The sequence below is a fragment of the Diplotaxodon limnothrissa genome, linkage group LG2 (genome assembly GCF_057381915.1).
Source record: "Diplotaxodon limnothrissa isolate DT_005_m linkage group LG2, D_limnothrissa_male_GT1.1, whole genome shotgun sequence".
In the NCBI taxonomy this organism is placed as follows: domain Eukaryota; kingdom Metazoa; phylum Chordata; class Actinopteri; order Cichliformes; family Cichlidae; genus Diplotaxodon; species Diplotaxodon limnothrissa.
Genome location: NC_140597.1, coordinates 28574033 through 28700937, shown reverse-complemented (window position 1 = coordinate 28700937; position 126905 = coordinate 28574033). Strand labels below are relative to the sequence as shown.

Sequence of the window (126905 nt, the reverse complement as noted above, 5' to 3'; positions counted from 1 at the left end):
AATCTGAGCCCAAGTTCAACTTTCAATGAAAGTTCAAGGCATTTTTTTGGGAAAGCATTAGCTGGGCAGGATGAGCTCTTCCCCCTCTGCGACCTGTTTGAACAGCTTGTCCCATCCTGTTCAGTTTCACCTCACTGAATGCGGGCGCGCACACACCTCCACACCGCCTTTTCCTCTTCTAATTAGAAAATATGGAGACCGGTGAGGTAAGACGCACAGTTAACCACAAAGCCCAGAAATAAATGCTCTGCAAGCTTCTTACGTATTCCTTCTTCACTTTGGGGAGGGCATCATCTGAAAGTGGGTTGAACACGCTTGCACCAGCAGGTTTTTAAGCAGGATTAGTAATGCAACTGAGAATGACTCAGAAGTTTCAAAAGTCTGGGTTCAAGGGAAACGCTTTAATCTTTACACGGCTTTGGATTTGGGGGAAAAACACACACACACACACACACACACACACACACACCCTCTCGTCATTTCTCGCGTTCTCCAAATGAATCATAAGGTTTGGCAAACTTTTTTCACGGACGCGCTTGATTTCCAGTCTGTTCCACTGCATGCCGCGCGGGCGCGCTGCACAAACCGGTAATCTCAGTCTCCATCATTTAATGAGATATTCATCTTGACAAGCGAAAATATTATCTGACAAATCGTGTTGCCCAAGAACTCGTGGGAGGATGAAATGTTACATGGAAAGTGAGCTTTGTTTTTCTACATCAACGCAATAGCATCCGTTACTTTTTCATAAGAACGCTCTTAAAAAAGAAAAACATTTTTTAAGTTTCAAAAGATTTCTACTGTTGACATTTAGTGCATTTTTTTTTTTATAACCTGGTAGTTTATCGCTGTTATTTTTGCGTAGATCTAACTTCGGATAAACATTCACTTCATGTTGCTCGACAGTGTTCCAATTATTTAACACGTCTGATTCTGGTCCTAATCAGGTTTACTTACCTGCAGTTTCCGGCCACAGTTTCCAGTGAAGTTGTTTAAAAAAACTCCAACAAGAGCCACAGCTAGAAACATCGAGGTCTTAATTATTTTTTTATTTTATTTTTTTAACATATATACATTTTTTCCTATGTCGTTTTTGTCCCGGTAACTTGTGCCACTCCACTCGCTGCACTCCTCTTGTCTTTCCAAACTTGCAGGGAAACTTCTACACTGCACGACGCGAACGCGCAGGCGCACGCCCCCCACACTGATATGCCTTTATTGTATCCTCCCAGTTTTCCCATGGGCGGATTTAGGGTTTTTTGAAGTTTTTATTAGATCATCTTTAATCCACTTTCAGATTTTACAGATCCTGCAATGGCGATAAATTTATGAAATGCTTACAGTTTTGGAAAGGATTCAATAAGGTGTTAATATCTTAAACAAAATCAATAACTCAAAGCCTTAACTTCACATATCACTTTAATCTTTCTTTTATTGGACTTAATACCTCAGTGGCTTTGTCTACAAAGTCCGCATAAGATTGCACACGGCACCTTGTATTATGTCAGGAGCCCTGCCGAAAACTTGATAAGTGTCTATTTCAGAAAAATCATTAATGTGGGCAAGACCTCTGATGTGGGAATTGTGCAGAAAGGCTTGATCGTGCTTTGGGAAAGCTTGTGGGGGTTTTTTTGGGGGGGGGATCAGAGCCTGAGAGTTGGACCAAAGGTCCATCAGACCTGGGAATTATGTGTGTATCTCTTCCCCAAAGCACAGACGGAGGTTATAGGTGAAAGCGAAGAGGCTAGATGTCCCTGTGGTGTGCTGAAATGGCCCAGGTGTTTGAATGTGGACTCATAACACCGACCTTTCATCTGAGGTGCCGGAGCACCCTGGCCCATGTCACCTGGTTATCCTGAGTTATCCTCAGATAGCCCCTCTCAGAGGCCACGCTGACAGGCACTCTTCATCGCTTCTGGGGCTGTGGTAATTAGGAGGTTACGACCCCAAAGATCTGTCCATTGTTGTGCCTGCGCAGTAGAGCATGTTGTAGTTTACCGTGCCAGAATAAACCTCTCTCAGGAACTTCACTTTCTATTCAGTAACTACTTGTCAGAGTACAGTGTATTTCCCAGAATACAAGGAAATGCCACTGTTGAGAGGCAGAAGCTTTATAGTCCATAAAGAGTCTGAACAATCCGGCACAATTCCACATATTCTGACAGGATTCATGCAACACAGCCAGTGTGACAGCAATTAATGAATAGTAAGGAGTTAACTTGGCTTCCCTTGCATTCTCCACCATTGCAAGGAGACAAAACAGCGTGTGATGTGTTCAGGCCCACTTCCAGCCGGTCCTCTTTGCATAACAGTGAGCTTCGAAGCCTGTGCTTCTCTTGGTCTATTCTTCAGTGAGTCAATGCGTATGTTCATGTGCAAGATTTGTATGTGAGCCTGTGTAAGTAATCAGTGCATTCAAGTTAACCAGCCCTTTGCAACATAGAAGAGCGTGTAACAGAAGTGTTTTTCTTCATCAATACTTCTCTGATGTCTTTCTGATGCTTTACCCTGAGTGGAAAAAATGAGGCCCAACACATGAGAAGCCAGTGCCAACTACCCCGTCGCTCAGCCTTTAGTTTAGTGGGGTCGTTGCAGCCATGCAGCAAGTGTTAGTCCTTCGCCATCTCTCCCTCTTAATCTCTCTTTGAAGTCTCAGGGGGTTATGTAAAGGTGAAGGCTTTTAGCTGCCCACTCCCCTACTGTATACACGTATGCATTATAGATGAAGTGTTGACACTAAACCTAAATAATGAGAGGTGCACACACAGAGATAAAAGCACAAAAAATGCTTTACAGTACTTTAGGAATGGTGATTTCTTTCTATCTATAGACCTCTGTTGCAGTTTTTCACACTTCAGAAATTAATCCGGATGTCAAGAAATCAATACGCACGCACGCACGCACGCATGCACCAGATGCCCTAGTTATTAAGTGTGCAAAAGTGGCAGTAAAACTGTTCCATGTGAAACTATTGATATCGCCGTATGGGGTCTTAGTGTTATTCTGCCTCTGGTGAGTCTGGTCTCCCTCCTGGGGTCCTGGCAATTTCCATGGCGAAGTAAATAGGTCAGTGTGACTATGGCTCTGCGGGAGTACTAAACATGTGCACAGACATGGCGTGCCTATGTGTGCATGAGAAAACTGCACGTGGATACACACACCTGGGTCAGAGCCCATTTGGTTTGGGGAGGTACTTCTAATCAAACCCAGCTTTCCTTAGATCCTTCTTGGTTATCCAGCTGCACTCAGATCACGTGCAGTGACCGCAGTCTCTGGCTTTGGCCAGGCCTCTTGATAAGGAGAGACAGGAAAAGACAGACAGCACACATACATTGTGACTGTCTACCTCCCTTTTCCTTAATTATTTTTCACATAAACACATGTGTGCAGGCATGACCTCTTACACTACATTGTTGCTTCATACATGAGACCTTAGACTGTATTCATCCCCACTCATAGATAATAACAGAAGACACAAAGAGAGGCTTACACACACACATACACACACACTGCTGCACAGTGTAACTTTAAAGGTTCACAGACAGGCCGTTAGACAATGATACAAACATCATGGAGACAGAAAGAAAAGAGGCTGTGTGAGTCAAGCTTGTGGGGAAAGAAAAGCATGCAATGACGAGAGATCTGTGGAAGCTTTCACTTTCTTTCTTTTTTTTAAAGTTTTCCTCTTTTTGCCAAAGCAAACACATCTGTGTTTTACTCTGTAGACTGATTTTGCAGAAACTGCTATGAACTGACTAACAGACAAGAGGTGTGACTGAACCCCGTAATTCCCTTTGTTAGATTGTGCACACTGGCTATGTACTTTTGCTGCATTTTTAGCATTAGGTAGAACGAGGCTTTTAGATGTGCCTGTGTGTGTATTTAAATTAAACTCAGCAGAGTGGAATGGAAGGGGAGACTAAGGTGCTTGTGGTCAGATGTCCTTGGGGTGTATATGGGGGTGGGAGGGTCAACTTTGTTAGTCTTTGCACATCTGGCCACTAGAGCCACTTCCGACTCCAATTAGGATTTCCTGAGACTCAATAAAGGGGATTATTGGCCTGAAAAAACACTCGGACAGACTCTCCCACCCTCCGTTGCCTTCCTGCCTCAGCTGCTATGGTCATTGCGCTAGTCAGAAATACAGTCGCACTCCACTAACAGTTCACAATGGCACGGTGACATACAGCGACATAGACAAATCAGTCCTTTTCTTCCCCTTCTTTTCTTCTTATCCCTCTTTCTGTTTTTTACGAGATGTAGTAAGACCTTTATATTTGATCGCTGCTTTACAGTCTTCTCATGTATAAAACAAGTCAAGCGCTTCATAAATGTCATTGAAGGAATGGAAAATAAATTTCTCCCTAACTGGTTTCATGAGATACCCGCAAGAGTCTGGATACACTAAGCTGTGGTCAAAGCCCCGCAGCAGAGTGCAGGGGAGTTGGGGTGCAGTGATAGGGGGTCCCGAGCAGCTGCTTGTGTGGCAAGAGTGATCACACAGTTAATATTCAAAGGGCTGAGTCTGTCGTAAAGAAGCCACTAAATAGAGGTTGACAAAGCGCGTCGGACAAACAAAGACTTCGCCTTAAGTAGGCTGTGTATATAGCATGAAGGGCAATGAACGGATGAGTTTTGCCGGGGTGGTCATGTATGGAGTCTATAGTGAGTTTCAAAGCAGGGCCCCCTGCTCTTCATCCACCACCATCACAGTTAACTCCAAACTCAACAAACACAGTGCTCTGACTCTAATTATCATTATTATTATTAGAAGTAGTAGTAGTAGTAGTAGTAGTTGTTGTTGTATTTTTAGAAGACTAAATCACTGTGTTTTGTTTGTTCATGCATGAGCTTTTACTTTGCCTTTGTTTGCAAAAACCACCCAACATTCAGACAAATTCTACATTCTTTCCTTTGGTTTCCATTGGAGTATCAGTTGTAGTGTGTACGTGCTTGATGTGGAGTAAAGCCTGGCAAATTCTCTTCTACATCACCACACATGCACAAACCATGCATGTACACAGACATACAGACAGTCACTTCAACTATCTAAACCTAATTATTCCCCCCACCCCGTCTCTCTGTGCCAACCAGTGATGTCACCCATTAAGAGAAACTGGGGCTGTTGGCTTGGTCCCTGAGGGCGGCCATGCAGGAGGAGAGGAGAGGATGAACCCCAAGAGTTTGGCTGGATCTTGTATTGGGGTTGCAGGGATTAACCAGTCTGCTTTGCTGCTGAACCCGCACAACCCAGCCTCCTACTTTCTGCTTCTTCACTGTCTCTAAAAGACATTTAACCAACGCATTTAAAAGCTGAAAAGAAAACATGGAGGAGCTATGAGGGCCAGGTCCCAGGGGGACTCCCTCTGGGATTAACCTAGCTGCTACTCTGTTCCCATCATTTCAAATGGCATTCACTGGGCCTGTACTGAAGCCTATTCATCCTGTCTAAATTGTTGCATAACAATGCGTCCTGCCTTTTCCTGCAGTGCCGGAGTTGTTAGTAAAATAAGGGACCCTTGGGCCCCAGAACTGCTGAGCCAAGGCCCAGTTTCTTGTGTTGTGGGGGGAACCTTTGGAGCCTGGAGCTGTTGTGTGAGTGACTGGACATTTGGGGCACACGTCATAAAAGGGGGAGGTTTAATGAGTGGAATGCTAATTGTGCTCTCGCTTAAAGAAATTGCTCATCATTTCAGGGAACTCACTGAGTTGCTTTCCGGATAGATTATAAGTTCTATCCCACCCTGATATCATTCTCTTTCTGTGCAAGGTCTGGAGCACACACTGGTTCAAGAGCTCAGATATCTGAAGTGAGCTTGAATTGAGGTGCTTTGTGCACCTGATTAGTGCAATTCTGGGTCCCTTCCACCAGGAAACAAATCAGAAATGAGCTTGAATAATAAAACAGCAGTGTGTGTATTTATTGTACAGATTAAACAAACAAAGTTTAATAAGTCGGCTTAAGAGGTGATTTAGAGGAGATTGGGGGCAGATTTTCCTATTTTCAGACAGAGGTAGATTAGCTATTGCCCCCGTTTTTCTGTTTCTAGCCTTATGCTGCTGTTGGGATAAGGTAGAGACATAAAAAAAAGATGAAGGAGACATGGAAGTGCAAAAAACGGCATCTCCTTAAACTGTCACTCAAGCCTGCTTTCAAAGTATAATATAAAAGTTGGACAGTGACAATGATGCCGCCCATTGGTTTGAGCATTTTTGCTTTCATCATGCTGGTGATTTGAAATCTTATGTAACAACCAGGGAGTCAATATCAATGTGAAACTGCATGCTCATTGGCTAAAGATTTGCTAATCACACGTTGTTAGCCAGTGATCATACACCGAGTAATTCGCGTTTTTGAACCTGACATTGACTAAATTTTACAAAATGTATTTAATGTTTTATTCAGCATAACCCGAAATGTGCGACTGAGCCCATTAACTCATCCAATAAGTGTCTACAGGGCTTAGGGCAGAGGGCAGTTTTCCTGTGGACTTCGAAAGGACTAAAGTCTTTTTTGCTATCGCAGATGTCGCCCCCTGGTGGCCATTAAAGATGATGGGCTGTCTATCCCCATATCCTCATCCTAAAAAGAAAAACGTTATACCAGAAAAAGTACATTGTTTTTCTTCATTGCTAATTTCTCCCCTTTGTGGCAGTTCTAGGGCATAATTTGAATTTTTCCATTGAAATTTGCCCACTCAGACTGACTGAAGCAACTATGCCTCATGCTGCTAAGTTGACCACTGGACTGGCTCAACCATTTTTATGCATTTTTTTTCTTTTAAATTACATTAAATAAATGCTAGGGCTGTCTTTGTGGCTGATTACACTAACCTCCCATCTGAGAAATCTATGTACAAAGAATAATTCTAGCAATTTCTGTTATATCTTAATAACTCATCGGCGTGATGCAACCCATGGACAAAACTTGCAAGTTGCCAAAATTTCCAACTATTCCTTCAAGAATTGTTGATAGGATTAAGTTCTCTCTGACATGAAGGCCTGGCTCATCTGGTCATTTTAACCCTGGCAAAATCTACCATTATCATGTTCAGTCTTAGTTAATTGTGCTCTTGAAAAAAACAAGACGGTCTCAAACGCATTAGTGGGGAGGAACACAATAAACTTAATGTGATTCAGATTAATGGGCAGGCAGCATGGGGTTATTCTGCTCTTTGGAAATCACGTGCAAACTCTCTCTCCCTTCCTTCCTCTCTCCCTCTCCAACACATGGAGATCTGGCATGTTTGGCAGCAGTAGAAAAGAGAGCAAACAAAGGGATGAGTGACCAATGCAGTGGCGATGGCCAACTGAGTTATTTGGTCAAAACCCAGTAAAATGGAAGGACAGACTGTTGCTAGGCTGTGTTGTGAGGAAGAGAGAGCACTCTGGCTGAGCTCATTGAAAAGAACCAGCCCTCTGTTTACTCACACAGATATACCACTTTAGAAGCACTGCGATTACCACCAATTAGTATTATTGCCCACTATTACCTCTTATCACCATCTTTGAGCCTTCATTAGCCACTCAACTTGCGGAAAGAGATCTAATGGCTTTGAAGAAGGTACAGGGGAATCTAAACAGCATGAGTGAAGAGTGGAACAGTAACATTTTACATTGAAATTTACTATTGGGTAAGTATCTGGAAATGCACGGCCTCTTTGCTGAAAACTCACTGTTTTTGCAGTTACATAACATCCATTGTTACTCACTCAAACATAACACCCTCCACACCCTTTTCGAACTGCCTCCAATATTATCCCAATTCAAACAGCTCAGTTTGTATTGTTGTGTTTGTGTGCACTCTATACTTGACTTCACTGCTTTAGAAAATGTGAAAGTGGTTTGCTTTAACGTATTCTCCAGTCAAAGGCTTGAACAACATGTCAACAGAAAGGCCTCTCTGTCTTTAACAAACAACGGCTTACACACCAAACCACATAAAACTCATTCCTATATACTGCTCGCACACTTCTCACTGCAGTGGATTGTAAACATAAATTGTCAAAACCTGAGGATCCACAGGGAAATACCAAGCCATGAGGGCCACATTCATTTTAAGAGTGGACAGCTTTGGCTTTTGCACGGCTGTGAAATATGAACGTTCATTTTTCAATATGACAAAGAACCAAAACTGCTACTTGTTCAGAAAATAGTGAACCACCTCTAACAAATGACAAAGTGAATATCCTTGGTGGCAAGTCTTGTGCATGTAAAGGTTGATGCAGTGTGTCATGGAGATTCAAAATGATCCAAAAGCATTTTCCATAATGATGAACACTTGTTTTTCCACATATACAATATAGCAGCCTTTGATACTTCCTTGATACATTACATTTGCTACTAAAAATAGCAAAGAATATTAGCTGTTGTTTGATTTCGGTGTCCGGCTGAAGCACCGTCCTCATCCTTACGGGAAAATACTGCAGTGAGTATGTGCCTCTGAAAAAAAGTGAGAGAATGCCAGAAATGATTGAAAATCAGTTGAAGTTATCAGCTGTAAATCACTGCTATGTACACAAGAGAAGTATTGCCCACCCCAGAAAAAAGGTTAGAAAAACAGATCCATGTATCGCTCACGTGTACACCGCTGAGGCCTCCCTCTGTGTTGTGAAAACTCAGAGCGGGGCCTCCGAAGTAAGAAAGACTCAAAGGATTATCCCGGGCTCGGCCTAAACAAGATATAGAAAAAGGATGAAGCAAAGCAGAGGGGGGTAAAACAAGGAATACATTAAAATATGTGTGTTGAATCCCTAGAGGCCAATGTCTTGTTTGAAGAGCCCTCAGGTTAAGGTTAGAGGTCGCAGGTTAGGTTCAGAGGTTATCAGAAGCTGTTTGGGGTTAACTATAGCTGTCTGTGTAGAAGAGCACTCTGTGGTTAAAGCGATTAACCCACCGAAGGTATTCAGGGGTTAAAACTTGAGTGCAGGCCCATATCGACCCAGCAGACATAAACAGAGTGTATGCTACACACCAGCAGGCTCGCTGGGGATAGTGTCCCTGGACTCTCTGGGTGTGGCTGAATCCAGAGCTGGCATGTGAGAGGAAATCAGTGGGGAGTGGAGGTGTTGAACCCTGTCATCCTGTTGTTTCTGGTCACACCTGTCTGTTGGTAGTAAAGATTGTAAAGAATCAACAGGAGATGTTGTGTCTGTTTATGGTGAGAGCAGTGAAACGTAGCAAAGAGGAACCTTTTTTAATGATATAGTTTAACCAAAGTATGACATGGAAACAACTCATCTTTGAACAGCCTGGGGGCTTTGAAGAGTCCATAGAGCTACAAGAGACACTGCAATCTAGACAGACACACACTTACGTGAACAATGATGGCAAGGCTGTTATTTAACGCCTCCCTCATTCGGCCGGGGGATTCACTAGAGTGCTTTCCTAATGGTCTTCCAACTGTGGCCTGAGCAAAAGGTATAGAGGAGGAGAGTGAGGCAATAAATTTAGAGACAGCTTGATTCTTCTCTTTGGCTTAGCTCCAGTCACAACTTTTTTTTTTCTTTGTGTTAGAAAAGTCTGGACCATGTTCACATTGCACTTGAATGGAGCTCAAGCTTGTTGTCAGATAGCCTTTTTCAGGGCCTCTACACGTTACACTCCACTCATAGCAAATCTGTCCATGTAAAACATCCCTCTTAGCTTGGTCTTGGCATCATCACTGTTTTTGTCCTCATTGAGAGCCCCACAGTTAATTCTGTGTATCACAGCCTGATCTCATTCAGCTCCAGTAACTCGGTGAGGAGTCCCATCTCAGACATGGCAGCGATAATGTCCACTTCTTGTAATCAAGCATGAACAAAGCACGCCTGATTACTTCCATACAGTAGAGCACAGTGACAATATAAGCATCAAAGTAGAGGAGGGTGCCACTTATATGGCATGTCAGGGCTGTAGCCTGGGCACAGATCTGGGCATGAAGTGGCTCTTTTAATGTGTGTGCTCTCTGAACAGTGACTGACATGGAAATTGCTTTGAAGTGCAGTTTGGTGAGCCCTCACAGATCTCACAAACACGCCCTCATACTTAAACTACCTAACTGGTTGATCATCACTGACCTACTCTATGTGTCTGCAGAAACAACATACACAGTGTAAGAACTTCTAATGCCTGATTTAGACCTCTGCAGGAAATCCACTGGAAACCCCTTTTAACCCTGTGGCATAACCCTCCACGTCATTCAGTTGTTGTGGGCTGCGTCAACCCAACTTATAGTTCCATTTCTCAGGAGGTGCATGTCAGGTTACGTGGACAGCAGAGGGTTCAGAGGGGTTTGTGGTTATGTCAGATGTTACGGCATAGAAGCCTAAATCAGGTAGATATACATTCAGAGGTAGTTTGAGGGAAGACTGCTTTTAGGCCTAGCTCACTATTTAATTACTTTTGTTTTCAGGTAGATTTTTGGTTTGCAGTGTTAGCCCCTTAATGCTTAGTGTATAGAATAGAACAGAATAGCCCTTTACTGTCAGTATACATGTACAATGAAACTGTGGGTGCTCCACACCAACTGTGCAAGAATAAAGTATAAATAGTAGGACAATAGGAATAAATAACAAACAAGATCATACTTGAAATTTTTTGATTTTTGAAATTTCTGCATCATCAATGTAATTTTTCCCCCCCTGAAAAACCTGAATAAACTAAAAAAAAAGCCAGATGTAGCAAATATGACACAAATAAAAACTCATATGCAAAATCAATATTTAATTGCTTTTTTTAGGCGCTAAAGGGTCAAAGGGTTACCCACATTAACTTCTTGTCTTGCCAACATGGCGATGAGTCCTGCCCTCATGCCTTTCAGAAATATTTTACATGCATTCTCCTATTTAGCACAAGAGGCTGTCTGTGTAAACAGTGGCCTTTTCAGTGCTCTTCAAAAGAAATCGACCACCGTGTTGTTTTTCAGGGTCAGACTGGCTCTCACACGGAGAAACACGGAGGACTTTAATTTTCTCTGATCAAAGTGAGCTGTATAGAGGAAAGGCTTAAACGAGGAATCGAAATGACGTGTTTGAGTCTCAGCTTTAATTCTTGGCCAATTTTCCCACCAGGTGCACTTGGGGAGGGGGGGGGGGGGAGTATTGCCAGTACTGCAGGCGATATAATAACACAGTGATGCCATAAAAATAACAGATAAGCTAAGGGTATTCATTAAAGCTAACGGCACTGTAGCCTGTTGTGCAGTGTTGTTGTTTAAAAGAAATGCACTGGTGACGTAATGTTTTTTGTAATTGTTGTTGTGTGATTTGGGAAATCGAGCTGAAAAATTGCACTGTCACATACATTTAAATGACGTACGCACACTCGTTCATCCTGTTGTCCACGCTCCACTCCAATTTCCCAGGTGCACCGGGCAGGTCTTAACCAAGCAATGATAATTATGAGCTAGTTGGTTTCTGCATTGTACATCACACAAAGGGGATTTGCTCCAAACTAAGGTCATGCTAAAAAAAAAAAAAAAAACAGGCCTGCGCACATTGTACATAAGCCTGGGTGTCTGAATTGCTGGTTATGTCACTACGTCATTTCTTTTTTTCTTCTTTTCCTCTCTCTCTCCATATTAATCATATCAAAAATAGTGGTGTAACAACAGTAACCACAGGCCAAGCAATAATAGTGAAAACTATCATTAAATATAAGGCACATGCAAAATTATTAATAACTAGCATTTATTTCAAGGGTTAAGAAATACTGTTTTCTCTGCACAAGAATGTTTTATCTGGATTCACACACCTTTGGTGCCCTTCTCACTCTGTATGGATTAGCAAATGGTTTGTTTCTGTGGTTATAGACACCCAACCCTAAAAGTCTTTATTCACACTGTTCTTGTACAGCCAGACATGAAAGTCACCCAACCAGACTGCAAACATAACAACAGCTACGCTCTCCATTGTCCCTAAAGCTAAGTGTCTCTCTCTATTTTGTTTTGGACTGAAAATTGCCACACTTCAAAGCAAGTAAGCATTTGGGTCAAAATTTGTTATCAGATTTTCCAAGCTGTTGTTGACATATTAAATTCTCATTTTGAGTTGCTGGAACAGCCGACATCCTTCAGACTTTATTTGGTTGTGTTTCTCTTACTTTGAGCAGAAAAATAATGGCCTTTATCTGGAATAAACATGCTCACTTATTAGCTGATTCCGAGCCAAAACCCATTTCTTGTTGACTCCCCCCCTTGTGGGTGCCGGGCTCTCTTCCAGTGTTGAACTTTCACAGCCTCAACAACAATATGAGAACAGAGACAATAAAAACAAGCATCTGCATTACTTTCTGCACTGAATGTTTTGGATTCAAACAGGAAATCCCACATCTGACACACAATCTGCTGAAAGCTGTCACTATGTCTTGTCATGGCAAATATGTTGAAAGTGAGCTGAAACAAGTTTTCAGAAACCAATCATTTACAGCACAGTACCTACATCTGTCTTTTCAATCAGTCTAATCCAGGGGTAGGCAACTCCTGGCCTTGAGGGCCGGTGTCCTGTAGGTTTTAGATATCACCCTGCATCAACACACCTGAATCAAATGATTAGTTCATTCCCAGGCCTCTGGGGAACTTCAAGACATGTTGCGGAGGTAATTTAGCCATTTGAATCAGCTGTGTTGGATCAAGGACACATCTAAAACCTGCAGGACACCAGCACTCGAGGCCTGGAGTTCCCTACCCCTGGTCTAATCAGTACAACCCATTATTCAGTAACAGGTAGAACCAACTACAGCAATAGCTTTAATTTTTATGTATGACTTTATCACTCTTCATGACAACATTGCTTCAGTTGATGGAGGTTTGTGGGTATTCTCTTAAGTGCCAACTATAGCATTTCAGTCAGGCTGAAGTCTGGCTTTGATTAAGCCATTTCAGCACCTTGATCTTTTGTTTCCTTTTTCAGTAACTTTGCTGTGCTAGGAATCATTGTCCTGTTGCGTGACAATTTCTTCCAAACTTTAGCTGTCAGGCAGATAGCCTCACGTTTGAAACAGTTTTTTCAATGACCACAAGGTACCCAGGTGTCACAAAACGGCCGGAGGCCGAACACCAAAATTCAAACCCAAGGCGGAGGCAGAGTAAAGGGTTTAACAAAGGTTTATTAACTAACACCAAAAAATGACGTGGATTGGATTTAAGGCTTGATACATGGGGCATGAGGGTCTTGGCCAGGGGAGTGGGATAAGCAGGGGACAGGTCCAAGAAAGCAATGGCAGATATACATGCTATACTTTATTTTGATGTGGAAAAACACAGATGTAAAGCATAATATTAATAAGGTTTGCATTAAGGTGAGCCCATTAAGCACTACTATTGTGCAGGCCTCTCTTATAATAGAGATTCGTGCCTTTTAAACCAGTGTAAGCACAGTGGAAAATGTCATTGTCATTATGGTTGGTTTACTTACTGGTGGGGCAACTCTTAAATGAAAAATTGATGTTATTAAAGAAGGAAAGAATAAAAGAAATGTAATTTCTATATGCTACAACACAACACAGCGGACAGAACATTACAAAATGAAAGACAAAGCATTTCTCCAGAAGTTTATTGAGTACGTTTAAATTGTAGATGAAGATGCAATAAACTAGATGTGGTGAGTAATGTTAACTGGATTGGCAGTTAAAGACTTGGAGTCTGCAACTTAGTGGCTACGGTGTCAGAGGTCACCACGCTATCCATTTCCTCAGTGACCTTTGCTTCTGCATCAGCAAGCCCTGACATTTCACCCCAGTTTCCTCCTGGCTGGACCCACCTTCTAGGAGCGGTCTCCAGGGAAGGTTTGAAAGCTGTGCTGAAAGGTTAAAGATCACTCAAGCTAGTAATAGTAAAAGTGGTATTTTAGCACTATTTAAGTGCTATTTTAATACAATGTATATAACTTTAGGTCAGTTTGACTGTGCAAATTACAAAGCGCCCAAACTCAGAACCAGTTTTAAATCCTCAGTATTTTCACTTTTCATTCACACAGTCAGCAAGTAACAAACACGATTCCTGTAATTGTTTGGCGAGAGATAACACAGGATGTAATCCTCTGAATCTGAACAGCTTGCTAATAAATCAAAAGTAAATATATTTGTCTTGCAAGTAAATTACCCCTTTTCTGTGGATGTTAGGGTAACCAAAGTGTGCAAATTCATTGTGCTGGCCTTGCACACAAACAGTAGATTTCACCACTCTCTGCTCTGTTGGTGGCCTTTGTCACAACAGCTGTGTTTCTCTAAAGTTTCTCTGCTCAGTAGAATGACTGGTACAGATGCTTTTCCTAAAATGTTTCACGTTGCATGTGAATAATGAAAGTATAAAATTGATTTTACTGGATGACTCATAGAAGATTTTGGCTTGTCCAATCATGTATGATTTTTTTTAACGCAGCACTTGAGGGTGTGTAACTTTGAGTAGATAATGAAATAATCGCTGTCAGCAGGTACTGAGTGTGTCAATTCAAAGTCACAGCAGGGTGTGATCAGTGCAAATCTTCAATGCCAAAAAGCTCTATATTTTATGAACCACACCTGCTCAGTCTTTAATCATCACCTTCACTTAGTTTTCAAGGTAAACGCACGGGTCACTCCCAGTCCAAGATTTGAAGTGTTGTTTTCTGCTGTGGCGTGGCATTTTACAGAAAGCGGTCAGCATAATGAAAATGCTCTTTATCATTACGGTCTCTGTGTTTATGTGTGTGCGCATGTGTTTACAGGGTGAGCAAGTGTGAAATTGTCTTCAGCACATGTTTTATTGTGTTCCATGGCAGGGGCAGTGGAAGCAGCAGTCGACAGGCTGCAGTTACGCCTTTTCCTCCAGACTCTTTCCCTGTTCCTTCCACAGCTGTTGCAGCGGTCCAACCCTTTTCCGACCTATGCCGCATACACACAAAGAAATACTTGGTGCTTGTTGCGTTTGCAAATGCATAAAGAAAGTAAATCCCACTGCATTAAAAAGAAAAAGCAATTGCCTTATAAAACCCTGGCATTTGTAAAGACCTAACACTGAAAGATGTTAGGTTAGAATGACAATATTTGCAAACTATTCAAAAAGTGGCACTCCAATCAAGCTGGCAATGTGGCTCGAAATAAGTCTGTGCATGGTTTCCGCAATAATTCTACGACTGTGTGTTTCACATAAACAGGATATCTAGAGAGGAAAAGCTCAGGGTGGGAAAAGACAGAGGTGGGCTAGGATTAGAAGCACTGAAACAAATGCATGAACAAATAATTGTACAATTGAGAGGAACTACTGAATCACCACACTGAAGAAAAACAATCATACGACTCCAAATGAGAAGATAACTGCAGACTAAACTACTTTCCCAATGAAATACTGCTGGGAGCTGCAAACTGTGATGTTGAGATAAGAACATAATCACTGAAAACCAGCCTTGTGCCACAACTTCTTATTATTATTATGCAGCTTATCTTCTCAAACCTGGTCTAATCCGTTATTGTGGCACAGTGTGCAGTTACATAACTTGGAACAGCATCAGTAAGATGGAGGAGTTCTCACACACACTGGAAGACCATCATATGATGGGCACAGCAGAGTACAAACGCACAATGCAGTGCAAACAGGTGCAACAAGTCCAGCTGGAAAACAGTGGGCTTCCTCTTAAGCTGCTTAAATGAAGTCAGAAAGTTTCGATCTTTTGATTTTTAGGGCGAACAGTAGCGTATTGTCCCAAAGCATGTCGAGAGGCTGATTTCTACTCGCAGGCGGTGACCCTCTTTCCAGACAAAGTGTTTCCCCTCACCATCACTGACTCACAAGGTAGAGCCTATTACACAACCAACGGGTTGAACGGGGTTAGAACAGGGGAGGTGAATTACTGATGGATGATCCATTTTTCGAGATAAAAGATTTTAACAAAGTGGATGACTTTTGCGTGAGAACGGAGCTCAGCACATGTCCTATTTGCTCGAGGCTGGCTACAAGTCAATTATGCTGTAACTGCCAGTGAAGAGGAAAACCCATTGGAAAGGTCCAGAAGAACTGAGAGAGAGAAACAAGGTTATTATAGTTCGCTAAAACTAAGTTAGAAACTACAAGCTGATTTTAATTTAATTTAATTTAAAATTTAAATAAAAAGTAGACGTCTGAAAAGGAAAAAATGAATGAACATCTTTATTGAGACTCTGGATGTCTTTAAGTCGACTGCTTTCAAAAAGTTTTGTGTTTTTATTGTACTGATATTCCTAAACCTTGCCTCTGACACATGCTCTGCACACAATAACGATTAAAAAGACTAAAACTAACATAGAAAGGAATAAAAGTTGAACTAAAACCAAACACTTTCAAAGAATAAAAACCAAACTGAATCAACAAAATACAAAACTATCATAAGTCTGGAGAGAAACCAACTGCCAGGTCGACCCACCACGTAGCCAGATTATTGCTTTATTTGGTGGAAAAACTGAAGATTTATGAGTATCTTAATCTGCCAACTTGTGACACTGTTAGGGACTGTACACTCAGTAATTATACGATTAGACTCTGACAGCTTATTTGTGTGTTTTTTATTTTTTTTGTTGGATCTAAGTTCCCATTTGCTCTTAAACAAACAAAGGGATAGGCCGTGACAAGTGTTTTCAGTGGAAATGAGGAAAGAGTTCGAGAAAGAGTAAAGGGTGTGTTTGGAGTTTTGTGCAGCAGAGATTCCTTCTCGGTCATTAATTGCGAGAAATAAACAAACAAAAACTAATTAAAGAGCATAAAACAAAACAATAAAACATAAGAAGTAGATGTAATTGACTCACAAAGTCTTAACAAGCTCATAAAAGTCGAGTGCGTAAAACAGTGCAGAGCACCATCTCCAACTGTTTGATCTAAAGTTGCTACACTGGTTACTAAATGATAGAGAGAATAAAAAATATCAGAAAACCAGCTGTACAATCAACCCCATGTGTACAGGAGAGCCTTTCAGATAGTCCAGGACTGCAGCTAGCCAGGGGGAGTCTCCTCTAATCCTTCCCCACCCCAGACATCTCGTCTCTGGGATTGCATGCCACTCAGTGCACCCTCAGGTGGACCTAAATTAGATCTGGCAACGCCTGGATCAGTCGAGTATTCCATCAAAAGAGACTTTTCATGGTAGCTAAACCCTGGAAAAGTCACATATTCACTCATTAGCCATTTTAAAATATTGTTATTATTAGTCCTACAAAATGCAGGAGATGTGCAAGTTGTGTAGAGAAATGAGAATCTGCATTAGCACGGCTGCTGTTGTCAGTGTTAGAGATTCCCAGAGGGGGAATAAAAACAGGGCTGAAGGTTGTCTGTCAGCCAGTGTTATCGATAGAATAGACTGACAGCTGCTGTCATGAAAAGAGCCGCTGTGTTCTCCACGCTGTCACTCTGCTCCTCACAGAGAAAAGAGGAAGGAGGGACACGGGGAAAGATGAGCTGGCAGTGTGAAACGAGAGCGGTCAGAGAGTCAGAGGGACAACAGGTGATGACTGCAGAGATTTACAGGAGGCATCAGGCAGGTCCCGACACCTTCACAGCAAGCACCGGCTCTAACCTGTCCCATTTCTGTTCTCTGGATGCAGACACAGACAGGGTTAACTTCTAAAATCACTATATAAAAGTACTTATAAGTGTTGGCGTGTGACTTAAATGAGTATGATCTGCCGTTTGTGCTCTTTTTTCCCCCTCTAACCACAAAGAGACACATCTGAGAGATGCCTGTTTGCAGTTTTCCACACGTGCTAACTAACTTTTGATCTAAAAATGAGAAAGCGATGAGTATTAAACCTAACTTGAAACAGAAACAAACAGGCCACAGCAGTGGATTTTTGTGCATTCTTGTTTTGTTGAGACACAGCTTCAAACCGCAAGATGTATGCCTGTAAAACATCAGTCTGCACCAAAAGGTGCCTTAACTAAAGGCTGTGAACATGAATCAAACTACCACTACCTGATGATTAACCATACGAACAGCTTGAAGTCCTATATCTGCCTGCCTATCTGCTAAAGTTTGCTGTTTTTCTAAGCCCATTTCACTTCTTTGGAAATTCGACTCGGACAAAACAGGGAATAAGAATGAGTCATTTCAAAATAAACCTTTACATATGTGAAAGCGATTGAACTTTATTTTACTGTGCCAGCATTTTGTTCTGTGTCTTTCTTCTGTCTGTCTTACAGATAGAAAGATGATAGTGACAAATATGTCTAGTGCCTCAGGCCATCTAACCAATAAAAGATAATTTGTGCTTGGCTTCCTCTTTGCCATTGAAAAAAATCGTATTCTGTTTTACTATTACACTCTTCGGCCTCCTTGGGAAGGCCTATGTTAGGCACTGGAGAGGAAAGTTTGTCCGTTATTCGAACCTGGTTACATCAGAAACAATGTGGTTTTTGTCCTGGTTGAGGAACACTGGACCAGCTTTTGATCCCTTCAAGGATATTTGAGGATGTGTGGGAGTTTGTCCAACCACTCTTCGTGTGGTTTGTGGACTTGTAGAAGGCATTCAATCGCATCCCTCTGAGATACCTTTGGGATGTCCTTTAGGATTATGTGGTGCTCGCCATTGCTACAAGCCATCTGTCTCTGTGCAACTGCTGCAGGAGCCTGCTTTTCATTGGTGGCAATAAGTTTGGCTCATTCACAGTGCGTGTTGGTCACATTTGTCACAGATTCCTTTGATGGTTTCTGCGGACAGAATTTCTACGTGTAGAGATGGGGTGAGGAGTTCAGTAGAGCCGCTACTCCTCCAAATCAAAAGGAGTTAAGTTGTTTCGGACATCTGGCAAGTGTGACTCCTGGTCGCTTCCTGGGTGAGGTGTTTCAGCTATGTCCCACTAGAAGGAGGCCCCAGGGCAGGACACATTGGAGAGATTACATCTTTCTGCTGGTCAATGGATGGATGGATGGATGAATGTTTTTTTATTAGCAATCTTGTGCAGCCATTTGGTTTTTCCCTGATATTTGTGTTCTGTGTGAATTCAGGACTTCTGTCTGGCTCTGTTTCCTTTCTTGCTCGTTGTAGTTTGTAATCAAAGGCAAGTTTAGCAGATGCAGATGGGACATTTATTTGCCTTGATGCAGATTTGTTTTTGGGGTTTTTTGCAGCTTGCTCATTATAGTCAGAATGTTCCTCATAAAATGTAATCATTTTAAAGTAAAATTCAACTTCTTTGTGAACTAACACTTATCGTCAGTGTAAATAGAATATATGAGTTTTGAATTATAATGCCTCAACAACGCTCTTCTTCTTTGAGCTGCTCCCTTTAGGGTTCCCCACAAATAATCATCTCCATCAATCTCATCCTATCCCCAGCATTCTCCTTTGACATACCAGCCCTCTGCACACGCTCCTTCACTACATCCATGAATCCTCTCTATATTCTTCGTCTTTTCCTCCTGCCTTTTGCCATCCTTTGTTCCCTTTAACCACAATCTCACCTCTGCAAATCCCAACTGTCTCAACTTCATCTCTCTACTCTATCTTTGCCATCTCCATCATATCAGCCAGCTCTCTTTCCACTTACCAGCCATTTCCCCTGTATTTAAAGTCCCTAGTCTCACCTCTACACACCTGCCTTCATTTTTCATTTTATGGCAAACACCCTTCCTCCTGATTTATCCAGGATTGGGACTGACATTAGCCGTATACTTGCTTGTAGCAAGTATACGGCTATATAGAAAAATATAGAGTCGATATGAGCATAATAGGTACCCGTTTAGCTACGAATAACTGAATGCAACAAAAATATTCAACAAATAAACAAATAACACCAGAGGAAAGCATTCCAAAACACTGCTAATAATGTGGGTCATCAGCTTGTACTGGATCTTATCCGAAAATAAATGGGCTGAAATAATTTAGGCCACTCAATTGGTGGCAGAATTTTCTGGGCTGGTATTTTAGCAGCACAACAGACTCTAAATATCTCCCGGCTTTTCTGTGATTTTGATATCGCCATATCCAAATTGACGTGTGATCGGACCCCTTGCTCTCGGATGCTTCCTAAAATAGCTTGTGTGAAAGCAGGGTCTGTTGTGCGGAGCTGTCACTGACCCTTTCGGCAGGGGAAGATGCGTTCACACTGACTGCCTTCCTTGTGACCGTAGCCTGCACAAAGATAAAGCATGTCACATTCAATCGCCGTAGACACACGGTACCCATGACATCATCCTGTGCACAAGAGGCCGGCGAAGCGGTGTGAAGAGTGAGAGCAAAGCAGAGGAAAGTGAAGAAGAGCACACAAACCAGGCGTCCTGTGCATGCTTTGAGCACACAGAGCAAAACCAACATGGGCAGTGATGTCAGCTGCTTTCCCATAGAGAGGCTATGGGAAAAAACTGGGGTGCAGCCCCCCTTTTTAACATCTTCTAGCATAAATGGCATATTAATCCCTCACATTTAATTGGAAAAGGTAGCATTAAATATGTCACTCAAAGAGTTGTTGTACATAACCACTTAGTTTGAATATAAAATAGTCACTAAATTCTGATGCTGGTTGATGTAAAGCTTTAAAACCATAGAAAGGATTCTTGCAGTTTTGTGAAAAGAGGTAGAACGTCTTAGTAGTGGATTAAGTCACATTTCCAACTACAGACACATGTTCTGGACTTGAGGAAATAAAAGATCTAAAGCACAGTGTCTTAGACCAGTCTGCAAGGCTCAAGAGCTGAATCTGAGATATGGGTTTACAAAGGTTGCCCTCTGTTGGTGATTATGAATCCTGCAGAATAGTTGCACCTAAAAGCTGCATAGCATACAGCCAAGCTGACTGCCTATGCTGAGAAAGGTTTTTGAAAACCAATTTCTATCTTAATTAATTCAAAATTTATGCTAAAACTGCACCTATTGTGTTGGGGAGTCTTGAATTTATTAATTTATTGTATTGAATTTAGAAATAGATGGAACGAAAAAAAACCCAAAAAACCCTGTACACCCCCACCCCTCTTTGTCCCACAATGAAACAATCCCAAACATTAAAGAAATTATATGGCTCACCATTGTCCCTAACAAATATCTGGAATATGTGGAAATTATTTTCCATTCCTTAAATTTTTCTACATTTTCAGCTGATCTGCTCATTAAAGTATGCACAGTTGTACAGTGTAAAGTATTTCCCCCCTTCCTGATTTCTTAGGTTTTTACATATTTCTCACAATCACGTTTCAGATCATCAAACAAATTTTAACATAAGGCAAAGTTAACCTGGTAAATAGAATAAAGAAATTCATTAGTGGAAAAAGTTATCTACCTTCCTCCCCATGATGAACTAAGTGTGATTAACCACATTTATCAAAAATAGTAAGGTCAGTTTCTCCTGCCACACCCAGGTCTCATTACTGGCCTGTTGAATCAAGAAATCACTTAAATAGAACCTATCTCAGAAGTGAAGTTCGCTAAAAGATCTTGAAAAGTAACGCATCATGGAACGATTTAAAGAAACTCGAAAACAGATAAGGAACAGTCACTGACATTTATCAGTCTGGAAAGGTCTGGAAAGGTCTGGAAAGTGATTTCTCAGGCAATGCGACTCCAGTGACTCACAGTGAGAGCCATTATCCACAAATAGAGAAAAAATGGAACAGAGGTAAACCTTTGCAGGAGTTGCCGGCCTACCAAAATTACTCCAAGACAGCAACGATGACTCAGCCAGGAAGTCACAAAAAACCCCAAATCAACATTAAAGAACCGCAGGCTTCACACGTCTCAGTTAAGGTCAGAGTTTATGAGTCAACAATAAGAAAGAGAGTTGGGAGAGTTCAAGGAGAAAACCACCGCTGACCAAAAAGAACACAAAGGCTCGTCTCACAAAACATCTTGATGATATATTTAGGAATTTAAGGAAAATAGTCTTCGGACTGAGAAGACAAACAATGAACATTTGGGAACGTTTGAGTCCCGTTATATCTGGCATAAAACTAACACAGTATTTGGTCAAATAGAGCATCACACCAGCAGTCAAACACCGTGGTGGTAGTGTGATGGTCTGAGGCTGCCCCAGCCAACATGTATATATGGGCCCCACCTGGTTTTTGCGTGGGCTGGATGGGTATCATGTGGGCATGGGCTCAAACTGGGCTTTTTGTATGGGGCCTACTTGGGTTTTTCACATTAAACCCATATGGGCAATCCCAAGTGGGCACTTTTAGTAGGTCCAAACATGGGAAACACTTAACTTGGTCCAAAATGGGAAACACACGTAGGGCCCACTTGGGTTTTCCACCTAGGATAGACATGGGCTAACACAGTCATTTAAGGATAGGCTGTTGTTGTGTGCCCCAGGTGGGGCAAAGTGAGGTAATCAATATATGTTTTAGTATCGATGACAAAGGTGGGGCCCACCTGGTCAAACTATATGGGTTACACATGGGCAAATGCAAGTCAGAACCTAAAAACATGTCTATGTGGGCGCCATACGGGGCAAAGTGAGGTAATCAATATAAATTTTTAGCACTGATGACACAGGTGGGGCCCACCTGGTCAAACTATATGGACCACACATGGGCAAATGCAAGTCAGACCCTGAAAACATGTCTATGTGGGCCCCATATGGGTTATGTTAAGTTAATATGGGCTTATATTTTATGTGGGCTCAGGATTGTTTAGTATATATGGGACCCACTTGGGTTTCTCACATCAAAACCATATGGGAAAAACCAAGTGGAAACATATAGTAGGTCCTTGCTGGGTCAAACATGGGAAACACTTAACTTGGTCCAAAATGGGAAACACACGTAGGGCCCACTTGGGTTTTCCACCTAGGATAGACATGGGCTAACACAGTCATTTAAGGATAGGCTGTTGTTGTGTGCCCCAGGTGGGGCAAAGTGAGGTAATCAACTTTGCTGCTGCAGGACCCGGACGACTTACCGTAATTGATGGAACTTTGAATTCTGCTCTCTACCAGAAAATCCTGAAGGAAAATGTCTGGCTAGCACTTCATGCCCTGAAGCCCAAGCCTGTTTGGATTATGAGTGGTACAATGATACAAAACACACCAAGTCCACTTCTAAATGACTTAAAAAACAGGAAAAACAAAAACAGAAGCAAAATAAAGATATTTTAGTGGCTTAGTCAAAGTCTGCATTAAAAACAGGTTCGAGGGCAATTACTTTTTCACAAATTGGGATTTATAAATCATAATTTATCTCATTAATCTGTGTTTAATATTAAACTTTGCTTGGTGATCTGAATGATCTGTGACAACTAGTTCTTGAATTGTATATTAGTTAACATCACTACCACTTCAGTTTTTGCGCCTGTTTTATCTGCATAGCAGAGCCGCGTAGATCTCCAGCTGTGCATTGCATAACTTAAACAGAATCCACCCACTGTTATTTAATGTCGGTGTCTCACATTATTCTCGTGTGGCTGTGGTAACACGTTACAATCCACAGACGATCTGCCTCGTGAATCTTAAAACCGGTTCTCTGCTGGCTTTTTCCGTTTGCACTCCGTCTCACTGCACCAATGTGTTCTTCCGCGCAGCATCGTTCCTAATATGTTTTTTTTAAACTTTAGTAAATAAAGAAATAACACGCGATAAAAGGAGAAAAATGTAATCACAAATCTTCTGAAATATTTTTACATCGCTACGTGCGATATTTATTACAGTTTTACACACGTGTCTCGGTAACGGCGGTGAACGGATCTAGTTTATCTCAAAAACGAGTTCCACCCATCTCGCCATTTTATGATCCACTGCTGCTTTGTTGGGAAGGGGAAGCTAGCAAGAGCCATTAAACCAACAGCACGTAACATGTTAGCTTAAAAACGAGCTCTTAACAGCAAGACAATTGATTGGGTATTAGCCAGCTGATACTAACCACTGCGAGATCTACATTTGTCGCTTTAGGGGAAAAAGAAACATACGTTAGGACATTAGTTTAGCTAACTCTGCATAGCTATTGGGGCAACGTGTTTTCTGCTTGTCGCAATTTTTTTTTCTCTGAGATTGTTATCTGCTAGAGGACACATTGACGACCACCGTGCAAGACTCGAAGACCGAGGAGATGGCGAGCTCAGTGGGAAACGTGGCCGACAGCACAGGTTTGCTGTTTTTATGCAAGTAATTCTACACAGAAGGCAACAAGGCAAGCTTCAAAGACTGTGTCCTTGTGTAGGTTTTTCCCCCCCTAGATGCGATCGAGCTAGTATCTAACAAATAGACCTTAAAAAAAGAAAATAGGTAAACTATTTTAACCCTGTTTTTATTTATTAAATTTGTCTTTTGTCCAACGTGGAAGAACATGTTAGTAATAGCAACGCGGGCTCAAATTTCTACCTCGTATCGCGACAATAAAAGCCCTAAAGCTAACATTAGCGTAATTTAGCTTTTAGCACAGGTTTGCGTCGAAGTAGCCGCAAATTGTCTACTAGTCACACTTTAACGCAGACGAATAAGCATTCCACGAAGGTGCTTTAGCGGTTTGCTCGGGGTATACCATTTTTGTTTCATTGATTTCATGTTTAAGGGTCGCTGTGAAAGCTAAGTCAGCACAAAGGGGCTTGAAGATGTCTTTGAAATTTGTTATCGGGGGGCCTTGCTACTGAAGTCTGGCCTATGTCTACCGCTTAGCACAGATAGCCTTTAGGCTAATGGTAGCATTATCCCAAAGGTTATCGGCGATACTGATACCAGAACGGTTCTGAAACCCGGTATTTTCGCGCATTGACTGGTGGTTTAAGCATTTTAAGCTATACTCTTTCCACAAGTAATGTTACGTAAGTGTCATGACCGCTTGAGCAAACCGGATCTACTGCATTATTAGCCCTGCAGTAAAAGTTTAGCTATATGATGCGGCTTTGTTTTCTCAGCCCCACCTTTGAATAACTAGTTTGTTTTGTTGGAGCAGAACGTTCTGATGTGTTCACTACCGCTTCAGATATATATATACACACACACACACACACACACACACACACATACAAATTGTATTAGAGTAAGTTACAATAAAGTAATCTGGTGTTTCATAAAAGTACATATTTGATATGATAAATTACTAAACATCCAAAAAGTGTTATGGAGAGTTTTTGCCAGAACCTCTCACACCTGTTTCATCCATCTGCTTGCCTGTTTTCCCATCACACACATTATTTTCCTCCATTTTTTTTTTTATTTGTTAGACTTTATTGTGACTCCTACCCACACAATAAGATGTAAAATCCCCAAATGTGTATCATGAGTCCCCCCCCCCCTTTTATTTTGAGTTCAAATTGTGTTAGTCACTCTTCTTAAATTAAAGCATTTGTCTTATTTTCCTTTTTAAAAAAATTCTGTTATCATTTGTCTGATTTTAATTTTTTCCATCACCTCTAACGTGTCGTTTTCCCCCTCCTTGGCTTATGTTGGTGCTCCAGAACCAACAAAACGTATGCTTTCCTTCCAAGGGTTGGCTGAGCTGGCGCACCGGGAGTATCAGTCAGGGGATTTTGAGGCAGCTGAGCGCCACTGCATGCAGCTGTGGAGGCAGGAGCCTGATAACACAGGCGTGCTGTTGCTCCTGTCCTCCATCCACTTCCAGTGCCGAAGACTCGACAGGTGAGGTGTTGGGGGGGTGGAAAAGCACACTGGGCATGTGAGCAGTAGCAGAGGAAAATGGGTCGTCTTGGCTTTGAGTGCACACACTGGGGAGTCCTGTGGAGCAGCTGGGCTGTCTTGTGCAAATCCTGTTATGTGGTTTAACTTGGGTTTTGTGCATTTCTGGTGGTTGGAGTGTAACCTTTCTTTTCAGGTGCTTGGGTCTTTCAAGTAATATGATCTAAAGGCTTTTTCACTCATTTCAAATCCTTAAATGTGGACAATGCCAGTATCATTACAGCCTTGTAATGCTGTTGAATTTGGTATTTAACCATAATACAAATGCTAAACTTGTATGCTTTTGTTGTTTACCCCAAAAACTGTTGGTTAGTAAAAATGTTCCATGACAGCTCACAGGATCAAATTGAATATGGTGATCATCTTCGTGGTATTTTCATCATAACTTATTTTGGGCTGTACTGCCTGCATGTTTGCATAGTAGACATTTGAATAAAAAGTTTTGCTCAGGTGCTGAGGCTCATGTTAATGTGTCTTGATATTTGGGATTTTCATCATATTTGACAATGCATCTTAAACTGATTTTCTGTTCTTTAACATCTTGGGCCTTGCTGTTGTTTCTACACAGCAGTTTGAACCAACTGTGTCAGCTCTGGAGTGTAATAGTTTGTGCATAATCTTTCCTTGCAGGTCTGCTCATTTCAGTACCTTGGCCATCAAGCAGAACCCAATGTTGGCTGAGGCCTACTCCAACCTGGGGAATGTGTACAAGGAGCGTGGGCAGCTGCAGGAGGCAATAGAGCATTATCGCCATGCTCTGAGACTCAAGCCAGATTTTATTGACGGGTACATCAACTTGGCTGCAGCTCTGGTGGCCGCAGGAGATATGGAGGGAGCCGTGCAGGCTTATGTCTCCGCATTACAATACAACCCAGTGAGTTAATTTATATTTTTTTCTAAATTGTATGTGTCAATGCCCTATACATTTATTTAGTTGGAATGGCCACAAATAGGCTGTTTATAGAATTTTTTATTTTATTTTTTTTCCATCTTCACAGGATCTATATTGTGTGCGCAGTGACTTGGGGAATTTGCTTAAAGCCCTCGGGCGTTTGGAAGAGGCCAAGGTATGTTACAGCGCGTTGGCGTATACTTAGATGTGGCGTTTGTATTTTTGTTGTAGATCTTTTTTTCTTTCTTTTTTCCTCCTTGTCCATCAATTTTGTTTTTAGTGTCACTCACTAAGACCATAGATGTTTTTTGTTTTTTTTTTTCTCCGCTTTGACATTTTTAAAGCAGTCTTACTATTCAACCCACTTATGTGAAGGACAGAAAATGGAAGCATCTCCTCATTTTTCAGAGTTGCAGTTAGCTTCTTATCCCCTTATTTTAAACCTTTTTGAAGTACTGGACTGTAATGGGTTAACACCCATATGTGGAAATCAGGTTTTCTGAATTTCTTTAAAAAAAAACAAAGCAATACACATACTGTTTTGTTTTTTTGTTGTTGTTTTTTTTAGACAGCTTACATTTAAAAAAAAAAAAAAAAAAAAATTTTTTTAGTGTACACATTACATTCGTCTCTACCCTATATCACTTTTAGTCCCAATGTCCTTTGCTTTACACAGACCTCTTATCAGAGATCAGTCCCTTTCCCTTTCAGGAAGAAAGGCTGGAGTTTCAAAATTCACACAGCTGAACTAACCTCGGCCCCATGCATTTCCATAAAGTTGACTTTGGAGGAAAAACGCTGGCTCGGTCTTTGAAGAAATTATGAACTGATGAAAAGTTAGTTTATCTTTGCAGTGCAAAAGATAAGATGGTTTCTAACCTAACTACTATACTCCTGTATTGTTTTTCTTTCAAGTGCCCTTATGACAGGTTCTTCTCAGTTTGCTGTCAGTTTGGGGGTGCTACACTTCAATTTATCACTTTTAAATGTATCTATATTCTTGGGGGGGGGGGGGGGGTTTACCTGAATTGGGTTAAATTTGTGATTATGGAGTTGTCTTGCTGGTTACAGGCCATCTTATTTCGTGCTAGAGGGGGGTAAAGGAGTGGGGAGGAGCATCAGGGAGTCACAAGCTCCCCAGCTCTGTCGCTCCGCCCCCCCGCGCGCTTGCTGAGGATTGGTGGAGTGGGCGCGCTCAAAGCTGTCTTCCTGACCCTTCAGTTTGATTTAATCAGTGCTTGAGCACATTCCCAACAGTGCCTTTCCGCACATATACATCAATTTTTGGATCCACTTGATGGATTTTATCCAGCTGGTTATCTCTTCAGATATCCACTGCTTTTAAATTGTTAACTGAACATATGGATTTAAGAGCAGTCATTCTCACATGCCTTAAAGTGGCACAAATGCTGTCAGGCAGACAGCTTACCATCGGTACTCCACCGCCTGCGTCAGATGCTGGGTTAGAAAGACAGAAGCACGCGCAACAGCGATGACCTCTTTATTTCAGAGCTGTGGAGGCTTCTAGATACAAATAATTAAACCACAGACTTTTCTCCATTGGCCAGGACTCAAGAAAGCAGGCCAGGATAAAGAAATCAAAGTTCTATAAATATTTCATGAAAATGCAAAAAAAGAAAAGCCATGATTAATACTTCTTCCCTTTTTTCTTCAAATATGTAATATTATTCCCAAAGAAATGGGATCAGTTCATTTGGGCAAGATCAAGCCAGTAACTGCCCTCCTGTTCTGTGATTGTAAAAACTGAATTGAGAATTTACTGGAAGCTTGACTTTCCCTGGTACTGCACAGATCAAAGCCTTTCTTCCCTCCCAGTTACCCCTAAAGCATTCCTTTTGTTTTCTTTGAAATGAAACATTCATTTGCATGAATGAAAACTAAGGCTAGTATTATAGTTTTTGTTTGTTATTTGGACAAAAGTGCTTTTTTATTTTTATTTCCATATTTTAAAAAAAATGTATTGTTTGAGAACTTTTACTAACGATCTTGTTTTCTGATTTTTGTCTCTTTTGGTTTTTCCACAACTGATATTGTTATTTAGAAGGTTTCAGGTGGGTGACACTATTCCTGCGTAGGTGCCTGGCGGAAAGGAACACTAGGGCAGCCTCAGTCCTCTCCTCTTCTTCCAGCCAGCTGCGACCACCACTCTGACAAAGTCCAAAAATATGGTAACGGGTTTGTAACTGCCAACAAAAGAAAAACCACCTTACTTCATGCTTGAGCTCCTCTGTCTTGTGGCTTCCTTTTGAAGAGCAAAAGAAAAAAGTAAAAAATAATAATAGTAGTAATAATAATAGTAGAGCATTACAGTAAGCATTTCTTAAAATATGCTATACTAATTACCCAACTTTATATTATGTAAAAAAAGAAACTTGGTTTTGGAAGCATTAATCATGAAAAACAAGTAAGAACCCTCTAACTCTTACATTTTGGTTATTTTTTTCCTGTTTTGTTTTGATTTCCCTTCTTTATTTGGAGTTGCAGCGTTCTGATGATCATGCAGATAGTGCGCTGTGAGTCTGCAGTAACGCAGGGGCTGCGCAGCGATATCTTCCAAGCAACCAAAAAGGCGGAAAGCGCAAGCGTGCGGCTCCCCCATACCCTTCATTCCCTTTGGCCTGTTAGTTGTGGACCTCCCCCCTCTTGCAACCAGCCTGGTTGCCAAGTGCCCCTAAATTTCAAGTGTAATTGGCTTATGACAAAACCAAAGACAACGTTTTGTGACAAATGGCAGTGTAATTATCTTAGCATTTAACCACTGCCTTTCTCTGTATTCAGAGCCATTTTGTGGGTGCCGAGTGTGTGCCAGTCTGGTGTTGCAAGTGTTCTGTCAGGGGTTGTTGGTCTGCAGCTGTTTCACGTGGCCATTCAGCAAGCGTAGCGGCGCAATAAGAACCTTTGCCAGGAGCAAGGTCATGCAAAGAGCATAATATGGTGCACAGGCGTGGTGACCCACGCGGCGCGCTCGTGTTTCTTGCGCATGCATTACAGGGACTTTCACCTGCACAAAATGCCCAGCATCCCAGGTTGTGAGATGCCTTGCTAACATCAAATAGAGATTTCATGCAGTTTGTTTGTTGGTACTTTAAATTTTAATAAAAATTGTTATTAGGGTGGGCAGACAGCAGATTTTACTGGCTCTAGTAACCACTACATTTGGTAAGGATGTGGTCATAACTGGAGGATGAGGGCCTATGTGTGGGTGTCGGTTGGATCCGCGCAGCGTAGGAAAAAGCATTGCAGCTTTGCGCGGCAGACTTGTGCGCAGGCGAGCCCATGCTGTAGACTCACTTTTTGCCATCATGGAGAATGGTCACTAATTTTGCTTTCTCTTGCTTTTTGTTTTCTCTTTTGCTTTTATTCTCAATCTCTTTTTTTTTTTTTTTTAAATTTATTTATTTTTTTATCAAACCCTTCCCCCCCCTTCTATGCACTATACCTCTCCCATTCTACCTCTTCTCCTTTCCTGTGGTTATTTTAAACCCATTGAAGGCTTGTTACCTGAAAGCCATTGAGACTCAGCCCAACTTTGCCGTGGCTTGGAGCAACTTGGGCTGTGTGTTCAATGCCCAGGGAGAGATATGGCTGGCCATACACCATTTTGAAAAGGTCAGTTGCATAGTTTTTTGTAACATTCATCAAACTATATTATGAGACACCTTAACAGTATCAAATATAAAGTCTTTTTCCTTGGTTTTTAGGCAGTGACACTGGATCCAAATTTCCTTGATGCATACATCAATTTAGGCAATGTTTTGAAGGAGGCCCGCATCTTTGACAGGTGAGTCTAAATCATGACAGATTTTTGCATCTGCTTGTGGGTTTTTTGTTTTTAGGTTGTAGCATACATCATTTCATTTTAAATGTTTGCAGAATATTCATAACTTTTATTCACATCTTCCAGAGCTGTGGCTGGATACTTGAGAGCCCTGAGTCTGAGCCCCAATCATGCTGTTGTCCATGGAAATCTGGCCTGTGTCTACTATGAGCAGGGCCTCATTGACCTTGCTATTGACACCTACCGCCGTGCTATTGAATTGCAGCCCCACTTTCCTGATGCCTACTGCAATTTGGCAAACGCTCTAAAGGAGAAAGGAAATGTAATGTGTTTTTTGTCTCGAATCTTGAGTACCTCTGAGGTCATTAAACACTTGCTGAGTTTTTACTGACTGAGTTCTATTTTCCCTAACAGGTGTCTGAAGCCGAAGAGTGCTACAACACAGCTTTGCGTTTGTGTCCAACTCATGCCGACTCCCTTAACAACTTGGCCAATATCAAGCGTGAGCAGGGCTACATCGAGGAAGCTGTTCAGCTCTACAGAAAAGCCTTAGAGGTGGGTTTAACATTGTCAAGATTAACAGATTTGAAATATTCACTTTTACAGTAAAAATGATCATGTGGTGATACTTATTCAAACTTTATTCATCAGGTGTTCCCAGAGTTTGCAGCAGCTCACTCTAACTTGGCCAGTGTGTTGCAGCAGCAGGGAAAACTGCAGGAAGCCCTCATGCACTACAAAGAGGCAATCAGGTTTGTAAATGAATGCTGGAGACAACTGTGGACTTTGAGTTTATGCCTGAAATTAGCTTTCTTTTTCTTTGTTGGGCTCATGTTTAATCACCCCTGTCACTTTTCTAAAGTGAGAATAGCTGTCTTAGTTCAGACATGTTACTGATCTACTAACTTTAAATGGATGTTTGATTTGTAGCATTCCTAAAAGTCCCGTTGGCAACATTTACCGAAAAAGCTGCTATCTTAATAACTGCTGCTAAATAACTTAAAGTTTGTACATGAAAATAGAGCAGTAAGTATACTGTGAAGCCACCTGAGTGTTGCCAGATATGAGTGAAAAATTAAATCCATTAATTTCTCTCCTGTGACACTCCTATGATTATTTACTTTTGTGTAAAAAGACCTGACAGCTGAGTAATTTTGTTATGTGGTCTGTTTGAATTTTAGAATCAGCCCCACATTTGCTGATGCCTACTCAAACATGGGGAATACACTAAAAGAAATGCAAGATGTTCAGGGAGCTCTGCAGTGTTATACTCGTGCCATCCAGATCAACCCCGCCTTTGCTGATGCTCACAGCAATTTAGCCTCAATCCATAAGGTAGGAATATTTCTTAATTTTACTCTTCATATGCTCTCTCTAGATGATAGATAGATATAGCACTTCACTATTAGATTATCCACCTCCAGGTTGCTTCTGATGTTGCTTTTCACATTAAATTAGTAAATTTAAAGATGTATTTTCACACAAACCTAATTAAAAATTGAGCAATGGATACCTGAGTTAGCACCCGTTTGTTAGTTGAGTATGCCTTTTGGAGTTTAAATTTTTATGTTTGTATTTATTTTATTTTTAGGATTCTGGAAACATCCCAGAGGCTATTGCATCTTATCGCACAGCCTTGAAACTGAAGCCTGACTTCCCTGATGCTTACTGCAACTTGGCACACTGCCTACAGGTGTTCATCTGCTGTTATACTGCATCTTTCTATTTTTTATTTTTTTTTACTTCTGCTGTTATCAAAACAAATTTTCTGACTACTTTTTGTTGTTGTTTTTGCCCCCCACTTTTTCAGATTGTGTGTGACTGGACAGATTATGATGAGCGGATGAAAAAGCTTGTGAGCATTGTGGCAGACCAACTGGAGAAGAACCGCTTGCCCTCAGTGCACCCACACCACAGCATGCTGTATCCGCTCTCTCACAGCTTCCGCAAGGCCATTGCTGAGCGCCACGGAAACCTTTGCCTGGACAAGGTAGACAAAATGATCAAAGCAAGTAAAGCTTTAATATATATTTTGGGAGGGTGGAAGGTGGCTGGTGATGGAAGTGCCTGCAGGGTATGGGGAAGGTAAGGGGGGTGGGCAAGGTACTGGGTATAAAGAAGTAGAGAAGCTGGTGGTGAGTGGGTCGCTTGGAGTGATGAAGGTATAGGGGGTAAGAAATGATTTTTGGGCAAACAAATTTTTATGTTGTCAGTCAAACATCTGCCATGTAGACTTTACTGTCCTACTGTACACGTATTCTTATAACATTACTTACTCCACAGATTAATGCACTGCACAAACCGGCTTACGAGCATCCCAAGGATCTGAAAGCTAGCGGTGGACGTCTGCGCATTGGATATGTAAGCTCTGACTTTGGCAACCATCCAACCTCCCACCTGATGCAGTCCATTCCTGGAATGCACAATCCTGAAAAATTTGAGGTAATTTCAACTCTGAATTGGTTTTTATGGTTTAAAAAAAAACGGTGCTTATTACACTCTGCAATGTATTGACACAGTGTTGACTAAAGTCTTAATTTTGTTTTCCTTACCCTAAAGGTGTTTTGCTATGCACTCAGCCCTGATGATAGTACCAATTTCCGTGTGAAAGTGGTCGCTGAAGCTCATCATTTCACAGACCTCTCACAGGTAACTCGTAACATGTTGTTTCCTCAACAGTATCTTTCTATTTATAACACATCAACCTTGAGCATTTCTATTTTTAACTTGGAAGTCATTTCAACCATTGTGCTGTCAGATGCAATGTCAGGAACTCTAGCCATTTACATAAACTGTAATTTTTGTCTCCAGATACCTTGCAATGGCAAGGCAGCTGATCGTATTCACCAGGATGGAATCAACATTCTAGTGAATATGAATGGATACACCAAGGGAGCAAGAAATGAGCTCTTCGCCCTCCGCCCTGCCCCTGTTCAGGTAAGCCTTACATGTAAATTGTTAGCCTGTCTAGGGGATAGCTATATTTCTGCTTGTGCAATATACTGACCGTGAAAACGCACAGCTAACAATTTCTACCTATTCAATAGGCTATGTGGCTAGGTTACCCTGGAACCAGCGGAGCTCCCTTCATGGACTACATCATCACAGACAAGGAGACATCGCCTACAGAAGTGGCTGAGCAGTACTCAGAGAAACTTGCCTACATGCCCAATACCTTCTTCATTGGAGACCATGCCAACATGTTCCCTCACCTCAAGGTTTGTCCAGCCTTACAATGCTGCAGATTGATTCTATGAGCTGTCTTGTTTTCCTAAAATTTTACTTTCACTGTTGTTGTAACTTTATTTATTTTTGACCAACAGAAAAAGGCAGTGATTGATTTCAAGTCTAACGGGCACATCTTTGACAACCGCATCGTTCTTAATGGTATTGATCTGAAGGCCTTCTTGGACAGTCTGCCCGATGTCAAAGTGATAAAGGTGAGTAAGGAAAAATATCCAGAAACTTTATTAAAACAGATGTTTAATCTGAAACAATAATTCTGATTATTGATGAACATGTTTTATTTATTTTTTAATCGACCAGATGAAGTGTGACAACAACCAGGAATCTACTTGTGACACAAATGGAGCCCTGTCCATGCCTGTAATTCCCATGAACACAGCAGCTGAAGCAATCATCAACATGATCAATCAAGGCCAAATCCAGGTCACAATCAATGGCTTCACTGTCAGCAATGGCCTAGCCACCACACAGGTAAGAGTCACTATTAGACGTACACACTTTGGCCACTTTTGCTTCATGTAAACACACTGTCTGGACACCCTGGTCACGTTCCCATATATTGTCACATGCTGCTTCTTTTTACAGAAGTATTTTAGTCAATGTTCCCTCATTTAGGAGGGACTTTAAAACAAAACACTTTAAAACAAATGTAAGCGTTAAGGCCGCAATATTTTCATTCCTCATGTTTAGATCAGTAACAAAGCTGCAACTGGGGAGGAGGTGCCACGCACGATTGTTGTAACAACTCGTTCTCAGTATGGTCTCCCAGAGGACTCCATTGTCTACTGCAACTTCAACCAGCTCTACAAGATTGATCCACCTACTCTCCAGATGTGGGTCAATGTAAGTTTGGACTGTCCTTATTATTAATGAACTGGAGTTCCTTTAACTAAGAAATTCTGTTTAAGGGCGTTTCAAAGTGTGTGTGTGTGTGTGTGTGTGTGTGTGTAAAAATAAATAATCAATCTCTTAACATTTGTCTTGTTGCAGATCCTAAAGCGCGTGCCCAACAGCGTATTGTGGCTTCTTCGCTTCCCTGCAGTTGGTGAGCCCAACATCCAGCAGTATGCTCAGAACATGGGTCTGCCAGGCTCTCGGATCATTTTTTCTCCTGTGGCCCCCAAGGAGGAGCATGTGAGAAGGGGCCAGCTTGCTGATGTGTGCCTAGACACTCCTCTGTGCAACGGTCATACCACAGGCATGGATGTTCTCTGGGCTGGAACACCCATGGTTACTATGCCTGGTGAGCAGAGTTTTCAGGAATAGGCTTGGCTACCAATTAGGGCTGCCACAAACGATTATTTTGATAGTCGATTAGTCACGTATTATTTTTGCGATTAGTCGACTAATCAGATCATGCATCCATTGGACGTAAACGTACAGCTTGGTGCACCAGCATGCATCTGCTCTTATAACTATCATTAGCTTACAGCTTTAAGTGTTTAAGGTATGTGCTAACTAAAAATAAAGACAAGATGATAGTTTATTAAATTGTAATGAAATTTGCAGATTGTTTCGGTGAAGTTTAATAAACTCCTTGCTATTTAAAATATAACGGGACACCGGAGTATATTCTCGAGCATGTTACACTTCTGATAATCAGTTGTCTGCTTGACGTTTATTCAGCTGTGTAAAAACTATAACTTTAATCTCAGCCAAACCGATTTACTCAGGAACAAATAAAATACTAAAAAAAGCCAAACAGTAACATTTTTAAGTTATCTAAGTGACTTATATATGTTTAACCTGAGTAGCGAAAGACGGCGGTGGGTTTGAAAACTATTTGCCCGGAGTCAGGGGTTCTCACCGGCTCTAGTGAGCTTTGCCCCCGGCTAGCTATCGAGCTAGTGGGTAACGGACATCAGAGCGCTTTTCAAAATATGTGGTGTCTTGATAAACTGAGCAGATATTTGAGGTTTGCACAGCTACATTCTCGCCTGAAAATGTTAAACGTTTATTTTGTGACCTAGAAAGAATAAGAGTAATATTAAAACTAACTAGCTGCCGCCACTGTTGGAAATTGAGCCGGGCTGCTCTAATTCTGGGACAAAGCTACTTCTTCGGGGTTTTCCTTGTACATGCAGTGCTGCCATCTTTAGTTTCATTCTGTTATTACACTCTTAAATCCTGCTACTTATTCCTGCATCTTTTGGGATCTTACAAAGCTTCAAACGACACGTCGACTATCACATCAGTCGTCGACTATTTTGATAGTCGACATAATTGTGACTAGTCGACTAATTGTGGCAGCCCTACTACCAATTGTTGCCATAACACAAGTTGAATAATTAACAGATTTTAAAAAATATAAAAACATGACCATGAGGAGAATGTTAATTGAAACCTGTTTTCTTTTAAAATATTGACACCACTGTAGGTGAGACTCTTGCATCCCGTGTGGCTGCCTCACAACTCAACTGTCTGGGCTGCCCTGATCTAATAGCTCAAAGCCGCCAGGACTATGAGGACATAGCAGTCAAACTGGGCTCCGACATGGAATAGTAAGTAGATGTTTATCCTAAACACTTAATTTTATTTATTTTTAAAACATCCTTTGTCACCTGCGAACTCTGATTACTCGCCCTCTTCCTATAGCCTGAAGATGGTCCGAGCGCGTGTTTGGAAGCAGAGAATTTGCAGCCCTCTTTTCAACACCAAGCAGTACACAATGGACCTGGAGAGGCTCTATCTGCAGATGTGGGAGCACCACAGTAATGGCAACAAGCCAGATCACTTGGTCAAACACCAGGCAGTAGAGGCTAGTGAAAATGCTTGAACTGGAAGCATGCAGAATTATTTTCCCCTTTCCCCCAGCCATTTTAAACCCCCATCAGCACCATAGTTTGAATGGTCCGTTTCCACTCCAGCCCCTTGTCGAACTTTTGTCTGTATCACTCTCCTTTGCTATTAATGGGACTCTTGTTTTCAAGGAGCCTACACATGTTCACATTTATATCCCATTTACACTGATCGTTGCCTCTCACATCTGCATCTACTGAGCCAGATTGATCCTGAGACATTCAGGCAACTCTTCTGAGACTCTTGTCCTAAAACACAGTATAGGTATTTGGTGAGCATGAAAGGATTGTGAATGCCTGGCTTCCCTTTTTTTTTTTTTTTTTTTTTTTTTTTTTTTTTTCTCCCTCTTTCCCTTTTTTGGTACTTGGATCGATGGATTTACTTTCTTCTGTCATTGTGCATATGGGACTAAGTGCAGCTTGTGGAGAGAATTTCCAGCCGTCATTACTTGTTGATCTATTTATAAATGGATTAAGAGTGTTGTGTGTTTTAAAAATGACATTGTTGCACCATGGAAATTGTACCTGACATGTTTCATCAGCTTTAACATGCAATTATAAAATATAAATTGCTGCAACTCTTTAGTTTTTTGTTTGTTTTTTTTGTTTTTTTAAAATCACACAAACCTGAAGCAGGCGGGTAAGTATTTCTAAGCAAATTTTCTTTTTTTTTTTCTTTTTTTTTTTTAATTGTCTGTTTACCTTTATGCTGTCAACGATGCCATGAGGCACTATATATAATAAATATTGAGATGGCAATCACTTTGTATGGTGTTTTGTACTCGATGGTAAAGCCGGTGAAAAACTGAAACCCTACCCCCTTTGTTTCTTAAATCCTCATCAGTGTGCGGTCAGCAGCTCACAGCACATTGTTAAACTTGGCAGATTTATGTACTTGTATTCAGCTGTGCCTTTCTGGGTCCATTGGAGTCTGCTGACAAAATGAAAACAAATTTCCTGTGCCGAAATCTTCAAACAATATTGGCGTTTATGGAAGTGTTTAAAAAAATAAATAAATAAATAAATAACAAGTCCTGCATTCACAAGTATACCAGTCCCCCAACCAGGTGGAAGAAGAAATTCAGTGAAAAACCAAATGGCTGACTTTTATTTTTTTATTTTATTTCTCCCCCCCCCCCCCATGTTTTTATTTAACATTAGTGGTAACAATTGAACAATTTCCTCTGGATATTTATGTTACATGCACTTAATGAGAAAAAGCATTGGTAACTTATATTGTCATTGGAGTTCAAGTATGGATCTCCTTTAAATGCCATTTGCTTTGCTAACTTGTGTCAGTAGTTATATAATCTGCATACTTGTGCATGATCTGTGGAGTGAATGTCAAAATTCATAGTTGACCAACATTCTAATCTAGAATACATAGATGATGAATTCACAGACTGACTGTAGGACATGTGGCTGTCCAATAAGACTGTCATAAATCAGATAATAAAAATATTCAATATATAAATGCATAGTTGGTACGTCTGGAGCTACTAAAAGCCATGGCGATTCCTTGTCAGACTGATGCATGACAGCCAACCAAGTCAAGTGATACAGGTAATAGAAGACTTTCATATTATCTGGTAAGATGAGATATAACAAATGTGCACATAGATTAATTTAAGTTTTGTTAGCCATGACAAGTCTAGTTAGACAGTGTGACTAGTTGGTTTGGGTGACGTATAACGACTTGCTGTAATTAATTTCTACCACAGTAATTTAAACATCAATTTGACAGATTATTTTTTCTATTAAAAGTAGAATTGCATTAAAAACTGAATTGAACTTTATCTTCCTGTGAAATTTGTCTACGTGATTATTTTCCTGCAAACGTAGGTGTGGACAAGATGGTTCAGTGCCACTCCGAACGCGCTACGATTGGTCCAATATCACGGTGACAACTTCCGGTGCAATGGAGCACAAGATTTGAATTTAACTTCGTAGTTGCTTCCCTATTCTCTCAGCCACTCTTATTCTCTTATAACAGAAGCGCAATTGGTAATGAAATAACAAATATTGTCGGGTTCGTTTGTTTGTTTTATAAGTCGGTAATTCAGTGTGTGCTAATGGGGGAAAATGAACCAGCTAGCTCTTGTTAATGTTAGTTGATTAACGCTAGAGACCCCGTTGCTAACGGTAACGCTAACGCTGCTCAGCTAAAGGCTGTAACCCCTCAACCATATAGATATATTTTGTTCCAACCAGAAAAATTAATTGGTTAAATGAAAAATGTTTGGTAAAAACTATCAATTAGCAGCACTCTGTGGTTTTATGATGTTATAAAAAACCAGCTTGATGTTAGCGCTGGAGCAAACTTTAAATGGCTCGTGCTATTGTGTGCTATTGCAGACTTGAAGGAAACTATGAACGATGCTACGTCTAAGTCTTTTCACAAAGTGGCTAAAAGAATGGGGTGGATGGATGAGGGAGGACTGGAGGAAACGGAAAAGAAGGTTTGCTGCATACTTTTTTTAAACCCCTAAATTATCGCGGACTTCATTAAAAACTGGTAAACACACTGGCACTATTAGCCTGGGTTGCTGGAACAGAGAATAGCTCTCAAGTACAGCGTTTGAGACAGAGGAGAGATGATCGATCGTCTCCCTTTTAGCTTCATATATCAGATACCTTTTAAGAGATACGTTTTTTAAATAGTCCGTCAACCTAGGTCGACAATATTTGTTCCGCACTTTTACATCTGAGGAATTGTTTCAGCATGAATATCTCAAAACTATTAAAGACAAACTCAAACTTCAATGAATTTGGTCAAATAATAAATGTCATGGCATCACGATCTGTAATTTGGGGCAGGTGCATCAAAACTGTGTGATGGCTGGTTGTTTAAATAAATATTTGTATAAAAAATGATTTTTGAATGGAGTACAGTTGTATTTCACAATGTCAATTGAAGCCTCTAGAAACATTCTTAGTTACAAAAATGCTATTTTCATTCAACTTGTATGCTGGATTGAGCAAATATGGTAACCAAAACAAAAAGAAAAATATCAATTGATAGTCTAATGTCAAAATGTTGGTACTCAGGTAGCACTTTATTAATGTCTAAGAAAATAATTTTGTTAAATATACAGATTTTATTTATTTTTTTGGAGACCCACTATGGCAGGGGTTGATTTTGTTGATTTGCATTTAAAAGTGATGGTATCACCATGAAGTAAATGATTGAAAATGAATAAATAAATAAACATTATTATTGTTGTTGCTTCTGTTTGCAGTTGATGAGTAAAATTGGTAAGAGTCGTCATGCTGGCACAAGTGGTCATGGATCAGCAAGTAAGTGGAGAAACTCTGCGTTGAGCGAATCGAGTGACGATGAATTTGACAGGTGTAAGTGTTTGGGCTTTTTAAAAAAAAATTTTTTATTAATGTACAATGCTTAAAGGTGTGACTTTGGTTTCATGTATGGATTTAATTTTTTTCCTATTACCCTTTAATGCCTTAGTTCTTATGGAAAAAGCCACACCCCAAGCTAAAGCCACTTCACACAAGCCACGCAGTCCTGCAAAGACAGGCAGGTATGAAAATGTTTTCATGAAGCATTTTGTCTTTTTCTGATCTAGATTTTCTATCTGATTTATCAGTTCACACTAATGACTATATTATGATATAACTAAAGTATTTAAAAAGCACTTTTATTATTTTCAGTTCAAACATTGTGGTGGTGAGCTCAGATGATGACAATACTGCTTTTGAAACATGTAAGTGCTAATGTCATTCTTCTGGTTAGATTTTGTCTATATATCCCACCAATACAATTTTTGGATATTTTATCTTTGCTCATTGAAGTTCTTCAGCGGGCAAAAACTCCCAATACCAAACCCAAGAAGACATCTAAAAGTGGCAGTGAGGACAGGTGAGTCCGATGAATTTTTATCCACCACTTTTATTTCCCGTCAGAAGTAAATGTTATTTACTGCTAAACATTTTCCCCCTGGGTTAATTTCACAGCCTCCATAATTTTATAGTTGACGACTACTCATCAGATGATGACTTTGTTGAGCCAAAATCATCTTTCAAAGGTAATTTTGCTGTTGTTCCTCACTTCCAGCATGATCCCAAATAATGTCGGGAGATGTCACATGCAACAATAAATGACACAGCCTTCACATTTACCTACCATTTGATCCCGGGAGGAGACACAAATCCCTTTGGAGTTGCATCAGCAAGGCAGCCTGTTGTGTTGCTTCTAATATAACAGTGATATTGATTTAATTCATTAATGGGGAAATGAGCTAAAATCTCATCTTGGGAAGTTGCACCTGACTGATCTACGGCCTAGATTATCAATCAGTCACACCTAGTTGTTTATGCCTACGTGACAGTGTTCACTTGCTGTGTGGTTTACAAACCGGGAGAGGATTGTTCTTCACTTTGCAAATTATTTTCTGGTTGTATACAAAGCTTTTGTTGATGTATCAGGCGTCTTGTTTTTTCTAATTTCCCTGTTGCTGCTTTTTTAAATATGTGTCAGATGCATATGTAAAAGTCTGTTAATTTATTTATTTTTGTCTCAAATTTTTTTGTAGTTCCTAAGAAGACCAATACTCCAACATCCCAGCCTCAAACAAGGCGACCCCTGTCTCTGTATAATTCACCTGTCTTTGTCAGCGATGATGAGGATGATGATAATATTGTGCTGAAGAGCACTTGGAGAACCCGTCACACGAGGCCCAAGTCACTTCCAAAGACCAGTGAGAATACTCCTCCTCTGTGCAATGACGATGAAACTTCGCCGTCACTCCCCTCTCCTCCTGCTCTGTCTCCTTTGTGTCGTCCTTCAAACGGAGCTAAAACATTAGTGATCTCTCCCAAGCGCACTTTTTCAATGCCTTCCAAGCTGGATGATTCAAGCAGTTCTGAGGAGGAGTTCACATCCCTGCTGGAGAGACTGAAAAAGAAAAACAATTTCATAGGGAATTCATTCCTACCGAACAACAGCAAAGGTACGGTAACTGCTTAATTCTGAATGTTTGAATCTGACAGTCTTTTGTTTTTTTTTGTCATGCTCATATCTCTTGCTCTCCTTTTTCCAATTAAATTTAGAGAGCAATAAGGAGCCTGCTGGGACAGTCTCAGTTCCTTCTGTATCCCAAACACCAGGCTCTAAATCATTAGGTGTGAAGACACCTGGAAAATCATCGATCTTGAAGCCAGCCGTCAGTCAGAGCGAGCCAAGACACGGTCCAACCAGCAAGTGCGTCTAGTGGATGCACTAATTGGGCACCAGATAGTGAGCCTTTTCCTTTTATACACGAACGTTTGTCTTCATTTTGCTCTGTTTGCTTCCCTCTAGGAATGTGCTGTGTAAGACCCCGGGCTGCTTCCTGCAGTCGCTCACAAATCCCAGCTCCAGCTATGTGGGCAGCTTTAAGCAGAACAAAGAGGCACTCACAAGTAAACTCTACCACCTGTACAACACCACAGTGTTTGAGAGTAAGGTAATGAAGAGTCATTGTTTACTAGACTGTTTTCCATTTGAAGTTGAGGAATATTTAATTTGATGCACGTGACGTAAAAGAAAATCTCCAGACTTTGTGAAATACCCCTTGCTTTCACTGGTTGCCTAAAGTCTATTGGCAGCCATAGTAGAACCACCATCTGTAATATATTGTGTGTTATGTTGTTAGACATAAACAAGTCAAGGATGGGTCACATATTGAAGCTGCAAAGCTCTCTGGTTGTTTTGTGTAGGATAGCTGTTGTGCTAAATGATAAAATGCTCACTAATGAGTTTCAAGAATGAAGATATGAACTGTGAGCAAAGGCCGGAATCTCCCATGCAGTTCTTTCAATATTGATGTACAATTTAAAACTCCAGTATTCTTTTTATATTATTATTATTGTAAATTAAATATGATGAAACGCTCTGCGTAAAGAACGAAATATTTATACATTGCATTGTTTAATGTCTTTGCTAACAGGGTGAGTTTTTGTTTTCATTTATTTCTAACTTTCTTTCTTTTTAGCTCCCTGCGAATATGTCAGTGACCTGGAATAAGAAGATGCGTAAAACAGCTGGCTACTGCGTTACAGGGCAGGAAAAGGGTGGAGGAAACCGCTACGCCCGCATAGAACTGTCAGAGAAAGTCTGTGACTCTGCAGGTAATGGCTTACTAAGGTCCCCTAGAATTATTTGCTTGTCAGGGAAGCTGCGACCTTGTGGAGCTTTAGAATCTCTTACTGTGCTGTTGTTCCTGAATATGTGCGTGCGCATATATACGAGGTACCTCGTTTTGTATGACAACATTGTCTTTGTGCTTCCCTGCTAGATCGTCTCAGGGACACACTGATACATGAAATGTGTCATGCTGCAACATGGCTGATTAACGGTGTAAGGGACGGGCATGGAAACTTCTGGAAGCTCTATGCTCGCAAAGCAACACTGGCACATCCGGAGCTGCCGATGGTCACGCGCTGCCACAGCTATGACATCAAGTACAAATTCCAGTACCAGTGCACTCGCTGCAAGAACACGTATGTAAACCAAAACCACTTACTCCATTTTATGAGTCACTGTGTGTTTCCAGAGCGTTTGAGCTCATTTCAGCCTGATTAATGTCTCTTTTTTTTTTTTTTTACTGTGATTCCATATAGGATCGGCCGTCATTCCAAGTCACTGGACACGCAGAGATTTGTGTGCGCCCTCTGCACTGGTCAGCTTGTCTTGTTGACGCCTTCTAAGCCACGTGCTCCCACGCCTTTTGCCAACTTTGTCAAGGAAAATTACTCGAGTGTACGACAGGAGCTAGCAGGACAGAGTCATGCAGAGGTGATGCGGAAACTTAGTGCAGACTTTGCCTCGAAGACTAAACTGAGTCAAAGCTGAGCCAGTATGTGTCCTTTACACAGGCAGCCTATGAAATATCTCAGTCAGATAGTCTTACATTATTGAGCAGCTATGATTCTCAATGTTTTTTTTTTCTGTTTGTCTGTTGATCATTAGAGTTGCTGTAACTGGAAAAACTGAATGAATAGAAAGTAAATGTTTCTGATTGTGTGCTTGTGTAGATGATAGCATCAAACAATGTCATACTTAATAAGTGACAGTACCATGGTAAATGTCTGATATGAGCCTTTTAATGCTGTGCTGGTGCGGTTTTTTTTCGTTTGTTTGTTGGTTTTGCACCTTCAAGTCTTCAAATAAAGTTTAATTCTTTAAGATGGTCAGCACGTGCGCTAGCTACAGCCTGAACACAATGCTCAGTGTTCCTCTGCTCATTGTCATCCCGCGCTCCCCATCACTCCTCAGACACACTCGGTTCTTGCTCCTCATACACCTTCTCCTCTGCAATAATCTCCAGGTAGGTCTGCACATTTTGATTTTGGATTTTTTTTAATTAACCAAACCCTTCTTAGATATTATTCTCACAAACATTTGAGCTAAATCATCATAATCAATGCTTTTTCAGCAACTCATCAGGACAATCAAAGCAGTTATTTTAGGATGTGGGGAAGATTTTTCTGTGACCCAGTTTTTGATCTTGGGCGCTACTAATCAGGCCTTGTCATTGGTTTGTAAATTCTATATTATATTTGTACAGTTCACTGTTTGTTAGTGACTCACAATATACACCATTTTCTACTGTCATTTACTCTGGAGAACATCACCTGTTTATTTTATGTATTTTGTTTGGAGGCCACATGACAACATACTGTTTTGGATAGGGATAGGTGTTACTTGGGCTTAACGCACAACCAGTCTGCATATATGCTCACTGGCCACTTGATTGGTTATCTGTTCAGCTGCTTATTAAAGATCGCATCTAAGTACTCAGACAAATTGCAGCAACCCAATACACTGAAGCATAGTCAAGGTGGCCTCCTGAAGGTCAGACTGGCCAGACTGCTTCAAGCTGTCAGAACTTCAGGCAACAGTGACTCAAATAATCACTCATTACAACCAAGATATGCAGAAGAGCACAGAACCTGTCAAACCTTGAAGCAGAATGGCTACAGCAGCAGAAGACCGCATAGTATCTGTGTTTAATAGCATCAGAAAAAAATACATTCAAGGTTTTATGATGCAACTTAAAAAAATTGGAGATAAATCCAAAGTCGAGCCACTCAAATGAGCAATGCTCATTTAAAAATAAAAGTAAAAATAAACAGGACACGAGGACAAATTGCTTCAATGGGTTTAATTTTAACTGAAATACTGTTGTGCTGTTTATATAATTCAATTCACAAGACATTATGTAAAACATTCAGGAATATTGATGATAAAATACGCACAAAAGCATGACAGAAAATATATTAACAATCCCTTTAAGACAATGTGACCAAAAACTGTACATAAAAAAAACAAGGACGCAGCTTCTGGACCTGGAAAGTGAAGCCAATGCAAACTGACTTAAGCCTGCATTTCCTTCACAGGCCACTAGGGGCAGCTCTTGTAGTTCCAAAGGTCTTTAAACAAACTGCTGTAGTACTTATTTGACCTATAAGCTAAGTACACAGCTTCTTCACTAAATAAGGGTCTCAGACACATGTTTCACATCAGCATGATGCTATTTTGATTCTTCTTTTTTAAAACTGTATTAGTGCAGGTATACAACTCACTACTATATGGTCAAGCAGTGTTGTTTCTTTCACAGTCACACCCAGGTAATGCTGAGTTTAACTCTTTAAGAGTTAAACTCAGCGTTGCCTGTTACCTGTTAAAAGCCTACTAAGAGTAACCCTTGAAGCTGTTTTCTAAACTGACTGTTTTTTTTGTACAACAAAATGACTGTGTGTTGGTCAGAATTTAGTGAGGGGGGTGTCTGCAAATGCAACTACCCTTGGAAACTATTTGAGCACTAAAGGTGGTCAAACCACACCTTTATTGATAAATACAGAGGTGTCAAAGTGGTCATTAAAGGTACGGGGAGGCATTCAAAGGTCATCTTTATGGGTGAAAGAGTTATTTAAAAAAAAAATGAAATGGGCAAATTGTTCAAGTGAAAGCTTCTAAACAAGGTTTCACAAGGCTACATCCATGTTTTATTTTACACAGCCTTAAGGCTTTACACACCGGACGCATAAAATCTGTGCGAATATTTTGTTGGTTAAAAATATTTTATGAGAGTCACCTATTCTTAATGCAGTCATTTATATGTTTGAAACAAGCTCGATTTTTTCACTTGGCAAGAAGTGTGCTGTACCTTGAATCATGCACAGTACTGAATATACAAATAGTTAGATAACAGTATTTTACCTCAGACACTGCTCTGGGTCAGTCGGCTCTCTGAACACGAATGTGTTCCCAACTCTGCCAACAAGAGCTCAAACTGCCCCACTGACATCATGAAATATGTCCGGAAGCAGTCGTGATACAGCTTGGATGAACCCAGAACTTCCCAGGACCGACTCATCATCGCTTGATGTTGGTTTTGAGGACGAATTTTCCGCAAAAGTTTGGAACAGAAAAAAATTCTAAATTTTATGTCACTTTTTTTAAAATGCACTTGGTGTGTAATGGCCTGTAGGTGTGGGATCCAAGATGATGGTGTGCTAAGAGGCAGCTTCCCTGATTGTGAGAATTACCCCTTTAAGAGGCACAGGCACAAATCCACAGGCAGCACGGAGATGAGACAGAGCGCTCTCCAGTCGTCAGTGGTTAACAAACACCTTCACTGCATTGCAAATTTTCCCAGGAAAACCAGTATAAAAGAGCCGAAACATGAGACGGTAATGGGAGTCACCAGTATACGAGAGTGAACAGACACTGCTAACATAATGCACAAAGTATCACACAAAGCGCTGGAATGTACTACGTGTCACTGTATTGGTGCAGGCACGATGAATAACCTCTATAATATTATCAATATATATCCTTCATAAATGAATGCAGCATTCTAACAGGTAAGAGGGTGTACTCTTACAGTTTTGGCAGTATGTTGTCATGTAACTGAAAGAAGGGTGGTTTGGCATTTTGCTAGACTTTTTGTCCAAGTCTTTAAAGGTTTTGTAATGATTGTAGTTTTTGAAGCTTAAATGTCTTGACTGATTTAAAAAAAAATTATGGCACTATACAACGATAATAAGGTTTTGTTTTCTGGATAAATGGATGAGCAGCAAAACACCCTCACTGATCCAGCCTGGTCCACCCAACCTTAATGCCTTTCATTTGCTTCAGTACAGGCAGGTTTTTTTCATAATGCGCAGGAACTCCTGCTGGTTCACTTCCCCATCTCCATCCCTGTCCGCTTCATCTATCATTTCCTGCAGAAACACACAAAACACGAGGAAATGAAAAGAAGAACTGAGAGATGGAGAAAGCAAAACAAGCTGGCTTGATAGCATTCATGAGCAAATGCTGTGTTGACATTATTCTAAACTGCCTTCACAGCCTTTGGCTTTGTCAACACAACCCACCAGCTAGATACAGTAATATGCTTTTGATATTTTATTATTAGCTCTTTTATGCCATGATGTAGAGCCTCACCTGCAGCTCTTCATCTGTCAGGTTCTCCCCAAGCTCTTTGGCTACCCTCTTCAGATTCTTGAATGATATCTTGCCCGTCTCGTCGTCATCAAACAGCCGGAAAGCTTTTAAGATCTCCTCCTTAGAGTCCTTTTCAGCCTAAAATTAGAGAAGAGGGAGAGTACTTTACTCCGGACAATACAACTCTTTAGTAACATAGAATTAAAAGCAATGCAACACATGTCTACCATTTTCTGCGTCATGACAATGAGGAAGTCTGCAAAGGAGATCTTTCCTGTGCCATCCTTATCAACTTCACCTATCATCTTCTTGATCTCCTCTTTCTTTGGTTCAAATCCCAGAGCTCTCATGGCAACCTGACACAGAGTAAGAAACGCAGATATTCAAAGCATACATAGGTAATTATCCTTCCTTAGCAGCGGCAGGATAAATTATGTATCGTATCAGTGGGACATAATAACAATTAATCTGGTCTTTAGCCGGTCTTAAAAAAAGGTAAAAAAAAAACTTCAAATAGAAGATTGTAAGGTTGCTTCCAAACAGAGTCCATCACTGTGCAATGAGAATGAGTATTTACCAGCAGAAAAACATTTTAAAAAATGAACTTATTTTATCCCCTTATATATTTAAGCCCTTTCAAAATAGTGAACAAAGTCTTTACTTTGGGTCGATAGTCATCATTTCAGTTGAACTTAAATAAATTTGGCTAAATGAAGCACTAAATGATGAGTGTGCCAAATAACTATATATGCAGCTAACTGTACATGTAGACATCAGGGCATGAGATATTTTACCTTAAGCTCCTTCACATCGATGTATCCAGAGCCATCAGTGTCAAACAGCTCAAAGGCCTCCCGGATCTCCTGCTTCTGTACCTCCGTCAGCTCTGGCTTGGGGGCTGTCTTCTTGCGAGGAGGGGGCACCGGACCCTGCAGGGATGGTCTCTTGGCAACGGTTGCCTGGTGGTGGGGACACAGGAGGAAAAAATATAAAGTATTGTATTCAAAACGTGTTTTCCCCCATACCTAACCACTGCCGGTTTACAAGTTATACCAGTCAGATGCCACAAACGAACACGGAATTACGTAATTTCTAAATAATGAAATATGTTCACTCACCATCAGTTGCTCTATGTGTACCTGGCAAATCTGGCTGCAGATCTTTTAGGCCAATCACTGTTTTCGTCTGGGCTGTGACGCTGTCATTTTGGGAAGGGGAAGACAATAAAGCGGTTTCCAGTTTACATCACTGCTTTAATGACACCTAGTCTGGGAGAAATATGTTATACAGTAAAGCATCGTTCTTATTTCGCTGTAACAGCCTACCTGCTAAAATGTGGATGAAAAAAGAAAAGCGCAGGCGAACCAGCTTGTGTCACGAAGCGGATGTTTGATTTGTTTACCTTTTGTGCCAGCGGACAACCAGTGGTTCCTGGACGTGGAGGAGTTAGAGAAAGGATGCACGGAGGCACAACGAGAAGTAGAAATCAAACGCAACAGTCGGGAAAAAAGCTGATTGGTTGGTGAAAATCACGGGGTGCTTTACGGTAACAACATTCACAGCGGCGCAGAAGGTGTGCTACGGATAGAAGCTGCTTGGAGATAATGTGGAGATCTGAGAAGTCATACCTAAATAGATATGATGTCATTTCATTATGTAAATGGTGTGATTCCTCGTGGTAATCAGTTTAATTTCCTCCGTGCTAGGGATTCAGAAACACACTGAGAGTCTAACACAGTCTGATGAGACAATAAATCAAGTCAAAGTCAGCTTTATTGTCAAAAACCATAAGTACAGATCATAGACAGGAATTTGAAATTGCAATGCATCCACGGCCCCCAGTGCACACTAAAGAACATAAATTAAAAATATAAAAGTAAAATAAAACGCTTATATACAACACAATATAATACAGTCTTATATAAACTCATCATTGCTCACAATAATGCACAATGATAATAATAATAATAAGGGTTAGCACGACGTGGAAAAAGCATAATCTTCTCCAGAATCAATAAAGAAGAACATGAAACGAGAAGTTATTAGTCCAAGTTATATGGAGTTTAATACTGCAATTAGAAGGCTCTTCTTATTTTATTTATATATCTATTTATTTAATTTTTTCTACACACTTTTCTACACTCTGTGACATTTGCATCATATGTGAGCAAGTTATTTATGCTTAAGCACAGATCTTGTAATATATGCACCGAGATGGTGGAGATCTGTGCCAGAGATGCCTGCAGGATCAACAAATTAATCCACGAGGCTGGAAGCATCATTGGCCTGAATCTGGATGCGCTGGAGTAAGTGAGGAGCAGAGGTTCACTGATATAGCTGCTCTCAGTCACGCACAATCCATCATCCCTGCTTCATTCCACCCAGCAGACCCAGCAGACCTCATTCTCCCTCAGACTTTCTGAACCCTGCTGCCATAAAGAACACTTCAAGAAATCAATTTCGCTGCTCTCTGCAAAACTCACACAAACACGAGTCTGTATTATACCTTCTTGCTGTTGTTTCTCAGACTCACTGTGTGCATATTATTTATTCATGCTCTTTTGCACGATCTCAGTTTTATATATTTTTTTCTTTAGCGTCATTTTTTCTATTCTTCATTTTTATCACTGTTGTATACAGTGGCGGTCCTAGCCTGTTTGGCGCCCTGGGCGAACACTCCCTCTGGAGTTTTACGATTTATTTTTGGAGCAACCGTAATCCACATTATTTCCTTAGGGATTAATAAAGTATTCTGATTCTGATTCTGATTGTTTCAGGATGACCTGCCATTATCCAATGACACATCTGCTTTCCTGTATCTTTTGCTCGTTTCTCTTCCTCTTCTTTTCTCTTTTCTCTAAGCTGAGCACCTGATGACTTTGAACTTTTCTTGTCCATCTTCCATTGGTTTTAATTTTGCACTCCAGTATGAACACAAATCCCCCAACCCGAGGATCACCACAACATAACCTAATAGACCTACACCTTAGTTCACAGACTGGCTTTGTCTAGGGTGAATTTCTGGGATTTCGCACAACCCAGGATTCAAATAAGGAATACATAATGGGCTTGGATTTACATCATTATGAATGAAATGTGCTCTATTTGGAAGCAGCCGCCCCCCCTCCCTTTTCGATGGGTTGTGTGTGAGACTTTAAATCATCAAACTGTAAATTATACATTTTAAATTGTTATTGATCCCTTTACTCCTGGTCCTAAAGTGTATATTTATTTTCTTACTCTTCTTATATTTATTGTTTGTTTACTTGCACTGCTGTAACTGGAGCCTCGTCGTATTGTCTCTCTATATACTGGACTGTATGTAGCAGAGATGACAATAAAGTTTACTTTGACTTCAGCAGCGAGCAGGCGCACCGAGGACTGCCCGTGTCGCCCCTATCAAAAACCGCTACTGGTTGTATATGCCAACACGCCTCACATTATAAAGCCTTCACTCTGCTTGCAGTACTTTCATTTTTGGCAGTTGTGTAAGCTCTGTTTGAGTGGCTTGTAGAACAAAATGTTTGAAGTAAGGCTGAGATGGTTTGGACATGTGCAGAGGAGAGATAGCGGATATACTGCAGAAAAGATGTTGATTGTTGGGCTACTAAGTATCAAACATCACGATTTTCAAGCTGGCTCCTTGAAGTTAGATTTTCAAGGGGGCGTGGTTTTTGAGCTGGCGGACGGCTGAAATAAGCTTCTGCCCCCTGATTGGTCAATGTGGTGGCGTTCTTTGACGTATCCCAAATACTACTGGCTTTTCGCAAGGGTCAGCTTCGTGACTTGACCAATGAGAGAGCGGTTCTCTCTCAGCTGATTGAACATTTCAGGTGGGTCGTGCGCGGTTTCCTTGGGCTCGGGTATATGACACAGGAAACAGTGTCGCATGCTTCTTGTACGAAAAGTCGTCACATTTATCTTGTCTGCGCTGAGCATCGATTTTCTCCACGCAAAACTTTTTCCCACGCTGCCTGAGACCCACCACGGTTTACTTACGTGTTGGTCACTTCTCATTGGTTTCCCATGGCTACACGTGTGCGACCGGTGAGTTAAAACATCATTATCAGCCCAGTTGTGCTTTGATATTTTATATTCACGTGTGCTTGTCAGTAATCGCCCCCCGCTTGTTTTGATACAGAGTAGTAAACGGTGTGCGGTCATCGGGGGGTCCGGTTTCTTGGGCAGACACCTGGTGGAGAAGCTGCTGGACCGAGGCTACTCTGTTTCTGTGTTTGACATCCGTCAGAGCTACGAGCTGCCCGGCGTCACCTTCTACCAGGGAGACCTGTGCGACAAACAAGTGAGGCTGCTCTTTCAGATCTCTGAGGGCTCAAAGGTCAAAAAAGAAAAAAAAAATGGCTAGACCACAAAATATTGGGTGATAATCGGGTTAAAAGGCCTTAAATTATTGCTTATCGGGTCAGTTTAAAGAGTAAAGATTTCTTTAAGTGCAATTTTCTAATTCATTCTTGCACCAGATAACAAAACTCCTTCCCCAGGACAAACAAATGCAAACCAAATTTCACCAGGTGTCTGCTTTGTTCTGCTCCAGGCTCTGCTGGCAGCTCTGAAGGATGTGTCCTTGGTCTTTCACTGTGCCTCTCCATCGCCTGCCAGTGACGACCGTGCTCTGTTTGAGAGGGTCAACATCCAGGGCACACAGACTGTTATCCAGACCTGTATAGAGTCTGGAGTACAGGTGAGAGAGAGCATTTAGGTGCCTAAAGTTCACTCTTTAGAGAATAAGAGAAGACAAAGTGTCTTTAATGTGCAGTTTTGTTTTGTTTTTTTCTTTGCCAGAGGTTGGTCCTGACCAGCAGTGCCAGCGTGGTGTTTGAGGGGACTGACGTTAAGAACGGGAGAGAGGATCTGCCGTATGCCAAGAAGCCCATTGACTACTACACAAAGACCAAAATTGAGCAGGAGAAGGTAGGCAGGAACGTAGGAGGGTGTATTCGAGTTTGTTGGTGTGACTGGCAAGGCCCTGTAGTTGGCACTGTAGCCCAAAGGCAAGAGAGAAATTTTTATTTGTTATTTTAAACCAAAATAGGAGTGAAATGAAGGCTCTAATTTCCACTTTTTGATGCAGTCAGTCATACATTTTAGAGAGAACAGGAGAAATAATAAACTCTTCATTTGCATTTCATTTGAATGCATTTACAAGTATAATTTAGCCTCTTGTTTTCTATTGTCACATTTTTAAGCCTCATCTAGACTGTTTGTATCTGTACAGTTAGATACATAGAAAAAAAAACCCCTCATCTTGATAATGGCTGAACAGAACAGCTGGAGTAATTATGCAGATTATGGAGATGCAAATGTTATTAAATATATTAAAATAAAATGGATAATTTAAGACAAATATAACGGCATAAGGAAGAGAGAAAAACGAGAAACAAAGACCTCACAGTGGATTGTGCATGAATGCATAAATACACAGATTTGTGTATTGTTTCCAATCTGTAAACTGACTCATCTCAGCAATATTATGATGAATAGATCTTTTTTTGAATTCTCAACATATTATTTGTTCCATCTGACATATCTTCCTATCTTCATTACTCAGTTGTTATACAATGGAGGGCCACATTTGAGCCATCTAATAGTATACCTCTTTTTCCATCCATCTTCTTCCACTTATCCAATTCACGGTCACAGGGGGCTGGAGCCTATTCTAGCTGTCATAGGGCGAAAGGTGGGGTACACCCTGGACCGGCTGCCAATCTATCACAGGATTAACACCTGAAGACAGACAACCATTCACACCTACAGCCAGTTTAGAGTCACCAATAGGGCTTTGGAGCGTGTTGAACCTAACCTGCATGTCTTTGGACTGTGGGGGGGAAGCCAGACTACCCAGAGGAAGCCCATGCAAGCCCACAGGGAACTGTAGCTTGCCTCCACCAGTGTGTGAATGTGAATGAATAGTGGAATTGTTAAGCGCTTTGAGGGTCTCGAAAAGTGCTATATAAATGCAATCTATTATTTATTATTATTATTATTATTATTATTATTATTATTAACATGCGAACAAATAAAAATTCCTACTAGCCTACTTCTTTTGCTTTTAAATGCATATATACATGCACTCTCCACATGATCTTGTTGCATTATTTTGTTAAGATCCAATATTTAATCTGGTAACATTTTAACGTTCGAGTTAATGGTTTCTATATTAACGTAAGTTAGGTTAAAAACTGTTCTTGAACCATCAGAGCCAATTCAAAGAATTCAAATCTAGTCACCGCTAGAACAGCTGCCTTATGGAAAAACAGGTTTTTGGCTTGGGTGCACAGCCTATGATACCTGACATCTAAATGATGAGGTTCAAAAGCACATAGGCTAAATTTGTTTTTTTTTTTTAATGCGTATTAGTGCAGAGAGAGTCCAAATGTTACATTTATTTCCCTCCAAATTTTTATTCCTTAATTCTTGTTTCTTGTCCATTTGCTATTCTGTGGGTTGTCTGAGAAAAGTGAGGCCTGTAGGGGCTTAGAGCTGAAGTCTGGAAGTTGCAGACACTCTTTTGCAGCTGTATCCTATTCTGTTTTTTGTGTTTAGCTGGTCCTCAAGGCTTGTGACAAGCAAAAGGGCTTCCTCACAGTTGCAATTCGGCCTCACGGCATCTTTGGTCCTCGAGATCCACAGCTGGTTCCCATCCTGGTGGACACGGCTCGCAGGGGCAAAATGAAATTCATCATTGGGTGAGTCATAGCATTTTAAAAATTTAATAATCACTCACTTAATAGAAACAGCTTGAATATGATAAAACACAACTAACAAACTGATAAGACTAAATGATAATCAGTTCAGCAACAATCACTGCTGATGATCTGAAGGTCTGCTGATTTTAGTCCAATTCCTATGCTTCTTTGACGACATCAGTGCACGTGTGTCATAAGAGCTCAGAGTAAAGCCTGCGTCAGCAAAAAGACAAGAAAAACACCCCCCAATATATTTTTGAGGGAGCCAGCAGCTGCTGCATCTGCATGTACTGCCTTCAGCATAAAACACTGTGATGTGTTGTTTGTGGTGTGGAAGGCTAGACTCACAGCATTTGACAGAAAGTGACAACATGGAGTTGTAGGATTTGAAAGCGAGGCTTTCTTTGGTCTTGAGTGGGTTTTGATGGTGAAACAATACCGAGTTGAATCAAGGATTTTAGCATTCTCTTCTAATAAACAAGTTAAGTTATCAGTGAAGTATTGGTGTTTCTGAAATACGAAGCTGAAAGCAGCCTTGAGATAGTGGCTCAGCCCACACAGCCATGTGAAAAACAAAACAAACTTGAATTGCTTTCTGTATGACGTTATCAATCTCTCACATAAAAGTGGAGGAATTTTGGCCCACTCCTTTTTACAACATTGCTTCAGTTCATTGATGTTTACCCACAACTCTGTTTAAGGCCTTCTATGGTATTTCAGCCAGGAAGGGGTGTGGACTTTGACTGGTTCATTGCAACATACTGATTCTGTTCTTTTTCAGCCATTCAGCTGTGTTTGGGATCATTGTCCTGTTGCGTAACCCAGTTTTGCCAGAATTTTAGCTGTCAGATGAATGTTCTTACATTTGACTTTAGAATACTTTTCATGGTCGACTCGTTGACTGCAAGGTGTCCGGGTCCCGTGACTGCAAAACGAGCCAAAATCATGATTCCCTCCATTACCATGTTTATGCTGATATGATGTGTTTGGGTTTTGTCAAATGTGGCACTGTGTATTCTGGTCAAACATCTCAACTTTGGTTTGGTCCATCCAAAGGAAATTGTTCGAGAACTCTTGTGGTTTGTTCAGATGTAATTATGCCAACCTATGCTGTGCTGCCGTGTTCTTTTATGACAGAAGAGGCTTTCTCCTGGCAGTCCTTACAAATGGGCTGTACTTTTTCAGTTTTTTACGAATTGTACTGTCATGAACTTTAACTTTTAACACGCCAACTTACACATGTACAGTCTGAGATGTAGCTTTTGGGCAGTTTTCTGAATATTACTCAATCTGATCTTGGGGTGAATTTGCTGAGTTGTTCACTCCTGGGAGAATTGTGGCATTGTGTTACCACACACCTGACTGCTCAATGCCAATAAAGCGCTCAAACGTTTGCTTTCATAGCAGTGCTCGCACTTGCTGATGATCAACTGTTCATGTGATTAGCAGCATCTGACAACAGCTACTTAACATTGTAATTCCTATGAAAGCGTGCTACTACCACTAATTATCAGATCCTAGTACTTATTTTCAAAAAGGATGTCTTGATGGTTTTCAGTTAAATAATTAGTTTTTGTCTCCTTCAGTGATGGAACCAATCTGGTAGATTTCACCTTTGTGGAGAATGTAGTTCATGGACACATTCTGGCTGCTGAACGGCTGAGAGCAGACTCCCCCATATGTGGGAAGGTTAGTTAAAATAAAATCCACAGCAGTGGTGGCACCAAGTGGTTAACATGCTTTTCGATCAGTTAATTTACTTTAATTTTTCTCCATTTGTCTTCCAGCCATATCACATAACCAACGATGAGCCAATTCGCTTTTGGGACTTCATGTCTCAAGTATTGGTGGGTCTTGGATATCCTCCTCCCCGCTACCACCTGCCTTACAGTTTGGTGTACGGACTGGCGCTTCTCCTCTGGCTGCTGTCCGTACTATTGAGTCCTTTAATATCTTTCAAGCCAACTTTTACACCGATGAGAGTGGCTCTGGCTGGAACCCACCACTACTACAACTGTAAACGTGCCAAAGAAGACCTGGGCTACACACCGGTGGTCAGCCTGAAGGATGCGATTGCACGCACCGTAGAGAGCTATCCTCATCTCAGATGCGAGGCTTGACAGGTGGCTGGAATTAGAGACTGCTGAGACATGTAGAGCTCTGGGCATTTATACAATTAAACTCATAATGAGAATAATGTGATGCGGTAATACTAAATGGAAAATGATGGAAGTCACTAGTGATAGATAAACTTCACCATGTGAAGCATTTGTATGCCTTTTTTATTTTTCATGTAGCATTCCACCAGTAGATGGCAGCAGATGGTGCTGGTATTGGTGCCCTTATTGCAGTCTGATCATACACAAACTGCAGAGTACATCCACTCTTAATGCCAGTACAGTGATCACAGCTGATTTTTGTTGTCTTCTGTTCTTTGTACTTGTAAACACTGAGATGCTGCTCTTGAGTTTTCAAAATGCCTTTATACATTCCTCCACATGCTCTTGATAGAACATATATATATTTACATGTGTGTAATATATGATTATGTGAATGTTTGGCCTGGAACAGACGTTGCACAAGTTTCTGACATGCTGTTAAGTGAAATCTTCAGCGATACTGTAGACAGTCTTGTGCTTACATATTTGTTCCAACTGTCTGGGCAGAAAGTCCTTTGCTGATTAAACTTGACAATGCCCTCATGCACAACGTGAGGTTTTCTTAGGAAATGTTTTTCAGAGTTTGGAGTGAAAAGAACTTGAATGGCCTTCACAGAGCCCTGACTTCAACCCTGTCACATACCTCTGGGATAGCTTAACTGGCTGATTGTAAACCAGGTCTTATTGCCTAACATCAGTGGTTGACCTCGCTGATCATCTCGTAGCTGAAAGGGGACAAATCCCTGCAGTCAGGTTCCAGAAGTATGTGGAAAACTTTTCTAAGAGAATTGACTGCACCGTCACTGCAAACATGCCCACGCAAACAAGGCTCTCAGACGCATCCTTCAGCCATAAACCGATACAGAATTTCATTGAAACACTAATTGGTTAGAAATGCATCTGCAGTGTGGGACATTACAGAAAAAACAAGTCCTAACTTGTTTGGCGTCACGACAGAAATCAGGATTTTGACAGCCAATACATTTGGGTCTCTCTTTATTACACAATGTGTTGAAGCCAAGGGGATTTCTTTGTTGTTGTTTTTTTTTTTTTTTTGTAGTTGTGGTAGTTAGTGCAGGTTTATTATCTGCTCTTTGCTTACCTGGCAGCACTTTTACAAAGTTGCCCACACCTTGCCTGCAGGGCAGAGCCATCTGTTATTTTTATTTAGTCTCTGCAGTCTGCTATAACTCCAGACCTCCCCAAGGGGAACTACTGTTTAAACAACACTCTCACATCATTATGATATATATTTTTTTTTTACTTTTTTGGGACTGTTCATATTCCCTATGAATATCCAACCATTCATATGTCTTCATCCGGTTTGGGCTGGAACATCTCAGCTGTCATAGGGTGAGGGATGGGGAATGCACTGGACGTACCTGTTTGTTAAATGTCTAATAGAGTGATTCACACTTACACCTACAACCAATTTTAAATCACCATAGTGCTTAATGTGTAGGTCTTTGGACCTACATGGGAGGAAGCCGTAGTACCCACAGAGAATCCGCCAACTCCACACAGAAAGGTCATGGCCAGGCAGTGGATTCAAACCCAGGATCTTGTTCCTGCACAATGAGAGAACAAACCTCTGCTAACCTCTGTACCAAAATACTTCCTTGGGTCGGTATCTTGTGTTGTTGTCCACGGGGACGACATCCTGAGGAGAAAATTAGCAGAATGTGAGTGCACCATTTCTGATATAAGAGGAGAAATAAACGCAGCCACCAGTAGTGGTTTCAGTGCACAGGTAAATGCATGCACATCAGTCTAATAAAATTCTGATATGACATCATGTGAACTAGATTAACATCCACAGGTTCCAGTCACTCAGCTGTTAGGTGCTGGGTGTCATAAGCATGGCGTGTGCTTTGATGAGTCAGGGAGACTCTGTGTTATTCAAGCACTGTCATTAAAAACAATGATGGGCTGGGTAATACTAAAACACAGCTATAATCTTAATATTTACACATCCATCTCCTACATGGAAATGAGAAAGTTGAGATACCAATGAAGTCGTCGACACTGACGTGCTTCACTGCGTTAAATGCATTGGTTACATTACTTAAGTTTGTCTTTTCCCTGTTCAGCATTTCTGTCATTCCTTGTCTTAGTGTGGTGAGAATAAGGTGGGGGTTATGTTCAGATACTTTGCATTCTCATTTTAATTCTGAGCAGCAGCACCCTAATGATTCACTTGCTAGAGTCAGAGCCACTGGGCAAGGCCGTCTGACTGGTTTCTTCTACAAGGGAACAAGGGAGAGAGATCCAGGTGAATAATACACGTTAGCATTTACACTTGCAAGTGTGCTTGCCAGAGCGACACTTTGGCATTCAGAGTTGCCAATTTCCTCTTCCACCTACTTTCTGTGACGTGTTGTGAAAACCTATCTACACCCTTTCTGTGATTTTGAAACGGCCTCGTAAATATGTACACAGACTGTTTATGGGGTTTTTGTGCTTTTTCTAAGGCACGGTGTGGTTTCAGAAAGTTGAAACTGTGGCCAAATGCTCAGAAAGTGTTCTTTTGCCATTTGTAGGAGAAAAAAATTGCTCGACAATTGCAGGCACATCCTTGACTTTCTCTTACACAAACATGGATATAGTCGCTCGGATTGAGCAAACAGTTTGTTTACAATGGGCTTTCATTTGTTTTTCTTCCTAGGATATCCTGCGTATTGCAAAGCACAGGGTAATCCATAAATGACCTTTACCAGAGCTTATATAAGAAATTCAATGTTCACGCCAGCATTCATGATTTTTCCTTCACAGAAACACACGTGAAAGTATAAAACACCTTTGCTTTAAGAATAAAATTAAGAATGTTCCAAGCTTGTGTTCTATTTTTTCTGACGACCGCTGTTTCTCTTCATCATCTCGGCTCTGTGCTGTGTTCTTGTTCTTGTTTTAATGCTTGTGCTTCCTGGGCTGTCCTACCCAGTGAGCATGAGACGAGTGTTTCCCAAAGGAGATGTTGCTGTGTGTCACTTCGTTTATGTTTGCCATGCAGTGCACCTTGTCGTTGCCCCTATGCCTTGCTGGTTCTAAGCATTGATTGCCAGCCACCTGTGCGACAGGTATGTGCTTGCTGTCATCCATGAACAAAGCCCAGATGTAGTAAACAGAAATTAATTCTTAGCAACCTCTCTTACGCACACACACACACACACACACACGTAGATAGACAAACACACGCTGCTCCACCCCATATTTACCTCCCTTGACTGGCTGGGCTTGTTAGTGCTCACGCCTGTACCTGTTGGCTAATACGTCGGGCTGAGACACCTGTTAGACAGAGAAAGACTTTTCCTCTGTTCACACCAACCACACTCACTAGGACACAGATCCTCAACAAATCTTCCTGTGCTGGATATAAAGTGACAGCAGGTAGGAACTCTGGTGTTCACTTATTCATGACATGATATTTTGTGTATTTTAAAAGTGTCAGAGTGATCGGATTGGTTGGGTTATATAAACTGTTTGTTGAAAGTGTTCACTATGAGTGTCTGCCCTCTCATTTTCTGGATGTTTCTTTGCCATGATTGCTTCCTATCGTGCTCGGGGCTTGCTTTAAAATGCTATTGGCTTTTATTAATCATTTATCTCTTATAGACTGATGTGCTAAACCGAAGATAAATATGGTCTCTGAGCCCTCAGTTTGTTTTGTCACCAATATTCAGGAAAATCCTCAAGAGATATTGCGCCGACTTACTCCAAAGGGAATGAATTCACAGCCTAAGGAAGGACTTTTTTTAAAAAGTGATATTTGCATTCTGACTTTAACAATACTCCACAGTTTTGCATAAGCTCTACTCTGTGTCTACTTTCAGATAAGGGTACACTTGTGATTGTTTCATTAGTATTTTCCCCTTTCTACTGAAGTTCCCCTGAGGACGTAGGCTTGCCTCTGAGCAACTCGTTTCTGTTTTCTGATCCTAAATAGCTGGGGCTCAGTTCATTTGGAAATGAGCGAATAGAAAGCGATATTTGTGTAATCAGGTTAATCTTATGTGGGCCAGTTTATATTGTTACAGAGTGTCAGATACACAGAATGCCTATCTGCGTCCATTCATATTTGGTCAATCGCTGCATATTTTGGAAAGTGGACAGACAGGATCGTCTGCATGTTTTAAGGATGAAACTGAGGAATGTTTGACACAGCACATGTTTCTCAATGGGAGGGGACATAGTGTGGGAACAAAGTTGCAACTCGCTGCTCACATCATACGCCTAATTTTTACAAGATGCCAATCATCTCTCTGAATTATCTATAATTTAGTGGCCTGCAAAGAAAAGAGAAAAAAGAAGAGGGCGAGAACCCCGTGAAACAAGCATGTCAAAAGGTGAGCAGATTTTGATTTTAATGTGAGATGATGTGTTTCCTCCAATAAAAGCTGGGAGTATTATGCATCTGTGCCGGGCTCTTGGCTATAAATTCACTTATTACCCTGATTTAAGGCAAACTACAAGTGGTTGATGATATAGTGTCTTCTGGCTCAAAGGGGGACTGTATATCTTAGAAGCTATCAAGCAGACAATTACTAAGCTGTCATTATGATGCAGCATATAGTGTGTATCATATCTCAAATGTGAGCTTGTGTGCGGGTGTGTGATATGCACATGTTTGTATCTCAGAGGGAGACAGAGCGTCCGTGCTGCGTACCACCAAAGTCCGGACAAGGCTGAGGGGAGACGCCAGCTGGTTGCAACGCAGCAATGACTCTAAGGATGAAACGCAAGAGGAGAAACCATGGTAAACACCCCTGTTTAAGCACGATACCCATCATCCCGTTATCATCTACTCTGTCACATAGGAAATAAATGAAAATAAGATAAAACCAAATTCCATTGCAGGATAGCAGAAGTTAAAGCCAGCCGTCTGAGCGGAGCCCCTGCTGACACCAGTCCAGTGTCTTCGCCAACAAATTCTACTCCGCCACCAACCAAGTCTGACACGGAGAGGTAAACCCAGGTTTTTAATGTCATAGGCTTATCTGCAGTTCTTTGAAACATGACTGTGCTGATAACAAGTCTCTGTTTTGAGTTTAGGCAGCCAACATCCGGATACCTTATCAGGTAAGAGAAAGGCTTCTGATATTCTGAGCACCACCATCTGGGTTATAAAATACGTTTACCACAAAGCATATAAAAACATATATATTTATAAAACAGAGATTTTAGTCAGCCAAAGTGGAGTCTCAGTCACCATCACAGTGAACACTTAAAAAGAAACACACACACACACACACACACACACACACACACACACACACACACACACACACACACACACACACACACACACACAAACTGTATAAAGAAATAAGGGCTTGTTCAGGACTTTCTTTCTTTTTCTTCAGGGGTGTTTTCACTAAAGTGGACAAGCCTCCTCCATCCTCACCATCTAACGGCTTTAGGTAAGAGCAGCTGAACCACACAGCTTCGACAAGCAGTTTGACCTTTCCTCCATTACTTATTATCTGGTTTTATTGCAGCAAAACACCGCAATTCAACAAAAAGCCTTCAGAGACCTACAAGAAAATGTGAGCAAACGTAAATTCAGATTCCCAGTTTAACTGCTGGCAGCTGGATGAGAGTCTTTTCACAAGGTGCATGTTTGTGCTTCTGTTCCTCAGAGCCCCCCACACTGTGCGGTCTGCTGCAGAGAAACAGGAGGGCCAGCTTAGCCTCGAGGAGCTGGAGAAGCGGTAAGACTCTCCTTGCGTCCTGAAGTTAGACACCCGGGAAAGAGATTACATTAACATTATTCTGATTCATTCTGCAGGACGGAGAAAGCCAGTAATGTTCTGACGAAATCTGCAGCCAGGCAACGGTCTTACGTGCTTTCAGCTGCAAAGAAATACGAGTACGTATTTTCTCATGCCACTATTCTAATGCTTATCTTGAGATACAGCATGTTTCTGTAATGCTTTCATAAAAGAACAGTGCATATGTTTAAAACTTCCCATGCAGTGGGAAATTCTTTTTATTGACGTGCCTTGCTGAGCACTTACGGAGGCATTCACACAGGCTTTGTGTTCAAAACTCTAAGGTCTCAAGAAACGCCTGACACATCGCTCAGCAATAGCAGTCCAGCATTTGTGGCTACAAGGTAAGCCCTTTTTCCTAGAGGCAAAAAGAAAAGATATGTGAAATATGTGCTCTACACTTGCATGCATTTCTACTTGTGCCATCATGTGGTTGACTAAAAATGTGCAGGGTGGAGATTACTGATGATGATGAGCCTTCTGAGACTCCTGCACCTGCCAGCGCTGTGCTGCCATCCCCTGTTGTTCCTGTCACATCTGTTGCATCCAAGCCTGCGCCCGAACCTCAGAAAATGTAAATCCCGCACCATGTTTCTATTTCCAGTGCAACACGTGATTTGAGTTTGATTCATTATCTCTGTGGTTTACAGTGCTGACACCAGCACTAAGACAGCTGCTGCTGTGAGTGTTAATGAGCCGGTTGCTCCAAAGTTGGAGAAGAAGGCCACCCCAGAGCCTGCAAAAGAAGAGACCCCTCAAGTGTCTGTTACACAAGAACAGCCAACTTTTGACACCAAGGTGGCTGCTCCCCTCCCTGAACTAATCAAAGATTGTCTTCAAGTAGCCTCTAAAGAGCCACAACCCAAAGAGTCTGGGCAGACTAAAACGCCTCTGGTTGATCTTTCGCCACCATCAAAACCCCCAATATCATCTAATCAAAAGTCCCCTGAGTCGACCACTGCAACGTCTCCTGTCCCGACCTCCACTGTCACCAAGTCACCTGCACCTGTGTCCCCCGATGTGACTTCAACTCCTGAAAAATCAGATGTCAAAGTGTCTCCTGTCCCGACCTCCACTGTCACAACCTCCACTGTCCCGACCTCCACTGTCACCAAATCACCTGCACCTGTGTCCCCGGATGTGACTTCAACTCCTGAAAAATCAGATGTCAAAGTGTCTTCTGTCCCGACCTCCACTGTCCCGACCTCCACTGTCACCAAGTCACCTGCACCTGTGTCCCCTGATGTGTCTTCAACTCCTGACAAATCAGATGTCAAAGTGTCTCCTGTCCCGACCTCCACTGTCACCAAGTCACCTGCACCTGTGTCCCCGGATGTGACTTCAACTCCTGAAAAATCAGATGTCAAAGTGTCTCCTGTCCCGACCTCCACTGTCACCAAATCACCTGCACCTGTGTCCCCTGATGTGACTTCAACTCCTGAAAAATCAGATGTCAAAGTGTCTCCTGTCCCGACCTCCACTGTCCCGACCTCCACTGTCCCGACCTCCACTGTTCCGACCTCCACTGTCCCGACCTCCACTGTCACCAAGTCACCTGCACCTGTGTCCCCTGATGTGTCTTCAACTCCTGACAAATCAGATGTCAAAGTGTCTCCTGTCCCGACCTCCACTGTCACCAAGTCACCTGCACCTGTGTCCCCGGATGTGACTTCAACTCCTGAAAAATCAGATGTCAAAGTGTCTCCTGTCCCGACCTCCACTGTCACCAAATCACCTGCACCTGTGTCCCCTGATGTGACTTCAACTCCTGAAAAATCAGATGTCAAAGTGTCTCCTGTCCCGACCTCCACTGTCCCGACCTCCACTGTCCCGACCTCCACTGTTCCGACCTCCACTGTCCCGACCTCCACTGTCACCAAGTCACCTGCACCTGTGTTCCCGGATGTGACTTCGACTCCTGAAAAATCAGATGTCAAAGTGTCTCCTGTCCTGACCTCCACTGTTCCGACCTCCAATGTCCTGACCTCCACTGTCACCAAGTCACCTGCACCTGTGTCCCCTGATGTGACTTCAACTCCTGAAAAATCAGATGTCAACGTGTCTCCTGTCCCGACCTCCACTGTCCCGACCTCCACTGTCCCGACCTCCACCGTCCCGACCTCCACTGTCACCAAGTCACCTGCACCTATGTCCCCGGATGTGACTTCAACTCCTGAAAAATCAGATGTCAAAGTGTCTCCTGTCCCGACCTCCACTGTCCCAACCTCCACTGTCACCAAATCACCTGCACCTGTGTCCTCTGATGTGACTTCAACTCCTGAAAAATCAGATGTCAAAGTGTCTCCTGTCCCGACCTCCACTGTCCCGACCTCCACTGTCACCAAATCACCTGCACCTGTGTCCCCTGATGTGACTTCAACTCCTGAAAAATCGGATGTCAACGTGTCTCCTGTCCCAACCTCCACTGTCACCAAATCACCTGCACCTGTGTCCCCTGATGTGACTTCAACTCCTGAAAAATCGGATGTCAACGTGTCTCCTGTCCCGACCTCCACTGTCCCAACCTCCACTGTCACCAAGTCACCTGCACCTGTGTCCCCGGATGTGACTTCAACTCCTGAAAAATCAGATGTCAAAGTGTCTCCTGTCCCGACCTCCACTGTCCCAACCTCCACTGTCACCAAATCACCTGCACCTGTGTCCCCTGATGTGACTTCAACTCCTGAAAAATCAGATGTCAATGTGTCTCCTGTCCCGACCTCCACTGTCCCAACCTCCACTGTCACCAAATCACCTGCACCTGTGTCCCCTGATGTGACTTCAACTCCTGAAAAATCGGATGTCAACGTGTCTCCTGTCCCGACCTCCACTGTCCCAACCTCCACTGTCACCAAATCACCTGCACCTGTGTCCCCTGATGTGACTTCAACTCCTGAAAAATCGGATGTCAACGTGTCTCCTGTCCCGACCTCCACTGTCCCAACCTCCACTGTCACCAAGTCACCTGCACCTGTGTCCCCGGATGTGACTTCAACTCCTGAAAAATCAGATGTCAAAGTGTCTCCTGTCCCGACCTCCACTGTCCCAACCTCCACTGTCACCAAATCACCTGCACCCGTGTCCCCTGATGTGACTTCAACTCCTGAAAAATCGGATGTCAACGTGTCTCCTGTCCCGACCTCCACTGTCCCAACCTCCACTGTCACCAAATCACCTGCACCTGTGTCCCCTGATGTGACTTCAACTCCTGAAAAATTGGATGTCAAAGTGTCTCCTGTCCCGACCTCTACTGTCACCAAGTTGCCTGCTCCTGTGTCCCCTGATGTGGCTTCAACCCCTGAAAAATCAGATGTTAAAGTGTCCTCTGTCCCAACCTCCACTGTCACCAAGTCACCTGTCCCAGTGCCTGCTGTAACAGAATCTGGACTGAACACAAAACCTGAACCCAAAATGGAACCAGAGCCACAGACTAAATTGCCTCCAAAACCAAGGTCAGATTTCCATTCAGTCTTGGCACATTTTGTAGCATCAACAGGTGGAATGGAATAAACTCAGGTGTTATGTTACTAGCTCTTGAATGAATTTGCACTTTAATGTAACTGTGTTGATCTATAATTGCGCATAACAATTTATTTAAGCTTATATAACCTATTAACTTACTATTTGCTTTATATGGCATTTGGTTTGGTATTTTACAGACAAAGATCAACATAGTATAATTTTATTCAGTGGATTGTTAAAGATCACACTAAGAAACATTAGAAACGGAAGCTAAATTACTTCCACTTAGACCAGCTCCAAGAGTAAAATTCTCCTTGCACATTAATGTGTCCTTTCTAGTGCTCCAGTAATGTAGAGTACAGCAATAAAAACCTCACAGGGACCATTCATCTGCCTGGAGTAGTTTTACTTTGGAGTATTTAAAGCTGTTTTAGCTGGAAATATTTCTCCGGATGTAATTTTACTTTTATTTTCTTAAGTAAAAGCTCTTAATACTGCTTCTACCACTCCAGCAATATAACATAAAACTACCTACGTATATAATGAGCCTCGAGCATGATTTGTAAGCAAAGCTATGGTTGTTATGAAAATATGCTTTCAGTGGTTTAAGTGGTTTTCTTTGTTTAGGTGTGTTTGCTCTCATTCTTTCACATGTGTAATTCAAAGCTGCTCTGGAATGTGATGTGTTTGTTGTCCATCTTGTTTCACAGCTCCGCTGCTGACACGCTCCCTGCTCTGTCCAACACTCTGATTTCTTTCGACACCAGTTCATCCAGGTACTTCCAGAAGAGAAAGATGAAAGCCGGAGAAACCAGAAATGCAGTGACACATTAGTTCCCACAGCCTCAACAATATGCCATCTGATAATAAGAGCTTTTGTTTTTTTTTCTTTTTCCTCAGTAGCTTTAAGAATGATGAGGAAGCCCTGGCAAACCAAAAAGGAGACTCAGCGGACGATCACCCCACAGAGAACAGGTATAAAACCAACAACTTCCTCATTATTGTCATAGCAGTGTTGGCAAGAAAACTGATGAGGGCTAACTGCCACTGAGCTCACTTCAAAGTAATTACAAAATAATGCACATCTCATTTTCAGGCGCTCAAAAAGCCTGATACCAAGGGGTGTCTCTAATTATGCCTGATTAAGTGTGGCACTTAAACATTTGATATAGAGATATATGCTTTCTTGCCAAAGCAGGTGCACTAATATATCTTTTCCTCTCCTGTACTGCAGTGCTGAACAGAAGCCAGATTCAGAGCTCAACAACTGTGAACCAATAACAGACGATCTCCTGGGTTTCAGTGATGGGTTTGTTAAAAATACATTGTTACAATTGCGCAATTAAAAAGTTGTCACGGTGGCAAATATTTGAATAGCTCTCACAAGGTGGCACTGTTGGGCTTCTTATAATCTGCCCGTCCTTTACCTCAACTGGCCTGTTCTAGCTCTGAAATCTCCACTGAATCGTAAATCCCCCTTTGTTCATCAACTTCTCTGCTTCCTCTTCCTCTCCTCTTTCTACATCTGCAGTCCAGAGGAGCCAGCAGAACCTGTTCCCCCCAGCCCAGGACGCTGGAGTCAGGATCTGCTTGGTGGAATGGACAGGTAGAGGAAGAATTCTTTCTCCTAAGAAAAAAAAGAGTAAAAATAACTTCCTTGTCAGTAGCAAACCAAAATACCACCTCAGCTTACCTTTCCAGAGTTGGATGTAGAGTTTCAAGAGAACTCTCCCCCATATTTCAATTTTCTGTTTCATGTCTTTAGTAAGCCAAACCCAGTGAAGACCAGCGGCACTCTGGATCTTCTGGCAAATGATGTCATTGTAAGAGGCACAGAGGCACACAGGTGAGAAAGAGACAGACCGGCTTCTCCTCCCATCTCACCCTCCTTGCTTATGCATCCTTATTATTAATAAGATCCCGGCTTGCTGAGTTGAAAGACTTTGATAAACCCTCCTTCAGTTTGATCCACAAAGCAGGGCTCCGCTCCCGTTTGGCATTTTCTATTTTAACCTCCTGCTCCACGTTAAATAGAACCAAAGTCTCAAATTCCTGAAACGACTGACTTTGAAAGGGAAAGCCAGCTTTCATCTGCAGCACGACTGGAAATAGAAGGGAATGCTCTGTACTGATTAGTATTGCTGCTTTGTTTTGTCTCCACCAGCCTCAGCATGCAGCAAGAGGAGGAGAAGCAGACAGACAAGACAGCCAAAGAAACACAAAGGTAGCGGGAGATGACAGGCTGCTCTTAAACAATTATCTATCTATGCAGAACTGTTCCTTCCAAGAAATGCATTCCATACACACGGCTTGTAATGATTTATAACAAGTCTGCCTGCAGCTATGCTGCCAGCAAACCCCACAGAGACACAGAGTCACTATAAAGACCAAACTGTGATCATTACCTAAAAAAGCATGACAGCATACAAAGCTATAGTCTGTGCTTTATTCAGATGGTTTTTGTGATTGCTAAATAATTCAGTGCATCTTGAGCTTTACTAAAGGACAGACATTTTAAATAGTGTATGAGAACAACCACACTAACCTTTACTTGCCCTCTCTTCTCTTCCCATCATGCCATTCATCCGTACCGCCCTCCTTACTTCTATCTCACCGCTGTGCAGTGAAGAGGACAATGCGGATCCCTGGAGCTCACATGTGACAACAGTGACAACCGTAGTCACTAAATCAAGGTAGTTTATTTACTGTCACATGTCACATGCAAACCAGTGTGCTTAAAAATAGTAAATAATAACACACGGTTTCACTCCAGCTCGGTAATATAAATGACCGGGTTGGTGTAATTGTTCAAGGGTTAATCTTAGGTGAAGAAATCCTGAAGTCCGCAGATTTTGCTGTTCAGCAGTGGAATAGTGTTTCCATTTGTCAGCAACATCCTGATTCTGATTTTTATTGAGTTTTGCCCCACGTCCCTCCGTGTTTCTATTTACCATTCAAACTGCATTAAATCTTTCCATTATGAGTCAATGTGATCAGAATTCCTTTGACACAAGATGGGCAACGCTGACAATTGAGAGTGAAATCAGTGTGAAATTGTTTTTCAGCTCGGCTGATCCATTTGATCCATATCCGATAGGGACCACATCCCCTAACAGGTAATCATATTGGTTTGGAGCTATGACTGTTTTCCTGCAAGACAGATAGCATCTCAGCATGCATAATTCAGCAGTTTCTGATTATGAGACACTTTTCTCTATTCCAGCTCCTCTGACCTGCGCCAGCCCCTCTCTGATAGTTCCATCAACAGGTACGGGAATGATAATGCAAATTCCCTTTTTCGATACTGTAACCTCTGTTTGTGGCGCCGATGTTAGCACACGGTTTCCTCATTACTACAACTGCTTTAGTTTGTAAGCTAATGCGAGAATTGTTATTCATAATCAGTAGATGTGATGCAAGAAGCACCAGGAGTCTGGATCTATTGACATGCTCAAGCTGATTTACTTATTTGTTTTCTGTTTTAATTTTAATTTTAGTGCATTACCTGCTTTAATGGAAAAGAGCTCAGAAACAAAATAAGTTTGTTATTGCTTACATGTTTCAGCTTAAGAAAAATTAATATTGTGAGTATTGGGGACATTTTTAGCATTAGGGGGTTCTACAAAGTCCTCCACAATGAGTTTTTTATGCACCCATTCATACAGTTACACACCAATTACACTGGAACTGTGAGGAAAGGGAGATTGCCTGCCATTGGGAAATCTGTAGAAACGTTCTCTGGCACCTGAAACAAAGTTGCCCCTGAAATGATTCATTATAGGAAACTAAACTGCAAATGTAAGAAAAAGAACGAAAGAAAGAAATACTCGTGAGTGAGCCATGCTGATGGCTTTCTCTCTTGTGTGTCTGACAGTATGGGCAGTAATGCCTTGCGGTCCCTTGCAGATGACATCATCCCTTTCAACACTGACAAAACAAGGTATTGAACCAACTCGGCTGCATACTTCTGTGACGAATCTATGATTGAGAAATGGGAGTGGAAGGGAAAGTGCAGACCCACAGAAATCTTTTTCTCAAACCTTCCTGCTTGAGCGTTGTCTGATGTGCTTCATCTGTCACAATTCCCAAATCCTTTCCCCCTCTCCCTCTTGCTATCTCTCCCCACTTTGGCTGTTTTAACATCAGCACTCAGCGGTCATGGGAAACCAACACAGTCCAGGAGTCGAACACAGAGGAGAGGTGATGACATGCTTTGATGTACTTTTGCACCCCCACACTATACACTCTGTGCTTCATTCATCTACTTTCACCCATCCGTGTCCATTGCGTGTTAAAAGCCTTTCAATGTCTCTCCCCTCTCAGCCAAGAAGCGCAACCAGAAGCAGAAGGCCAAGCTGAAGATCAACAGACAGTCATCATGTTTGAGAGGAAGTAAGTGATCTTGGATATTGGCTCCTTTTTATTTCTGTAACCTCCTCCCTTTTCACCGCGGTGAAGTAGCGAGACTCTTGCAGCGCCTTGCTCACCGAGTCGGAAGACATTGTGCACTGGCGCTGATGAAAATAGGTCAGACATATATTTGTTACAACTTTCCCTCACAACTGAGGTAAACACCCCCCCCCCCCCCCCCCCACTCCCCCCTCTACCTTTTTTGTCTTTGGAAGAATAAACATCATGTGAACCGGCCATCTTCCAATGCTGCTATGTCTTTGTTTGTTTGTTTTCAAGGTCCCTTGAGAATGACTCTCCGTGGGACCGATGGACATCACCGACTGTCTATACCATCCCCACAGAAGAGGAGGAGGACGACGACGACGAAGAAGAAGAAGAGAAGCAAGAAGAGGAGCAGGGAAGGTATCTTCGGTATGGTTGAGCTCATTAAATGCACATTAAAGCACCTTTTGGAAACTATTTTAGTAGGATGTGATTATAGCACCTTAAAATTCAGTGGCTGTCAAGCATTTAATTGAAAGAAAGCTGAACACAAGATGAAACATCCTCCCGGCTCAGTCGGAGAATAATTAACTTTTTCAGCTTGTTCTTTTTTTTTTTCTTTTAAAACTTTAATATTGTCTTATCTTTACCTGTACAAACTCATTATAATGCAGGAATTTTGTCTCTTTTGTAGCACTGAGGATACACAAACGGTCACAACCATCACTACCATCAGGTAGGGAAAAGAGTTTTTTTGCGTATTGAGATTGAAAACTGTAGAGATTAGAAGGGCTCAGGTTAAGAGCATGAGAAGATGTATAAGTGGAGGTTACAATCACACTGCTTGGGAGGAGGGCCTCAGATCAGGCAGTGGTGCAGTACTATATAAAGCAGACCACAGCTGGTCAATAAACCGTGACCCTAGTGGAGCTGTGAGCCAGAAAGATCAGTTTCATACACATTTTTTTTAAAAATGCAGCGGTCTCGCTTACTGGATTGCGTCCAGCTTATTGACTGCTTCAGCCTACTATAAAAGTCTAACACTGTTTTCTTTACTTTCCAGGGAGATACGCAGTGAGCCTGAGCCCTCCATGGATCGGTAAGTTTATGATCTTGTAAAGTCAGACAGCGTAATGCAGAGGGTTATTTTCTCTCTCGTCTGTTGATTTTCTCACTTTCGTAACAACACTGGCTTGCCCTTTTTTTTCTTTTTAAATCCTTTCATGCCTCTAGAAATTTGAGCAATGGTGCGGTGTTGCATGAAACTTACATTTACCTGTTCTTCAACGAGTGGAATAAATGGTTATTTTATGAAATGTATCTAAAAACAAATGCACGCCATCGAATATTTAGCACGTGTGGGTTTGTGTTACGCTTTCACCTTCTGGATCTGCTTTTGTCTCTTTGTAACGCAGCCATTTTTAGTAGGCGTAACTGAAAATGGTTAGCAACTGAAAGTTATCCGTGAAAGTTACCCGTAACTCCATCATGACACCCGGTTAGACAGATTTCCATTTCAACTCTATTACTGAAGTTGAATGACAAGATCTGCTCTTCCATTGTCTTTCAATTTGCCCTCATTTCCTTCCCTCTAATTATCAGCCTCCAGATGTCAGAATAATGATGTGTATTAGAGATGTCCTTTTGTCAAATCACAGCCCGTTAACCAGCCTGTCATTAACAAGCAGTGGCAGAAGTGATTATCTCCTGGGCTGCATTTGACAGATGTGGGGTCTTTCTCTATAACCCATCACTGTAATGCCATCATTGAGTAAAAGATGAGACTAATGTTGCTGCACGTTGCATGTCTCCAGTTTTGATACCTATTCCAGGACCATAAGAGAAGAGGAGCAGAGAGTCAAAACCCCAGAACCTGAAACCAAAAAGTGAGTGACTGTACAAACTATAAATTTAATTTGGATTGACAGCATATGTAATTGTGGTCAAAATCCTGAATACACTCATGGCAGGTGTAAACGTCAAGATAATTTGGGGCTTTAAATTATTTCTTTGAACTGTTGAAAAGTATACATACACAGGCTCAGACATATGTACATACACGTCCACTAATATTTGGTTAAATGTTCCTTAGCCAGTTACACTCAGATGCTTTCGGTAGGCATGAACAATCTTCTGGAATAATTCTGGCTGGATATGTGACCGCTCTTCTTGAAAGAATTGGAGTTATTTTAAATTGTTTGCTACCAAGGACCCAGCTTTTAATCCTATTCCACAAATTTTCAATAGGACTGAGGTCAAGGCTTTGGGAAGCTTATTCCATAATATTAGCCTGCCTTATCCATTCAAAACCAGTTTTGATGTGTGTTTGGGATCATTGTCCTGTTGTAACAGCCAGTTGTGTCCACATTAAATCCATCTAGCTGTTGGTTGGATGTAAAGGTGAAGAATTTGGAGGTAGTCCTCCTTTATTATTCCAATCACTTTGTGCAGTGTACCAGTACCACTAGCAGCAAACCAGCCCAGAGCATGATGCTACCACCATCATGCTTGACAGTGTTCTTAGGTTTGAAAGCCTCACCTTTGACTCCTCCAAATATACCTCTCATCATTATGGCCAAATAACTCAATCTTTGTCTTGTCTGGCCATAAATCTTTTTCTCCTAAAAGCATTTGATCTGTCCATGAGGACAACCGCAAATTTCACTCAAGTTTGAAAATGTCGATTTTGGAGCAGGAGCAATTTGTGATAGTTTGAGTCTTCTTCTGGATTTTGGCAAAGTGGTGATTGAACTGATAAACCTGGAATCTGCGGTTGTTTAGAAATGGCTTCCAAAGACGCTCTCAACTTATGTGAATCTACAATTCTCCTTCTTGGAACAATGGAAAAGTCCAAGGAACTCAGTGAACATCTGAGTATTTGTCAGTCCAATGAGTATTATTAAAACAAATCCTTTTTATGCTGGCAAAGAGAAACTACCAGTCAGTCATGTTCACTAATGAGAAGTTAGCGAGCTTTGGCTTGTCAAGTTAAAAGGCATTGAAGCTTTAGGACTACTTATTAAAATCTTTATGTTGTGTATCCAATTTTTTTCAAGACATTAAAGATGTATGTCATGCAATCATTCCACCCTTGAAAAAAAAATCATCATGAAATTCATACCCATGATGAGTATATGCAAACCTCTGACCACAATTGTGTATATATTTTAGCTATGTGTATTAACCCACCTTTTGCCTCTCCTTTAAGGCAGTTTGTGTTTGTGAAGGAGTATGTCAATGCAACGCAGAACCCCAGAGACACGCTCAATAGGTGGGGCCAATAAATTATTTACAGTCAACTGCCATATTGATATAAAATACTGCTTTAAAAAACTGCAAGCACTGCCCTCATGATGATTTACTCATTGATCTTGTTTCCAATAGTAGGTCAGATTACCTGACTTCAAGCTCCACCAGCTATTCTTACAGCAGCCCATCTCTTTACTCCAGGTAATAACACAATCTGAGCTCTGCCTCTCTCTCAATACTTAAACTGCTTTCACTTCTTGCTCTTTAAATGGCAGTTCAGCTTTTCCCCCCACTAACGTCATTTAAACTGTATTCATGGGTTTCTCAAAACTCCTTCTTAATTACACTTCAAACCCTTTTAGCTGTGTAAGTTTAACCTGCTGCTACTGTGTCCATTTTCAGTTCTCACAGTTCAAGTACTTCAGCTGGAATCACTGTTTATAAATCTGAACATGTTTCAGGAATAAATCTTACAGAGCAACATTTTAGCCTATGGCAGGAAAATACTGCACATTCACTTTTGAACCAGACCTAGACGTCTCTCTATCAAAGTTTGAACTATATATACACAAATGTATGTGTGTGTATATATGTGTGTGTATATATATATATATATATATATATATATATATATATATATATTCGTCGCACCTTTCTGCAACGGCGACGAATAAGGTGCCTAAGAAATACAGCAAGCTGTCCATACCTGAGGCCTTGGAAACTGCCAAGCAAAGACTCACAGCCTTGGCCAGCCGCTTGAGGAGGTACACCAGAGAGCTAGAAGGCAGGAGAATAAACCAGCTGTTCTCCACAGAACCAGCAAAGGTGTACTCTCAGTGGCAAGGGAACAATAAGAGAACAGCACCACCAAGGCTGGAGACGGAGCAATACTGGAAGAGCATATGGGAGAAGGATGCAACCCATAACGGCAATGCTCAGTGGCTAGAGGATCTGAGGGCAGACCACAGCGACCTCCCTGAACAGGGTCCAGTAACCATCACAGTGGCAGATATCCAAGAAAGGGTCTCCAGTATGAAGAGTTGGACAGCACCAGGGCCCGACATGGTTCACGCCTACTGGCTGAAGAAGCTAACTGCACTCCACGAGCGTCTGGCAGCACAAATGAACCAGCTGCTAGTTAACGAGATACACCCGGAATGGCTAACTGAAGGCCGGACGGTCCTGATCCCCAAGGACCCCAAGAAGGGACCGGTCCCCTCCAACTACCGACCAATAACCTGCCTCAGTACTACATGGAAGCTCCTGTCAGGCATCATATCGGCTAAGATGAACAGGCACATGGGTCAATACATGAGCGGGACACAGAAAGGAATTGGCAAGAATACCAGAGGCGCAAAACACCAGCTACTGGTAGACAGAACAATCAGCCGAGACTGCAAGACCAGACTGACCAACCTGTGCACTGCCTGGATTGATTACAAGAAGGCCTATGACTCAATGCCCCACAGCTGGATACTGGAATGCCTAGAATTGTACAAGATCAATGGGACCCTAAGAGCCTTCATCAGGAACTCAATGGGGATGTGGCGTACAACACTAGAGGCCAACTCCAAGCCCATAGCACAAGTCACCATCAAGTGCGGGATCTACCAAGGAGATGCTCTGTCCCCACTGCTGTTCTGCATAGGCCTGAACCCCCTCAGTGAGATCATTAACAAGACTGGCTACGGATACCGACTACGGAACGGAGCAGTTGTCAGCCACCTCCTGTACATGGATGACATCAAGCTGTATGCCAAGAGTGAACGAGACATCGATTCACTGATCCACACTACCAGGCTATACAGCAATGACATTGGAATGTCGTTCGGACTGGAGAAGTGTAGTCGGATGGTAACAAAGAGAGGGAAGGTAGTCAGAACTGAGGGGATTGAACTACCAGAAGGCAACATTGCAGACATAGAGGACAGTTACAAGTACTTGGGGATCCCGCAGGCGAATGGGAACCATGAAGAGGCCGCTAGAAAAGCTGCAACCACCAAGTACCTGCAGAGGGTCAGGCAAGTCCTGAGGAGTCAGCTGAATGGTAAGAACAAGATCCGGGCCATCAACACGTACGCCCTGCCCGTGATCAGGTACCCTGCTGGGGTAATAGGCTGGCCAAAGGAGGAGATAGAAGCCACTGACATAAAGACAAGAAAGCTCCTTACCATGCATGGAGGGTTTCACCCCAAGTCCAGCACCCTGAGGCTGTACGCTAAGCGGAAGGAAGGGGGCCGGGGACTGGTGAGTGTCAGCACCACAGTCCAGGATGAGACAAGGAACATCCAAGAATACATTGGGAAGATGGCCCCAACTGACCGAGTGCTCAGTGAATACCTCAGGCAGCAGAAACCCAAGAAAGAGGAGGGAGACGAGGAACCAGCATGGAAGGACAGGCCCCTGCACGGTATGTACCACCGGCAGATAGAGGAGGTGGCTGATATCCAGAAATCCTACCAGTGGCTGGACAAAGCTGGACTGAAAGACAGCACAGAGGCACTAATCATGGCAGCACAAGAACAAGCTCTGAGCACAAGATCCATAGAGGCTGGGGTCTATCACACCAGGCAAGACCCCAGGTGCAGGCTGTGTAAAGATGCCCCAGAGACAATCCAGCACATAACAGCAGGGTGCAAGATGCTAGCAGGCAAGGCATACATGGAACGCCATAACCAAGTGGCCGGCATAGTGTACAGGAACATCTGTGCCGAGTATAACCTGGAAGTCCCGAGGTCAAAATGGGAGATGCCCCCAAGGGTGGTGGAGAATGACCGAGCTAAGATCCTGTGGGACTTCCAGATACAGACGGACAAAATGGTGGTGGCTAACCAACCGGACATAGTGGTGGTAGACAAACAGAAGAAGACGGCCGTAGTGATCGATGTAGCGGTTCCGAATGACAGCAATATCAGGAAGAAGGAACACGAGAAGCTGGAGAAATACCAAGGGCTCAGAGAAGAGCTCGAGAGGATGTGGAGGGTGAAGGTAACGGTGGTCCCCGTGGTAATCGGAGCACTAGGTGCGGTGACTCCCAAGATAGGCGAGTGGCTCCAGCAGATCCCGGGAACAACATCGGAGATCTCTGTCCAGAAGAGCGCAGTCCTGGGAACAGCTAAGATACTGCGCAGGACCCTCAAGCTCCCAGGCCTCTGGTAGAGGACCCGAGCTTGAAGGATAAACCGCCCGCAGGGGCGTGCTGGGTGTTTTTTTATATGTGTACACATACATACATACACTGGGCTAGGCTCCTGCCCCCCTGCAACTATGACAAGGATAAGCAGAGGAGAATAGATGGAGAATGATATTTAGGTATTTTTACTGCTGTCACATTAAGTCAAGTTGGCTTCAAACAGCATGCAAGGGCTAAAATGCTTGTTTGGCATTTTGGCTACATTTTATTTCCTGTATTCAAAATTGACAGTATTTTGATAGCCTGTTTGGCAGGTTGGAGCCATAAACTCTATTTTACAATTCTGGATACCTGCTAATAAGCTCTGACAAAAATAAAAGAGTATTAGAAATTCACCTAATTAAAAAACACAACAAATGAAAAACAACTTGAGCACAGGCTTCTTGGTTGGCTTGCTGTTTGGTACAATTAATCACAAAGCAAGCCATATTTTATCCAATTTTGGCAGACTAAAAAATGCTCCAAAAAACAGAGATTCTGTAGACACAGTTGAGAAATTCAGTGACATGAATCAGCTGAGATTCTGCTTCGAAGACAGATAGCAGTTATGACTGAGCACCTGCAGTTTTCAAGGAGATAAAAAAGAAACATTTTTTGTACCAGGTTGTAAACACGTTTTGTTTTTTTCCTTTTTATTATTTTAACATGTGAGTCTGTGGGGGTTGCCATGGTGCTTACATTTCACCTTCTTCTTTTAGTATCTCTATCGCAACTACTAGCATTTGTTTTACCGTTTACACTATTTGACATATTTCAGTTACATATTTCGAGTGCTGAGCATGTGTAGCCTCTTGGTTATCCCTACGGCACCTCCATAAACAAGACTATTCCCTAAACGCGTTTTAAAGCCGCAACCACAGCTATAAGCCGCAGCTCTTTCTCCCCCACTTTGTTATTTCCGCTACTGACAAAACTAGATACGTGCAAGCAGAAGGGCAGAAATTCCACCAAGCCTGCTCATTAAGAGGCTGAGCAAGGATTATTTACACTTATTAATTTCCCTCACATAGGACTCCAAATATCTTGTTATTCAACCAGACTGAGCTTCAGTGCACTGTACCTGTTCCTGATTCAGTGATCAACTTATCTTTTCTCAATCAGCTACTCCAGGATCCCACCGTCATCTACCTGTACATACTGCGGAGAGCAGGTGGGAAATGATGCCAAGATTACCATTGAGCACCTCAACATCAACTGCCATCCTTCCTGCTTCAAGGTAATTTAGTCAGATACAATGAATAATTTTTTTCCTAAATAATAATAATCATATTTGTTGTTATTGCCAGTCCAGGCAAGTTTAACCAGATAATTACGTTTTTGTGGCTCAAATCGTTTTCCTGCAAACATTTCTCATCAAGGCGTTATCACGTGGTTTTCTTATCTTTCAGTGTGATATGTGTAAGAAACCCATGGGAGACCTTCTCCACAGTATGTTCCTGCACGGTGGGAAAGTCCACTGCGAGACCTGCTACAGGGCCATCTGATCATCAAGAGCTTCGCAGACCACCTCTCTCTCTCCTTTCTGTCATGTTAATTCGCGCACAAAGTGAGAACTGCTCTTTTTTTCAAAGTTTGCACTGCATTTGTTTGAACTCCTGATTAATGTAGCTTAAAGTGACCGGCGAGTATGATTTCTTAAACTTGATAATGACATATTTTAAAACCTTGCGTTGTGTTTTGATGGTGGTGAAAGCTTTATCTGCTTCGGTTTACTATGAAGGATACGTCTGTCCAACATCACACACGGATGTGAACAGATTAATACTGGTGAGAGGGATACAAGAATTTAGCAACAATAGGAAATTAAAAAAAAAAAGAACTTGGTTACAAAATGTTTACTTAATTTTTGCTCTTCTTGATACAAAATAGTGTTTGCATGTATGATGCTTTGTTAGCAAAATAAAACAATTTCTATAATCCTGGTGTATCCATGTCATATAAAAGTAGTTTGCTACCAGATACATGAGTCAAGAGTGTTTCAGAAAAGAATGATTGGTAGTTATTGCACATGATCCTAAATGATGTAACAGAAAATTGTCAGACAAGGTGATACTCTAACATAAAAATCAGAGTTTTTCCAAGCTGAGCTGATCCTGAGAACTCTGGTAACATCCCAATGCGAGGTTGTACTAAATTTACATTTGCACCTCTCCTCTGCTTGGCAAAATAATATTTTCCTTGCATAGTCACAATAGCTTTGCATCTAAATGGGATTTTAGCTAATAGCCATCAGCTACCTGCTGAGTAACTGTAAAGAAGCTGATGCAGTCATTTGGCTACCGTCTTGATGGTCTTCACACACAGTTAGGCAGAGCTCCCACGGTACAGAGGACAAGTCTTTGGCTCTGCCCCAGTCTAATGAAAAGGCGCATCCCATGAGAGTGTGCCCATTTGGGACAATGGTCCTCCAAGTAGTTAATACTAACTATGGGCAATATAATGGAAACTCAGCTACGGTGATAAAACCGGTTGGAAAATATTCGCTTATAAAAGTCTAGAATGTTATTTTCCCATTACTGAGCGTGGGATGAAGGCAAAGTTTAATGTCAGCTCAACAAAATAGCAAAATTTGTTTCAGGATAACTAAACTACTCACATGGGTAAAAAGGGGGTGGGGTTGGCTTGGGTGCAAAACTATGAGCAATGTGTACTTCGTTCCCTCATTTAAACAAGAGGGGGGAATACATAATCTGGGGCACTCCTATAATCCTGGATGGACTCCATCCTCTGTTTCAAGGCCTGTGTCAGTGTTTTCCTTTGGCTCTGCTCACAGCAATGCTTTGGATGTGCTTCCACAGCAGAGAAGGGTCTGACTCGTTGTGTCTTATCAGAGACTCCAGCCCCTCTGCTTGGTCGAGGCTCTGCCAGTAATCCTGAGGCCATATTTGCAACCATCTGCAGACAGATAAACAAACAGATTAGGCTCATCACAGAGGATATTTTAATTAGACTATTAAAACAGACCGATTTCACTCCCCGCAGGACATTATTGTTCACATTTCAGTGCAGGGAAAAAAAAAAAAATTGTGTTCACACCTGGTGCTGTTGTTCATTTAAAGACAAACTCACCCATCATCTGAAGGTAAGTCTTTGACGTCTCCATATCCCGGACTGGGGAGCGGGCAACCCATGTGAGAGTTATTAGCCATTTTAGGCCGAGGTGGTTGATTTGTCTTAGGGGCCTTTTTATGTGCATGCTCTGCAGCTAATCGAGCATTCTCCTGGTCACATACATAACATTCAAATCCATTCAGGTAGTTGGGTTTACTCATGTCATTCACCCCCCACTCGCGGGTCTTCAGTGACTCTAGCAAACGAGTATTAGTGATGCGGCTGGGGTTCTTGAACTTTAAATATTTAGCATATTCATCGTCATTCTCGTCCAGATGTATGAGGAAGTCGGCAAGAGCTTGGGGTGAGGGGAAGTCATCTATGATGATCACCGAGCGGTCGTTGGGCATCCAGTCCGCCACCGCGGAGGCACCTCGATAAATGGGAACGCACCCCTGGTGTAGAGGCCGCCACAGCTTTTCAGTCATGTAATCTGGACACAGGCCATTCTCCAGAGCCAGGTGGAACTTGTAGCGCGCCACAAAATTCATGAATTTTGGTTCTTCACCGGTAGCAGTGGCTGTGTCCTCCAGATATTCTGGTAGGGGTTTGTTGTTCAAGCATTTCCCATAAGAATCGATCTACACAGAGATAATGTTTGGAAAGATGGGAGACACAGTTAGGGCATATCTGGGAACAGATTAATTATTACACAATGACAGATTTGGCTGTTCCACTGAGTATTTTCTATACAAAACATTTACACATTTGCTATTGCAATTGGAAGCACAAAGATTAGTGATTTTTATCTGCTGTGCAGTGCGTAATAAAATAAGAAGATATATTTACCACTGAGAAAGAATCTCGGCATTTGTGTAAAGCAGAAAAAAAACATTAAGGGTAACGGACCGCTATATCTTTCATTAAAAAAAACAAAACAAAAAACACAGGACCATAATCTCTTTGACTGTGGTTATTACACAGCTGAATTATTCTGCACTTTACCTTTATGTACTTCATGAGCTCCTTTACATATCTGTCTCTGTCTGATGGTACATCACAGTGAGACTGCATGTAGAGCACTGGAGCCAGACCCTCCCTCCTCAGGCGGTTCTTCTCTTCCAAGGACACAGCGACAGGCTCCAGCAAGTACTCCAGAGAAGGAAGCCACTGAAGGGTCAAGGGGTAGTCTGACTCCCTGCGAAACGTAGCGGTGTAATTGAACAGCCGGATTCCCGGCCCATGAGAGAGGACATAGTTATTCATAGGTGACTCTTCGTGGAACAGTGCCCAGGTTTGGTGGCGGAGACGAGGGAGAGGCGCCTCATATGCCCGGAAGTCTGTCCCATAAAAGATGATAGATGTTGTCCGTTTGTACAGCTGCACCTTTCAAGATCAAACCCAAGATTAGTTGCAGAGCAACCCGAGAAGCTAATTATTATTAATGTGTACATGCATCTTCCTCCTGTCCAAGGCAGGAGATTCATGAAAGGTGTTTTAGGAGGGTAAGTATCTCGGGTACCTTACGATTGCTCGTGACCAGACAGGAGGACGTGGCACAGTCAATGCGCTCAGTGTCGCCTGGAAAATGTGGGAACAGCCCACCGCTCCACCAGAGGAGAATGGGCAGCTCCTTGTTACTGCGACGGTCGCGGTTCCCTGGTCCTCTGTATGAAACCACGGAGGAAAACTCCATCTCTGAGAGAGCACTCTGAGGCTGAAAGGCTCCTCGGTCTAGTGCATCCAAGGCCTCCAGGGGAAGCACCTGGTCATCTGGAAAGGAGGCAAAGGAGACCCAGACCCAGCACAGGACCCCGAAAAACCCCAGACAAGCAAAGGGCAGTAGTCTGCTCCTACCCGCCATCTGCAGGGGTGAATTGAACAAAGACACACAAATTCAAAATAAACACCACATTACTGTGTAGGGACAGCAGTATGATTGTTTTTCTTTATAAATGCGGTTGTATAAATGCGATCCGCTACGCAAACAATCCAGCGACTTACTCTACAGAGCCAGTGTTTTCAGAGCATGGAGAAACATCGGAATATTCACACTGTTTCCTACCATCATCTCCGCGGGAAACACGTGAAAGGGGCTTTTTTCTTAGCTTACAAAATAAAACATCTAGCGCTACTTTTCACGTAAGCTCGCTTTGATGAGCAGTGCTAACGAGATGCCCCAAACATCAGTTAACAGCTGACTTCTTTTTTTTTTTTTTTTGTAGAGTCCTGATTTTCTTCTTCTCTAGGTCTCAAAAATATCTTACTCTAGCGCCACCTACAGCCCGGGAGTAAGATTGGGTCAGACAGGTTCAGTTCAGAATCTTTTGATACTTAACGGATTTTGCCACAACAAACACAACAAATCATACATAAAAACATAGAGTATATGTTTTAAGATAAAAAAAAACCCTAGAGATTTCTATGAACTTTAAGCAAATACAAAAGTCATTCTAAAAGCAAACAACATTAGCAGAATTAATAACACGTCCTTTATGTCTTAAAATAAGATTATCTGAGGAAACTTGCATTAAATCGGCTCAGCCGAAAAATCATGCCACAGTGGGTACACTTCTTGCAAAGCTATCTCCTAATTCAGAGTAAGGTAAAGGCTCAGTCACAAGGAAGGGACAGTAATCTCCTTGCATCTATGGTGGCTGCCTGGTGATTGTATTGAATTTTTGTCACATTCTGCAACCAATTGGAGATTGTGGTAACTAAATGGCTACATAGAGCTTGAGGGTGTTGCACTCTCACGACCACTTTTGATCACAAGACGATTGCATAGGTCACCTGGTAGGAGACAACCTTTCTGCAACAGTCACAGTCTGACCTGGACCAACTCCGAGAGAGGTTGTCAAAGGTTTGCTAATAACTGTTGTCTAATTTATAAATGCAGACAGATTGCCAGCTTATTGCCATCAGTCTTGCTGAGTAGAAAAGAGTTCGCCTTTACTGCTGTTAACTACAGTGCAACACTGGCAGATCTTGATTTGGATGTTAGTGTAAATCTGATGTTTCCCATTTAAAAAAGCATTTTTATTACTTTTACATTTTTGAGGTTTGAGCTTGACTGTGCAGAAGAACGTTTGCATAAAGCTTGTTACTGCAGGATGTGTTCGTAGTTTCTGCTAAAGGGAGAAATTTCACTGAGAAATTCATGAGCTAATGGCTCGTGTGACTGAGCCATTAGCTTGCTCCAAATGAGGAGGCAGCTTTGTGTGTCCAGTATTGGATGGTTTTTCGGTTGACTTGATTTAATGTAAGTTAAATTAATATCGGTTAAATTTAATGTAAATCAAATTAATATTTAATGTAAGTTAAATTAAATTAGGCCAGAGTTTAAAACTCATACTTAAAAGATGACTTTGTGACTTTGGAATGAGGCGGGGAACCAATCATGATCCAGTTTTCAGTTTTCACAGGTCAAACGTGGAACTTTAAAGTCTACGGTAGATATTTAGACTTCAACAGTGGAATGAGCAGTTGAAGAGTTTGTATAATTTGATCTTCAAAAATAATATCAGTCTCACAATAGAACTCAGTTCTCAGATTTTTGTGTAAGTAAAAAGTGCCAGAAGTCAGTTTCACATCATGGTTACACAGAGATTAGCAGAGGGGGCCACCCCTGTGAGGTCAGTGCCATGAAATGCATCCAGAGTAACATTTAGCAGACCTGAAGTGAAAACCACATCAGCTCAACTGTCAGGTCAGAGCATCTGGTTTTGTTTACTGAGAGACAGAAAGGCCACTTCATCACATCAAGTAGATGTGTCAAAAGAAGGATGGTTAGTTATCTCAGAGAATGAATAGTTGTCACTAAACCACTGTTAGAGAAGGGAAATTAAGTCCAGCTCTGGGTTTAAATGGGTTGGAAAATAATCAGTAAATCGGTAATAAGTAAATTATGCTTGGACAACAAAGTAGAAAGAGACAAAGCAAATAGTAAGATTTACTAAAATTCTTGCACATTTTTCATAAATCCAGCTTTTATTCAGACTGAACTCAAATGCAAAATGTTACAAACTTACAGTTCTTAGCAAAACGATTACCCATGACCCAATGTACGATTTATGTCACAGATGCCCTAAATTAACAGTACTGATAATTTCCAAAATTATTTGGCTAACGCTAAAATATCATTATTGTTGTTATCCATTCATTTTCAAACCCACAGTTTTACAAAAAGCAAAGCATATAAATGATGTTTTTTACTAAGATGCCTACTAAGATTACTAGCATTTAGTGTATTAATGCAATGCTTGATTAAGTTTTTACTTCCGTTTGTTTATCATTTGGGGTATCCGCTCATTTTACGGGCTTTAGGACCCCGCTTTGCTTGGGCGGTGTGCACGTGCAGGTCCGCGATGGGGCGCGCACGTCACGACACTGAATCTCAGTCAGATGTAGGGTAGCGGGACAGCCACGCAATATTACCTACCAGAAGCAGGGTAAGTAGAAATAAATGTTTCTACGATATGCATTCAGTTTTGAAAACACCAGCCCACTGCAATAGTCGTAACTGCGTCGCTTTTTAAAACTCTTCTGAGCCGCATATAAATTAGAGCTAACGGTTAGCCTGACCGGGATGGAATGTCAACAAGGCATCAGACTAGTCGGCTAGCTTGCTAGTTTGATGGGAGGGTTGCTAAGCCGGTATACATTACAACCGCTTTACTGTCTCGCATGGCGTGATTTAGAAGTCTTACCTGTTTCGGTTCCCATTTAACTTCTTCTCTGAAGCACTTCTGCGGACAGTTTCACAAACAGCATCGACAAGAGAGTTCAGCGAGAGTTTTTGTTTTCCAATAGCCACAGTTTGGCAAGCTGGTACATATTTGTGGTTTGCGCAGGTGCAGTGGTGGTGCTGTAGAGTGGATTTATGGTCAGCCGGTTGTGGTGTCGGGGTTTTCCTCATGATGTACTACAAAAAACCCCCCGTTTTCTTTAATGTTTAATTTTTACTTCCTAATCTGTAGTTGGCATCTGTTCACTGTAGTGCATAATGTGTGGACTAGCCAGTATTATAGTTTCATGTCGTAAACAGCAGGGCTGTCTGCTACCCTGTATTTTTCTACGCCAGAGACCTTTGGAAGACATCTCGGTCCTTCACCCCGTCATTTTGTCCCTGAAGCTAGTCAACCATTACACTTCTGTCATGTGGTTTTAATTACGCAGAAAGGTTTACTTCCAAGTTATAACAGTTATCCTGTGGCTGCTGACTGTTCCTCTAATTACCTACTCTGAATCATCAGCGGACACAAACCCACAGACTGCTTTGGCTTTTAAATGTTTTCTGAGAAGTCATTATGTTTCATATCCCAATGACCAGCAGTAATTTCCACATCTCGTTTTCACCCTTCCTGTTTCTAGGTTAGGTTCACCCCAGTTTACCACCAAGTGGGGAGGACTTTAGCCCTGTGAGGAGGCCTAGTTGGGTGGGTGGCATGATGAGTGGGAAGAACCTGCTGCTCAAGGTAATCCTACTGGGAGATGGTGGAGTGGGCAAGTCCTCCTTGATGAACCGCTATGTCACAGACCGGTTTGACTCCCAGTCTTTCCACACCATCGGCGTGGAGTTCCTTAATCGGGACTTGGAAGTGGATGGACGCCTTGTCACTCTTCAAATATGGGACACAGCCGGTCAGGAGCGCTTCAAGTCACTACGTACACCTTTCTACCGAGGCGCCGACTGCTGCCTGCTCACATTTGCCGTGAACAACCTGCAGAGCTTTCAGAACCTGGGCAGCTGGAAGAAGGAGTTCATGTACTACTCTGACGTCAAAGACCCCGAGCGGTTCCCTTTTGTGGTACTGGGCAACAAGATAGACATGGAGCAGAGGGAGGTTGGGGAGGATGAAGCGCGGGCCTGGTGTGAAGAGAACGGCTGCTGCCCTTACTTTGAGACCAGTGCTAAAGATGACACTAATGTCACCGCTGCGTTTGAGGCAGCTGTCAGGGAGGTTCTGGCTGCTGAGGACCAGATTGATCATGCGCTCTTGAGTAGTACTATTGATCTCCATGGAAACCGCAAAACCTCCCGAAGATCTTGTTGCTGATTGGATAGGTGTGAATCCACCCTGTTTTAATCCCTCTGGCTGAAACTTGCCTGTGATAGTTTTAAGAGCCAGTCATATATTGTTTATGGTACGTGTACTGTTGGTACAAGGTACTGAGTGCAGTATTCCCTGAAGATAATATGAATAGGATACACCTGCTCTGAGGAGGCGTATCAAGGATTTAGCTGGTTTCTAGAATGTTGAATTATTGCTCCTACAAAGGTACCGGCACACTTACAAGCTGTGCTGCCAGTAGTATGGTACAAACCATTGTTTCCAGCTTGTGCAGGGACTATAGCATCTAGTGCATTTAAGGGATTAACTTTAATCAAAATAATATAATTTGGAATTAATGCATTTGAACAAAGAATATACCAATCCACCTCTGAAGAGCACTCCTTTTTTTGCTCTGTAAAGCTGTGTTTCCACCATAGGAACTTTCCTAAGGGACTAGGAGCCTTTGAAAGGACTCTGTATGTTTCCATCAAAGGGACAAAGGTCTAAAGATTAAATTCTCTGGGAAATGTTTACCTCCAAAAAGCTCTTGTTTGTGCAACAGTGTTTTCCCTTGGTTTAGGAACAGTGGTAATAATGTTTGCAGCACTAAACTTGTAGCATTCAGCCAGTCCATCTTAGTCATCTTACTTCAAGTTGTTGCAGTTGCTTATTTTGCTTACTTTAAGGCTTATATCAGAGATTACTGTTGTTAAGCACAATACTCAGACTTGGTTTGTCTGCCTGGTTTATCTAAAAAAAAATATATGAAGAGAGCAGTTGTGGTTGAGTAAGCTAGAGAGTGCAGTGTTTTGCTCAGAATTGGATTGTAATTGTGGTGGTACCAGGGGTGCCTTTGTAAATGTGCCCAGAAATTATGCACACCCACACATTTTTAAATGAAATTAAATAGCGTCTCATATAATGTGCCCCTCTGACTCTTTTAATTTTCAAATATTTTGGGAGAAATAAATAACGGATATATTCAGCTATCTGTCCACTAGATGGGTACTACCAGACACCCCACAATATATTATTATTACAGTATTTTACTTCCGATAAGATATTACTGTGATTTTTTTATTTTATTTTATTTTATTTTATTTTTAGCGTTTATCATTTTTTAAACATTTGAACCATTTATTTCCTTTTTTAAACTGCAAATTTCATCCTCAGAGTAAATGTTTGTAACAGTTCTATCCAATAAGATAACATTATCTAACTCCATTTATTTTTTTGATACAAAATGAGACCGTCAAGCACACCAACACTGTCACTAAAACCTGCGGTAAATGTTGCCACAAGACAGGGTCAGTCTATTATCAGTCTGCGATTGAATGGGGTCAACTTGACAATTACATGCAATCTATTTCTGATAATACAAGAAATGAACCGTGGTGAATTGTTTAAAATCTCAAATCTCTGTTGCTGTATAGATAGAAAGAAATTCACATTTGTGCTCAGCAACCTTCCCGTTCTATAGGAATGTAACCAGAATACATCCAGCTGGCAGCCAGTTGACTCAAGTCCCCTTGTATGTGCCTGTATTTATACAATATCGCCACACATAATGTCACGACACCGTGCTGTAGCGATTGTTGATTTCTGAGTCGTTCATGCTTCAGAATTGTCCAGATACAAACATCCACCTCCTTGAATTGCATTTGGAGATGATTGTCTCTTCTCAGCTGTAGTGACATGTGAGCTGCTCTCTACCTGCTGCAGATGTTTGTTAGTGGTCTTGTGGTTAGTGGTCACATCTACAGAGCAGAAAAAACAAACCTACAAAAATGGAGTCCAAGACTGTGGATTCTGAGTCCATGAGATGAGAAATTCTGGTCAGCCTGCTGAAAGGCAGAAAATAGGACTGGAAGGGCTGGGGCTAGCTGGTTAACGCCAACTAATATTTCAAAATAAGAGCAAGGGGACTGTCAACTAGTAAATTGGTCAAGAATGGCTTAAGTAAAAAATAGATGGGGAAAAAAAAATCTAAAATGACTTGCAAAATCTGCCCTGACAGCTGTTAATATAGCTGACATCCTGCCCAAATAAGTTCTGTGTTTGGGGTAAATAAAGTAACTAGAGTAAATAAACAGAAGAAGCATTGTTGGTGAAGTTTTTCTGATTAGAAATGCTCTCACCCCTAAACCACCCCGAGGGAAGAGGCCTATGCCAGACTTTGTCCAGGCTTCATCTCGTTGACTGTGACCGCTCCGTTTTTTCTGTGTGTGTGTGCACAAAGACCTACATAACTGAGATGGACAGAGGCAGCCAGTGTAACATGGTTACTATATATTTCAATAGTCTGACATGTTAAAAAAACAAACAACAAAAAAACAGCCAGCACTTTTTAATATGTCCAGCTTCTCTATGGATCTTTCACTGCAGAGGAAATGGAGACTAATGATAGTCTATAGGAAGCTTTTTGTTATAAGAGAGGCTCAGGTGGAAATGCAGCTTAACACACAGTAGCTCTAGTCACTGCTCCATTTTCTGTTCATGAAAAAGTCTCATTTTATGAGATGTGTCGGCAGTTGTTGGAGAGCTAATGTATTTTCCTGACACTGACTGTGTCTGTGAATGACAGTGTTCCCAGTACAGGCAAATATTGAGCTTCAGAAGTCCCCACATCAGTGAGATAACAGCATTGAAAGTACGGGTTATTTAAATGATTGCTGCACTCAAAAGGAAGATGACCTTGTTTGTCTTCAGTAGCAAGGGAATTGTAAGCTTTAATTTTGCTGTTTCAAATTTGAGCAACGGTGCGAACAATTGTGGTACCCTTATTCTGTTAATTATATTTTTCTTCCACTGCATTGTAGCTGGATGTGTCAGGGAATCAGACATTATTGTTTTTACTTCTTGTAATTTATGTACATGTTTACTAAGGCCGGGGGGGGGGGTTGGTCCAGAATCAGAAGTAGTACTACTGGTGATAGTGTTTATTTTTTGTGTGAAGCACATTCCCATCCTTCAAAGTGTTATATTTCTTTTTGTAGTTTTACATTTTTATCTAACAAAATTGGGCTTCAATGTTTGATCAGGTACAGATTAAAGTTCTGATGAGTAGAGAGGTTTATAAATATTAATGGCACCTTTGTAATCCTGTGCCTGCCTTGTGAATTGTTCAGTAGGCCTTAAGATTCCCGTATTGTAGCTTTGCCTATTCTGATGGGCTCCTGTACTTCACCAATATACAACATACACTTTTTGCTGTCAGTTCAATTATTATACGTCTCAGCTGAATGTGGTAGTTTGACCACATGGATTGAGTCCTTCCATATCCATTAAACAGTATTTAGTGAAATGTACAACCTCATATTCTGATACTTAGTGATATTTACTTGTTTTCAGCTGGGTTGTTTTGGTACTTTCTACAGATACTGTTGACTTTTCTTCCCCATTGTTTTACTGTTGTCTGCCTGAGGGATTTGCTTTTAAAAAAAACTTGTTTTAAAACAATAATATAGCTTAAATTCATTTTGAAGAATGTAATTTAACATTTAAATGTATTGTTATTATTTTGATCTTGAAACTGCATCTTCTCAAGCAACAAATTCAGTTGCACGAATCGGATAAAATATTTCTCTTTTTATGGGATGCATAAAGTTCTCATTATGGCCCCTGTGTTCTCGTAACGGTTTCTGTAACGTTGGCGGTCTTGTGTCGTCCGTCAGAGTGGGCTCACAGTGTTTGCCTTCCGAGTCAAAATTGAATCATATTTCTGTGAGCGTGCAGACTAATGCGAACATTACAAGAGGTTCACTTTCAAAGTGCACCAAATCTAATCAGGTACTGTCATATTCTCCTATTATGTGCTTTTTTGGAAATGTAGGCTTACAACAGCTCATGCAATTGATTGTGTGTTTGAGTACTGGTATTTTTGTTTTGTTTTTTTAACTGTGAAGTGAGTAGGGCTTTTAATATCAGGCTGGTAGTCTACATTAATTCAAAGCAAAAATGAGGGCTTTCTGCTTATTATCAGTGTTAATGTTTCTGTAATGAGACAAAAGGCTGATGTCTTATAATACGATTCCAGTTTAATCCTGTTTCAACAATGTAGCTCATCTCAGCGTTTACCTGAAGTCTGACATGCCTGAGAATCCAATATTTATAACCTTCAGTATCACGATACCATCTCCTGTGTCACTGCAGTCCTGCCTAATGTCAGTATTTTTTTTTTAATGTTGCTGTAATATTGAATGTAAAAGCTGATTTTTAATTTTTTGTGGGCTTGTCCTTGTGTAAATTGTATTCATTTTATAATGATGTACAAAACAACACCTAACATCCGTTCCCCCTTCAGTGCTCAGCCAAGGAGTACGAGTTAAGCTGTGTGAAACTTAAGTGTGTTCATCTTGATTCTGTGTTACTGTAATGAAAAACTTCCCTTCTTATTGCACTGCTGAGTAGAAGCCTGTCACGAATGTGCTCCAGTACTTGGCTACAAATAAATCATGCAAACTACCAAATAAAGACCCTATTTTTCTTTTGGTACATGTTGCTTGAAAATCCTTGAGTGTGTTATTAAAGTTTTAAAAACAATACCTAAACCTGTTTTTAATCTCTTAACAGGTCACTAAAATGCATCTCTGTACTACTGGTTCCCTTTTAGCAGTAGCTACTTCACTTTTTAAGCAGATATCTGTAACGTTTAAAGGTTAAAATGAAGCATCTGGATTTTGGAGCAACATCCCAAATGAAAAACAGCTTCAGATTTAACCCCAAACTGTGCCGTATTTAAATTGCATCAAATCCTTGAGTGTCACTGAATGACTATGTGTGGGAACCTGATGGTGAATGGTGTTCCTCTCCATTATAAACAAAAATCAAACCATGTGCTACATTTTTATTTTCCCTTCATTAGAAGGATCCGCTGCATACTGTCAAATTAGATTGAGGCAGGAAAGGAAATCTTCACATTTGCCTTCAAAAGTACATTTTAAGGAAAAAGTACATAATCTATAGAAATTATTCACATGCAGCACATTGTGTTGAAATAAGGATAAATACGAAGTTGTAATGCTTGGTTAAGAAAAAAAACCCTGCTTTTGTATCATGCCCCAACTGTTGAAATATGCCTCTACAATATTATTAAAGTGGAACAATCTACAAAACAGTGTCATTTGTTGACACGCTCTGGTGTTACAGTTATTGCAGAAAGCTTGTTACCAAAACTACTACAAAATGTCCTTTCACAAGGTGTCAGACAGGTTGTTCTCAGAGTACGGAGAGCGCAGTATCCCTCCTCTGTCCCTCTGCAGTCTCCTATACAGGTCGTAACCTCTCTCCTCATTTTTTGCCCTGTGTCGTAGCATCTTCAGGTAGACTTGGTACACAGCCAAGTGAAGGGAACAGTGCACCTGTGGACACACGAGGAGAGAATACAAAACACCTTACAAAATACCTTGGCCTCCTAATGTGGCAAAAAGCCAAGGATGAACCATCAGCTTCACATTCTGATAATACACCAGACACTGAGGTTTCATAAAGTCTACAAACAAATGTTTTCAGAGGCCATGTGTACAAACAGTTCAAAGCATTCTTCTTTTTAAATTAAATATTACTGACATATGAAAATGAAACTGCTGCAACATGACACATCCAATATTAGAAGCTATGCTAAGCTTCCACTAAGTCTACTTTTTAGGATTCAAAAGGTTTTGTTAGGAATATCCAGATGTTTAAAAAAAAAAGCTACATTAAGTGAAAAACAAGTGTTATACAATAACTACAACAAAATCCCTAAAGAATTAGACACAAAACAAACCTGTCCTTTTTCTATTTAAGTACCTCAGCCATTCATTACCAGCAGGGGGTATCACACCTCAACAAAGTGGTTTTGGGCTTATATTATGAGGTTACTTCAAGTATTAGCACCTAGTGCTTCTGCCATCTCAACATTATGAGAAACAATTTCAGACCTCACTAGATCTAAACAAAAACAAATTGTCCCTTTGTCAATAAGAAACTATTCAAAATAAAATTCCCCTTTGTCCCTTTACCATGAATCCATTTTACATGGTGTTGGTGTTGGGGGTGGGGTCCATGCAGCAGCATGTGGATGAGTTGTATGTGTGTGTTGTTGCTGTCCCAGAAGAGCTACATTGTGGCTCTGGAGAGGTCTGACCCTCTCTTTGTCCAGAGGACCCTGTCCCTTGACATGCAATATAACCCCTGGCAGAGAGTAATGGTGCAGGTGGCCCCAGAACTGGCTTCTTATTGGTTAGCTTTTAAGAAAGACATGACTCCATTGTTGGAGCTTTTCTCCGGCCCGTGAGAAAAGTCCGGGAGGTCAGCATAAGACCGCAAGTGCATGCTTGTCTGCTACCATGGCAGCCAGATGTGATGGTTGGTAGCCATAGTAACCTCTAATCCCCAATTCTTATTAACAGCTGCAAACTACCTGCACATCTTCTAATTTAGTGGTCATTTAATACATATGGTAATTTGTTAAAGTTGTGTTATTTGTGAGTACAGCGGGAGGCAGAAATTCATTTCAAACATTGAACTTGGCAAGTAACAAGAGCAATAATTCACAAATATTTTGGCACAGATTGAAAAACATCAGAAAAAATGAAAGTACGATTTCAAAGCAGAAATTACACCCACAAAAAAAACATAAAACCGTTAAAAAAAAACTTCCTTATAATAAGAAAAGTAAAAATATAACAAGTTTAGAAAAAAATTTATCCAGGAGCAGACGTAGTAGTGTGCACATCACATAAAAAAGAAGAGTTGCCATCGATTTAAACGCCCATGTTCGTGGTGAAGCCAGAAAAGACAGGAAGCTGGGTCCTAACACCGTGCACCTATGCCCTTTCTCCCCAGATACCGCAGAACGGCAAAGTTATAGGTGGTTGACATAGTATAGGTCAGCTATGAAAAGACAAAGAGAAACAAGAGGAATCAGAAAATAAAACGAACATAACAGCTTCTGTAATGAAGCATGTGAGTATAATGGCTGCACAATTTGCTTGCATGGCTGGAACACCAGACATTACAGCATTATTATGATGTTTGCATCAGCTGACAAAGAGGAACAGAGAGCAACAGTACAGAGGTCATCAGTCATGGATGCCTGAGATGCCTTGTCGCCTACACTCTGAGCGTCACTAAGTCACATGAGCCATAACACCAGTGTTATATTACCACACTGCAGCCAGACTGGCCTCAACCTCAGCATAATCACTCACCAGAGCCAGGAGCGTGATGCCAGCGCCGGCAAAGGCAGCGATGTAGAGGTCGTAGGTCATGCGGTACTAGTAGGGGGAGATTATTGTTAGTGAATACAACATGTTGTATTTGTGTTATGTCAGTCAAATTGTACAACATGACAGCAGACCTCGAGTTGTTTCATATTATCGTACTCACTTCTCTTGTCTTGCAGACACTGGACAGGGTCATACCACAAGCTTTCCCTGGTACTGCATTCCATGGCAAGAGTCCTGTTGAAAAAAATAAACTTATGTACTCAAATATAACACTCAATTGCACATAAAAAGATAGAATTATTATATTTTGTTCTTGCTGCCTGAAAAATTACATTAAAGGTCCACAACAAATCAATTAATTTGTTCATTCTAAATCTTTTTTGACTTTCACGGTCTGCGGCGCTCAAATCAAACCACAGAGCCAGGCATGTTAAAATTTATTAAACTTCCACCAAACAGAAGAGTTTGTGTGTGTGTATGTTGGGGACTATTTTCAGCTGCAGATTAATACGCACATTTGATGTGTTAGCGAGTGTTTAACCCTCAGGACAGTGTAATGAAAGAACAAATCACTCAGTGCAACAGTGTGCCTCATTGTGTGGCAAATGTGTTTTAGCCACACTCTGGGGCTCCAGGGATGGCAGCGTTGTGCTGTGGGTCTGCTGACACTTTTAGTCTGGACTGATATCTTGACAGCCATTAGGTGGATTGCTATGAAATTCTGTACAAAACATAGCCCACGGAGCATGAATGAAAGCTGACGTTCTGGGAGATTTTAGGAAAAATGTCTTTAAGTGGCATGCGAGCTGCCACGAAACTCTGTAGCTTACAGAGATTGATGTTCCCCTCTGGATTTCGTCTGACTTTTCCCTCCAGTGTCTTTGCCTTGCTGAGATTTTAATTTGATCAGCACTATGATATATGACAGAACTGCTGCAAAACTAATGAGATCCCAATGACCTCAGGAGCACTTTTTGCATTTACTGCTAATCATTCACAAATGTTACCAAACTAAATAAAAGGTGCCATAGAGAGCGCAATCAAGGCAGCAGACAAGTCTCAACCAGCTCTGGATGGCATGAAAATGCCTCCTAGTACATAAACTTTATAAGAGCTAGGCCTTCAGGGAGACTCAAGTACAAGATGTGAGGCGTCAGGAAGAAGAACAGGAAAAACTACGAATCTAACACGAAATGCCAGTGTGCAGTAAAAGCTGTCGCCACTGAGTCACACATCCAAATGAATGTATCTACAAGTTAGGCAATGTATTTTGACACCATGCAACTTGTACTAAAGTTGAGTGTGGATAATTCAGAAAGGCATGAGCAGGGTTCATGAACCCTTCTAGAGCTGCATTGGGCTCGTCGGGCTATTTTAAGTGGCTCCAGTGAAAAATGGAAATGAGCAATAGTAATTTTTTTTTCAAATCATAGCTTTAGGCAATTCTTGATTATAAAAAAAAAAAAATATATCTCCAATTATAAACACAGAATTTAAGGTCAAGTTTTAATAATTTGGTACCTAAAATGTACATCACAGTGTTTGACTATCACATGGCACCTTATCCTCTCAAATTTGCTGAAGTCGGACTGCAGTGGCTTGTATGGCTGTATACATAAATAAGTAGTTCTGAGTCCCTATAGTTTTATGCATTCAAATCCAAATAAAGTAAATCCACAGAGGAAAAAGAGAATTTAGAGCTTTCACCACTAATGCTGCTGGCTTACTGGTAAGCCTGATCTCAGCAAGGACTTTAACCGGAATTAAACTCAAACTGCCCCCCCCCCCCCCTTTTTTTTTTTTTACTATGATGCAAAATGTTTTATCATTAAAGTAGACCGATTTTAATTTGATTCATTTACAAAAACACTGACTGATGAATGAAATGCACGTATTCTCCAACTAGTACAGGTGTAGACTTTTTCTTTGTTCCAGTTTCAAAAATGCAAAATGCCAACTAATCATTTCACATGTGTTAAAAGATCAAATAAGTTTTGTCACACCATATAAACTTTTGGGGGTCAAAAACTTCTCAAAAATGCCTCTTTTGGCAGTTGAGTTTTCCCACCACTGACCACGAGCAACAATATATTTGCAAGCACCTCAGCTAACTACATTAGCATGCTAATAGTGTCAACACAAGGTGTGTGGCCTACTGTTTATGAGGCCATTACTGTAGCAAAACTACACGCACAAATAGTTTTGCCACAGTAATAGCCTCATAACCGTTTCCCCTCCAGCTGCTTTGTCTCTGTATTAATTGTTATATTGTTTGCATTATGTCCTTAGGTTAAGCCTCAGACAGCTGTGGGAATGGCTGTTGACCTCGAGCGTGCTAAAGAGTTTTTGAACAGTGGAGGTTATAGCAGAAACCATAATCAGGATTTAATTTTCCCAATTCTTTGGCAAGAAATCATCACTGGAAATGGCCGTTTCAAGAGATTTGTTTACAGTAAGATAAATATGCCGTGTGTTAACAGGTTTGCCTTATGTGAATGGATTTTGCATGAGGAGGCCCAACACTGACTGCGATGGGAGTTCCTCTTACCGTACTGTCTCGCATCAACACAAAGCTGGTTGATACTTGCTGGGGTCTCAGTCAGAATATCAATAGTGTGGCAGGTAGCATCCATGTTGTAGAAGAAGTAGACTGGCAATGCCGAGAAGGCAAACACCAGCAGCCACAGCACAGCGAGCACATACGTCATCACTATAAACTGCACAAGGAGAGAGCAGGCCACAGATTAGGGTGCATTATCATATTAAATGGATGCACACAATCTCAGAGTGTTTTTATGAGGCATGACTCACTTAATAGCCACGCTTGTTTTTCAGGTTAGTTCTACTTATCTCCCTTTTTGCCTCCTCTTCCAACTACTCAAGTCTTAGACCACTCAAACACTCACTGTATGCTTATCTTTGCATGTCCCTTAAGATTTTTTCTTCTTTAGGAGCTTTAAGATTTTTCAGCTCACCACCCACCAGGGAGTGATATATGTATTAAATCCTATCCAATCTGTCCAATCCTTTTTACTTTTCCCACTCAGGGCCCTCTCACCGAGGAGCTGAGGCAGCGGCCGCACATGGTGCTCCTGAACTCTCCAAAGGTTTGCCTTGCAGCGCTCGTAGTGTAGAAGCCCTCGGCCAAAAGCACAATGCAGTAGAGGAAGAAAAAGGAGGCCAAACCATAGATGACATACTGGAAATATTGAATGCTGAGAGTGGCAAAGGAAAAAGAAAATGTTAAGAGGTTAAAAGGGTTAAACCTTCAAAATACAGACGAAATCATGAGAAGTCTGAAGATCAGGTTTGATCACGCTTCGATGATGGAAATATAGGACGACTTACATGTAGGCTAGGGTTATGTAGTCCTGAAGGTTACGTGCAAAGTATGTCTCGATGAGCCTCTCTGTCTCTGTGAGTGCCTGGTGCCCACAACCACAGAAGAGGGCAATGCCAGAGAAGCAGAGAAGTGTGGCAACAAGGGAACAGTACGGCACCCCACCCAAACACCGCATACAGCACTCATAGCAACCTATTAGTCGACATGCAGCGCCATGGAAAACAAAGCATATTATGAACAGCGGAAAGACATAGTACACCATTAAAACGTACGAAATATTAAAGAATATACTGCATGGTTTTTTTCTCCCAAGGACAGGAAATATGTTTTCACTCTTTCAAGCTAATGAAAATTAAATTGTGCCGCAACTTTTAAAATGATCTGTTCAACTAAAATTACTGTCACTGAACTCCGATTTGTGCCATGCAGATAGTTTTGATTGCATTTGTTCTGGTTTTAAGACATCCCTTTATGAGATTGTTGCTTCCACCCCAGCACAGACAAGCTAAATAGTTTTTTGTGTTTGTTTGTGCTGCTTAAAACTGCAGAACAGTTTATTGATCGTTCTTTCAATCTAAACACGTGCAACTCAGAGTTAACTTTGTGTGATTCGTGCCCCAAATATCCAACAGCAGATCCTTTCTACACAAACTATTTCATGTTACCCTTGATAATTAAAAATATAGGGCTTCTGTCAATTTTCATAATTGGGAGTAGACAAAAAGGTTATCATCTGATTTCATAGCACGAACACAGCATTTGGCATAAAATACAGCTGAACTTGGTGGCGACAGAAAACCCCAGAGATAAGAATCATGAAATTTGACAACCCAAAAACCTACCTACATAATACTAGGGGTAAAAAATACAATAAGGAAAAACAAAGCCAGCCAAAGCAACCTTTTAAAGATAAAACATCAGCATTGATCAAGCTGCAGCTGTAAACACACAAGTTCGCTTATTAAGTCTGTGCATTCCCCCCACTAGTCATGTGCTGTTTGAATGGATGCCAAGGGCCACGGGCATGGGGACGTGTCGACTCTGACCCCATCTCACACCCATTCACCAGCCAGGATGGAGAGTGTGAGAAAAGAGGGAGGACGCTGAGGAGAAGGCAAAGCGAAACAGAAAGAGTGGCTGCTTTTGTGACTGGAGAGACAACAGTCTTTGTGCCACACCATCATGGGGGTACAAGGGCCACCAATGTCAAGCAAACAAAGGCCAGAGGCACCTCTGTGCTTTGCGGGCACACACACAAGCATATTCACCAGACTTCCTACTAAGAAGACACAGGAACAAGAAAATGATAGTGGGGAGCTGCCAGTGCTGGAAGAGGATGGAAAAAGCAAACCTAGAAACAAACAATGGAACTGTGTAAATGTGTACATGCATCCACACAGACATGCACAATAGAAGCAGGCAGACTGTAGCTGGTACCATTGCAGTAAACACAGATGGCCGGAGGGGCAAATAGATGGCTCTTTAAGCAAACGCATAGCTTTGTTGGGTGTCTGTGCATGACCAGACATGCAAACTGATTGCATGCGATTCACATAGCGAGGGTTTGTGCACAGAACACAGAGTTTGACAAGAAATTGTGAATAACATAGCTACACAATAAATTATATACAGTACATATAGATAGATTTTTTTTTTTTAGAGAATATACACACACATTGTATCAGCATAATCCATAAGTTTTAACACTAACCTCAGTCAGTCAATCAGGCCGGCCTTCAGATGCACCTTGTGCCAATTAGCCAATTACGAATCACTGCGGCCCTCTCTGGCTCTTTGATTGTGACCCAAATGAAAAGACAAGCCCTGCAAGAATAGTCTTGAAAATGCAAAAGCTGGGGCCAAATCGCCTCTATAAAAATTGAGAAGGATTGCGAGCGAAAGCAAATGCGACAAGGCTCGTCTGAAAAGTAGCCCTGCCATCTCAAGCATGAAATAAATCTCATAATATCAGCCGGTAAGAAGCAGACCTCTACACTGACAAAAAAAGAGAGCCCCCACTTTAATAACTTCTGATGCCCTCTCACTGCTCCCCTCCCTCCCAGAACAATCGCATACAATCAAGAAAAGAAGTGATAATAAGAACATACTACAAGCTAATAAAGGTAGACTCTAGTCTGTGTGAAGTTTCTTACCCATGTCTGGAAAGATGCGTTCAAGGACTTGTCGGCTACTGTCTCGCTGCCCGAACTGCAGCTGGTCCGCTGATGATATGCGCAACTTGTCTCCGGCCCCCGTATATCAATCTCAACTCGCTGTTTTGTTCCCCCCAACAATGGACAGACCCGCCGATGACTGCGAGTGCAACCTTAAAGAAACAATGTCGCTTTTCAATGAACTTCAAGGAGCAGAAATGATGAGGAGGCCGGGGGTCCTTAAACTTGCGGACATTTACTAAGTTCATTGTTGACGCTCATTTGCATACAGACGTGCTCACAGAGAAGAATAGATTTTTCTTCTTCTCGTGTGTGTGGGGACAAACAGTGGTTAGCTAAGACCTTTTTGTCTTAAAAGTCAAAATGCCAACATGTCCAGGCAAATGAGGAATGAGTCGTACATCATGTTGAGTCGAGCTTGTTGTTTCAGACGGTCTACGACAGGGGTGCCCAATCCCGGTCCTCGAGAGCTACCGTCCTGCAGCTTTTAGATGCATCCCTACTCCAACACAGCTGAATCAAATGGTTTGATCTCTTCAGCATGCCATCATGTTTGGCAAAGGCCTGATAACAAGCCATTCATTTGATTCAGGTGTGTGGGAACAAGGATGCATCTAAAAGCTGCAGGACGGTAGCTCTCGAGGACCGGGATTGGGCACCCCTGGTCTACGACCTCTGATTGAGATAACACTGGCTATCATGGTGTTGCCCTTTGAGCGTTCAGGTGATATTCTTACAGGAAATTGACAGATATCATCTGTTTGCAGTGAGATACACTTTACCGTGACTGAAGTGGCATCCCAGCAACCCAAATAAACGGTGTCACGGTTTTTTTTTTTTACCTCTTTTGGAATGTTCCAGCGAAAGGAAAACTATAAACATGTGCACACTTATGAGAAGTGTTTATTTTTTAGCGATCTTACCTAACAAGATAGAGTTTCAATGAGTCCCTTTCGTTTTGTAATATGCAATCACTTATCTGTCACGACAGCTCTCTTTTGTGCTATATAGCCATCCATCAAATGTTCAGCATAAGAAGCAGAAAAAGGGAACATGATTAAGATAAAAATGTCCTTTTTGTGCACATCAAGGAAACATTCCTGATCCCAGGGCACCTGACTGTGTCGCAGTGAGAGACTGTGCTCTGATTCATCTCCTCCCTCTGGCCTAATACCAGAAATGTAAAAACAAAATTAACCCTATTTTGCTTCATTTGCGCCCAGTAGATGGCAGGCGTTGCCCTGCAACAGCATTGTAAGGGTTTGGGTTTAGTTTCGTCCCCCAGTGGACTGTAGTTGGGGCTAAAAATTGGCCAATAACAATCAATAAATTATGTAAAAAAAACCAAAACAAAACAAAAAAACAAACAACCCCCCCCATAAAATAAAAATAAATATACTTTAATATACATTTCTACATGTTTTTTTATGTAAAGATCTGCTGTTAGTCTGTAATTTTTATGTAGCAGTCTTTGTTTCTTCTCATTTGATATAGTAAATCTCACACCGAAGTGTTAATAGATTATTTATTTTTTGAGCCGCCAGCTCTGAAATCCTCAGAGAGGCACCACTCATGTTATACAAGCCTTGTTCCCCACTAACCAGGTTGTTGTACATTGTGTTTTACAGGCTCTGCTTCCCTTCTTCCCTCTAACGCAGGTGTAGCTTCAAAGGATTTCTTAATGGTTTATGATACTGTAAAGATGATTTTAAAAGGTGGGGGAGCTTTTTCGTTTGAGAAAGCTGAAACAATTACCCTGCCCTCTGTGCTCGACTGTGTGTTGACAGATTTGCAAACACGTTTCAGCCTGACTCATTCATACTTTATGCATCACTTAACCTGGTTTGATATTTCAATTGTTCTCCAGCATGCAAATGCATCAGTAAAACACAAGAGCAAGTGTCTTTTGTAATTGTGTCTTTGATCACGGTGTGATTTCACTCCAAACATCTGTTATCAAAACAACAAGCCTGTCAGGTTACTGGGTGCAGTACGGTAGGTTTGGGGTTTTTTCTGCCTTGTTGGTGCGATCCAGCTCTGTGGGTGAAAAGCAGTGCTATCAAGTAACAGGTGTGAGGCGGTTACTTGAGATGTTTTTGTGCCTTCCCTCTGCCGCCTCTCACCTGTCCGTGGCCACCCTCTGCCTCCTGAGCTCATCTCAGAGTTACTTCTTGAGAGACTTTCATCACTTCCCCAACCGAGGAACATTAAACCCTTTTGTGTGTCTAAATACTTTAGACTCTCCATCACTCAGTCAGAAATCTGAGAAAGGACCAATCAACCTAACAGACCATTACTTCAATCTTTCTACCCGCAGGGGTCATGGGCAATAATCCTTAAAGATAATGTCTGTAATGCTGGTAGCTTACCGATGGCCTGCTATGGAATAAATCTGTGAAATACAGTTGAATTTAGTTGTTTTTTTTCAGAGAATTGTCAGGGAATACGTTTTTGTGGATGGCTTGACATATTTCACTTATCAGGTCAACGTGTATATGCTCGTTCCATTATCAGAAAATGGATCAACTTTATTTCTACAGAACCTGTCAGTTTTGCAGTCGACATGTTTGAATACACCGTGCATCACACTGAATCAATGACTTATTACAATGCAAGAAGCCCTTGACAAATACACAGAATACATTTAATTCACAGGACATTTTTATCTTTGAGACTGTGAGCTTTACACATTGCTTGCTGTTATTAATCAGAGTAATATTTGTCTTTTAGCCTGAGTGGAATCTCATTCGCCTCAGTGTATGCTCTCTTGTTCATTTTCAGACTTCTACTCCTCTGTTTTAGGCAGCAAATAACTTTGGCCACAAACAAGCATGTGGACACCAGCATCATACCCAGGCCTATTAACAGAATCACTTTTGAAAATCTGGCTGTCTCCACGTCACAGATCGGTTCCTTTGAAGGGGTTTGAACCAAGTTTAGTGTCCCTGTCCAGGTGGGCACCCGGTCCAAGTGGCAAGGCTCTGTGCTGTCATTGACCAACAAATTCATCCAGACAGTGGTATAAAGTGGAACTGGTTTACCCCCATCTCTGACCACAATGAACAGGTGATGCATTCCCAGGTCTGTATGAAGGAGCTGTTGGCTTAAGGTGATGTTCCCTGACCTTGAATCGATCTGAAAGGGACTTCTGTTTTGCAAAAGCTCCGGTGCCGTAGCTGAGTAAGTAATCTCTGAATTCAGTCCAGAGTCCTCATCGATGGCATAGATCTTTCCTACCGTGGCACCTGCCAGGGTACCTGGAGAGACAGTTAGGCATGAGGAGTTGCTGCCGGGAAGGATCACTTTTGGCTGGTTGTCATTGATGTCTTCCACAAAGATGGTCACTCTGGCAGTGGAAGTCAAAGCAACTGTCTGGCCGTGATCACTGGCCAGCAGGTAGAGTTCATAGCGGTCTTCTGTCTCGCGGTCCAAGTTCCTAGTGGTGCGTAGCATCCCCTGGGTGTTATCCACAACAAAAGGTGCACTGCTGTTTACAACATACAATTCTGTTGTCCCATTCTCCCCTTTATCTGGGTCTTTCACCTCCACCTTCCCCACCTGGGATAATGTTGGAACATTCTCAGGAATGAAAAAGATGAAGTGAGGGGTAAGAAAAACAGGTGGATTGTCATTCTGGTCACGAACGTGAATGGATACAGTGGCCATGGATTCCAAGGGAGGAGAGCCGCTGTCCCGAGCAAACACAGTGAGTCTGTGTACATTCTGTTGCTCCCTGTCTAGAGGAACCAGCAGAGAGAGTTGACCTGTTACAGAATCAATGCTAAACATGGTTGGATTGTAGTTTTCAAGCCTGTATGTCACCATGCCGTTTTCTCCGCTGTCTAAATCTGAAGCCGAGATCTGAAGCAGTGACATTCCTGGCTGATTGTTTTCTTCCACTTGGAGTTCGTAGTGAGGCTGTACAAAATATGGCGCATTGTCGTTGATGTCTGCCACCAGCACCGTGACTACACGTCTAGAAGGAACGATCACAGATCCCTCAGCTGATCTCACGCGTGCTACCACGGAAATATGATGTTCACGATCCATCTCATAGTCTAAGGGCTTTGATGTGGAAAGCAGATACTTGCCATTCTGTGGGCTCAAAGTGAAAGGCACTTCACCTTCAATGGCAAGAAATAAGTCTTTAAAGATGCTGTCACCCTCGAGCTCTAAAACGGCTAAGGCAGTGGGGTGCTGGTTCTCTTGTAACACCATAGTCTGGTTTTGATGCTCCGCTATGAACCCGATCTTGATCGTCAGCTCTTGGTTCGCCTTGGGGAGCACGGATATGGTTACCTGAGTGTCTGCTGGAGGGCAGTGATGGCCGCTGGCTAACACTTTCAACACGAGCTCCTCTGAGTTGTCGCTCTCAAGGTCCCGTGTAAGGCTGATGGACCCGGTGAGACTGTTGAGGCTAAAGAGCGTCTTGACCTGCTCAGAGACTTTGGGACTGAGGGAGTAAACGATATCACCATTTGGTCCTAAATCTGGATCTGTGGCTCTAACCTGAGTGACCACTGTGTTCTTCCGAGAGTCTCCTGGGATGGTGACACTGTGTGGGCTATCAGAGCTAAAGGCTGGACAGTTGTCGTTGACATCTGTCACTGTGACTATTAAATCTGCAGACACACTTAAAGGGTCTACACCACAGTCTGTGGCCACTAGCTGCATCTGAAACAGGTCCCGAGTTTCCCTATCCAGGGCTCTTTCTACAACCAACATAATTAAAGAGCTGTCTTCTTCGATTTTTAAACCGAAAGCTCCATCAGAGCCTTTTAGGTGGTACTGCACCTCTCCATTAGGACCGGTGTCACTGTCCAGAGCCTGAGTATCTAGCAGGAAACTGGTCCCCACGGTCGTATCCTCGGGCACCCCAAGGTGTATTTTGTTATTTTCAAAATGCGGCGCATTGTCATTGATGTCCTCTATGATCACAGAAAACTGTATAAGGTCTTTTGAGGGCCCCACGATGGCATTGTATAAAGTAACACATTCCTCAGCTTTTTTCTCTGCGGGGCAGATGGCCTCGCGATCCATCTTTAACTCAGTGGTATAGAAATTCCCCGTGTTTATGTCCATCCTCAGGTACTTGTGGGGCAGGAGCTGATATGGAGGAGAAAAGTTTTTACTAAGTGATCCAACCAGAGTGTCAGGCTCCAGTTCCTCTGGGACGGAAAACAGGAGAGAACTACATATGATCTGCCTGATGTGAACTACAATCAGCAGCTTCTGACAAAGACAGAAAACAAAAAAACCAGTAAGCAGTAGTCTTTGTAGAGTTACACTATTCTATTTAAAACTTATGATATAAGCTATTTAAAAGTTTTCAACGTGGTGATAAAATTTAAACTTCATGCCTCAGTGAGCTCTTTTAAAAGCAAGCAGCTGCACAATAAGGTAATTCGATGCCTCCCTCTCACTTATCTCCAACCAAGTGCTCTTGTAAACAAATAACACAGAGAATTTAAATAAAAGGAAAATATCAAAGCAGACATTCTTTATTAAAAATGAATAAAGGGTCATACAATTTAACACCTCTTTAGAACATGATGCCGTACAATACACCGAGCACATTCGTGTGTTGCTGCAATATATGACTCAATTAGAAACGCTAATACAGTGCAGATACCATCAAAAGAGATAAACTCAGCTGGCTCTTACCTGCAGTAGTCCGGCACAATTCATATTATCAGGAGTCCCATGGCCCATCGCCCTCACACATGTTAGCCAAGTTCCCAGCAGCAAGTGAATGCTAAGGACTGAGGCAGCAAAATAAAACTGCTGAAGGCATAATTATGCTCCTCCTACAAAACTTACCTTCCTGTCAGGCTGCCACATGGGAAGATGGAGGAACAACAGGTTTACCTGGCTGAGCTGAATTCATGTGCATTAAGCTGGAACTACGAATGCACTGTTGCTTAAAATTACTTACAACTGCACGCACGCAAGCCTGCACACAAACACATTTATGAATATATATAAATATATGTCCACATGCTCGTGCATAGATTTAAAGTGCACGTAGATGTAAACTGTCATAAGAAACAATGACTCCTCAGTTACAATAAAAGTACATTTGAGAGTGCAGTATGTAACCTCTGGTATGCTTTTTTCATGTGCCAAAAAACAAGACAAACAAACAAACAAAACAAACAAACAAACCGAAACGCAAAGCAAAGAAAAAAAAACAAGAAAAAAGAAAATGCTTATTTTCTTTAGGGTTAATCATCACGCTGTTAAGTGACAGTAAACGGTTGGTGAAATTTGACCCGTAGTCATGAAAGCAAGATACATTTACTTGAGATCTCAAGATATCAAAGAACAAGACTGGTTATGCAGCATTTATTTGTGTGGTATTGCTTCACAGCAGGGCTTTTAAGTTTCCCTGACAGTTCCAAAGTACTGCATGACCCATAGGCTTGCTCTCTAAGGCCCCCTACAGACAGAGCAGAGTAGTGCACGTGTGAAAGAAGAATAAAATTTGTTGTTCCGAGTTTTGTTTTGGAGCGTGTGCGACACTTCTCTTTCCTATCAAAGTGTCCTGTGTTTAAGATTACTTGTGTCACAGCCAGGAAATTATATCGGGCAAATAATAATATAATATTAATGTACATAAAACCCAAACCCCCGCATTACGCCGCCTACCCAAAACGGAATAACTCAAAGATTTGACACCCCTCTTTTCTGTCTTCATCTAAAACCCCAACGGATATTTTTTCCCACAGCCCCGCTTACAGCATTTAATGGGTTATTCCAGTCCCACTCTCTTTCACTTGCGTAACAACCTCGTTTTTTTACTTTCCGCCCCCTCCCCATTTCCACTTACAGTCCCCTCGACCTCTGAGGTTTTTAATCTGTGACATGATTGGCTGGGCAGGCCCTCTCACAGAGCGGGTGTGGAAGGCTTTAGAATAAAAGTACAGTAGTACTGTCAGCATCAAACCGCTCTGAACCCAGACACACAGCAGCTTCGTGGCGCTTTTCTTTCACGTCCCGCTATGTCCTCAGACAGTACCATGGGTGAGTCCAACGCCTGCTTGAGACAATAATTTGAATTTATTTCAGTGATGGATCATAGAGCACGCTTTCCCAGCCTTTTATTAAATTTACTAAACAGATAAAAAAAAACACAAATATATGTAAAAGATAGAAAAGCTTTATAGGAAGATTTAAAAATCATCTCGCTGTGACACTTATTTTAAATTCCTAATCCTTTTTGTAGTTGTACTTTTTTGTAATCATACGTATTTACGTATCTACCAAACACACCAAAGTTGTTTTAATTTTAGTGTTCCATAAGGAATTTTAACTTTGAGATATTTATGTGAGCCTAATAAAATGTTAGAAAACCTAAACTGCGTTTATGCAACACCCATTTTTAAAATAATGGTGCCGGCGCTAAAAAAGTTTTTATAGTAGCTCTGATTTATGATGTAATATATATAAATATATTTTTAATCACACTTTGCAGACCAGGTGTTTTACTGTCCGTCTACTGTTTTATATGCCATATGGGAACATGTCCAGTTATCTGATGCAGCACGCTGACATAAACTTCAGCTGGTAGTTTTTAGATTTTCCTTTTTTTTTTTTTTAATGTATATTTCTTAGGTTTAGGAATTTGGTATCTTTGAAACGCCCTTTAAAACATTCTCAGGTCCCCATATTTAATCAAGTCTTTAAAAATATTTATTTCAGTGTTTCTACTATTTTCTTTTACTGCTGAAATAAGCTGAGTCCATCTTGAAGATTTCTTTCCAACTGCTGTCACATTTTCCACAGACTTGGACTTGGAGCTTGGTGAGTTGCTCCAGGAGTTCCAGGATGTGGTGGAGGAGCTGAAGGCCCCTTCTCAAAGCAGACCGCATGCTTACCAGAAAGCATTGCACGAGGCCAAAACTCTCACAGGGCTGAGTGAAGACAGTGGAGTCGAGGACTCAGATTACAGTAAGTTATTCAAAAAAAAAAGAAAGAAAAAAGAATACGTTAGAGAAGTGATTAAGATAATATCTGCCTAATGTACAAAGTGTGGGGGAAGGAAAGTAATTATTTAGTGCATCATGCTGGTGAGTGACATTGTTTGGAATCCCCGTGGACTCCAGTTGAGCCCCTTTATCAGCCCAAACAACTGCAGCTTGACACATTTAATTTGCATGAAATTAGTGGTACAAGAGGACACATCCCTACACACTTCCATTAAAGTGGCTGTTTGTGCTCGTGACAATAGCTGTATACTGGAATGAGCTGCAATTACGGATATCCCATCTTGTGTAATTGTCTTTCCCCCCTTTGTTCTGCATTTGTCGACGGTTATAAGATAAAAGAAGAAACAGTTCCCCCCCCCCCCCCTCTGCTCCCATGTGTCGTCATTATTGAAAGTATTTTGCCCCCCTAACCATTCAACAGGCAAACTGCTTTCAAAGGCCGACACATGGGAGTCACTAGCGCCGAACACTTACCTTTTAATTTTTTTTATCGCATGTTATCATCATTACGTGCAACTCCTGCATTATGTTAGAGTTTTGTCATTGTCACTGATCATTTGCAAGGACTGCCCTTAGTGCTTGTTATCTCCTTTTACTCCCTCATTGCTTCCCTCTCTTCCCCCAGGCAGTGAACCATCTATGGGGAACAGTTTGAATACCAGTGAGGAGGAGCTCCACACAGCAGGAATAACGCTGGCATCAAAAGGTACTGGAGCCTTCTATCAGCTCATCTCCATCTAGATAGCCTCAGTTCTTACAGCGATCACTATCACTTTATAAGAGCTACACAGAAAGCATCTGCAATGCCCTGGAATCTGTCTTGGTTTACACAACAAAGCAACTTCCACTGTGGCTGTGACGTCTCAGCGCTCTTCTTTCAAAGCTCCTGGGTGGAGTCATTTGTGCTGTTATATGCAGTGATGAGACCGGCTCTTGGCTGCGTGCGCATGTGGATTAATGAGTGCTGTTGCAGTTGCATCCACAGACTACTGTTAAAGTTAAACATCAGGTGACCAGAAAGAATCAGTCATATTTTTTCATCAATTTTGTTTGGCTTTACACAGAAAAAGCTTACAACAGAGAGATCCTGGTGGGAACGAGGCTGCCAAGGCTCTTTTTGGAGCTCTTAAAATCAGCTTTATCTCAGTTTGCGTGTTCAGTTCAAACTTTATGTAATGCCGAGACTTAGATAACTTCAGCGTTTGGTCCAAAGGAAATAGGCTACCACTGAACTGAGCTGCCTTTCTCTACAAAAATGTTCCATTGCAGCTCTATTTTTCTTATAGTTTCTTTCTCAAATTCCATTTCTTTCTGTCCTCTTTCTGCAGCCAAGCTGGGAGACACAAGGGATCTTGAGAGTTTTATCGACATGTTGGACCGGGAACTTGCTGGTGCGTATTTAAGAAAATTACACCCTCTATCATCCAATCTTTTCTTGACTTCTTTTGTACTGAGTCGACAAGCCAGCAGGTTGGAGTATGTTACAGTGGCAGAGACGCGCCGACATGAGCGTGGCGTATGTTTTGGTGTTTTGGACTGTGTAGCAGTATCCAGCTTGTTTCTACAGTGTACTGTACCCCCTGCTGTTTATCTCTGAGCACCCTTTATGTGTAAATATCATGTCTGAGGACTCAGGTGGACTATCTACACGCGCTTTAGTGATAATGGCATACTTGACTACATGAGCGTCATGATCCTGCTATCAGCGGTAAAGCAGTGGTGTTCCAGAGGCCCCTAAACACACACGCATCACCCAGAGCATGCACACAAGCAACAGGGAGCAAAGCATAAATCCACTGCTATCAGTGGTCTCGACACAAAGCGAATTAACGTTACAAATTAATCGTAACTCCCCGTGTATCTCTACAAGGCTCACTTAGTCACTGCATATTGATGTGTTTGTTCACATGCCTGTGCTTTTTCTTCTTCTTTCTTTTTGCAGAGATGTGAACAGAGAGCAAAAGTGAGCTACGTACAATAATGGGGGGGGGGGGGGGGGGGGGGGGGGGGGGGGGATAGGGAATAGGCTGGGGGCGACATGACTGGCTACTGCTGAGCAGAAAGAGAGATATACACCAGAGCAGATCTGATGGAGCAAATGGTCCCCTCGCCGCTCCGGGGGAAAAGGTTAACATCCGAAATTAAAAGGGCAGTCCATTCCGAAAATGCAAGAACTCCCACAGACCCCCGGCGATGCTGCGTCCAGCCAGCAAAGACAACGTCCGCCTGCAGCATCAGATCCAGGATGTGTGACATATTCTTAAAATGAGACAAAGCTTCCATCTGTTTGGGCATGTGACAAAAAAGAAAGAAGAAACACAACAAAAACACTGCCTAGAGTATAGAAAGCATGTTTATCCCACATTTTAAAAAAAAAATCCCATAAGTGCAATGCCTGGAAAGGGCTCTAAATCCTCACGGCTGTGTAGTTTTGAAGAAAGCTGAGCTTTGTCTGGATCAAAATCTTAGACGGCACAAAAGTTTTAGGCTAATTTCAAACTAATTTTAATTAGAAGGGCATTTCTGGTGTACAGGTCTTTATGATATTTGTTTTGTTTTAATAATATATAATGTATATACAGATGAATGCATGTAAAAATAAAAAGAGATTTGTAATGAATTTGATGTTTTCTATCCATCCTTCCTTCCAATTATCCTTATTAGTGTTGCACGGGAGCTGGAGCCTATCCCAGCTACCATAGGGCGATAAGTGGGGTACACCCTCCACAGGTTGGTTGCAGGGCTAATATGTTGCCATTTTTTAAAAACATATTCACTCTGTGCAGAGACTCTGGCCTTACTAGCCACATATGATTTGCCACACAAGTCTGAGCGGTTGTCACTTTTCTTAAAAAAAACAGCAAAACACCCAAAACCTCCTGACAGTGTTCACAACTAACACTCAATGTGCCCACATCTTCTTTCTCTCTAAACTGACTTCTGCCATTGTCACACTTCATGTCTCATAAGACCCTCAAATGTTTTTCTTTATTTTTGCAGTTGCTTCCTCTGTGTCTGTTCTGATTATTCTTTGAGTTTCACTTCAGCAACCAGCACAGGAAAACCACAAATTTAGCTCAGACACAGGCTTAAAAAGGAAGTGCGTCAGTGCTGCTGAGAAAAGCAATGCTCATTTAGACTGTGTACTTACTCCTAACACAAATCTAATCTTTGAACTGAAGGCAGGAAACCGCTGCGTTTTGACTGAAATGCAGACTTTCCCATCGCGGTTTTTTCTATACTCTGCTGTCATTTCACGGGCGTGTAGGTGTTGCTAGTGACATGCATGTGCAGGTGTCTCCTCCAGTCTGTCAGAGCGCCACAGAAACACATGAGGGTGAGGTGACTGTTGTGCTTGTAAAGTTGTCACTCTTTGCGACTTGTAATTTTACAATGAGGGACAGAGGCACTGTAACCCAGCTGATCTATGCAAATGTATTTTTAGCCTATGGTAACATGTCAAAGCGGAGTTTCAAATGATTCTGAATGAGGAATTGAAAAAGCAGCCTGAAAAATTTAGAGTCTGCTTATTGCAATCACACACCTGCTTGCTGAAAAACATAGTTGTCAGGGTAGAAGTTATTCGGACTGCCATTGTTTTGTCATTAGGAATCTCTAGGCAGCTATAGCTGATATAATCACCGGCCCTGGTGGTGATATATTATAGATAGACTCCTTGGGTGGGCCTATTTGTTTGACAGCATGTCAGTGACAGAGTCCAAAAGAGGAAAGGCTGGACACTTAAGTTACTGTTCTTGGTCTGATTATGTCTCATTAGAAGACAAAGACAAGTTCCCGCTTTGAACTGTGGCCAACTATTTAACCGTGCTGACTGGGACGAGAGCCGCTTCACCTCAAAAGGTGAAGGAGGAAGAGACAAGAGTGTAGTGGCGAGAGCAAATGACCTTCAAATGTGATGCTACTGTAAAGATAAGAGGAATAATGGGAACCTAAAAGAAAAATTGAGACTGCTCAAAGAGTAAGGAAATACAGAGGGGTAAGCGTGGAGTATCCGGCTTCTACTGTGTTGTCTGTTCCACTTAAGAGAAAGGCCAGACTGACTGATTGAGGCCACAGCTGCTCAGGATAGTTACAAAGCTGGCTTCTACATGATGGAAGTTCCCTCGCAAGCGATGGGCACATCCTGTTTATTTTAAATGAAGGTGAGGAACAGCAAGAATGCAGGAAACACAATGGTGAAGTGCAAGCAAGAGTGAAAGGAATTTCACCGGCACCGCTTCCCACTTTGTCATTCTAATGTGATGTTTCAGGTCCTCCATCCCGCTCTGATTCTTGCTGCTGTGACACTGCTGCCACACTAATCCACGCAGGCTACATGAAAAGTCACCAGCAGCTAATTATGCGGCATGATTTTTATTAGATTGCTCTTCAGTGGGATCTGATGTAATATATCAGTTTGGCTTTTGGGAACGCCTCCTCGTTATTGTTTATGCGCTCATTACTATGAGCTCGGCGCTTGATTGGCAGCACAGCGAAGTAAGAGGTCAATATGTCAGCCAGTCGTTGTTTAGATAACAGACAGACTAAATGATGAATGAACTGAGTTCATTAGCTGGTAAATTAGAATGAATTGATGCTATGATGAGACAATGAATAGTCCTGAGAAATGAAGACGTAATAAAAATCACGCTGTCCCCTTTACGACCCTCACCCATATACTCAGGTATCCTTGTAATAAATGTCACAAAGACTTAAAACCGCTACACACAATACTTGTTTTAAACTAGTTAGCAAGCTAATGAAGACGTAATTGAGTGCAGCAGAAAGGAGACACTTGTTATTATCAGACAATGAGTAAATGAAGCAGAGATATGGCCTGTGCAGCGAGGCCATCGTGGCTGAGATGAGTGCAGCATGCAGAGCACGCAGTCTTCTGTCATCTGCCTGATGAGAGACCGGAGCAACGCCTTTCCCCTGAGAGTCCCCCAAATGGTCCAGGCTAACAACGCTCTCCCAAGGAATTAGCTTGCTCAACCACCCAACACACACACACACACACACACACGCACACACACACACACACACACACACACACACACACACACACACACACACAAAATGAATTGTAAAAGTCTGACTGGGTCTTACATAACTGAGGCTGCTCTCTGAGCCCAGATCAAGGACTCAGAGCACTTTGTTATTCCTGCAGAGCTCACAAAAGCAGGACTTGGTGGTATGCTTTACAATATAGATATAACTGTGGAGAAGCCAAAGGATGGATTGATGCATGGATAGTGGTGGATGCCCATATTAAGCATAGCCAAAGTTTAAAATAATGAGGGCCTTGGAGTAGGGGTATGTCACCAGGGTGCAGAGGAGGCTATCCCCCCCTCTGTCCCCTTCTGGCTGCCTCTGCCTCAATTTTATCCCACAACTTAGACATTCACATTACTCACACTCTCATTACACATACATATAGGATCTTGGGGGTGGGCACGATACACGGAGTCCAAAGTACCATCAGGGTGTACACCCCACCCCTGGCATCGTTGCCCACCTCTCAATTTTAAATACACGTAGACATTGAGGGCTAGCAGGAGGGACCATGCGCTTACCTGCTGCTCTCTGGCAGGTAGCTCTATGCCCTCCTGGGTTTTAAATGCACCTTAGAACACACATGCATCAACATTACAATGAGCGGGTGGAGGGAGGTTCGGAGTCTTCTCTCACCCCCGTTCTCTGCGACCTGCTGGAGCAGGGGGGCTAGGAGGAGGAGTTGGCCGTCCGACTGCGGTCTGGAGTGTGGAGCCTTCCTGCTGCTGCGGAGTCGGGGCGGTCTGCCTCCCCCCACCGCAGGGAAAAGGGAAACACCACCTGGGTCTGGGTGCAGTTCCCCCCTCCAGGGGCGGGGGCACCTAGACCCGGTTTGTAGAGTACGCTTGGGGAGTGTGATCGTGTGTACAATGTCTCTTTATGTCTGTCTCCACGTTGGTTGAGTGTGGAGTAATTGCATATGAGAGCATGAGGGTGGGAATGGATGTTTGTATCTGTGTGTGCCTGTATGTCTGTGTCTATATGTCAGGTTGGGTGTCAGGCGCCACCTCTCTGGGGACATCTCACGCCCTCCAGGGTTTGGAGGCCTATCTCCCCCTACCACCACTTTCCCTGCCAGTGGCGGACCCCCTCAGACATCGGTGCGTTGGTGGTTCTTTGTGTCCGGGGATGGGCGTCCAGGTACACACCGGCTCACTCCTTGGCGGCCGCTTATCGGGGCCTGGAGCCTGGGGCTCGCTCGGGCCACTTCGGAGGTGGGGTGCCCCCGGCCTCTCGGCCTGGGGCTCGGTCACTCAGGCGCAGCTGGCTGCCGGCGGAGCTCACGGGCGCGTCACTGCAACTCCCCCTGGCTTCTGCTCCGCGGCTGCTGAGTGAGCCCTCATCTGGGACTCTCCTCAGCCCTTTCCGGGACAGTGGTGCAGCTGCCCCTCTGTTGGTCTTCCTTGGTCTCTTGTGTTCTGGGGGCCTCTGGATGTCTGGAGTTTTGATCTCCTCCACACCTGCTTCACGCCCTGGAGGACGGGGCTGTGGCCCCCCCACACCCTCTAGCAGATCATTACATGAAGGAACCTTTTAAAAAAAACAAAAAACAAGCGCGTCCATGCTCACAGGTGTACACACTGGTGATCACACCCACAAACTACACCCTTTTTGGCTCCTACCTCAAAGCACACTGTGTTCTGTTGATCTTATGTGCTGCACAATAATGTTTACCATTTAGTATTTACTGTCATATTCCCATATATCATTGTGATGTTGTTTATTCTATTACTCTTGTTCTCTTCTGCTTGTTTTCTTTTTTTCTTTCTCAGCAGGTGACCCAGGTGATTGATATATGCATTTTTTTTCTCTCTGCCCGTTCTGTTGGTTTTTGTCTTTTGCCCTTCTCCCCCGTCCCTCTTCTCAGCTGTTTCTCTTTCCCTCTTTCTTTCTCCCCTTCTTTCCCCCAGTCAAGTCTGTCCCGTATTCAGTAAGTGAAAATAAAATAAACAATAAAAGGTGAATCAAATGGACCATTACGGCAAGGCTGGGATGGTCAGTTTGGTAAAGTAAATCCGTTGGGCATCTTTCTTTGCCTTTAGACAACAATTCTGATGGCAAAAGAGCCAAACGGGACAGGCCAAAAAAAATAAATAAATAAATAAAATAATGAGGTCAGTCTATGTGGAAATAATCACTGTAAGTAAAAAGCTCTCAGACTTTAGACTGCTTGGTTTCCAAAAGCCTTTTCTACCTTTGGATTTGTATCACGTCAGTAAGAGCAGACATCCCTAATTTGCTCATCTCAGGTTCACATCTCTTTCTGTGAGCACCACAAAGCATCTAATTGCAATGGCAATCAGAACAAAGTTGACTTAAAGTGGGTGCAGTCTTAATGGGAGAGAAGCTCTCAGGGAGAGGCTTACATCAGACTGTAGATAAATTAATAGGCTACAAATCCCAGTATAAGATAAATAAGGACTATTTTAAACTGTGAATCATGCAAAGCTACACCAGTAGGCTTAAAATATAATTTAAAATTCCCACAGTCACGATTCCTTTTTTTCAGCTTTTGTATTTCGAAGAAATTATAAGTGGCTGTGTGCAAACATTTGAAGAAAGACTCATTTTTAATGCATGTTTGCTGCACAGGTTGTATTTATTTCTTTTCACTTCAAAAATCAAGAAAACAAGCAGTTTGCCTGAGGATGCCCAAACCTTTGACTACAGGCATAAACAATCTCTAAAATAGCATCACTTTAAAGTCGTGTGAGATATTTATGTGTAAGCCATAAATGCCTTAAAATCATTTTTGGCTCAATGAAAGTAAACACTGACCTGCAGCAGGACTATTTTTTTCTCTACGACAGTGACTGGCATAGCAATTTCCACTTTGACTGCATAAAGGTAACATAACAGCCTCCTATGTTCCTTTTCCTCAGCTCTGTATAGCTCAACACTGGAGCCTAAAAAGATGTTCCCCAGCTTTGCATTCTTGTAATATCCCACAGGGTGTTACAGGAATTCATTAAAAGTTCATTTTCTGTTCCTCGTACTTCTGCATGGGTTTTCCAGCCCCACACCTGAACATATAAAAATTGTTGGGCTCACTAAAAAAATCGCAGTTACATTATTTTAGGTGAAAACTAAGACCATGAATTAGCTAACTGGAGGGTGACGATGGTGAGTGAAGAGTTGGAAAGATGATGTTCCTAGTTCTCAGGACATAAAGATCACCTGGTTGAAGCTTGTGTTTTTTTCTGGTTGAAATTCCCAAACTTTGGATTTATTGCCACAAACATGTTGATATTTGAATGTTCCCATAGTAATATTCATTTTGTTTGCTAACAATCCCATGAGCATCAGATGTATTTTGCTTAGTACAAACTAATGCTGGCTTACTACAGTGATGGGCGCCGTATACATCACGCCCACTAAACATCAGCATCTGTTCCCAAGCAGAGCCAGAACAACGTGTAAACCTCCAGTCAACTGAAGAGTGTTTAAAAAATTTCTGTGGAGTTTTTCTTAATAATAATAATAATAATAATAATAATAATAATAATAATAATAATAATAATAAAATTGTAAACTTACTATGAAATAACAATGCAATACCCAACTCATTTAGGTTAAAAATCCCTGTGCTTATCAGGCGTATTGCTGAGAGAGGTGGAAACAGTTTAATGGTGTGTTTGGATTTGAGTGGTTTCCGTCACGTACAGTAAATCTCTGCTTTCATCCATGTCATTTCCTGTTTTGCTCTCTGACGTCCGTCTCATTGTAGACCATGGAACAGGAAACCAGTGTGATTCCTTTTAAAGGAGTTCATTCCCGAGGAATGCGATTCACACAGTGTTCCTGGCCTCCAATGAGCCATTACATCACTGCTGACTGGGGATTTCTTGACGCCACTTCACTGTTCCTCTTTCAACTCAGGCAGTCAGTTTACTTGAATTCATTACAGAAAAGCAGGCATTACCAAACAATGAGCTAAAACATCATTCGAGTTTCATTCGTGCGTAATGGAAATCATTTCTGTCTTAACTAATGTCCAATTTAAGCTCAATCCATAAATCAAAACACTGGTGGGAAAAGGGAGCAAAACCAAGCTGTGAGAAGAAGAAGAAGCTTTAGCAAATGCCATGGGCTACCTAGTGGGCAAAAAAACTGTATCGTAAAGTAGCAAGCTGGTAAGCTGTCAGTCATACAAGGAGGTCTCGGGGCATCTTTGCAGCTGTGAAGATGCTTCCAGTGTGTATTAACCGTTCCTGGAGTGGACAGAAACGAACGTGTGGAATTTTTTAGTATCCAAGAGAAGACTTCAGAGGTCCTCTAGGGACCAGACTGCCTTGTTGCTGTATTCTGTGGTGTTTCCATTGCATAGATCATTTTTGTGGCTTCGTTCTAATCATTCATCTGACATCTGACCATAAAGTAGGCAGTGTTTATCTTATTTATATTATGTACAAACAGTAGACGAATGGACAAGTTTGAAATATGATGGATTCCCAACTCCTAAACTAAAAGAACCAAAAAGGATTTTGCAAATGTTTTTTAAGGTCAGATGTCTTATAAGCTACATGATTAAGTATTAACTATATATCTATCTTTTTTGATAAAAAAAAAGAAAAAAGAAGCAAACGTCTATTTCACTACACAAGGCTAATATTTAGGCTTTCACTGATAAATGAGGCTCTCTGCCTCTCGGGGCAAAAATAGGCTTAACTTCAAAGGGTGTTTCCAGTATTTCATGAAAAAAAAAATGGTGCAGATTTTCTTGGACTGAGCTCACACACTAAAGTCAAGCTCACGGTGCATTTGATCTGAAAGATCTGTGAAATGCCTGGTAGCCTGGATTAGAACTAAAGATCAAATTGTTGCTACTGAAAGTCATTGTAATGTGATCTAAGTGATAAGATACTTTCGGGAAGTCCTGTGGGAGTCCTCTGTAGTCTGCACCGAAGCAACACAGGCTGGCGAGTTCTGACACCATAAGTCCACTGACGCAACCTTTCCACTGCCACCAGTAACCCACATCTGAGAAAGGCATTAGTGGACTGCCATCTGATGGTGAACTCCAGCTGATGCAACAGAGCGATAGCAGCTAGTGTGGCTCCAGTTGGTGACGAACGACCTTGCAAGAAAAAAGAAAAAGAAAAAAAAAAAGCTCTGAATATGAGTGATGAGTGCAGTTAGAGCAGGAAGGAAACTTTTCCCAGTCACAAGTAGACCAACTAGTAGGAAAAATTAGATGTCAAGTGGGAACTCCACAGTAACAGGTTTTTTGCAGGATGGATCCTCTGCTGAGGCTTAAAATGTGCTTGTTGCCTGCTGTTGTTACTTTCCCCACATACTGGGAGTGTGCGGGCTTTAGTCTCAGCGGTGTCAGTGGTATCTCCAGGCCATCTATCTTACAGAGGGCAGATCATTATGTAGTTGACAGGTAGCTTTAGGTTGGAGCCAGGTGGGAATGCCTGTGCTAGATGAACTATAGGATACTACTGTTGTTCACTGGACCTCCATAAAACCACACTGGCTCCTTTAACTCTTGAATACTACATTACACTTGGGCTTGTTCTATTCTTGCACTGATGCCACAGTTTATTGCACCCAAAGCTGCATTTAAAATGCTGGTGTTATTTTATTTTATTTTTTACCAGCTAATCCCATAAAACCAAAGACATCAATGAATTTATCTGGCTAACAAGTGCTGTCTGTGCAGACTCGGCTTGTAGCTTATGGTCTGTGCCACACAACTCCATCACTGCATAAAAACCACTTAAATCACATAAAGCATGCATACTACCGGGTGATATTCTCCCTATTTTGACAGCTCTGCCGCTGTATTTTGCCTCGACAGCAGCTCCGTGTCGAGAAGGCATCACAGAGGATGCAAGGGGAACGTGTCTCCTCTGCTACTCGGATGAGCTAAAGAAAGAAAGCTTTACTGTTTGTCCTCATTGTAATTACTGAATACATCACTGAACACACCATTCTGGCTTTTGGCTCCATGTTTTTCACAGTTTCTGGACAACAGTGAGTTCAATGGCACAGAAACGTATGCTTCATTTGGCTGTGAATGCAAAGACAGTGCTTGTTAGTGGGATAAATTCCTTGTTTGGTTTTGGTCTGCTTGTGGAATTTGTTGTTAATTATACCAAAGATAAAACATGCCAGCCTTGTTAATGGATGCAAAAAGTGTGTGATTTTTGAAGGAACATAGTAGTCAGGTATATTGTCTAGGACTGTGGTGCTTTCTCCATAAATATTTTTGTTTGATTCATACTTTGTGGCCACTATATTAGGTACACCCGTTCAACTGCTCGTGAACACAAGTATCTAATCGAGTATTGATGCGTTTGGGCATGCAGGCATGGTCAAGAATGGGAAAGAAAGGGGATTTAAATTACTTGGATAGAAGTTACATGGTTGTTGGTGCCAGATGGGGTGGTCTGAGTATTCAGAAACTGCTCATCTACTGAGATTTTCCGCACAACCATCTTTAGGGTTTACAGAGTATGGTGTGAAATGCAGAAAATATCCAGTGAGCAACTCTTCTCTGGATGTAAATGTCTTGCTGATGCCATAGATCAGGGGAGAATGGCCAGACTGCTTCAAGCTGACACAAAACTTGGCATGTAGAGGATCACCTCTAAATGCACAACATGTCAGACCTAGAAGCAGATGGACTAAACCAGCAGAAGACCACACTGGGTGCCACTCTGATTAAGACCAGAAAACTGAGGTTGCAATTCATGTAAATTCACAACAATTGCGCAACAGTCGTCTGATGTATCTTGATTTCTGCTACAACTTGGGATGGAATAGTCAGAATTTGCTGTATAAACCACAGAAAAGCATGGGCCCATCCTGCCTTTTATTAACATTTCAGGGCCCTGCTGGTGGTGTAATGGTGTGGGGCATATTTTCTTGGTCCCTTAGTAATTTAAACACCTACAGAGATGATCAGAGTACTGTTTCGGTTATGACCACAGTGTACCCATCTTCTGATGCCTGCTTGCAGGAAGATAACCCACTGTGTCACAAAGCTCAGATCATCTGTACTCAAATAGCCTCGAGGGTCATCCGATCTCAATCCAATAGAGCACCTTTGGGATGTGGGGGAATGTCAGATTCTCATTTCACGGCTGTGCAGATGACAGAGCTGCAGCAACTCTGTGATTCTATCACATCAATATGGACCAAAATCTCTGAGGAAAGTTTCCAGCACCTTGTTGAATCTGTGCCACAAATATTGAAGAAGAAAAAAGGGGGTCCAATTTAGTATTAGCAAAGTGTACATAATCAAAGTGTCTGGCGGGTATGTACAAACACACACAAAACACCCAAACCTCTTGACTTCAAGTCTTCTGAAAATGAATGTGATGTTCTATATTCACGAGAATCACAATAAGATACATAAAGAATAGATATTTTATTTTTGATTACTCCAGTTTCCATGATTATAAATACATTCTATGGACATAAACATAGAAGTAACAGGGCATCTTTAGTAATCTGTACAATAACACTGAGATAACATAGATTTATCAGAGATGTATCTGGGCTCAAAGCCCATCGCTTTTGTTGATTACAGTCCTCGTTTCCAGTGATACATTGTGTTATAATATCTGCCTTCGCATGAAACTCCTCATTAGGTGAACCTGAAAAAAAAATGCCACAGATTTGTCTATGCAGTATGGGTACAAAACATTTTTTTTTTCAAGATTGCATTTTTCACATGGAAATAATAGATTATTGATGTTTTGACAAAATACATTATGATATCCCTTTTGGAGAAAAACAGGCTATTTAAATTCAAAGTGCAAGAGTTTTGGTTCACTGACTGACTCGAGTCTGCTTCTCAATAAGTAATGTTCATTAGCTTCGTAGTCAGCAGAGAAACACGGTAACTCAAGAAAATTAGATTCTAAATGAGTGGAAATGAGTAGCCCAGATTATGGCACTTACAAAGCTGGAGAAAGAGAAAATGGGCGCGTCATATATGTGCGAGACAGAGGGAGAGCTGCCCAGATATATTTTACATGAGGGGAGCAGAAAAAACCCCAACAACATTTGAGCACAAAAGAAAAAGAGAGATGGGGAAAAAGATGAACGAGGCTTGAGAGCAGAGAGATGAAGGTGAGGAAGAAGGTGAGAGGAAATATAGGTAACAACGTGCTCTCTGTGGTAGAAATAAAATTCTCAATATCTTCACGCAAACACAAAGACACCCACAACTGCACACACCTGCAGCTCTCTCCCAGCGGGTGGGACTGTGTAATTTGGCACATCCATTTCCTAGGCTGGGTTTGTCTTCGCTGCTGTCGAGGCAGTCACAACCCCCATCGGGGTATTCTAGCCATTCCTTGAATGATGTCACTTTCGAAGCACACTCGCTGAACTGCAAACAAATCTCGGTCGTGGAAACGCGTCTCACTCATAACCGCCCCCCCCACTGAGCCATCCATTCCCTTTTTCCCCCTCGTGCGATTCGTGTCATAGGAAGTTTGGACCAATTTCATCAAGCCTTCAGGTTACTGAGTGCAGAGGAAGTTTGACCCCGTTTTTCCTCCTGCCGCAGTTTCCATGGTCTTCCCCCTTTGGTCCGTGACTTAATTATGTGGCTCTTCACAGGGCCATGTATCCCAAACTGTGTCCCTGAGGCCACTAGGTCTGCCCCTGCCAATACTCAGTGACATCTGCTCTGCTTTAACAGCATATGGGAAAATTACATGGCAAAAAACAAGTTGCCCTCCCATGACATTTCTTCCCTTTGATAGTTCACTCTCAGCTCCACCACTCAATTTTAATTCTGTGTCACTCTATGTGTGTGTGTGTGTGTGTGTGTGTGTGTGTGTGTGTGTGTGTGTGTGTGTGTGTGTGTGTGTGTGTGTTGGGGCCAGTGGACACCGACCTCACACCACTGCACATGAATCAGAGAAGAGAAGAATCCGCTTTGATTCATAACGGTGCTGTTCACCCAAATGGCAAAATAACTTCCAGGCTCAAAGTACGTTTCCTGTAAAATTTTCATGAGCTTGTTGTAAACTTGTTAGCAAACAGCTGCTTATTCATGCATTCAGCAGAGGCAGAGCTTTACAGGGATATTTCTGGCCACCTGTCCAGTAGTTATCCTCTTTTCAAATTTAGCGATCAGTGCAGCGGAAGTGATCCAAAATAGCTTATTATTGTGAAACTTGAAATATGCTGAAACACGGAGGAGAGCTGCACAGTTATGTGATGACTGGGGACGATCTTCCAATAGATGCCGATGTTTAGCATAACAATTAGGCTTTTTTGTTTCCTTTGTTTTTATTTGTATGATTTTTTATTCCCCACTGTGTGCTCACAGACTCTTTGAATGTTTAACCAGGACAAAATTGATGTGATACAACAGAAAAAAATACACTGATCAGAAATAAGATTATGACCATCTGCCTAATATTGTGTTGGTCCCCCTTTTTGATTCCCAAAATGCCGTGAGCCATCAAGGCATGGACTCCACTAGACGCCTAAAGGTGTGCTGGGGTATCTGGCACCAACATGTTAGCAACAGATCCTTAAGTCCTGCAAGCAGTGAGGTGGGGCCTCCATATGGATCAGATTTGTTTGTGCAGCACATCCCACAGATACTTGATTGGAGAATTTGGAAGCCAAGTCAACATCTCAAACACATTGCTTTACTAAAACAATTTCTACACCATTTTTGCTTTGTGGCAGGGAGTATTATCCTGCCACAGGCATCAGGGAATACTATTTCCATGAAAGGGTGTACATGGTCTGCAACAATGCTCAGGCAGGTGGTACGTGTCAACATACCACCTGGATGAATGGCAGGACCCAAGGTTTCCCAGCAGAACATTGTCCAGGGCATCACACCGCCTCTACTGGGTTGCCTTTTTCCCATAATAAGTCCTTGTGCCAGGTGTTCCCCAGATAAGTGCAGTAATCAGTGAGCCTTGGCCAATCATGACCCAGTCGCTGGTTCGCCACTGTTCCTTTCTTGGACCACTTTTGACCGACACTGTCCACTGAAGTCTGGGAACACCTAACAAGAACTGCAGTTTTAGAGATGCTCTGACCCAGTTGCCTAGCCTTCATAATTTGTCCCATTTTTCCTGCTTCTAACACATCAACTTTGAGGACGCAATGTTCACTTTCTCCCTAGTATGTCCCACAAATAAACAGGTTCTGTGATGAAGAGAAAATCACTGTTATTCAGTGTCAGTGATATATTGTTATGCTCATATTGTTATGCCCAATCAGTGGTTCAGCTACTGCCCTCTAAGAATCTATAGTATTTATAACCAATATAGTGATATAGTTAGCCAAGTTGTAAGTGTGGGTCACACATGAGCTGATGCAATCTAAAGATAATGACTACAGCAATGGAAAACTGACAAAATGTGATGCTGGAATACTCAACAGAGCTCACTGTGAACATTCTGTCAAAGAAATGCTCCCTAAAAATTCCAGTCCAAAGAGTGTCTTTTGTGGATTTCGTAAGCAGTGTTTCAGTAACTAGATCTCACATTTTTGTTTTTATTATATTCAAAACACACTTATTTTCCTGCCTAGAGCCCCACAAACAAAATTTAACTTACTTTTATTATATTGAAGTATACTATATATTATATTGAGTGCGCAGCAGAAATATAAGTTCTCATAAAAGTTTGAAGATGTTTTTAAATGACTGAATGAATCAACCCTTTATGGACTTCAGTAATAAAGGAGTGCATATATTTCACAATCAGAAATATTTGAAAAACAGCTTCGCTCAACAAAGTGTAATCAATGCAAAGACTGTATATTGAAAAGGACACACCAGTTTGTTAGTAAAGTTATATTAAGAGGAGGACTTTGGCAGTTTCTTGAAACTGGGTGCTCCAAAGGATTGACGAATATTATTGAGAAATGCAGCATGCTCATAATGTAGCACCATGGAAATCTCAAAGTAGGCAAAACCTAAACCGTGCCTTGCTTTCTAATTGATTCTTAAATAATGGCAGTTACAAGATCAACCTCATCTAATATTCAGCATTACTTGAACCTAGGGACTGTTTAATTAGGTCAAAGTTCAAGTAAGCAGAAGAGTCATTTTTCTTATATATTTCTATTTCTATAATTTCACTTCTTTTTTGCCAGCAGAGGAATCGCCCCCTAATCCTGGTCAGTAGAAAGAATACAGGTTTAAGATAGATCTGCATTATTGTTACTTTTTAGGTCTGGAAGCCACTTCCATCTTTTGATATGCAGCCTATAAATCAATGCCACAATGTTTGGTGACTGCGTTGTCCAGTTTATAGTTATGGACGCCTTATAAAGTGTTTTCTGTGTGCACAAGAGCGCTCCAGGTAGAAACCAGCTGCTTGTTCCTTTCTTAGAAGATGTGGTTCAGTTGAAGCGAGCGGCTGATTAGTACACTGTAAAAACTGTGATTGGGGTTAATTAGAATCTAATAGGAGAGTAATAGTAATTATTACTCAGTAAAAACGTGTATGAGTAGTTTTAATCAAATCTAAGCAAAATTCAACAATTTTGAGATGTTCAGTTATTTAAATTTACACAGTTTTGTTTGGGGTAAATTCAGCAATGGTTTGTTGAGTAGATTTAAAAAAAATGTTTGAGTACTAAAAAAATTTAAGAAATCTAATAGATTTAACTGATGAAAGCATTTTCATTTTAATCATTGTACACTTCCGCCCATAATCCTTTGTGCCACGTGCAGGACACACGCGCTTCGTGAGTGGACGTCTCCATTTTGTCAGAGGTAAGACTTCTTAATTTGTTCAAATATAAGACACGGTTTAAACAATAACGTATATCGGTTTTGAGTAAAGGTTTTAAACAGTATGATACGTCGAAATTTTATTAATAATCATCACTGTAATGATAGTATCGTATTTTTACACAAATGGCAGTTAGTGGACTGCTAGCACAAGGTCACTTTCCAAGCCTTCACGACTGTGTTACTGAACAGCTTTAACTAACCACATGTTTTACGGTATTAAAAAATATCAACGGTATATTCCGATGAGTTTTAACGTCTTTCATCCACGTTTAAAAGTTCATGAAAAGGTTTTGCGGTCAGTTGTGAGTGATTTTGTCAGCCACAGTCAGTTTTTCGAACTCCAGTTTCCAATAATGGCGGCCACTACTAAGTTTTAAAATTACTCTTAGTAATCTTTCTGGGTCACAAAATAAACTTTTAACATATTTTCAGGCGCGAAAGTAGCTGTGTAAACATCAAATATCTGCTCGGTTTATCAAGATATCGCATGTTTGCAAAAGTGCTTCGACGTTTTCGGAGCATCTGCTACCCACCAGCTCGATAGCAAGCCGGGAGCTCGAGGGTCACTGAAGCCGCTGAGAACGGCACAACTCCCGGCACATCATTTTCAGATCACCGCGGGGTTTCGCTACTCAGTTTAAACGTAATGTATAAGTCACTTAGACAACCTAAAAATGTTATTGTTTGGTTTTTTTCAGTGTTTTATTTGTTCGTGAGTAAATCGGTTTGGCTGAGATTAAAGTTATTAGATTAGATTAGATAAAATAAAACTTTATTAATCCCCCGGGTGGGTTCCTCCTTGGTTTTTACACAGCTGACTAAACGTCAAAAATGATAATGTTGCTTTCCTTTCAGGTAATGGAAGATCCCTCAACTTAAATTCACCTGATCAGCATGGGATTGAAGTTGCAGGCTATCATAGCCAAGGTATTTTCCACAGACATTTCAGCTTGGAATTTTATTTAAAGAATTTTTTTGTCAAATTTCATTTGCATGGTGCACAGCTCCACTAATTTGTTTGCATGTTTTTGTCAGTGCAAGAGGACGCCAGGACGTCACTGATATAATTAACAACACAATTATGGGTTTCATGTTTTAATTGTATTTTAAATACATGTCTATTCTTAGTAAAAAAAACAAACAAAAAACAAACAAAAAAACACAAGTACAGGTATTGCTGGGTTTTTGTTTTGTCCCAAGAAGGAAAAACCCTTTCTGACGAACATAAACTAAATTAGATAAAAAAAACTAAATGACTAAATTAATGTAATTTACTAAAACGACACATTTAAAGATTGAACCTGTCAAGCATGTTGACAATACCTTTGTGTTGACTGTCAGCACCCAGGCATGTGCATTAACATCAGCTAATTATCGCACATAATGCTCCATGTGATGATAATTTGATATTTAACAGTTTTTTTAATACTGCCAATTCTCACAGTTTTGTCTTAATAAATGGTCACTTATCTGATGGTAATTTTTGGAATTCTTGCTCATTTTCAGTCACCAAGCAATCCTAGCAATAACATAACCAGAAATCTGGTTATTCAGTGCTTGATGGTGTACCTTGGGGAGTCCATTGATCAACTGATCAAAGAGTACAGTGTAAGTGTTGAAGTAGAAACATTATTCTGTTTTTGTTATTCATATGTGTTTGTCAAGTTTCAAATAATTTGAGGCATTATCATGTTTTATTTGTCATTCAGCTACAGGATGTGTCCAGGAAATATTTCATGTGTGCAACTACAGTCAGAAAACCCATGTGTTTGTTGTTTCAGGATGCTGATGAGGATGGTGTGTCACAAGATCTTTCTGAACAGAGGATGAAAATCTACAAAATCAAGGCTGTTGGATCTGAGGAGGATGACATTGGCATTGTGCTGGAGGGTGTGAGAGTTATGCCTGCTCTGGGCAATTTTCCAAGAGCATGCGCAATGCTGGTTGGATTGACATATGCAGTCGATCTTGCCTATCCCAAAGAGCTAAAATACACCTTGGAAGTATTCCAGAAACTTTTCCTTGAACTGGATTGTGCTAAGCTCTCACCAAAAGTGAACAGCCTCAAGAACAAGTTATTGGCTTAAACGAGGACTCTGAAAGAATGAAAGGGAAGTAAGCTCACTGAAAACCTTTGGTTTGTCTTTGTTAGATGCAGCTATCTTTTCAGTTTTTAAGTTAATTTCATCTTATTCATATCTTACCCAAATGACCTGCAATGTGTCAGGCTGTATTTGTGCTCTTCATTTTAATTTTGTTTTTTATTACCTACAAGTTTCTTAGGAATATTCTGTTTGAAAGGCAGCAAATTGGAGGAATCACTAGTGAAGCTTTTCTTTGTTTATAGTGTATGTTACTATAAAACATTGGTTTAAAACAACTTTAAAATTTAACAGAAGTGCAGTCCTGTAGCTGTAGAAATGTTACTTCCTCTTACATGTGTCTTAGATTTTCTCAGGTTAAACATCCAAATTGGGATAAAAGGTTGATTTACATTATTGATATTCCATGTACATGAGTGAAAAACCTTTGTTCTACAGTTATATTGAGTGATTCAATTTAACAAAAGATTGACAAACTAAAGTTTTTGTTTGTCAATCATAAATAAGTAACAGAGATAAAGGAAACGGTAAAGGATATTCAAATTTCAGGTTCATGTTGATATTACAGTCTAAAGATTAATTTCTTTTTTACAAAACTGGTTTACATTCATGCAGTTTATGTTGCTGTTGCTCTGTACACAAAGCTGTGTGATAAACTGTTTATGACACTAAAACAAATTTACAGCAGAGGAATGTATTTAGGAGATCAGGAGATTGTTGATGAGAATTCAGTGTATACGAGCAGAAAAATGTTATATTATAAATTACTGTGTTTTATTTTCCACAATAAAACAAATTACTGTTTTGATGTTTTCTTTGTGAAATTGATTCATTTTACTCAGAAAATAAGTAAAATTCATTTCATTTTCTCTTATTATTCAGTCATTATTTTTAAGGTTTATTTGGAAAATTATTGAATCCAATTTGAGTTTTACTGAAAAAACAAGAAGATTTCATTTCTTTGTAATGGATATTTTAGGAAGTTTTTACTAAACCTTTGCCAGATAGTTAGTAAATTCAAAGTAATTTTTCTCAGAGACTTATTTCATATCAATTATTTTTTTTGGTAAAGTTGGGCAATTTCAACCTTCAGTTTGAGATTTTGACCCTAAATCCAACACATATTTACAGTTTAATTCTATTAATATCTACTTTTGTTTTCTATTTGAATTTAATTAACATTTTCTCTACATTTTACATAAATCTTTTGAAATTAAAATCTACTTAATTATTTCAAGTGTCACTTTGTTGCCATAACTTTTTTAAGTAACCTCTAGTCACAGTTTTTACAGTGTAGGTGATTCCCAAATAAAGCAAGATGAGCAAAAAACAAGATGACTCGTATAGATCAGTCTCAGAGCAATTTCCCTCAAATAACCCATTTCTCTCTTTCTGCTACTGGCAGGATCGGTGATAAGCTGACCAGACTGTGCTTCTCGCTCTGCTACACCTCCAATCATTAAATACCAGAGGAAGCTGTAATGGAATACTTCATAAAAATGGTGAAGTCTGTGTGCATGAAGTCTCTGAAAATTGCAGCGCTGATCTTGGATCACTAGTTGGGTCGCATTACTGCATTTCACTGTAACTCGGGAGACAATCTGTGTGACGCCAAGATACTTAATGAAAATTGTCAGTTTTACTCACAGAATCAATAACTCCAGTTTTCACCCCGAGAATAACACATAATAGGATGCACTGTGAGTACATCAAGGCAATCTTTTCACAATCTCCCATTGCTGCAGCACTACTTTGCATGAATTACAGTAAAATCTGGGGTTATGCACGCAGATAGGCCCCAAGCTGTTAGCCTGTTTTTCTCAAAGGTTTCAGTGAGAGAAAAGGAGAGAGGCAGGAGGAGGGGAAAGAGGAAGAGGGGAGGTAGAGAGGAAGTCCTGGGGGGGGGGGGGGGAGCCTTGCACTTGCTGCAAGACTATTTCTTTTTTAACTCATTCAAAATGGAAATAATAAAAAGTCATAATAGGAAGGAAAAGAACTTTGATCAAGAGAGGGAAAAAAAGTTTAGTGAAACTTTATATTGTTCATTTTTTAAAGTTTTAATTTGGCACATGGCACAATCAGCATGTATGCATCTGGAATACATAAATAAATATTAAATATTTTATACATAAATATACATATAGAGCTCCTACAAAGACACCTGGAGAGGTCTTGGCTTGGTATGTTTCAAATCACAACAGTACAAAGAAACTAATTGCGTTGGTGCTTTTCAGTCTAAAGAGAGTTTTAAATATTTGTTGTTGTTTTTTTTAAGTGGGAAATATATCTTCATAGAAGCCCTATACATACATGTATGTATGCCCATATTTATATATATATATTCAAAGAAATACAAGTGTGCACTGATGTAGGTTTATTCAGTGCAAACAGGCCACTGTCTGCTTTCGAAGAGGAACTCTTACAAAGTCAATGGAATCATGTCAGTTAGTTCAGTTGAATCTTTAGCTATTTTTTTTCTCTTACACATAAAATAATAGATTTATTTTGTAATCTTTAAGCAAAAAAT

General features: G+C 41.5%; 10 protein-coding genes across 14 annotated transcripts; 6 read left to right on the top strand and 4 right to left on the bottom strand.

Annotated features, from left to right (window-relative positions):
• The first annotated feature begins 23648 nt into the window (after positions 1–23648).
• Positions 23649–36597, top strand: LOC146638607 (UDP-N-acetylglucosamine--peptide N-acetylglucosaminyltransferase 110 kDa subunit). 3 transcript variants are annotated; one of them, XM_085361872.1, is made up of 22 exons: positions 23649–23994; positions 25336–25486; positions 26174–26417; positions 26542–26610; positions 29949–30065; positions 30158–30237; positions 30361–30556; positions 30649–30789; positions 30886–30986; positions 31416–31569; positions 31826–31927; positions 32045–32224; positions 32518–32676; positions 32794–32883; positions 33046–33171; positions 33282–33452; positions 33558–33674; positions 33781–33951; positions 34171–34323; positions 34471–34723; positions 35858–35981; positions 36076–36597. In XM_085361872.1, exons 1-22 carry the CDS (start codon positions 23958–23960, stop codon positions 36254–36256), a joined length of 3117 nt encoding a protein of 1038 aa, XP_085217998.1. In that variant the 5' UTR covers positions 23649–23957; the 3' UTR covers positions 36257–36597. The 3 variants fall into 3 exon arrangements, with proteins under 3 accessions (XP_085217998.1, XP_085217991.1, XP_085218003.1); XM_085361865.1 differs by having other exon boundaries at positions 25306–25486; XM_085361877.1 differs by lacking the exons at positions 23649–23994; positions 25336–25486; positions 26174–26417; positions 26542–26610 and adding an exon at positions 26649–28624.
• A 2050-nt stretch (positions 36598–38647) lies between these two features.
• On the top strand, positions 38648–43128 carry gcna (germ cell nuclear acidic peptidase). Of its 2 annotated transcripts, none has more exons than XM_085370001.1 (12): positions 38648–38737; positions 39518–39629; positions 39745–39817; positions 39948–40000; positions 40089–40155; positions 40251–40321; positions 40829–41245; positions 41346–41496; positions 41596–41740; positions 42269–42404; positions 42572–42776; positions 42897–43128. In XM_085370001.1, exons 1-12 carry the CDS (start codon positions 38648–38650, stop codon positions 43126–43128), a joined length of 1752 nt encoding a protein of 583 aa, XP_085226127.1. The 2 variants fall into 2 exon arrangements, with proteins under 2 accessions (XP_085226127.1, XP_085226136.1); XM_085370010.1 differs by having other exon boundaries at positions 40829–41250; positions 41357–41496.
• A 3287-nt stretch (positions 43129–46415) lies between these two features.
• cetn2 (centrin, EF-hand protein, 2) lies at positions 46416–49007 on the bottom strand. The gene is made up of 6 exons (XM_085364311.1): positions 48939–49007; positions 48221–48306; positions 47523–47694; positions 46956–47084; positions 46729–46866; positions 46416–46505 (listed from the first exon to the last, which is right to left on the bottom strand). The coding sequence occupies exons 1-6, from the start codon at positions 49005–49007 to the stop codon at positions 46416–46418; spliced, it is 684 nt and encodes a 227-aa protein (XP_085220437.1).
• Positions 49008–50599: 1592 nt separating this feature from the next.
• nsdhl (NAD(P) dependent 3-beta-hydroxysteroid dehydrogenase NSDHL) lies at positions 50600–56009 on the top strand. The gene is made up of 7 exons (XM_085369990.1): positions 50600–50775; positions 50870–51031; positions 51284–51430; positions 51532–51660; positions 53293–53435; positions 55022–55124; positions 55223–56009. Exons 1-7 carry the CDS (start codon positions 50755–50757, stop codon positions 55553–55555), a joined length of 1038 nt encoding a protein of 345 aa, XP_085226116.1. The 5' UTR covers positions 50600–50754; the 3' UTR covers positions 55556–56009.
• A 2823-nt stretch (positions 56010–58832) lies between these two features.
• Positions 58833–77555, top strand: znf185 (zinc finger protein 185 with LIM domain). The gene is made up of 32 exons (XM_085364298.1): positions 58833–58981; positions 59874–59937; positions 60230–60347; positions 60449–60556; positions 60644–60670; positions 60955–61011; positions 61090–61137; positions 61231–61302; positions 61380–61460; positions 61647–61706; positions 61814–61936; positions 62013–64814; positions 65535–65600; positions 65725–65799; positions 66059–66133; positions 66356–66430; positions 66590–66670; positions 66989–67048; positions 67449–67517; positions 67890–67940; positions 68048–68092; positions 68699–68764; positions 68971–69024; positions 69148–69216; positions 69514–69648; positions 69914–69955; positions 70283–70318; positions 71034–71105; positions 72428–72490; positions 72607–72669; positions 76763–76877; positions 77050–77555. The coding sequence occupies exons 2-32, from the start codon at positions 59928–59930 to the stop codon at positions 77143–77145; spliced, it is 4914 nt and encodes a 1637-aa protein (XP_085220424.1). The 5' UTR covers positions 58833–58981; positions 59874–59927; the 3' UTR covers positions 77146–77555.
• A 626-nt stretch (positions 77556–78181) lies between these two features.
• Positions 78182–80891, bottom strand: pofut4 (protein O-fucosyltransferase 4). The gene is made up of 5 exons (XM_085361848.1): positions 80717–80891; positions 80235–80576; positions 79718–80098; positions 78731–79353; positions 78182–78556 (listed from the first exon to the last, which is right to left on the bottom strand). Exons 2-5 carry the CDS (start codon positions 80574–80576, stop codon positions 78406–78408), a joined length of 1497 nt encoding a protein of 498 aa, XP_085217974.1. The 5' UTR covers positions 80717–80891; the 3' UTR covers positions 78182–78405.
• Positions 80892–83107: 2216 nt separating this feature from the next.
• Positions 83108–88187, top strand: rab9b (RAB9B, member RAS oncogene family). The gene is made up of 2 exons (XM_085361855.1): positions 83108–83163; positions 84086–88187. Exon 2 carries the CDS (start codon positions 84160–84162, stop codon positions 84769–84771), a length of 612 nt encoding a protein of 203 aa, XP_085217981.1. The 5' UTR covers positions 83108–83163; positions 84086–84159; the 3' UTR covers positions 84772–88187.
• A 1535-nt stretch (positions 88188–89722) lies between these two features.
• On the bottom strand, positions 89723–97516 carry plp1a (proteolipid protein 1a). The gene is made up of 7 exons (XM_085361849.1): positions 97476–97516; positions 95328–95514; positions 95038–95194; positions 94528–94696; positions 92140–92213; positions 91962–92027; positions 89723–90128 (listed from the first exon to the last, which is right to left on the bottom strand). The coding sequence occupies exons 1-7, from the start codon at positions 97477–97479 to the stop codon at positions 89961–89963; spliced, it is 825 nt and encodes a 274-aa protein (XP_085217975.1). The 5' UTR covers positions 97480–97516; the 3' UTR covers positions 89723–89960.
• A 2683-nt stretch (positions 97517–100199) lies between these two features.
• Positions 100200–103208, bottom strand: pcdh20l (protocadherin 20-like). The gene is made up of 2 exons (XM_085369985.1): positions 103161–103208; positions 100200–102728 (listed from the first exon to the last, which is right to left on the bottom strand). Exons 1-2 carry the CDS (start codon positions 103206–103208, stop codon positions 100200–100202), a joined length of 2577 nt encoding a protein of 858 aa, XP_085226111.1.
• A 1246-nt stretch (positions 103209–104454) lies between these two features.
• On the top strand, positions 104455–107453 carry LOC146638598 (regulator of cell cycle RGCC). Of its 2 annotated transcripts, XM_085369984.1 has the most exons (5): positions 104455–104519; positions 105282–105446; positions 106110–106190; positions 106813–106875; positions 107427–107453. In XM_085369984.1, the coding sequence occupies exons 1-5, from the start codon at positions 104498–104500 to the stop codon at positions 107432–107434; spliced, it is 339 nt and encodes a 112-aa protein (XP_085226110.1). In that variant the 5' UTR covers positions 104455–104497; the 3' UTR covers positions 107435–107453. The 2 variants fall into 2 exon arrangements, with proteins under 2 accessions (XP_085226110.1, XP_085226109.1); XM_085369983.1 differs by lacking the exon at positions 107427–107453 and having other exon boundaries at positions 106813–107183.
• The last annotated feature ends 19452 nt before the right edge of the window (positions 107454–126905 follow it).

Coding starts and splice junctions, on each gene's coding strand:
- LOC146638607 (XM_085361865.1), top strand. CDS start 23,958: ATGGCGAGCTCAGTGGGAAACGTGGCCGACAGCACAG. Junction 30,238..30,360: donor GAGGCCCGCATCTTTGACAG/GTGAGTCTAAAT, acceptor CACATCTTCCAG/AGCTGTGGCTGGATACTTGA. Junction 30,790..30,885: donor TCTACAGAAAAGCCTTAGAG/GTGGGTTTAACA, acceptor TTTATTCATCAG/GTGTTCCCAGAGTTTGCAGC.
- gcna (XM_085370001.1), top strand. CDS start 38,648: ATGAACGATGCTACGTCTAAGTCTTTTCACAAAGTGGCTAAAAGAATG. Junction 40,001..40,088: donor CAATACTGCTTTTGAAACAT/GTAAGTGCTAAT, acceptor TGCTCATTGAAG/TTCTTCAGCGGGCAAAAACT. Junction 41,246..41,345: donor CCTACCGAACAACAGCAAAG/GTACGGTAACTG, acceptor AATTAAATTTAG/AGAGCAATAAGGAGCCTGCT.
- cetn2 (XM_085364311.1), bottom strand. CDS start 49,007: ATGCTTCCAGCCTCGTGGATTAATTTGTTGATCCTGCAGGCATCTCTG. Junction 48,307..48,938: donor CACAGATCTCCACCATCTCG/GTGCATATATTA, acceptor TTCTATCCGTAG/CACACCTTCTGCGCCGCTGT. Junction 47,695..48,220: donor GCTTTTTTCCCGACTGTTGC/GTTTGATTTCTA, acceptor CCTGTGTCCCCA/CCACCAGGCAACCGTTGCCA.
- nsdhl (XM_085369990.1), top strand. CDS start 50,755: ATGGCTACACGTGTGCGACCG. Junction 50,776..50,869: donor TGGCTACACGTGTGCGACCG/GTGAGTTAAAAC, acceptor GTTTTGATACAG/AGTAGTAAACGGTGTGCGGT. Junction 51,431..51,531: donor GTATAGAGTCTGGAGTACAG/GTGAGAGAGAGC, acceptor TTTCTTTGCCAG/AGGTTGGTCCTGACCAGCAG.
- znf185 (XM_085364298.1), top strand. Junction 70,319..71,033: donor CCTGAGCCCTCCATGGATCG/GTAAGTTTATGA, acceptor GCATGTCTCCAG/TTTTGATACCTATTCCAGGA. Junction 71,106..72,427: donor CCAGAACCTGAAACCAAAAA/GTGAGTGACTGT, acceptor CTCTCCTTTAAG/GCAGTTTGTGTTTGTGAAGG.
- pofut4 (XM_085361848.1), bottom strand. CDS start 80,576: ATGGCGGGTAGGAGCAGACTACTGCCCTTTGCTTGTCTGGGGTTTTTC. Junction 79,354..79,717: donor AGCTCATGAAGTACATAAAG/GTAAAGTGCAGA, acceptor ATCTCTGTGTAG/ATCGATTCTTATGGGAAATG. Junction 78,557..78,730: donor GACTTACCTTCAGATGATGG/GTGAGTTTGTCT, acceptor ATCTGTCTGCAG/ATGGTTGCAAATATGGCCTC.
- rab9b (XM_085361855.1), top strand. CDS start 84,160: ATGATGAGTGGGAAGAACCTGCTGCTCAAGGTAATCCTACTGGGAGAT.
- plp1a (XM_085361849.1), bottom strand. Junction 94,697..95,037: donor GCCGCTGCCTCAGCTCCTCG/GTGAGAGGGCCC, acceptor CTCCTTGTGCAG/TTTATAGTGATGACGTATGT. Junction 90,129..91,961: donor GCATCACGCTCCTGGCTCTG/GTGAGTGATTAT, acceptor GTGTGTCCACAG/GTGCACTGTTCCCTTCACTT.
- pcdh20l (XM_085369985.1), bottom strand. CDS start 103,208: ATGGGCCATGGGACTCCTGATAATATGAATTGTGCCGGACTACTGCAG. Junction 102,729..103,160: donor ATTGTGCCGGACTACTGCAG/GTAAGAGCCAGC, acceptor TGTCTTTGTCAG/AAGCTGCTGATTGTAGTTCA.
- LOC146638598 (XM_085369983.1), top strand. CDS start 104,498: ATGTCCTCAGACAGTACCATGG. Junction 105,447..106,109: donor AGTCGAGGACTCAGATTACA/GTAAGTTATTCA, acceptor CTCTTCCCCCAG/GCAGTGAACCATCTATGGGG. Junction 106,191..106,812: donor AATAACGCTGGCATCAAAAG/GTACTGGAGCCT, acceptor CTCTTTCTGCAG/CCAAGCTGGGAGACACAAGG.